This window comes from Chenopodium quinoa, unplaced genomic scaffold, assembly GCF_001683475.1.
Source record: "Chenopodium quinoa cultivar QQ74 unplaced genomic scaffold, ASM168347v1, whole genome shotgun sequence".
Lineage (NCBI taxonomy): Eukaryota > Viridiplantae > Streptophyta > Magnoliopsida > Caryophyllales > Amaranthaceae > Chenopodium > Chenopodium quinoa.
Window position 1 is genome coordinate 3,996,000 of NW_018743691.1, and position 143,156 is coordinate 4,139,155.

The 143,156-nt window shown below is 37.0% G+C and overlaps 14 protein-coding genes, 1 long non-coding RNA gene and 3 pseudogenes across 18 annotated transcripts; 8 read left to right on the forward strand and 10 right to left on the reverse strand.

Moving 5' to 3' along the window:
* Positions 1-1,455: 1,455 nt before the first annotated feature.
* LOC110683812 (trichohyalin-like) lies at positions 1,456-5,662 on the reverse strand. 2 transcript variants are annotated; one of them, XM_021860230.1, is made up of 4 exons: positions 5,496-5,662; positions 4,825-5,200; positions 2,246-4,150; positions 1,456-1,746 (listed from the first exon to the last, which is right to left on the reverse strand). In XM_021860230.1, the coding sequence occupies exons 2-3, from the start codon at positions 5,184-5,186 to the stop codon at positions 2,260-2,262; spliced, it is 2,253 nt and encodes a 750-aa protein (XP_021715922.1). In that variant the 5' UTR covers positions 5,187-5,200; positions 5,496-5,662; the 3' UTR covers positions 1,456-1,746; positions 2,246-2,259. The 2 variants fall into 2 exon arrangements, with proteins under 2 accessions (XP_021715922.1, XP_021715921.1); XM_021860229.1 differs by having other exon boundaries at positions 2,242-4,150; positions 5,496-5,661.
* Positions 5,663-8,662: 3,000 nt separating this feature from the next.
* Positions 8,663-24,094, reverse strand: LOC110683813 (protein arginine N-methyltransferase 1.5-like). Of its 2 annotated transcripts, none has more exons than XM_021860232.1 (23): positions 23,861-24,094; positions 20,430-20,547; positions 19,112-19,221; positions 18,291-18,380; positions 18,149-18,211; positions 17,110-17,201; positions 16,943-17,018; positions 16,777-16,863; positions 16,590-16,662; positions 15,431-15,522; positions 15,298-15,333; positions 15,081-15,128; positions 13,382-13,450; positions 13,172-13,225; positions 12,379-12,453; positions 11,791-11,883; positions 11,598-11,701; positions 11,404-11,452; positions 11,234-11,320; positions 10,886-10,991; positions 10,488-10,575; positions 9,347-9,440; positions 8,663-9,264 (listed from the first exon to the last, which is right to left on the reverse strand). In XM_021860232.1, the coding sequence occupies exons 1-23, from the start codon at positions 23,990-23,992 to the stop codon at positions 9,181-9,183; spliced, it is 1,920 nt and encodes a 639-aa protein (XP_021715924.1). In that variant the 5' UTR covers positions 23,993-24,094; the 3' UTR covers positions 8,663-9,180. The 2 variants fall into 2 exon arrangements, with proteins under 2 accessions (XP_021715924.1, XP_021715923.1); XM_021860231.1 differs by having other exon boundaries at positions 15,081-15,149; positions 23,861-24,093.
* Positions 24,095-26,671: 2,577 nt separating this feature from the next.
* On the forward strand, positions 26,672-30,367 carry LOC110683814 (glucan endo-1,3-beta-glucosidase 5-like). The gene is made up of 3 exons (XM_021860233.1): positions 26,672-27,660; positions 28,953-29,503; positions 29,591-30,367. The coding sequence occupies exons 1-3, from the start codon at positions 27,299-27,301 to the stop codon at positions 30,187-30,189; spliced, it is 1,512 nt and encodes a 503-aa protein (XP_021715925.1). The 5' UTR covers positions 26,672-27,298; the 3' UTR covers positions 30,190-30,367.
* A 1,984-nt stretch (positions 30,368-32,351) lies between these two features.
* Positions 32,352-36,253, forward strand: LOC110683816 (polyvinylalcohol dehydrogenase-like). Its single transcript, XM_021860234.1, has 4 exons — positions 32,352-32,560; positions 33,189-33,649; positions 34,294-34,897; positions 35,116-36,253. The coding sequence occupies exons 1-4, from the start codon at positions 32,477-32,479 to the stop codon at positions 35,575-35,577; spliced, it is 1,611 nt and encodes a 536-aa protein (XP_021715926.1). The 5' UTR covers positions 32,352-32,476; the 3' UTR covers positions 35,578-36,253.
* Positions 36,254-37,137: 884 nt separating this feature from the next.
* Positions 37,138-41,207, reverse strand: LOC110683817 (annotated as a pseudogene).
* Positions 41,208-43,827: 2,620 nt separating this feature from the next.
* Positions 43,828-45,836, reverse strand: LOC110683818 (F-box/FBD/LRR-repeat protein At1g16930-like). Its single transcript, XM_021860235.1, has one exon. It carries the CDS (start codon positions 45,601-45,603, stop codon positions 44,071-44,073), a length of 1,533 nt encoding a protein of 510 aa, XP_021715927.1. The 5' UTR covers positions 45,604-45,836; the 3' UTR covers positions 43,828-44,070.
* A 3,101-nt stretch (positions 45,837-48,937) lies between these two features.
* LOC110683819 lies at positions 48,938-54,390 on the forward strand. Its single transcript, XM_021860236.1, has 4 exons — positions 48,938-50,873; positions 51,907-52,160; positions 53,317-53,526; positions 53,914-54,390. The coding sequence occupies exons 1-4, from the start codon at positions 49,487-49,489 to the stop codon at positions 54,037-54,039; spliced, it is 1,977 nt and encodes a 658-aa protein (XP_021715928.1). The 5' UTR covers positions 48,938-49,486; the 3' UTR covers positions 54,040-54,390.
* Positions 54,391-55,634: 1,244 nt separating this feature from the next.
* LOC110683820 (F-box/FBD/LRR-repeat protein At2g26030-like) lies at positions 55,635-57,398 on the reverse strand. Of its 2 annotated transcripts, XM_021860238.1 has the most exons (2): positions 56,855-57,398; positions 55,635-56,215 (listed from the first exon to the last, which is right to left on the reverse strand). In XM_021860238.1, exons 1-2 carry the CDS (start codon positions 57,314-57,316, stop codon positions 55,817-55,819), a joined length of 861 nt encoding a protein of 286 aa, XP_021715930.1. In that variant the 5' UTR covers positions 57,317-57,398; the 3' UTR covers positions 55,635-55,816. The 2 variants fall into 2 exon arrangements, with proteins under 2 accessions (XP_021715930.1, XP_021715929.1); XM_021860237.1 differs by having other exon boundaries at positions 55,635-57,398.
* Positions 57,399-64,410: 7,012 nt separating this feature from the next.
* LOC110683821 lies at positions 64,411-67,578 on the forward strand. The gene is made up of 5 exons (XM_021860239.1): positions 64,411-64,500; positions 64,988-65,168; positions 65,452-66,455; positions 66,962-66,997; positions 67,082-67,578. The coding sequence occupies exons 3-5, from the start codon at positions 66,411-66,413 to the stop codon at positions 67,346-67,348; spliced, it is 348 nt and encodes a 115-aa protein (XP_021715931.1). The 5' UTR covers positions 64,411-64,500; positions 64,988-65,168; positions 65,452-66,410; the 3' UTR covers positions 67,349-67,578.
* Positions 65,031-66,297, forward strand: LOC110683909. Its single transcript, XM_021860313.1, has 2 exons — positions 65,031-65,106; positions 65,537-66,297. The coding sequence occupies exons 1-2, from the start codon at positions 65,031-65,033 to the stop codon at positions 66,295-66,297; spliced, it is 837 nt and encodes a 278-aa protein (XP_021716005.1).
* Positions 67,579-73,836: 6,258 nt separating the features above from the next.
* Positions 73,837-75,396, forward strand: LOC110683910 (FBD-associated F-box protein At2g26860-like). The gene has a single exon (XM_021860314.1). It carries the CDS (start codon positions 73,837-73,839, stop codon positions 75,394-75,396), a length of 1,560 nt encoding a protein of 519 aa, XP_021716006.1.
* A 6,285-nt stretch (positions 75,397-81,681) lies between these two features.
* LOC110683822 (F-box/FBD/LRR-repeat protein At1g16930-like) lies at positions 81,682-84,914 on the forward strand. The gene is made up of 3 exons (XM_021860240.1): positions 81,682-82,463; positions 82,819-84,373; positions 84,560-84,914. The coding sequence occupies exon 2, from the start codon at positions 82,825-82,827 to the stop codon at positions 84,331-84,333; it is 1,509 nt and encodes a 502-aa protein (XP_021715932.1). The 5' UTR covers positions 81,682-82,463; positions 82,819-82,824; the 3' UTR covers positions 84,334-84,373; positions 84,560-84,914.
* A 1,454-nt stretch (positions 84,915-86,368) lies between these two features.
* Positions 86,369-87,980, reverse strand: LOC110683911 (annotated as a pseudogene).
* A 5,763-nt stretch (positions 87,981-93,743) lies between these two features.
* Positions 93,744-94,973, reverse strand: LOC110683912. The gene has a single exon (XM_021860316.1). It carries the CDS (start codon positions 94,971-94,973, stop codon positions 93,744-93,746), a length of 1,230 nt encoding a protein of 409 aa, XP_021716008.1.
* A 105-nt stretch (positions 94,974-95,078) lies between these two features.
* Positions 95,079-96,023, reverse strand: LOC110683913. The gene is made up of 2 exons (XM_021860317.1): positions 95,717-96,023; positions 95,079-95,578 (listed from the first exon to the last, which is right to left on the reverse strand). The coding sequence occupies exons 1-2, from the start codon at positions 96,021-96,023 to the stop codon at positions 95,079-95,081; spliced, it is 807 nt and encodes a 268-aa protein (XP_021716009.1).
* A 10,937-nt stretch (positions 96,024-106,960) lies between these two features.
* Positions 106,961-110,408, forward strand: LOC110683823. The gene is made up of 2 exons (XR_002503686.1): positions 106,961-107,303; positions 110,032-110,408. It is a non-coding gene; the product is annotated as an uncharacterized LOC110683823 (long non-coding RNA).
* A 2,392-nt stretch (positions 110,409-112,800) lies between these two features.
* LOC110683914 lies at positions 112,801-113,367 on the reverse strand. The gene has a single exon (XM_021860318.1). The coding sequence runs from the start codon at positions 113,365-113,367 to the stop codon at positions 112,801-112,803; it is 567 nt and encodes a 188-aa protein (XP_021716010.1).
* A 16,966-nt stretch (positions 113,368-130,333) lies between these two features.
* Positions 130,334-137,638, reverse strand: LOC110683824 (annotated as a pseudogene).
* Positions 137,639-143,156: the final 5,518 nt, after the last annotated feature.

Consider the following 143,156-nt stretch of genomic DNA (forward strand, 5'->3'; position numbering starts at 1 on the left):
AGTTTTTGAAATATTGTGCTTTCAAAACCTCGTGGAGCAAGGAGCTATTATTGTGGAGCCTCCATATTTGTTTGGCCAATAATGCTTGATTAAACACTTTTAGGTCCCTAAAACCCATACCACCCTTTGATTTTGGCTTGCATAATTTATCCCACGATAACCAATGCATCTTCCTATTAGTACCATCCGATCCCCACCAAAAACGAGCAATAAGAGAGTGTATTTCATCAATCAAGCCTTCAGGGATTTTAAACACACTCATCATGTAAGTCGAGATAGCTTGCGCCACTGCCTTGATCATAATCTCTCTACCCGACTTTGACAGTAATTTCTCCTTCCATCTTTGTAGTTTCTTCCAAATTCTCTCCTTTAAAAAAGCAAAGATGACTTTCTTGGATTTGCCAATGATAGTTGGAAGCCCCAAATATTTTTCATGTTTTTCAACCTCTTTGACACCCAATGTATTCACAATCGCCACTTTTCGATCCTCCGGTACATGTTTGCTAAAAACGACATCCGTCTTATCAAGGTTGACATTTTGACCCGATGCTCTCTCATACACACTGATAATATCAGTAATAACCGAGCATTCTCTAACAGTTGCCTTAGCAAACAATATATTGTCATCAGCGAAAAACAAGTGACACCCTAGGAGCCCCATTGCAAATTTTAGCTCCATGAATTTGTTTTCCCGAGCCGCTTTTGCAATAAGAGTAGAAAATGCATCTGCCACCAATAAAAACAAGTACAGGGATATAGGATCCCCCTGCCTCCCCAGACCCTTTGATGGGCATACAGAACCAGATAGTTGCCCATTAATCTTGAAAGAGAAATAAACAGATGATAAACAATCCATAATTCGTCCGACCCATCAATAAGACGTTCCTAAGCTGCTCTATGTATCTTACTTCTTAATTAAAAATAAATAAATAAAAAAAAGGTTGAACTTTAATGGCTATACATTGTAATTTGTAAATAAATATTTGAGTTTCTTCCTTAGAAATCATCATAGTAACCATAATTTTGTAGGCCAAATCTATCACATCCAACTCTATATCTAGTGACAATGTGTGCCTCTGCCCACTAAGTCACTAAAACTATCAAGTACCAATGAAAGATCGACGATTTTAGCATTTGTGATAGTAGGGAAGAAATTTCTAAAGTCTAATAAAATTCTCTTCACCACTTATTTCTGAAGAGAACTCGAACAACGAATTTCATGGCTAATAATACACTCCTCCATGTTTTATTTGCTTAAAGTTTATAGTGATCTGTTCTTTTCTATTACTACTACTATGGAAAAAATGAGTTAGGTACCCCTTTAATATGAGGTTAATTTAGAGTACGAGCAACTTTTGTCACTAGCAACGAGAAAGCTAAGACTAGAGTAAAAACCTAAAATCTTCGCCTTTTTTTGCACCAACAAAACAGAAATTCTGCTCATAAGTGAAATAGTAATACAAAAATTCTGCTTAAAATGTAAAGCAAAAGTTGTTGGATAAACCAGTACAGCAGATGTCTTAGCCATCAACAAATAGCCAGAGCTCAAAATAAGCATTACAAAAGTAGGCAACATATACATATAGCCTGAAAGGATGATGTTACAACCAAGAAAAAAAATACAGCGAAAGAGAGCATAACGATATTAAGCATGTAAGATTCTGGATGTTTCTGTTAAGCATTGAAATTGCATAAAAAAAAATCACCAGCAGATCTACAAGCTTCCAGCATGTTGTACTGTTCCTCCTGCCAAGACAAGGACTAGTATCTTAAGTGATCTATTTTTCTTGACACACTAAACTAGCTAAGCCTTACACGGGAAATTGGGCGCAATTATATAGAAACTGAACTGCAAATAAACTAAGATAGAGCAAGACTAATCTTGTTCCAATATACTCAACTCCACCATGTGATTATGACAAACTATTATCAGCAAAGGAAACATGATCCATGACCAAATAATGTACATGTTTGTTTGCACTTATGTAGCTTGCTCTAAAAGTGCTTGAAAGGTTACTCAGTGATACGAAGTGCAAACATATATCAGAGACAGGATAGAGCAAACCTAAAAATTGGCTTAGATTTTATCTATAATGCCCATCAGTTAGTGATGAAAGCCCAACATAATGGACCATGTACTCATGCAATTCATTGGTTTTTTTAACATAATTGTGTCCACTACTATTCAAAATTATAGATATAATAAAACTAAAAAGTGATTATTAGATGGACGTATATTACCTACCAGCTCCAGCAAAATCAACGTCTCCTATGACCATCATCACGTCGGTTTGACTCATGCTTCCTTGGAGAATCTTCTTCCTTTTCATGCCTTTTCTTTCTGCGATCTTCCTCATCCAGCATTTCCCTGCCTTTGCGTTCATACCTATCTTGCTCCTTCGTTTCATTTTTACTTTTTTGCTGTTGATCTCTTTTGTCCCGATATTTACCTCCATGGTCTTCATCCTGCCTCTGCCGCTTACTGCTTTCCTGTTCTTCTTCCCTTTTCCCATTCTTTCTGCTAGCATGATCATCTTCTTCCCTCCTCTCCAAACTCCTTCCTAGCTTACCATCTTCTTCCCTACTTTCCCTCTTTCTTCTTCCCAGCTCACTCTCCTCTCTTTCACGTCTTTTACTTCTGTGTTCATCCACCTCCGTTTCTAACTTTCTGCTAGCACGCTCATCTCCCTCTCTCTTCTCCAGATTCCTTACTAACTTCCCATCATCTTCCCTACTTTCCCATTTTCTTCCGACCCGTTCATCTTCATCTCGTCTGCCACGCTTTTTACTTCTATATCCATCCTCCTCCTTTTCCTCCTCATCATCCTTGCTCCTTTCCAGCTTTCTCTTTAGTGACTCATCCTCCTCTCTTCTTTCATGCAAATCTATTTCCTCCCTTTCTATCTTTCTCCGAAAGTAGTCATCTTTGTCCCCATCTGACTTTCTCCTTTCAGGATCTTCTTCCAACTTCTTCTCCCACTTTCTCCTATCTATGTCAATATTTTCCTTCCTTGAATGCTTTCTGCCTCCCTGCAAGTCTTCCTCCCTAACTTCATGTCTTCTACTACTAACATGCTCACCTTCTGATCTCTTTTCACGCATCCTAATTCCATCTTCTGCCTCATGTCTCTCGTGCTTCCTATAAATTTGTTCATCTTCGACCCTCTTATTCATCCTCTTGCTGTCACCGTGCTCATGCTTACTTCGCTCTGCATGATTACCAGGCTCCTTCTCACTTCCTTTCTTTGAGTCAGTTTGGCTTCTTGGATACCTTGATTGCTTCTCTTTATTGTTCACATTTTCATTTTCTTCTGTTTCAACATCAGAATCATCATTCTCAGAATCGTGCCTTCCTCTTCTACGACCCTTATCCCTTATTTCTTCTTGATCTGAATCAACAGCATCTTCATCGGGATCATACCTCCTACTTATTTTACTTCTTTCAAGCTCTAGTGCTTTTGTACCATGACCAGAGTCATCAGAGCTCTTATAGTAATCATCCTCATGTCTCCTGCCCTCATCCCTATCTAAATCATGTCTCTTGCCCCTGTTCAACTCTCTATCAGATGTAGCTCTCTTCTTGTAAGTATCAGCATGCTCGTTGCCAGAATTATGTCTATTTTTTGGCAAATGTCGCTCGGATTTCATAGTTTTGTGACCAGGAGACCTACTGCTATCATCAGAATCACTGCTCGAATCACGCCTTTTTGATGCTCTAGCATATCTGTCTCCATCCTTCATTCGCCCTCTGTAAGACTGATCCCTATCAGAATCAGAGTCACTATCGGCAGAGACATTTTTCTTGGACTTCCTGGTAGACTTTTGCTTTCTCTTTGTTTTCCGATCATAATCAGATTCTGAATCACTGCTGTTATCTGTACTTTCTGGATCAGAAGACTCACTGCCATGCCTTTTCCTGTTTTCTTGCTTTTTAGGTTTCCCCTCTTGATTCTTAATTTCATCATCATCTTGATAATTCTTCTCAGTCTTCACAAACTCGTCATCATGCAAAATTTCACCCTCTTCCCTTTCGTTGTTGTCCTCAATATCTAAATCAGCAGGTTTATCCTCAATCCCAAGAGCTGCTCTTAATTTTTCCATTTGCTTTTCCTTCCTAGCTGCAATTTGGTGAGTTTCTGTATCTGATACACTGGGCAAGGAAAGAATTTTTTTTAATAAAATTAAAACAAAATGATTTTATCAACACTCCCTATCTTGACCATATATTGAATTTATAAGTGTATGGACAGTTCAATATAGGAAAAATGAAAAATCATCCACAGGCAGTGACCATAGAATTAATTTCTGTTACGGAGTACAAATGATATGTTAAATGTTGTTATCAGCACATAGGAATCACACAAATTCAATTGAATGATGAAGTGTCTTAAGTCTCTATTGCGTTAGTATAACATAATTTTCAGAGTTAAAATCTTTTCAATTATATCGATCACCATCTAAAAATCTAATTACAGTATCACAAAAATAAGTTCCAGCATAAATCCAAAATTTCAATCTTAAACAAGAATTCTTCTGCAGACTATGAGTTAACCAGCTCATAATATAATAATATCATCATCAAAATTACTTTAAATCGATACTCACAAAAGTATGAGAAACATGCAATAAACTCCAACATATAGCGAATACATAACTCCACATTAATCAATCAAACATGTACACAAAACAAGATCGTGGATACACTATGCTAACCTCACATTCCAACAAGCAACAAATAAGTCACAAATAATTCATGTTGGCCAACGCCGCCCAACACATTCATGGTAATATCACATCAAAAAAAAAAACAACCCGGTAACTTACTTCCTATCCGAATCAATAGCGCCACCACCATAACCGTTTTCGGCCATAGCAGAGGCCTCCGCTTCGAGCTTATGCCGAAGCTCCTCACACTTCTCAGCAATCTCAGCATCAGTGTAACCCTGTTCACTAAGCTTATCCTCCAAGATCACAAGCTTAAGCTCGATTTGACGCTTTCGATCGTGCTCCAAAATCTCCTTGTTCGCCTTCTTGCTAATACCACCCATACCCTGATCAGGGCCAAACCCCAGGTTTCCATCCGTAACCACTTTCGAGGTTTTCCCCCGAATCAAAAACTTGTTGGTTTGAACATACCCATTTGTTCCAGAACCCCTTGGCGTCTGTAACCCTATCCCATTATACATCTTGATTCAAACCACTGCAACAATTTCAAAAAATCCCAAACTTAAGCAAATCTAACAAGAATTAAATCCCAATTTCATAGTACGATATTAACATTAAAGGGTTCAGCAACACATTAGCAACCAAATTTAATTCAATTATCAAACCAGGATCATAGTTCAATCAGGAGAATTTGATTTTCGTTTAGTAATTAATCGAGTCTAGAAAAAACCCTAAATTGATTGAGTATAACAAGAATAAAATCAACGAGAAAACCCTAGATTGTGAAATTGTAATTCTATAATAATTACAAAAAGAAAGAAATATGTTACCTTAGAAGCTGTTTCAATGGAAGAGAGAAATATGAATGGAGTGCGGTTGATTGGGAATCTGAGAGAAAGAAATAGGACAAATCTATGTTTATTATGATAAGAACTAAACCTCACTTAACCTAAAAAAAAAAAGGTGCAAAAATATCGTAGATGAAAAATATGGTACTATTTCCTCCTTAGTCCGATAAGAGTAATTCTACGATTTTACCCTTTTAAGAAACGTTTAAGATAAAGTGTAATTTGATCCGATTATAAGTCGGTTTAACTTGGTCAAGACTCAAGAGTACTCTATAGATGTTTGCCTATGGTAAAGGTTTTATGCGCACTACTCCGGGCCTGTTTACATTTATTGAACTAAATTGAACTGATTGAAATTAAACTAAATTGAAATGAAATGAAATTAAATAAATATAAACAAGCCCTCTTCTTATTTTCGCTTATTTGATTGACAGACTCAATATCTGCGTAATATATTGTCTATTTTTTAAGGAAAATTTGGCGGGCATGATCTTGACTTTTGTCTCATCAACTCAAAATAAATCTCACCTTTAGATTATTTTTTAATAATCCGACCTTTATACCCAATCTGCCGACCTTTATTCCCAATCTGCTCTCAATGGTCGGATTATTAAAAAATAATCGAAAGATGAGATTATTTTCAAAAGGTCGAATTATTCTCAGCAGTTTTTCCTTTTGTTTAATCTGATTTGATTATTTATTTATTGCACAAAGCAAAAGCAAATTTATAAACAAAAATAGTATCAGCCAGTACAAAGTTCACTGCCTCCATAAAAGCTTCTTCAATCCACCCACAAAAGCTATCAAAGCTAAAATCTAATTTGATTGCTTAATTTGATAAAAACTTTAATCTTATGTAAATTGAACAGCAAATTGTTTTAGGAAAATGATTTGAAATGATTAAGATATTGAGTAATAGAAAAGAAGTATCGGTTTGACTGGCACATAGATTTAGGAAAGTAATACTCTAATCAGTCTGATGCACTTAAAAATAAAAAATAAAAAAATAAAAAAAAAAAAGAATACATTATTTGTGTGTATTTTCAAACATGTACCTCTTTAATTCCACATCCTAAGGCTAATAATTTCAAAAAATATAAAATTTAGGTTGATAAGCTCATATAAAATAAGGCAAGAAAATATAAATTCTAATAAGGTCTAATAGCACCATATACAAGGACCAATAAAGTTGAATAAAGGTTGATAAGTTGTGATAATATAAGTTTAGATAAGCTGATAAGATCTATAAGGAGTTGGTAAGATCCAATACGGTCTAATAAGGGTTGACAAATTTAGACTAGCTCAGATTATAGCTAATAAGTTCATAACTAATGCGGTAAGATAATACTATGTACTCTTTCCGTCCCATAATTATAGGCAAATATACTATTTTGGGTGTCCCAAAATGTTCCTCCTATTACTAAAAATAACACCTAATCATTACTTACTTTTTAGCTTTTCCATACAAATTACACACATACCTAAAAAATCATTACTTACTTTTTCTTTTTTTCATACAAAGTACACACATACCCAAACAATCATTACTTACTTTTTAACTTTCTATACAATATTATCTATTTTTTATTATCCCCAATATTCTTCACTTGTTATTTTTTTCATACAATATTTCTCTACTTTTTCCACCCTCCTTAAAAACCATACTTTTTAGAGTTAGAGCAAGTTTAGCCCCAAGTCTTAAGACTTGAATATGACATCATTTTTTGTGGTCCCTATTGAAAATGATGTCATCAAATTCTTGTTAAGACTCAGTAAGATTTGTCTAAATTTATCACTTTAGCCCTAAGACTCACTAAGACTCAAATATATGACATTTTTTTTTTATTCTCTTTATACTATATAAATAACAATATTAATGAACAAAGCTATTTAGAGTCATGCTATTTAGATTGGAACTCACGCTATTTAGAGTCAGACATTTGGGGTGAAGAATTGGAACTCACGCTATTTAGAGTCATGCTTGGAGATGATTTGGGTTGAGATGAAACATTGAAAAAGTTGGCTAAATTTTGAGCAGGGGAAATTTCATAATTCTGTTTTGGTTTTGTTGAGAAACTAGATTTTGAAATTGATAATTTTGCATCAAATTCATTAAGGAATTCAAGTCAAAGTTTTGGCTAGGTTCCGCCATGTATGAACTGCAGTGCTTGATGTAGAAAGGTGGATTTGGGTGTGCTGTAAAAGTGGTGGAGGTGGAAAATGTGAGAATTGGTTTTGAATGAAAATTAAAAAAATAGCCGTTGAGTTCAACTAACCGTTGCAATGAGTAATTATATGTAGGAAAATGTAAACAAAAATAAATAAATAAATAAATAAATAAATAAATAAATAAGGCGGGTCCCACTCAAGTCTTAAGTTGAGTCTTGAAATTTCAAGACTCAACTTGAGACTTGGCTAAGATTTTAGAAGAAAAATGGGGAAAATCTTAGACATAGGTCTTAAGACCCAAAATGATGATGTCACCCCAAGTCTTAAGACTTGGTGCTAAACTTGCTCTTATTTGCCTGTAATTATGAACGGAGGGAGTATAAGATATATGAAATTCAAGTGAATAGAACACTACCTAATTGCAGAGACGATTAATTTACTTAAATAAAATTACGTAGTTAGAATGTTTGTATTTAAAGTGTTTTCAACCATTTACATAAATCAAAAGGTGAGATTAAAAGTTAGTTCTAAATTAACCTTTTAGATCCAAAGCATTTACACAAAGTACTAATTTAATCAAGAAAGTTTACTTTAATCACAACACATGCTTAAGCTAAAGCCATCACAAGGTTTGGAACCCTTGAATGGGAGAGAGTAGAAGCACAGGCTAGAAGAGACCATAGGGTATAAGCTAGGTTAATTTTTGCTTGAAATATTCAAATAATTACCCGTATAACAACCTTAGTCACAAGCTTCAATTGAGGAAACGAGAATTTGAATTTTCTGATTGTTCTGAGCTACGTTATCAAAGCGAATCATTTCTACATCATGGATTCAAGTAGTGAAGAGTTTAAACTAAAAGCATTTCAAAAAAAAAAAATAATAATAATAATAAATAAATTAATATAAATTTAAGTTGAAAATTTTGATATCAATCCTAAGTAACCAGCGTTCTAACACTTAATGAACACCAATACTAATAATCAGAGTCAAATTCCATTTGTAAAGATGAAAATTGAAATGGGATGAAATGGTTATTTATATGGGACAAATTGCTTAAATAGATCTAATAGAAAGACTACCATTATTCACTCTGTGTCTATGATACAACACTAATATGCTACAAAAACTTGAAAGAATGAATGCACAATGCTTTCAATGTAGCATGAAAATTTTAAGAAAATTATATGTATATGGCTTTCGGAGTACAACCGCGACTTCTCTGCTCAGGTAAAATCTAACACATCTTGGTCTGGTTTGCAGGAACACAAATTCCACCTCTGCTCATGAAAGACTTGTGGCAAATGCTCTTGACCTTTATACTTCTCCTTCGCTGCAGATATAAGATGGTTTCTTCCTATACCTTGGAAGACTAGAGTTGCTGCAAGTCACTGTCTTTCTGATGAAATAGTATCTGCTTTCAGTATTTCACTCCTGAAAGCGTAAGTCTTAACATTTCATGTGCCCTTCTGAAAGCTATATTTACAGGGTTGACAAATCAAAGACCAACCCAGTATGATCGCCCTTTGCTATTGTGAATGGGTGATGAGGAAGGAGAAGCAACACACCACTCATACCAAACCTGCATCCAATTGAAAGCCAACTCAGCTCAGGTCAGTTGAAATCAGTGATGTAAGAGGGAAGGGAGAGAAGGGGGATTTTACCTTTGTTGAACCTGAACATCGCCAAATATGAACTTCTAGAGGGACTCCTGGACGTACGCACACTGGTGCCCTTAATGGGAAGAAGATAGGAAACCTAAACAAGCGAGAAGCAGAGAATCATTAAGCAGACTTCAATGCGGAGCTTGGGTGCGCTAAAGCAATAATAAATCTTAAGACTCGTTTCAGCCAATGCATAATATAAGCAAAATACTACTCCTGTCCCATACTCCCGTGATATCCCACTTAAGATTGGTACAACAATTAGGAATAGATTATACACATGAAATAAAAATTGAAAGAGGGTATTATAGACAAGGGAAGAGTATGAAAACACAATATGAAGTTCTTTTTTTGATACTCCAAAATAAAAAGTGAAGTTAATTTTGAAATGAAAGGAAATTCAGTCAGTAACTAGAAAACCTAAATGGGTAAGAGGGTGGAAATGGAAAAGGCCAACGGAGAGACAAAGCAGAAAGCTGAGACAAATGAGTAAGCAGTTTATCCTTTCATTTTATTTTAAAACCTACACCCAGCACCTCATCTCTGTTTATCATGCAACCATACCAAAATCAAGCACACAACACAGAAAGTCTCCCACTCAAATAATACGATGGAAAATAAAACACGCAAATCACATTAAAAATAGCAATCAGAGGTCGTAAAGAGGCAAGCATCCCCTCTGAATTATATTATCAAACAAAAGTGCGTTAAAACTCAGCACTCCAGAAGCACCGACAAGAAATGCATCATATTTCTTCTAAAAACATATAAAACTGCAACAGTTGACTATAAAAGGCAAGAGAAATTAAAACGGCAACATATATTTCACATTACTTCAACATAACAGCAAGTAATACTACATATACATTGTAAATTGTTACTCTCTAGTGAAACACTACATTGAACATCGGCTGTTTCCTACTTAAAACCTTTCCTAAATTAGAATACCATATAGAGTACAAAAAATACAACGTTTACAGACCCCAATGATATCCCTAACTATATTTAGGCCATCAATATTTTAACACACAAATCTTAACCTAGCATATTGTCTGACAATTTGGGGGGAGAAGTAAAAGAGGGGGTCGATGCTTAATAGCAAAACTCGGAAAATAACTGGAAAGAGAGCTATAGCACATACCAGCTAAACATATTTGGTGTTGGCATTGTTGGTTCTATACCAAGATGTACATCTTTGTAGAGAGTAGCATCAAAGTACCCAGCGAACCCTGGCAAGCAAAATAGACAGCAAAGCTCTTTACTAAAAATTTCTTTGAATAAAACAAAGAAATGAATATTGAAAGGAAAAGAAAGCACAGTCAAGCTTATATATATATATATATATGGTCCCTTGATAAAACAGATACAAATTAATTATGACGTGAACTGGTAACTATATCAAGCACCAACACAAACCTAGTATTCAAAGCAGTCTTATTAGGTAAATTAACAGAGCTAGCTACTCTTCCAGATTACAATTTTAAACTCTTGATTATACAATTTCATTCACCATAACTGTAAATTGGCAATTAGATATACCATGAACCAATGTCGACCCTGTGTCTTCAGGTATCTCGAACTTAAGTTTCGTATAACGTTGATTGTCATTGCTTGGAGAATATTCAGGATGGACAAAAGTAAAGACCTGTAAGTGACAAACAAGTAAATATTGTTACTCAAGAACAATTAATCTACCAGCACAGCTATGGATAGCAAAAGAGTAAGTAAAAAGAATTTCACTAGCAAAAGACAGGACAGGAAGGATCCAAGCTCACAAAAAGGTATTATTATTATTAATTTATTTTTTTTTTTGGCGGTAGGAACCTATATCATTTTCATAATTTTTTTTTCCGGGCCATGGAAATGGATATGAGGTAAGGAACTTACTGGCTGACATGGAGCAAGCCTTGCTACTTTGTGTAATTTTACCACATAAGGAGTTTCAAAGTGCACTAGATCTTTATGTGCTTTAACCTATGCCAGAAGCAAAAGGCAAGTCAAGTTAGATGATGGGAAGGAAATTGACAAAGTCAGATTAGTATGCCAAAGGTACATACATCATTATACAACTTGGTGCTTGTGATGGGTTGGAAAAAACTTGTGTACCTGAGTGAAAACAGAAATGCCATCAACAAATGTTCAAATCCTAGCTACATCTAAAATTTCAGCAGCAACAATTTGATGACAATTTAAAACTAAACAAAATCAGTATCCAAATCCAGCGGGGCAAAATTTAGTATCTGATACATACGATGATGGGATAGAAATGCCATCTGGCTTCAGAAATCTTTGAGCCCCATCAAGACACTCAGGAGAAAGTTCATTATCACCAAAAGAACCCAGCAGCTCACTAACCTAAAACCAATGTAGTAAGTAGAGCAGAGTAAATAACAAGAATACATGAACAGAATTTGAATACAATAACATTCCCACAGAAAACTTACCAAAATGTCAGCTTTCTCAGGGGCATCCCAATGACGCATGTCACTAGACACTATGGTAACAATTTTTTCCCATCCTTCAAGTTTAATCAGGCTCTGGATTTAAAATATAAATAAATAATTAATTAAAATAATAAAATAACAATAACAATAACAATAATCATTCAGAGCTATTCTCAACTTGCTATGTGCAACACTGCAACTAATCGGGGGTAGGAGTAGCAAATAGCCTCATATAAATCAAAGTTAAATTATATGAAATTCTCTTTGTAAAGAAATAGCATAGAACACCACTAATCATGAAGGATGGCACATCTCTCATAAGTTGCAACATGTTAAGTGGTATCAATGAAGTTAAGTGGTATGATAAAGTCCAACTTTACAAAGCTAAGCAAAAAGGTAGACAGCAAGAATCACATACACCTTATTTCAGTTATCAAATCCCATTATATCAACTTTTAAGAAAACAAAAGAAACTTGTTAAATGGTTAAGTTAACACAAAATCCATAACAAAGAAGATTATTTACAAAAACAACAGATAAAGTTGGGCAGTTGACTGTAACAAGCTGGAACAACTAAATGCAACTTACATGAAGAGTTATCACAGCATTAGGATTTTTCTCCACAGCATAAACTTTTAAAGTTCTGCCTGTTTCTTTAGCTGCCTGTGTTCAAAACAAATTAGAAAAATTAATAAAGCGGTACAGAATGATCTTAATGTAAAAAATTATAAGAAAATCTAAAATCAACTCCTATAAAACACTTTATCCAGGCCTATCAAGGACTACTGACCAATATTAGAACTAAGGAACCCACATGCTCAATAGACACCAAATTTAACAGGCTATCTGAAATAGCTAGGAAAGTTTTGAAGCATTTGTCATAAATGACTGGATATCGTAACTCATGATTTTTTTTTTTCCATGTAAAACTTTTTAAGAGAAGTAAATGTGAAGCCAGATTGCACTCTACAGCATCTATACTCACAAACGTTACCAGGAAAGTCACGTCAAGTGATAACGCTTTGTCCACAAACAATCAACTCTGATTTATAATCTAGCTTTATACTCGTGATGCACAGGGTAGGAGAATAGTACGTAAAAATACTTCTGGATTGTGATATTGTTTTTCTCACTAAAATCCCACAATGATAATGTTTGTCCACCCATAAATATCCCAAATATGCTTCCTCCGTTTTTTAGTTGACACATTTCCTTTGTCACGTTTGCAAGCCATAAGTTCAATGATTAATATCTCTAACCGTAAATAATTATAAAATTTCTGTTGATATTATAAAAATATACATTGAGGCAATTATAATAAGATCCCACATTTTGGCAATCAGAACATCAAGTAGAATTCTAGAATCGTATCCAGACCAACCTCTAAAGATGCTCTGACAAGAGGCCCCCTTCCAGCTCCAACGACCATCAAAACCTGGCAACAATAAATTTAGATATCCGTAAATAATGTCACAGTCCAATTGGATGCATGGTAGAGAGGAAAAAAAGGCACATAAACACATATTTTACAGATGTAATTCAGAAATGCTAGCATCCAGCCCAGAAAGCAAAAATATTACATATCACTTACAGAGGTTACACTGGATGCTTTCTCATCAGGAATCCTGTCCAGCAAAGCTTTACCGACCGCCCTTTGATACTGCCCAAGAAAAGTCATCAGCACATGAGAATACATACTCCCTTGGCCCAAATAGAGTTGTCAAATATAATACAAGTATATAATTTTCATAAAAGTAAAGCACAAATTAAGGCCTTCTTAGTTTGCCTCTGGGGATAGAAGTCAAACCCATGTGTTAAATGGATAATTTTTAAACTCAATACCAGTGAATGGAAAAGCACAACTAAGGTGTGGAGGCGCTAGGCAATTGGGATAGAGCGCTTTTTTTTTTTAATAATCTAGGAGGCATACAGAACTCTGAGATGCATATCAATCAATTTATTTGAATTATTACATAGTGCACCTCACTTCAATGAGGCACAACTAAGCAAAACAGGGCCCCCATCACCGTAGTGCACATTGAGGTTTCTTATACACTGCTCAATACCATAAACTTAGTGTCCGTGAAAAAGTAAAATCCCCCTCCATCCCCATCCCCATCCCAACACCTATGATCTACTCCTCACTTTAACCAACTCTTTTTCACTTTGACACACTCCTACCCCCCAAAACAGCCTCCCTCCCCACCTTCATCGTGGCCTCTTAGCTTCCATATTTTCACTCTCTTTTCTACCACAATCTATCATTCATCTCTCTCCTCTTCTCCAACACCTCCATCCTTTCATTACACTCGATCTCTCTCTCACCTTTCTCCTTTAAATCTTCCCTCCATTATTATCTCTTTCCATCCTCTCCCTCTATCTTACTTCTTTCTCTTATATACTCTCTTAAAATCAATCACACTCCCCTCACCCCCAACATCACCTTTTTGTCCTTCTGATCATGTACCATCGGAAAGTTGCTCTTTGGCTTTTTCCTACTTAAGTTCTAGACCTAGATATTATGTGGTGAAAACGATTATTGATATACAGATTGAAAAGAATAAAAGTTGATGCACCTTTCCATCAGTCATGGTAGTGATAATTGCAATGCACAGTGGCGATTATGGTGGGAGAAACTGAGAAAGAGAGCAAGTATGGAAATGCTGGGTAGAGGAAGCGACAACTAGGGGGAGAAGAGGAGGCAATAGCGACAATGCTGATGGTTGTGGGTGATGAGATAGTCATTGTTATCATCCTTGATATAGTTTAAGAAAAACATGTTGTTCATATGGTATGAAAAATAAATGCCCGGGCTTCCTAGGAGTGGGCCTCACTGGATCAATTTCCTAATCTTATTGAGCACACATCAAATGGGCTTTCTAGGATTGGGACTCACTGGTATCAAAATCTAAATTTTGTTAAGCAAACATGATACATTGATTTGGGCAACCTCAACACATACCAGCCAGAAATTCAAAATTCCCTACAAAATCTAAATTTGATGAATCCTATGGTAAATAAAATTAATAAGTTTCCAAATCTAGTCAGCCAAAGGGTTCCCAAACAAAAAATTAGCAAAGTATAGAGGAAATGAAATTGCCAAACTAGATACTTCTCATATATCACGTGCAAAATGATTGCGTTATCAATAATAGCAGTTATAGCTTGGAAAGAATGAAAGTCACCAACAAAGCGGCTACTTTTATACAGCAACAAACTTATCAACATTAACGGAAGCTTATACATGTACATTATAGACTATAATGTAAACAACAACAACAAAGTCTCACCTGAAGATACTTTACTGTATCCTTTTCAAATGTCTCGTACGTTTGCGCCTCCAAGTTATCCATAAGAGGCTGCAAACAGCAACATGAGTAATACAGCCGTGCAAAGAAAAAGAATAAAAAGAAACAAGTCGTGATTGCTCTAAGGCCTCTAACCTATACGAAATCAGAGATGTTATGATAACCAACTTAAAATGCAACACGGAAGCACAGAAGTTACCTGCAATGGACTCTGCAAAAAGTCCCTGTAACTAAGCTGCAATAAGAAAGAGAAAGGACATATTAGGGCATTTAAACCTTCAAAATTTTGAGAACTAATAACATTCAGACACTGAATCAAACTGATGCACTACCTCATAGAGCTCCTGTTCCGGGAGTGGATCCATCTTTTGGTAAAGATAACCAATATAGTACAAGTATGCTCTCAAAGGATGCCCTACATCACCTAAGAGAAAGCTATCATAAGTCAAGATGAAAAAATATTATAACCAAGAAATAAAAGTTAGAAGTGAATTATTAGATTTCAATGTACACCCAAAGCATCAGTTTCAGTGGCTTGGGAAATTCATACAGAATTGGATCAAAAACAAAGAAAATAGCAAAGGCTTTTATATTAAATCCACACTATGAGATATTGCTAAGTAAATAAGGTGATTGACTCATCAGAAACGAAAACAAGATTATCAGAAAAAAGCTATAACAATGGTCATTATGCGAGTGATGAGACCCACCACAATCCATCACTAAATTAGACATACCTGTACTACCAAATGTAATAAAATAAAAATAAATAAATAAATAAATAAGCAATAACCCTTTTATTCATAAATGCTTAGAAACAAAGTTATTAATTAAAATCGGGATTCTACTTTGAATCGGAAGGGGCTATCAGAATCGAATCGTAAAAGCGAATCGTAAAATCGAATCGTAGAATCATAAGATTCTACCGACATGAATAATCAAGACGTCAAATATAAATTTAATTAAATATATTGAAATTATGAGTTTGAAACCTAATTATTGATAGATAATAGTTATTTAACCATTAAGCAATCAATACTTGACAATATATATTTATAAAAACCTATATAAACATTTTTTTACTTGTAAGGATTTCGCTAGTTCAGAAAAATATGTAAAATCGAATAGAATCATAAATCGAATCGTATGATATACATGAATCATAAAATCGTAAGATTCTAATATTTAAATCGGGATTTTAATAACAATGCTTAAAAAGTCTCTTTTCTTATTTAAAGAGAAAGTTGTTCACAATTGAATATAAAAAATTGTCTTGATTAATCAACTCTCAAAGAAAAAAAAATGATTATTTAACTCTCCAAAACCTGAGACCTTTGAAGACAAGCAAGATGTCAGTTTCTGAAACCATTGCATAAAATACATTGACAGTTACAACCATTTTTATGTTTTCCCTATGCCTCACAAAGTCAAAAGCACAATTTATTATAAAGCAAAATGCCAAACCATCTGCAACCAAATTCAGAAACTCACTGTTAACATCATTAGTAGCTGATTCCAGTGATTTTATAGGAATAGGGTGTGCCAATCCTCCAGAAATGACTACCTGGTCATAAGTTTCAAATACAGCCACAAATGGGTAAAAGCAACCATTAGAAGAGATGCCAACAGAATTGAAGGCTATATAACCAGAATCACTTAAATGAATTCAGGGAGCTACCTGTACTGAATGGTTGAAGAACTGTGTGAGTAGCTTTTGATGACGCTTTGATAAGCAAGGGTGCCCACGAGCATTTGTAAGAAAAGACTGTCAACAAGCAAACATCACAGTGAAAATGCAAACAATACACAGGTAAAACAGTTAAGAAGAAATCCACTTAACTTACATTAGTATGAATAATCGCTGCTCGTACTGGCTCTCCAATCCAGCGACCCAAAGAATTTGTAGATGGAAGGGAACCCCTGATGTGAAAAATAAAATAATAGCTCAACAAAATTCTAGTGAATCACGTATCAATCATCACACTCGGTCAAAATGTGGCATGTAACTTACAGGACATCAAGCGCAACTGAGAGTTGGCTGTTATGTTCACAAAGAAGACGAAATGAATTCCATGTCTCCCAAGAATCAATAGGATCTCCACCCTGTATTGGAAGTAAGACAAGGGCTAAGTGAAAAGTTTTACAATTGCACTAGTAACAATAGTAAGGACTCTAAGTCTTCTCCAAAGAATCAAAAAGATATTTCAATACTTCACTGGAAGTTCCAGGTACGCTCAGCTCAGACACATCAAACACAATATGCATGTGGAAAAGTCCAACCTTGGTTACGGTAAGCTATGGCACATTCAACTCAACAATTTGCATGTGAGGAAGTCTAACATCAGTTACGTTACGACAAATCGACAACAGCTAATCAAACCTAATATAAATTTCAGTGCACATACAGCTTTTTCAACACTCTATTGTGTACTCCTATTCAAGAAAAGAAGACAAAGTTTTGGTGGCCTCAGAAGGTTTTGAGTTACATATAATGCCTTTTTTTAATTACAGACTAATTTATAACCAGATAATCAATACCGACCTTGATCTGTTGGGCCTTGGCAATTAGCAGATAGCATATCATAATAGGAAATTTAACCAGCATTATAGCAGATTCTGTGTAAGTAATGGCCAAATTTAATACTCTCTCGACTCTTTGTTCCAAATTAACTTCAAACTTCCAACCAAATGTCAAAAATAGAAACTCATATTTCCTTTTCAGCCTATCCTCTTGTCTCCATTCCATCAATCTTTGACAACCCAGCTGAAAAGTCAGTTGTGGAATGATAAACTAAAACCTAAGGGCATAAGTGTATCTTCTTTCAATGTTGCGTAAGGTAAATAATCGATATTCTAAGGGTTATACAGAGTATTTTATAATTTTATCTTTTCAGCAAAACTACTTCAATACACTCCTACAAATGAGTAAAATTGACTAGTCAAATTCACAAATTAGATCCAACCAACACTTATCTCTCCATCTACTTTGTATTAAACACTTCTCCAAATGCAATGCAATAAAATTGAGGAGAATATAGGGCATCACTTACTAATGATTGATCATCCATAGGGTCACCGTCTTCGTGCTTTCTCAAAGGAATTCTGAGCCACAACTGTAGTAAAACATTGATAAGAATATAAAATAAGATATGTAGATGATATTTCACAACAGAAAGATCCTCAAAAAGTTACCTGCATGTTGTTTGAGCTTTGCAGAATCTGATTCACACATCTTGAATAATTGGCACATGACTGACCCTTAGGGACTGGAAGAAGGCATGCCTGTTAAACGTGTAAAAATTCAACACCAAATGTTTTCCTTTTGTAAAGGAAATAAACATCATAATAAGCAAATTTCAAATCAACAATCATTACTACTTGGTCAAAGCCTGTTTAATAAGATAACAAAAGAGATTTGATTGATTAAGGTTAAGGCTAGATCATATATGTCCTAGAAAAGGCAAGCAGGGAAGAAACAGCAAGCAAACAAAGACAGAACACAGCAAAAGAATGTAGAATCTATTCTCATCTTGGTAATGAACAATTGTTTGACCATTAATACTCATGAATACATGAGCAAAAAAAACCACTGGCGGGGGATACATTCTCCAATTTACAAACCTTTAGAACGAAATGTGAACAAGCTCATCCTACGTTAACAGATAACAGCTTAGTGAAAAGATCAATGCCACAACTTTATGCTTATATAGCAGAAGTTACTAAATGTCTGAAAATTCTCTGAAGTAGAAAAAGATCAAATCTTCTTATCATTTCAGATATCAGTGCTGCATGTATCATATATCAAATATGCTGTGCAGCTTCGACAATCATGATAGGACAAATAATAATTAGGAAAAAAATTGCAGCATGCAAATCTTTTATAGAAGAAAGCTTTTCCATTATAATACGCAGACATGAATCAGAAGACATTTAGGCCAAACTCAGGCATCTGACACACATACACACACACACACACACATGCACGCACAAAGGATTGGGGCACATTCACAAACCTGTAGCGAGAGATGGGAAGCCCAAGCAACTTCTTGCTTCAGACAGATCTCAGAATCTCTCCTAAGAATTTCATCATCGGAATCCAAGTCAATCCATGAGCTGATTTTTCCTATCATAAAGAAAAGATTTAGGTATTTATGATTTTTAAGCAGATCCACAACAACAGACAACATTGGCTTCAATACAAGATTGAACATGAAGACTTGAAAACAACGATATCACATTAGTGAATTAAGATCTTGTTAAAATAACATGGCAAGACTTTCTAAATCGAAATAAGTAATCAGAGCTGTTCAGAAATCTAATCACAGTCCAATGCAAAAACCAGATAATCTCCACAGAATAAAATGTTGAAGTGACATGATTTGATAGCAGATATTAATATTATAACTTATCCAATTGGAAACAATAGTAACATTTTTCTAACAAATTCAACAATACCACACTTCCAATAAAGAGGTGCCCACAACCGATAAGGTATGTGAATATTAGATTCATACAAAGAAACCCCTCAACAAATTATTATGCATGCTAGCTCTTAATCCCAACTAAAACAATCTACAGTAAAAAAATCACTTTATCCCATGACTAATATCCCCACACTATTATAAAGTCAATGGGTCCATCCTCATCCTCTACCATCAGATATTCACTCATAATCTACTGCTATTCAGGAAAATAATGTTTATTTCCTGACATTGCAACATACTTGAGGCAATCATTACTTTCAAATGATGTATCAAACTATCAATTGGACCACATGATTTAGCTAATTCAATTGATAAATCAAAACACATTTCCCTGAGACTTGAATCTTTCCATATTAAGAATGTTTCAAAAGTCCCCCTCAAATGCTTATTATCAAATTATGCACTAATTGTACTACTCTGCTAAAATACACTATAACTACAAAAAAAAAATTTAAAAAATTAGGGTATTATTTGCAACTATGAAATCCTGAGTGAAACAGAGGGAGAAATAACTTTATTGAGACTATGAAACAAAGATTAACATCTAGATGACAAATGCTGCAGGCATAGATTAATATCATAGAATATTTGAAACATTGAAAAAACCATACAGCCATTCTACCTTCCTCCAAATCCAATATGAAGCCAACAAAAGAATAGCTTCATATGAAAATCAAGTAAATATGAGAAGACATTAAGAATGATGCTTAACCCATATGCCTAAGTTTCTCCATAAGCAACTTTGCTAATGACTTAAGATAAATTGAATAAAGGTGAGTGAATTTCCAAATAAAATTAAAGAAAATAATGCAAATTCAATCATTATGATGATAAAAAAGATTCATACCAACAACATGACTACTCCACTGAGCAGGGCTTAAAACCAAGTCTGACCCAGCTACTGGCAGGGCACCAGATCCCAGATTGTTACTACTTTCCAGACTTGGCCGGTATGCAGGATCAACCTACAGAATCAAATTAGGGGGTTACTTTTCAAACAAAATGAGCAAGAAAGTAAACAGAATAACAATCAAAGCCAGATCTGATTATATAGTTTGCTGTGTAATTATAATAAAATTTAAAGGCATCTTAAGTACATTTCCCCTCAAGGAAAATGCAACAAATTATTTAACATACTGTTAAATCGACGTCAGAAAGTCAAGTCATATATGCTTTCCCTAATGCTTAAAAAAAATTGAAAGAAAGGGGGGGGGGGGGGGGGTGGGGGGGAAACCAGATGAGATCAAGTAAGTGACATATTTACAAGAGAAACTAATAACAAATATGTTCAGCACCTTTTTTTTTTGAGGTTTAGAACAAAATATTAATGTTGTTGATAGAAAGGAAGCGAAGCTTAAAAAGTTATAACAGCTTCACTATACTCCTTACATCATCTTGATACTGTTGGTGAGCTTACTGACCAACCACACATGAAAACAACCATTCCGCTGATATGTGAATGGCTAATTAGCCACCAGATCCAATAGAAATCCATAAACTCATAAATATTTACTCCTTCGGGCTTTAAACAATAAAGTAGATGAAATTGAGTGATAAAGCTCATGAAACATATGTACACAGGAGAATAATGACACAAACATGTGCGACATTAATTTTCAAGGTTTAGAGCTGAATTGATTTTACAAAAAAAAAAATAATAATAATAATAATAATAATGTCAATGACATGCAGAAAGTGAAGTTTAGCTTACACCAACAGCTTCACTATATTGGCTATGTCATCTTGATGCTATTGGTGAGCTTACTGACCAAACACACATGAAAACAACCATTCAGTTGTTATGTGACTGGCTAATTAGCCACCAGATCGTAAAAAAGCATATTGTCATACTTCATTTAATAGTACTACAAGAGCAACAATAGAATTTCCTACAAACGGGGTAGTTATATGTGTTTTAATCCTAATGCTTTAAACAATTAAATAGGTGAAATCAAGTGATAAAATACATAAAACAATTACACAAGAGACTAACAACACAAACATGTGCAACATTAATTTCAATGGTTTAGAGCTCAATTGATTTTTATTGTTAAAAATATTAATAATGTTAATGATAGGCAGAAAGTGAAGCTTAGCTTATACCAACTTCACTATATTGGCTTTATCAACTAGATACTATTGGTGAGCTTACTGACCAACCACACATGAAAACAACCATTTAGTTGATATGTGGCTGGCTAATTAGCCACCAGATCCAAGAATAACTATAAGCTTTTTAAGAATGCAAACAGTCAGACTTCATTTACTGTACTAACTAAGAGTGCAATAATAGAAAGGCATACACTCACACATATTCTTTAAATGCTTTAAATAGTTAAGATGAAATCAAGCAATCACGCTCATGAGACATATATTTACAAAAAAAAGATCTAATGACACAAACATGTGTAGCAATCTTTTTCAATGTTTCAAACTCAATTAATTTTTCAATAGAAAAAGCAAAATACAAATGTTGATGATAGGCAGAAAGTGAAGCTTTGCTTATACCAACTTCACTATATTGGCTTTATCATCTTGATGCTATCGGTGAGCTTACTGACCAACCACACACATTCAACCATTCAGCTGACATGTGACTGGCTAATTAGTCACCATATTCAAGTTTGACTAAATGCCTCCATAAGACGCAGACAGTCAAACTTGATTTACTTGCATAGTCTATAACAGACATAAGAAGTTAACAATCCCCTACAACAGTATAAAATATATACTAAAGGAGAGTATATATGACATAAAGAGCTGAATAATCTGAAACTGGAATTCACTTATAGAATTTTATTCCACTTAAGTGGTGGAAATCAGATTTCGGGTCACAATAAGGTTTTTTTTTTTTTTTTTTTTTTTTTGTGGTTGGGGGGGGGGGGGGGGCTTGAGCCGGTCAAGTCACATCAATTCTATTGCATTTCGCTTATTATGATCATTTAATCTTTATTATACACAATTATTGTCCTATCAAGTTGGGCCAAGTCAAGAAAAGCGATTTCAAGCAGAGTTTGGGTTTTAGGGTGGGATCAGATTGGCAAGGTCTACACTTTAATTACTAAATCCTATTTTTCATCTGATGAATTAGTATACAGTCTTTATCTTCTTTTTTTATCATTAAAATCTTTAATCAATCATCTTTAAGTTAAGACTATAAGAAATATACACTGACAGTATACACAAAGACTTCCCATTTCTTTTTAATTGTTCCATATTGACTTTCACCTTTGTCAATGTAGCTCAAGGAAATAGAATAGGTGAATGTAAAATGTAAAACCCAAATAATTCAGCACATATTTCTGCCATAACCATGTCCATTTAAGTGACTTGCTGAATATTCACACATCCAGATGTGGCTAGCTGATCAATTGATCATTCACCACAAACATCTTTAACCATCCTTAATCCTTTTATACCAACATTTGAAGCCTTATGCCCAAAGAGCAACCACTAATAAGGACTACCTCAAGGCTAGAACTTAAGTAATCCTTCAAAAACAGAAGTAGCCTCGTGAAGATAAAGGAGCTAAAACTAAAGCAAAGTTTTCATCAGAAACCACACTGAGTAGCTCCGTAGAAGATGGCCCAGGAGCTCCTATTCACCAAGGGTATCCTTTGGTGGGAATCGTGGGATAATGTCATAATAATCTCAATATAACGAAAAATCTTTCCATTTTTCCAATACGCACCATTTACTAACTTCTTGCTAAAGGGGACTAAACTGAATCAATCCTCTTCCACAAATCACACTATAAACTCTCATCATAATATATACTTCCTACAGTCGAAAAACTTATAAAATCAGTGTAATTTGCTAATAACAGTATACAAGGTCGGCTTAGGCACAAAGTAATAGCAGCCCTGCTGCTAAGTTATTTCGCAGGAACCGGTTTGCACACTAGTTTACTAAGCAGCATTTTACTATTACCGAACATTTTGCACTTTATAAACCGATAATTGACATTACATTGAACAACAACAAATCAGCAATAACCAATTTCAATTCCAACAACGTACATCAAAATATAGCTGAATAACAGCCCACCAAAGTGAAATAAAACCCCACATTGATGATTAAAAGTATAATAATAACTTTTTAGCTGCCATAAATCAAATCAATTTAGGTGACTGACTGACTATACACATATATATTAAAATGTGAACAGCTAATTTAGTCACCAAAACAAAAAAAAACAATCAAATCAAACAAAACCCACAATTCAAAAATCAAAATGGATGAATATAAACAGGAAAAATGTAGGAATTTGATACGAACCAAAGTAGCAAGAACGAAGTCGAATCCGCCTTTAATGCTGTACTCAAGAAGCTGCGGCATGTCATTGCTGAAGTCGGTTCCGACGCCGCAATAGCGGGATTCTTTGTCGCCATTTCTTTCACCCAAAGGCATCTTCTTCTGCCGATTGGGGAAGAGAGAGAAAGTAGAGAGAGAAGAAGAAAAAGAAGAAGGGGGGGGGGGGGGGAAGTAGGGTTTTGGGAGGGGTTAGGGTTTAAATGAAGATGAAATGAGAATGATTTAGGGTTTTGGAGTTAAGAGCACATGGGTTATGGTTCAGTCATTTGCTTGGGTTGTTGGGTGGGACCGTCGGATCAATGTCCCGGCGGAGAAATTTATCATTAATAATTTGTCGCGCTACAATCACTTATAAATTCATAACTAACCATAGGTAAAAATTGTAAGGATCAGCATACGGCATACCACTTGTCATCACATTGTTTGTCATTGGGCTCGTGTGTCGAGGCGGTCAGTGACTTGAAAGAGGGAGAAGTCTAACCTCATGAGTCATTATTCACAATGGTGAGCTATCTCAAAATAGGAAAGAAAGTATTGTGATGAGGGTCTTGAGACACTCACTTACCATTGTAGGTGCGTGCTCTAAAACGTTATCACGTTATAAGTTCGTAATATGAAAATTTTCGACAAATTAATGAGCATCAATGATTTAGTCCGTTTCTTTGATGTGGTAATATATATTTTAATACATATTGTATATAATCTAGAATATGAATATCTAAATTATGGCCAGGTTTTAAACCGTGTTGCATTATAGATTATATAAAGTTGTAGGTGTATGTAAAATCAAAAGAAAATGTTCATATAAAATTTTCTAACCAAATCGTGTTTCATTCAACTTCACTTAAGTGTTACTCCCTCCTTTTTTTAGGGCATAATTTGAAACAGTATTTTGTAAATGAGGTTTGTTGGGGATTATAAATAATAAATACAGAGTAATATTAGTATAAAATGAACAATTCCAAATAGACATGGAACATAATTTGTTAGTCTTATCTTTTATACAGTAAAATAAACCATATATGAATATGAATTTTAATTTCTAATATTAAAAAACAATTCCCTTTTCTTATCTCCCTACTTCACAAAATTAATTTGAGATAATTTGCGCTTTCATAAAACACCTACAAAAACTTAAAGCAATCCAACACACCTACAAAGAAAATTATGTAAGTTAAACACGAATTTGAAAATAACATCTTAACACAAATAGTCCACTTTTATACTTAAAAAAATTACAAGTAACTTCTTTGACAAAGTTAAATACCCCAGGTTGTTGGGTGTAATAATGTAAATTATAAAAATAGTTGTCACACTCACAAACTCTTGTATGAATGGCTAGCTATAAACACATATTTTTGGATGCACTTATAATTGATTGCTTGGAATATGTACTTTACAAGTGTATCCTTAAAGAACTTTCAGGTGATGATCTTATCAATTTGTCAATTGTAACTGAAAGGTATTTGAATTAGCCACCGCATCACACCTCCAACACACATAGGGCCCTTCAACATAAAGTAAACTCATCTCACATATTAATACAATTAAATTGAACTGGTGGAATTTTAAAGGGAGTATTACATGTAATTTAGTATGGAGTAAAATAATAAAAGGTGTTGGGATTATATTTTGGAGTAGCAAGTAAATGTCAATTAGCAGTGGATAGAGTAGTTATCAAAATAATTGTTAATAATAAGTGTTAGACAAAAACTTGTTGTTGAAGTACTAGTATGATAAAATTATTGAAGTAGGAAGATCATCAATAGTATAAATTGAGGAAGTATAATACGAAGTATATGTTGTTAAACAAATCAAACAAGATAAAACTTATCTTAGGAATTTCACATGAAACTTTCTCTATACTCCGGTTTTTTTTTTTAGGGAATTTATTTATTTATTTTTTTTGAGGGAAAGACTCTTGTTTAATACTCAGCATTAAAATTAAATTAAAAGAGCACAAAAAAAAAAAAATCCCTTCCCTTCTCTACAAACAAAGTTAGAACTAGAAGACTCTTTATCCATTTTAATTACATGTGCAATACAGAAGTGGCAAGTGTCCCCACTACATGCCAACATATTAGTCCTCAGATTCTGTTTAATTGCTTGATTAAAGTTCTTAATTAAATATATTCAAGGTTAATGAAGGATTAATACTATGCATATGTGTCATGTCACACGTGCATGGTTGCTGATTGAGCCTGGTCTGGTAGTTACTAGACTCAAAACTAATAGTAATTGATAATTTGGTAATTTCCCTTTAAACTTGAATCAAAACATTAGTAATACCTAATATGGTCCCCTTCAAGTTCTCGGAGGTCATTTCATTAACTAGGTTGTGTATTTATTCATTATATATAAGCAATATTCCTAATTAAGGTGATCTTCATTCTCCTAATTACTCGTACAATTTATGATTGGTTTAATTACAAATATTTTACTAAGATTAACTAAGGGTCTGTTCTCACACAATTATTTTCAGTTTTGTTCAGTTCAGCTCTAGTAAGTTCAGTTCAGTTCAGTTCAGTTCTGTTCCTAATTTCCTTCTCTTATAAAATATTCATTTCATTTTAGTTCAGCTCAGTTAATGAGAACATACCCTAAGTAGGGATATATTACCGCGGATCATAATTCAACTATTGTACTGCTCCTATGAGAAGAATATATGTAAAGGATTTTTTATTTTGGTGATTGAAATATAAAGCTACTACACAAGAGATTTACCAAAACTAGAACCTTAACCACTATGCAAAGGTAAACTTGATGTTAAAGAAAAATAAAAATATTATCTCATTTTGATTAAGACTTGAAAAATCCAACTTTTTGGTTAGGTGCACATTATGATAACTTGCTAAGCTCAACATTCTTCCTCTGTTTCATCACTTCATTCCTCTGTCCTTCCCCTGCTTTCTCATCACTTTATTTATTATTGTATCAACTTTGCCTTTACTTTTCTTTGTTTTGCTCCTCTTTATATACATACACATACCACTACTTAGCTTTACTACTGCCCCCACTTCCTATTTTTCCTACAATCATTTCATCATAATAATCCATTTTCTACATAAATATTCATTCTTGATTCCTTTTTCTCTCTTTTTCCAACAATAATTCACCTTTCCCCTGTTTCTGATACCACTCATAATACTTAACCAGCAATTAATTGCCATATATTTCCATCTTCCCACAAATTTTTATTCTTTTTGTGAAAAACCCTTTTGTGGGTTTCATTAATTCCATAAAAATAAATTCCTAAGTGTTGAAATTTGAATTTCTAGAACTTCCCACAATATTTTGTAAAAAACCCATTTTTTTTTAATGTATTTTTGTGAGAAAAACCCAAGTGTTTCAATTCTATTGGGTTAGTGAAAAAAAAGTTTTAAACTTTCCCACAAAAAAATTATGAAGAAGATGGGAAGGTGTTTATATAGTGAAGTAAGGTGCATGGTAGTTATGGTGGGGTTGATTTTAATGGTGATGGGTGTAAGTGGAAATAGTATAGGGGTAAATTTGGGAACACAAGCAACACATCCATTACCAGGAAATATATTGGTTCAATTGTTAAAAGATAATGGAATTACAAAGGTGAAGTTATTTGAGCCAGATCCTTATGCTTTAAAAGCTTTGGGAAAATCAGGAATTGAGGTTATGATTGGTATTCCAAATGATTTGTTGGCTCCTTTGTCAAGTGATATGAAAGCTGCTGAAAATTGGGTTGCCAAAAATTTGTCCACTTATGTTTCTTCTCATGGAGTTAATGTCAGGTACTATTAATTATTTTTTTACTATTGATTTTATATTATTGATGATTTATGGTTTGGTAAAGATCATTAAATTTATGTCTACTGTTTGTATGTCGTAGTTGGTAAAGTTCGGGGTAATACTTAAGACCTGAGATTAAATTATGTCTACTATCCAAAAATTTGTGGCTGTCTATACAATAGGGTACTTTGGTTAAATTAAAGGTACTGGTCAAGTGTTGATTGACTTCTGTTTCAAAAAATTTCAATCAAGAGAGAAGTTATTCTCTTCTTTTTCATTAGTTAATTTGTACGGTTTCTTCTGTTTGAGCAATTCAAATGATTTTCTTCTAGTTTGGGTTATTGCCTAATTTGCCTTATTAATTTGTTGGCTGTTGCCTTGTAGTAGAATTGTAGACATATATATTGACAAAGCATGTATATATATTTGCAAGCTAGACTTTAAGACTTCTAGACTAAGGCCTAAGGGAATTATAGTTAATTAGTGTGCTAGCAATACCAACCCTCCTTTAGGTCCATACTCCCCAAGAAGTTTGAAAATTTGAAGTTTTCGGTTTCAAATGCAAATGCTGTGCTAGCCTGCCCCCAAAGCAGAAACCGAAACCACGAGGCTCATCTGCAGAGGAGACAGGTGCACCGCCTTTCTTCACCTCCACTAGCTTGCAATGTTTATCATGAAGGAACTACTTCTAATGAGATGAACTTATTTATCTACACATCTCCTTTCTTTCATTCTTTGTTTTTTGAAAATGAGATTTTGGAGTAACAAAGTGGCAGATGTAGGAATAAGAGTTTTACTGTGTTGTGTGTGACAGAATTAGTCGCTTTTGGTTGTTTAATAGGAAATCGTGGGCAGAAGAATGTATATCGATCATTCTGTATTCTTGGTGTTTGATGCTTGCTATATAATTGTTCCAATTATATACTGTATCTTGTTCATTTGAAATAAACTAGATACTCTACGATTTACCAAGTTTGTCAAATTGTTTTGAGCTTTTGAAACCTTATACTTTGTAAAATATCAGCATGGATGCATGATCCTTGAGTGCAAGATCAGAAAGAAAGGATGTCTCTTGTGAAAAAGAGCTAATTGATGATGAGCCTGTCTTATATCGTGATCTAGAATCTTTTTTCGTCTTCAAATTATGAAAATTTATGCAGTAATATATCTCTCATACCACACTTGGGCACTAACAAATGTTTTTAATGGTTTATGTGGTTAGAGCTCTATTCAGACTTCTAATGCTGTAGCATTGTTGTTCTTGTGTGTTTTTTTTTTCTTCACTTTCCATCAGATATGTTGCGGTTGGCAATGAACCATTTTTAAAGACATTGAATGGAACCTATGATGCCATGACACTTCCCGCGCTTCAGAACATCCAATCAGCACTAATAAAAGCTGGCCTAGCCAATCAAGTGAAGGTCACTATCCCTCTAAATGCCGATGTATATGAAACTGCATCCAATGTCCCTTCTGGTGGGGACTTTCGTTCTGACATCAGTGATCTCATGTTGAAAATTATCAAATTCTTGAACGACAATGCGTGTCCTGTCACCATAAACATATATCCCTTCATAAGCCTCTACAATGACCCCAATTTCCCTGTAGACTACGCCTTCTTTGATGGATTTTCATCTCCCTTGGATGACAATGGAAAGACATATACCAATGTTTTCGATGCTAACTATGACACACTCGTTTGGTCCCTTCAGAAGAATGGATTTTCTAACATGACAATCATAGTAGGAGAGATTGGGTGGCCTACTGATGGAGACAGGAATGCTAATCCTACCAGTGCTCGGAAGTTCAATCAAGGGTTAATTACTCATCTCTCAGGAGGCAAAGGTAATATCAAGAGTATATTGTTATAACAACACTTTCATTGGATAATGTTAGTGCATGTCCATAATGTTATTGTTTTACTCGTTACAGGTACGCCTATGAGGCCCAGTGGTCCTATCGATGTTTACCTGTTTAGCCTCATCGACGAAGATAACAAAAGTATCCTACCAGGAAACTTTGAGAGGCATTGGGGGATCTTCAACTATGACGGGACCCCAAAGTACCAGCTTAACCTTGGATTGACAAAGACTGGGACTCTGATTCCAGCAAAAGGGGTAGAATATCTGGACAAAAAATGGTGTGTTTTGTCTTCCACAGCTAATATAAGTGATCCTCAAGTAGTCTCGAGTGTGAGCTATGCCTGTGGACATGCTGATTGTACGAGCCTTGGGTATGGAACGTCGTGCAGCAATCTGGATGCACCAGGGAATATATCTTACGCGTTTAATATGTATTATCAGGAACAAAACCAGCAGGATAAGGCATGTCAGTTCCCTGGTGGTATCTCTGCTGTCACAACAAAAGATCCGTCTGCTGGGACATGTCGATTTATTGTTCAGATCAAGAGTGATCCAGGTGCAGGGGCAAGCAGTAGCTCAGGTTCCGGGTCTGGTTCAAGTTATGGTTCTGTAAAAGTTGCTGCTAATCTCTTATTCTTAATGCTCATAATGGTTGTTACCATTCTGTAAATTCTGGGCTGAAATACTCAAATTTTCGCTCCCTTTTTTTCTGTATTTTGTTTTTCTTGATGATCAGACTGTTTTGTGAAGAATAGGTTGTACCATTCTGAAGATTGAAATGGTTTTAAGATAAATACTTCGTGTTAAGATGAAATACTTGACAATCTTTAGAATTTGGACAAAGCAATTGTGCTTGTTAACTCTTTGAAATAAGAGTACTAACTGTATAAACAAGGGAAGTATAACTGTGCTTTTGATAGATACATTGATCATATGATGGGAAACCTTAGCTTGACCAAAGTAAAGTCGTGCACTCGTGCTTTCGATAGAATCCAATCAAAGTGTCGAGTTCTCAAGCAATTTGAGGAGCAACGAACGGAGGATGTCCTTGTAGCAATGGAGTTTCTGACATGTAGCAAGTGCTATATTATCTCTTTTTTTTTCTTCTATAAAAAGCATTTAAGGTGCCAATGTTCATCTACCTAAAGCAAAGCCTATGATCTTGTTCTAATATCAAAGGCATTTTTGTTAATGTCAATTGCAAGGCACCATTGCTGCTCAAATCAATCTTCCACCATGCTACTTCGTGATTGTCTTCTTATACATAAAAGACCCCATCATTTTTCGCTCTAGAATCATTCAAGTCTCAACATATTTTTTCGCGAATGAAATAAAGTAGCAGATTATGTTGCATCTCTCGGTTTTTCTTCTCCGACTCAAGATATCGACCTTATAATTGATAATAAATTTTCTGATTATAATTTCTTAGATAACCACACATTCTTATGAGAAGACATTCCTAATTTTCTCCATGTATCTCCACATACCCACATTTGATGAAATTCGAACATTAAACCTCTAGGACCTAAGATAAGTCACATACCAAGTAAGTCAAATATTGTTTGTTTTTAAAACATAGTAGTTGTATTTCTTTACTAATTAATTTTTAAAACAAGGCATATACAGTATTATAATACTTATACTTTAGATCGATATTCCTTTCATTGTTCCCTTATTGTTGCAACAATTATCATTTTAGAAAGTTTCACAAATATTGCAACATTACTCAATTAGTCTATTATTTACACATGTTTTCTCTCTATTTATCCTTATTACATGGGTTCCAAAACTCCGTATATTTATTTCTCTCTATCTCTCTTTTCGCCTTAAAATCTGTGCCTCATCTCTTTGTTTCAATTAATATTATGGGAACGAGGAAATACTATATTAAGATTATCATCTATTGTCCGTGCTTGCAATTGCTTTGTTCAAATAACATAAAAAATTTCTAGCAGGTTGCTTCATTAACGTCTTGCCAAGCAAGTCTATTGTATTACTTTATTTTGGGTCATGGTCAGAATGGCCAGCCTACACTTATGAGTTATGAGTAATGACTTGTTAATTATCATTATTTATTAATTTATTACATAAATGGCATTAGTCAAAATTTATACTTGCATAAATTATGGGAAACATCATACTCGTATCAAATGATGTTTAAGTAGGATTTGGGTTTTACGTATTTATTTAATTAGTGGAATTTTTTCGTCAAATATTATTGGGATTTCAAAAATCATATGCTAGCAACATGATTCCATACGTAGATTAATGTGATAGAGAGTAAATTATATTATTGAGTAGCAAGATTAATCACAAAGAAAAATAACTTCGCCACGTGTAGTCCCTCGACTTTTTCCACGTATACAAAAAAAAATCTACCTAATGCAAAGGCTGCGGCTGGGAGTGCTTCCCCGCGGCTGGGCTGCGGAGTCCTCTGCTTGGTGGGTCTTCGCAGCCTGCTGGGCAGATTCGTGGGTAGAACCTGCAGGCCCGATTGTTGCACCCCTCTCGTGTACGTTATCCTCATAAACACCCACTAAAACTTATAATTAAGCTGGTAAACTTATAATATTAATCTTCTTTCAAAAAAAAAAAAAAAAACTTCATGATATTAATCTAACCTAGTGTCAAACATCAACAATTTTTTTTATTTATATTTTTGGTGTAATAAGCGCATTTCATATTTTATATTATACATGATGATTGATCTTTGCAAGTCACAACCGTCTAAAAGTCAACAAAATTAAAATGGTTGATTACGAAATATGCAATGACTAATTCGAAGGAAGCAAGCTTAAAATAATACGTAATGGTAGTAGTCATAGTGCTTAACGTTGCGTAGTAATTAAAATTAAGTTTGATCATTATTTCATGTCTAGTATAAAATTGGGGCAGTAACATTATCTAATTAATTCCATATGATTTCATAATTAAACTTGTCTAATTTGATTTGAAAATGGCAAGACGATTAAGCATTTCTTCTATCCTCCTCCTACCTATTGCGTTTTTATGGATTCTTGTCACTGTAAATTCTTCCCTTGTAAGTTCTAACCAATTTTCTTTTATTACTTTTTATGTTTTTTCTTCTTTATTTCTTTTATTTTGCCATAAATAATTTAATTTTGGAATGCACTATTTCTGTTAGAAAAGTGAAAACTAGATAAGAAACAAAAACAAAAATTGGGGTGGTGAAGGGTGAATATAAGGGTATTTTCTTGTATATGTGACAATACAACTATGTGTTTTGAATTTAGTTAAATGTACGGGCTGAATTCAGGTTAACTAGATTATAACTAGATCTATATACATGCAATGCATACTTTAGATTTTAAATTTATATACACGAACAATATTAGCTAGAGGAGTGTATAAAAACTAAGAGCGGTTTTGTTATTTTAGGTGCACATTACTACTACATCACCCCAATTTACGTAGAGATAAAGGTGGGTTGGTCGGTCGAGATTTGTCCTTTAACTATCTGCCCAATTATGATGGGATGGATGAAATTTTGGGGAGAAGATAGTTCATCCATTTGACTTTTACAATTGTTCATGTATAGCCTAATTTTTTTTTTTATTTAAAGGGCAAAGAGTGTATGTATCATGACATTATTCTTCCTATACAAACATAATCATATCATCATGCTTGTTAATTCTTGATTATGATAGGAAAATTGGCCAAATCATGGAGGTGACCTACAAAACATGAGATATGCTTCAAAAGAGACCAAGATTGGTCCAAAAACTGTTCAAAATATGAAACTAAAGTGGATATTTGAGGCTCAAAATGATATAACAGCAACACCAGCAATATATAATGGAATTTTATACTTTCCTAGTTGGGATGGCTATATATATGCAGTTAAGGCTTCTAGTGGTTCCCTAGTGTGGAAGCAGTTCATTCAAGACCTCACTGGTATCCCTTCGACGGGCTTAATTGTTAATGTGAATGTGACCGTGGCTCGGGCAACACCTACGGTGGCTCCGGACTTGGGTTTACTTATTGTTGGCCTTTATGGACCGTGTTATGTGCTTGGTCTAAGAATCAACGACGGTTCACTGGCTTGGATGACTAAATTGGACGCTCATATTGATAGTCTTATTACCATGTCCGGGACATACTCCAACAGGTATGTAGTATTTAGTTAAAATAAGGACGTGTTCAATTCACGTGATTATTACTAATCTAAACTTATTTTTTTATCTGAATTTGTTACACCTTATTAAAACTTATTTAAGATGTAATTTTAATTTAAAAAATAGCCAAAAGTCCCAAAACCTATTGTTCTTAAAGTGAACTTAATAAAAATTATCAAATCTTAAACAAGTGAAAATAAGGTGAACATAACATGCTCTAATTAAATATCTCATTCTCACTCTAGATTTAATTTTGGTTTAATTTTACTTTTGACATTATTCATCCACTTTACTTTGACCATCGCTATTTATTGCTCCCTCAATTCTACCAAATACCCACATCACTATATATTTTTTTTTTTTTTGAAAGACCCACATCACTATATTTAATCTTATGTATAAAGAAAAAATATTACTCGTAGCCAAAAGTTGTGCATGTAAAATTGAAAATAACGTCAAAGTCAAAATGAGGCATTTAAATATTAAAGAGAGTATAAGGGTATGGGTATGTCTAAGCGAATGCATGGTAACTTGTAAGGACTAAGGAGAATAAGTGTAATTGTAATACAAGTAGTAAATTAGTGATATAAGAGGCAATGAATCTAATCCTTAAACCCTTAATTTTACTCCATTTCAGGGCCTTTTACGTGGGGGTATCATCACTAGAAGAAGAAAGAAGCATAGAAGAATGTTGCCACTTTCGTGGTAGCTTTGTTAAAATAGACGCTAAAACTGGTGTCATACTCTGGAAAACGTACATGTTACCTAATAACAATGGACAACGAGGGGAGTATGCCGGGGCAGCAATTTGGGGAAGTAGTCCACCCATCGACGTACCAAGAAAACTTGTGTACATAGCCACCGGGAACCTCTACTCCGCCCCACAACGAATTAGAGATTGCTCGGAAAGAGAAAACAACCAAACATTCCCTACTAACACGACGTCGTGTGTAGAGCCTGAAAATCACTCTAATTCATTTTTGGCCTTGGATTTAGACACAGGAAACATAAAATGGTATCACCAAATAGGTGGATATGATGTTTGGTTCTTTGCTTGTCATAATATCTCTAGTAGTCCTGATTGTCCTCCAGGGCCTAACCCTGATGCTGATTTTGGTGAGGCACCGATGTTACTTACTGTTAAGATTAACTCTACTAGGAAGGATATTGCAGTTGCTACTCAAAAAAGCGGGTTCACTTGGGCTCTTGATAGGGATACTGGGGACCTAGTTTGGAGTACGGTATGATTACTTTACTACTTTGTGATTTTTTTAAGTGCATCATTTTAACTTATGCATTATTCGTATACTAATCTTGTAACATGTTATTGGATTAGTCACAATATATATTTTCATATTATCAACTTTTTTTTTTTTTTTTTTTTTTTTTACTACTAGAATATAAAATATATTAATGGTCAAAGTTGTGCATTGATATGTGTGTCGTCAAAATAATGTAGGAAGCTGGACCAGGAGGATTGGGAGGAGGTGGTATTTGGGGATCAGCCACAGACGGAAAAAGAGTATACACCAACATAGCCAACACCGATCAACAGAATTTCATCCTTAGTCCTTCTAACAAAAGCACTACCGCAGGTGGATGGGTGGCAATGGAAGCTTCAACTGGTAAGGTGTTATGGTCTTTAGGGAACCCTAGCAATGCCTCCACACAAGGCCCTGTCACGGTGGCTAATGGGGTGGTTTTTGCGGGATCAACCAATAACGTAACAGGACCTATTTATGCCATTGATGCAAAGGTTGGTAATATTTTATGGTCATATGATACGGGAGCTACCATCTATGGAGGTGTATCAGTGAGTGATGGGTGCATTTACGTTGGTCATGGATATAAAGTAGGGTTAGGATCATTTAATCCTGCTTTTAGCACAGGAAAATCATTGTTTTGTTTTTGTGTGGACTAAGATTAATATAATCAAAAGTTGCACTTATATGATAACATTGTCATGTAATAATATCAACATAATATAAAGCATACAACTAACAAATGGATGTTGCTAATAATAGTCAAATATGTTGCTCTGTTGCCTCTGTATGTAAGTACACAATACATTGATTATCTTGCCATACCTGCCTATTGATAGCTTCATGAATATCATGACATGTACACAACAATATAATAAGCTCAGACTGCTTGCTAATTTAACTTCCAACTAAGATGAGATCAAACCCGTCATCCAAGTATATAATTTTTCCTAGTATTTGCTGCTTGGGTAAATTTATAAGCTGAACTGTTAAATTCCGTAGTGGCTCGATAACACTTACAGAGGAAGCATTGTTAAGCCCAAACAAAACTATATGATACATAGAAAACAACAGGAACTTAGAAACCAATACCTGTAAGCCCCGTACTTGAAAGCTGGCACTTGGGAATTGGGATCCAAAAAGTTGCATATATCAAGTCTATCGACCCACTAACATTTGGTATGGTATCTGTCACTTAAGGCATTACCTACCTGAAACCACAAATCCTCACAAGCAGAGGATCTCCTTGGAAGCTTGAACAATGACCTACAGAAGCGACATTATCATCCACCGTGCATCTGCTGTTTCAAGTTCATCATTGGTTATAAAATCCCAGATATTCATAAGGACATCTAACTGATCTTAGCTAAGCTTTTTAAAACAATTGCATTACTCATAATTTACGCTAGCAGTCTGAGACTCTGAGGTTATCCAACTCCCTTAAGTCATTTAATTACTATTGTCTCAAGCTTACTTATCAAGCAATCTAAAAAATGGAGAAACCAGACAAGTTAATCAATAGTTATATCAGGAAAATCATGGGGTCCATTAACACGCCCAGTCAAAGCTACAGACAAGTGAATGGAGAAACCAGAGCAGTTGCAACTGCTGGTAGTTCAAGAAACATACCAGTCTTGAATACAGAAACTCCAGCACTGAACCTCCCTAGTAAATATTTTTCTTCTTTATAATTGAATATTAGCAAAGATCTGAGTTTGACTGTTTAAGCACAAAGAGAAGCTGCCAACTTTAGCATTCTAAACAGAAAGGGAATATACAGGTTTCCTAAACTTCCATCACAGAGGGAATACAACTTCAGCACTCTTTATGTAAAAAAAAAATCCCCACCCGGCCACCCCACCTTTTTTTAGTAATCTTTACTCCATATAAGATGTCAAATATCTATAGATTCTATACAGATAAAAATGTCTAGCAGTTTCTTACTTTGATCTTCTGCCGTATTTTTCTATCTAGTATTTACAAATCGATCATCAGTTGTGAAGAACCCTGTTCTCATTAGTCAGCTATAAATATTAATATATAGGGAAATGATAGTCATAAAATTAGCTTAGAACAACTTTGGAATTTAAGCTTCTTAATCTATTGATACACCAGTGAGCTTTTGGATTATTTCCTTACATTTATAGACGTACTTCAGAGCTCATACTACATACACTAAGGCATTAATAAATGAAAGATCTACCATGCATAGCCACATATAGAGAAGTAAACGAACTTGAATAAATCATACGAACTTAATAGAAAAGAGTAAAATACATTGCAAGGCTATGGTACCCTGATACATATCCAGCATTTCTAGAAACATTGTTATGCCTAAACCAAAAATTACTTGTAATTATGCATAAACCAAAAATCAATCGGAACTTAGTAGTCAACACCTGCAAGTCTGCAACCCATAAGCTAGAATGTTGCATTGGAAAACAAGTTGCATCTTTCAGTTATATTCACCCAAATACATGTCGAGGAGCTCCTTGGAAGGTTTAACAATGACCTACAAAACTGGCATTCCTTCCACACTGCATACGCTTGTTCACGTTCATTTCAACATATGCCCCATCCACTGTACAAATATGTACAAGAAGCTTTTCCAAAACAATTGCATTACTCAGAATGTATGCTAGAAGCCTGAGTTCATCATCAATGCCCTTTAGTCCCGTTATTAGTATAGTCTTTAGCTTAGTTACTATACAATCTGGAACTGGATCTGGTGCACACCAACTCCTTTTCTCCATTTTATCATCATTTAATTTTAAGCAGACCTGAAGATGCTCTAAGTTGGGAAAACAATTTAAAGAAATGAGCAAATCCTTAAAGCAATTTGTTTTAAGACAGGTTAAATTTGAGAAGATTGGCAGATTAAAATATCTCAAAACATTGGTCCAACTATCTAGCTTCAGCTCAAGATTGGTAACACTAGATAATCCTCCAACAAACTTGGTCATCTCGCGAATATATTTTTTTCGTGGTCCAGATAATGAGCCGTAAGCCCGTAATCCTGCTCATCCTCCTCTTGACCTTCTAATTCCATAAAATACCCGTCAACACTCTTCAATCCAATACACGCTTTAACTAATGTAGATGGATTCCGGAGAAAGTAATACATTGAACACCAATCTTCAATGTTAAGGTTTACCAATTTGGGTGCATCAATATATACTGTAGTGGCCCGAGTACTGTCTAGCATTCTTACAGACAACGACTTCAAGTTGGAAGCAATTATATTCACAACATGACTAGACATATTTAGATTGAACACTAAATCCAAATATTCCAAAAGTGAACAAGACTCAATTAAAGTCTCCAAACAAAGAGGGACATCATCAAGCTGGTCTAGAGAAAGCTTGTTCAAATTAGGGAGATTAACACACAAACCTTTAATTTTGGGAAATTCAAGCAAACCCAGTAATTCCAAAGTTACCAAAGATTGAGAATTGAACAGAAAAGCGGGTAATGAAAAGGAAACATCATACCCTGCATTTACACTGATATTTTCAGCATTTCGGCTGCAAACTTGGTGTAACCATGAATCTGATTCTGATACACAAATTGCAGAAGAATTGAACCCCTCTTCCGATTCTTCGAGAGTGAGACAAAAGTGGCGGAGTTTCCGACAAGTAAGCTGGCGTAGGATGTAGCTGATTTTGGCCGTGGATTGTGGTCGATTGTAAACTTTGAGATCAACGCGGGTGACGGTGGTCCAGAGGCGGCGCCAATGGTGGGATAAGACGGAGGTGGTGGCGGCGGAATGGATTGAAAGGCGGGAGAGAATGTCGGTGAGAATGGCGTCTGGAAGTGAACTCAACCTGTCTTGTTCTTCTTCCTCAATTGATCTTCTGGGTCGTTTTCTAACATAGTATTTCATGATTTTGCAATCACCCCTTCTCAATTTTTCCATCACTCTCACTCTGACTCTCTGTGTTTTCTTTTTAGGTGCCGGAGGTTACAGAAGAAGGCAAAGAAAGGAAGCTAGTCCAGTGACCAAAATTGTCCAAATCAAGTGGGCTGTGGGCATAAGAATATTTATTTGATCATGAGCCAGGTCGGACCGGACCAAGGCTAAAAATGAACATTTCGTACCTAAGATTTAGTTCTGGTCAGGTTCAAGTTGGGGTCGAATAAGGTGTGCTTAAGCATTTATTTAAGAGTAATTGGTTTAAGCTACACCTAGGGGTGGCAAACGGATCAGATCAGGTCGGGTTCGTGTTCGGGTTTTCGTGTTTCGGGTCAGCTAACCCCCAACCTGAACCTGATCCATTTAAGTTTTCGGGTTGAAAACCCCAACCTGAACCTGATATTTTCGGGTTCGGGTCAACCCGAAAACGACCTGATTTGACCTGATTATTTATTTATTTTTTTTAAAAAAAAAATTTTGACCTGAATAACCTGATTTTTTAGCCTGATTTTGAGTTTTTGACTACTTAACAGTTAATCAAACCTGATTTTTTTTTACCTAATGTTTTCAAACATGATTTTCAAACTTAAATTTCAAGAAAACCAAATAAAGTCTAGCACTCTAACAAGTCTAAAATTCTAAATGCCTAATTAACTATTACATACCAAAATAAAGTCTTAACAAATAAATTACAAACCACAATTACAAAGAAACAAATGTATTTAAAGTAACAATCTCCTGAATCATCTCATATTCCCAGAAGAAAGCTGTTGTACATGGGTCATGGCCTCATGGGTGTCCATAACTGCTGCAAAAAAAATATAACAATAAAACAATTAAAAAGACAACTCAAGAACAACCAAATCAGCAAGAACAACAAATCATCAACATCTCAGGAAAAACAACCAAAACAGCAAGAACAATCAGTAAGAAAGCAACAAAAATTTTCAAGAAATCAACAACAAATCAGCATATCAAGAACAACAAATCAGCGAAAACAAAAATTAAAAAGACAAGCACAATATTTTTTCCCGTCAAACAACAAATCAGCAAAAAATTTATCATACTACGATTATTAACTAAGAACATCAACACAATCGAATACAAAAACTTGAAATAAAAAAAACTTTTAAAAAAAAAACAACGAAAAAGTAAACAGAAAATTACCTTAGAAGCAGAGGAAGATTTGAAGATGAAGGTGAAAGATTTGAAGATGGAGAATTGCAGATCTACCCTTTCCCTTAAAAAAAAAAACAAATCAACTGTAGAAATTAACAACAAATCGAAAGCAACAAATCGAAAGCAACAAATCGAAAGCAAAAATCGAGAAGAACTTCAGATTTTAGAGATCGAAAGCAAAAATCGAGAAGAACTTAAGAGTAAAAATCGAAAGCAAATTAACAGTAGAAATTAACAACAAATCGAAAGCAAAAATCGAAAACAAATTAACAGTAGAAAGCAAAAATCGAAAGCAAAAATCGAAAACAAAAATCGAAAGCAAAAATCAAGAAGAACCACAAATCGAAAGCAAAAATCGAGAAGAACTTAACAACAAATCGAAAGCAAAAATCGAAAACAAATTAACAGTAGAAATTAACAACAAATCGAAAGCAAAAATCGAGAAGAACTTCAGAACTTAGGAATCGAAAAAAAACGAAATGAAAACAAAAAAATTAACAAAAAATTACCTTTGAGAGTTTGAGACCGTGAGACGTTTTGCTAATCAGCTTGAGAGTTGAGAACTTGAGAGTTCTTATGACTGTGCTTGAGAAATTGAGAGCTTGAGAGTTATGAGATGAGAAATTGAGAATGGAGAATTCAGAGAGAGAAGCTCAGAAGAAGAGGAGTGGGAGAACGAAAGAATTGAGGAGAGAGAAAATGTGAAAAGATGAAAACGGCTGAGGTTAAAATTTTAGGGTTTAAGTTTTCAGAGGTTTGCCTCTCAATTTGGGCTTGGGCCTAGTTTTTTTTTTTTTTAAAACACTTTTTCGGGCTATAAGGTCGGGTTTGGGTTGACCCGACCTGATTTTGACCCGAAAATAATTTCGGGTTACGTGGGTCATTTTCGGGTTGAAATTTTCAACCTTAACCTAACCCATTTAATTTCGGGTCGGGTTCGTGTCAACCCATTTAAGTTTTCGTGTCGAAATTCTCAACCCTAACCCGCTATTTTCGGGTCGGGTTCGGGTCGGGTTTTCGGGTCGGGTCGGGTTTTGCCACCCCTAGCTACACCCTTGTGCCGCTATTATACATGCACCACTAGCCCAATAAAGAAGTCCAGTTGTAAAATTCGCCCAAAACAAAAATATGACCCATCTCAAACCCTCACTTCCGAAACACAACCCACTCCCAACCGCCATATTTTGGTTTTCATTTTTTTTTTAAATTAAAAAAAATAATAAAAAAGGTTTTACCTCTCATTAATTTTCAAAAGCAAAAAAATAAAAATAAAGTCATAATAACAAAATAAAATAATCAGAGAATAATGAAAAATAAAAAGGATTTTCCCAATTAAAGGTAATTTTTTATGAATATCACTGACTTTCATCGTTAATTTTTGTCCAAATTATTCGATACTCTGTTTGATTTTTTTTTTCTTTTCATAATCATATTTTATGGTCATATGATACTGGAGCTACCATCTATGAAGGTGTATCAGTGAGTGATGGGTGCATTTACATTGGTTATGGATATAAAGTAGGGTTAGAGTCCTTTAATCCTGCTTTTAGCACAGGAAAATCATTGTTTTGTTTTTGTGTGGACTAAGATTAATACTCCGTATAATCCAAAGCTGCTCTTATATTGTAACATTGTCATGTAATAATATCAACATAATATAAAGCATACAGCTAACAAATAGATGTTAATAAATTATAGTCATATATGTTGCTCTGTTGCCTCTGTGGCCATGTTTGGTAATTGGCTTTTTAATGGCTTTTTAGTTAGCTTTTGGTTTTTGGCTTTTTAAGGTGGTCAAACAGACAAAAAATGTGTTTGGTAATTGGCTTTTTAGTCAGCGAAAAAGCTGGCTTTTAAGCCAAAATGAAAAAACTGCTTTGAGTAGCTTTTTTGTTGGCTTTTGGCTTGTTGGCCCACAAATTATCTAATAAACAGCCAACAACCACCAATTAATTTACCAAACACTTTTGTAAACAGCCAATTTCAAAAACCATTATAAACAGCCAAACATTCCACCTGGTCAAACAAGCCAAGTGAACCAGCCAACCGCCAACAGCCATTTGCCAAACAAGGCCTGTATGTACGTACACAATACATGGATTATCTTGCCATACCTGCCTGTTGATAGCTTCATGGATATCATGCACGTACACAACAATATAATAAGCTCGGGCTGTTTACTCATTTAACTTCCAACTTAAATGAGATCAAACCCGTCAACCGAGTATAATTTTTCCTAGTGTTTGCTGCTTGAGTGTTTGTAAATTTATAAATTGAACCGTTGAATTTCATAGTGGCTCGATAACACTTACGGAGGAAGCATTCTTAAGCCAATACCTGTAAGCCCTGTACTTGAAAGCTGACATTTGTGATACAAAAAGTTGCATGCATCAAGTCTATCGACCCACTTATACTTGGCATGGTATCCGTTACTTAAGGCATTACCTGACGCTGTGACAGACCTACCTGAAACCACAAAACCTCACAAGCAGAGGTTCTCCTTGAAAGCTTAAACAATGACCTACAAAAGCGACATTTTCATCCACCGTGCATATGCTGTTTCAAGTTCATTATTAGTAAAATCCCAGACATTCATAAGGACATCTAACTGATCTTAGCTAAAATTTTTAAAACAATTGCATTACACATAATATACGCTAGCAGGCTGAGACACTGAGGTTATCACCAATCCCCTTAAGTCCCTTTATTGCTATTGTCTCAAGCTTACTTATCAAACAATCTGGTGCAAGATTAGGAGCACACCAATTTCTCTGCTCAATAGATATATCAAGAAATCATGAGGTCCATTAACAGGCCCAATCAAAGCTACAGACTAGTAAATAGAGAAGCCAGAGCAGATGCAACTGCTGGTAGTTCAAGAAACATACCAGTCCCAGCACTGAACCTCCCTAGTAAATAGTTTTCTTCTTTATAATTGGATATTATCATACTAGCCAGTGATGGTTCGGTTCACAATCTTCACATCATACTTATGGCGATTTGGCAATGCTTCAGAGTATGAGAATGGCACAAATGAATGAGGCTCTGGTTATTCCTAATTGTGCAGATGTGCAATAATGTGCTTAGCAAAGCTTAGTATTAAACTAACCGAACATTTTTCTGAAGATGTGCTGTATATACCTAACTTCTAACTTCTTCACCTGCAATTTAGTTTCCAGAAGGAAGTAGACTGAACAATTTTTCTGAAGAGGTGCTGTATCATGGTCATATTTGATCCCTAGTACCTTATTTTAATATCTACTGACCATTCTACATTGTATTTAACATAAACAAATAGAAAAATAAATAATAAAGTAGAAAGAAGCTGAGTTTGACGGTTTAAGCACAAAGAGAAGCTGCCTAACTATAGCATTCTAAACAGAAAGGGAATATACAGGTTTCCTAGACTCCCATCACCAGTAAATTCAGCTTCAGCATTGTCCTCTCCTCAGAAATCGTCATGTATAAAAAAAAATCCCCACCCCATATAAGATGTCAAATATCTATAGATTCTATACAGATAAACATATCTAGCAGTTTCTTACTTTGATCTTCTGCCATACTTTTCTATTTAATATTTACAAATAGATCACAAGTTGTGAAGAACCCTGTTCTCATTAGTCAGCTATACATGTTGACGTATAGGGAAAGATAGTCATAAAATCAGCTTAGAACAGCTTCGGAATTTAAGCTTCTTAATCTATTGATACACTAGTGAGCCTTTGGATTATATCCTTACATTTATAGACGTACTTCAGAGCTCATGCTACATACACTAAGGCATTAATAAATGAAAGATTTACCGTACATAGCCATATATAGAGAAGTAAACGAACTTGAATATATCATATAAAGTTTATAGGAAAGAGTAAAATACATTGCAAGGCTACGATACCCTGATACATATCCAGCATTTCTAGAAACATTTTTATGCCTAAACCAAAATTACATGTAATTATGCATAAACCAAAAATCAATCAGAACTTAGTAGTCAATAGTCATACCTGCAAGTCTGCAACCCATCAGCTAGAATATTGCATTGGAAAACAAGTTGCATCTGTCAGGTATATTTACCCAAATACATTTGACATGTAAGGAATTCGCCTTGTACGGCATTCCCTGATGCTGCGACTAACCTACCAGAAACCACAACCTCACACGTCGAGGAGCTCCTTGGAAGGTTTAACAATGACCTACATAACTGACATTCCTTCCACACTGCATATGCTTTATCACGTTCATTTTCAACATATGCCCCATCCACTGTACTAAAATCTACAAGAAGCTTTTTCAAAACAATTGCATTACTCAGAATGTATGCTAGAAGCCTGAGGTCATCATCAATGCCCACTGTACTTATGTGTATAGTCTCGAGCTTACTTACTAAGCAATCTGGAATAAAATCCGGTGCACACCATCTCCTTTGCTCCATTTTATCATCAAGTAACCATAAGTCGACCTCAAGATGCTCTAAGTTGGGAAAATAATTCAAAGATATCAGCAAATCCTTAAAGCAATTTGTTTGAAGCCAGGTTAAATTTGAAAATATCGGCAGATTCAGACAATTAAAGTATCTCAAAATATTGGTCCAACTCTCTAGCTTCAGCTCAAGTTTGCTAACACTAGATAATCCTCCGAAAAACTTGGTCATCTGGCAAATATATTCTTTTCGTGGTCCAGATAATGCGCCGTAATCCTGCTCACCATCCAATTCCAGCCCATCATACCCCCCATCATTCTCCAACTGAATACAGGCCTTGACTAATATAGATGGATTCTGAAGAAAGTAGTAGATTGAACTCCAATCTTGAATTTTGAGCTTTGCCAATTTAGGAGCATCAATATATACTCTAGTTTTTCGGGTATTGTTTAGCATACTTAAATTACTTATAGACAATGACTTCAAGTTAGAAGCAATTATATTCACAACATGACTAGACAAATCTAGATCGAAGACTAAATCCAAATGTTCCAAAAGTGAGCAAGACTTAATTAAATTCTCCAAACAAAGAGGGAAATTATCAAGCTCGTCTAGGGTAAGCTTGTTCAAATTAGGGAGATTAACACACAAATCTTTAATTTTGGGCAATTTAAGCACACCCAGTATAGACAAAGTTACCAAAGATTGAGAATTGAACAGAAAAGCGGGTAATAACAAGGGAACATCATACTCTGCATTTACACTGATGTTTTCCACATTTCGGCTGAAAACTTGGTGGAACCATGATTCTAATTCTGATACACAAATTGCAGAAGGATTGGACCCCTCTTCCAGATCTTCGAGAGTGAGACCAAAGTGTCGGAGTTTCCGACAAGTAAGCTGGCGTAGGATGTAGCTGATTTTGGCCGTGGAATCTGACTGATTGCAAACATAGAGATCAACGCGGGTCACGCCAGTCCAAAGGCGGCGCCAATGGTGGGATAAGACGGAGGTCTTGGCGGCGGTATCAATGGAGAGGCGAGAAAGGATGTCGGTGAGAATGGCGTCTGGAAGTGAACTCAATCTGTCTTCTTCTTCCTCAATTGATCTTTTGGGTCGTTTTCTGGAATAATATTTCATGATTTTGCAATCCCCCATTCTCAATTTCTCCATCAATCTCACTCCTCACTCTTCACTCTTCACTCTTCCTCAATTGATCTTCTGGGTCGTTTACAGAAGAACGCTAAAGATTAGGGATGTTAGAGTTTGGTCCAAAACACACCAAACGGCAAGTCAGTATCTAAATTAGAGATGGAATTGAAATTCTTCTCTATTTTCACTTCTAAACATTATTAGACCTTGTTAAAACTTATTTTATTTGTAACTAGTTTAAGTCCCGTGCAATGCAGGATTATTATTAAATTTTATAAAGAGTTGTTGTATTGAATTTTATAAAAAAGAAAATAAAAAATAAATAAAAAAATAAAATTAAACTCATAATACTAATTCAAAAATAAATATAAGCAACTCTATCAATGTTAAGATTAGTGACACTTAAACTTGATTAAAAAAAAAAAAGGACTTTACAGTTTTTATTTTTTGTAAAAAAATTCTAAGGATAGTACCCGCACATGCTGCGTTAGTATTGATACGAATTTTAAGAGTAGAAAATAAAGTGTATATATAGGGGAGGGATCCGGTGAGAATAGGTTCATATGTGAGAATTCATACTTATATGAGAACTGATTTTAAATTTAGAACATGTGAGTAAAAGTTTAGAACATACGAGTAAAAATTTAGAACATGCGTCTGAAATTAAAATTTAGAACATCTGAGTAATAATTTGAAACATCTAAGTGAGTAATATGTTTAGAACATTTGATTTAAGAATTAGAACAAGTGATTAAAATTTTATAAAATCTGCTTTATGAAATTTTAAACATATGAGTAAAATTTAGAACATTTGATTTAAGATTATGAACATGTGAATAAAAATTTAGAACAAACAAATATAGAATATAGAAAGTGTGAGTTAAAAATTTAGAACATATGAGTAAAAATATAGAACATACGCTTTAAAATCTGGAACATATAATTAAAAATCTTAGAACACACATTTTAAAATTTAGAACATATAAGTTAAAATTTTGTAACAAGTTATTTAAAATTTATGATATTAAACTTAACTAATTTATGGTTTAGAACATGTAAATACTAAATTAGAACATTTGATTTAATTTAGAACACCTAAGGAAAAGTTTAGAACATCATATTTAAAATTTAGAACATAAAGAGTGTTCTCACATAAAAAAAATTCTCACATAAGAAAAATTCTCACGAGAGCCTCCCCCTATATATATATATATATATATATATATATATATATATATATATATATATATATATATATATATATATATATATATATAGCAGTATTGTTTAATAATAATTACCTCATTTTTTTTTACAAAAATAATACCAAATAAAAGACTACTTATATGTAAAAATATACTAGTTGGGTTTATATGGAGAATTATTATTGTTAAGAATTTTAATTGGAAAAAAGATATTTTAAATTATTATAAAATGATTTCCTTAAAGATTCTGCGTAAAAACAGAAAGTAAAATGGGCGGGAAAATTGTTAATGAGATTGTGACAAGTGTCATTTTAGATTCGCTTTTAGTATAGGTTAATTGATTTGTACTTGGATAACCCTTATCAGAACTTATTAAACCTGATCTGAACTTAACTGAACTTATCTGAACTTGTTACACCTGAAATAAGTGAAAATAAGGGGAACAGAACAGACCCTAAGAAGAGAATTTCCAATGGCAACAAATATAAAAGTGGCTTACATAAATTGATAACAAACCGTAACACTTGTTTCCGATGACAATAAACTACTTCTACAATTTGATGTCATTATAGCAACAAATAATAAGAAGAATATCTCCAATGACAACAAATAAAAATTCCGTTGTCATTTATTGAAATTAGTAAATGGCAACAAATAAAAAATACGTTATCATCTAGCAACAATAGTTTAGATGAGTTATTTCTGATGGCAACAATTCAAAAATTCATTGACTTTATTTGTTTCTAAATCAATACAAATAAAATATAAGTTGTCATAGTTTGTTGCTATATATATGGCAACAATACAAAAATATGATGTCACCTAATAACAACTAGTAAGACAATTTGTTTTAAAGAACAATAAATCAAAAACAAGTAGCCATTAATTATTAAAAAGTAAAGCATAAAATGTCGCTTTTAATTAATTAGGCAATGAAAAAAATTATTTTTGTTGCTATTTAACAACATTTTAAAAATTTGTTGCCAAACTTAGTTGCTAAAAATCTTTTATTTTTGTTGCTAAAAACTTCGTTTCGACCGCGCGCTAGCTAAGAAATGAAGCAAGTCCAGTCAATATCTTGATTGACCAAAATAGTCTATTTTTCTACAACACGGTGCATTCTTTCAGTTGGTGGTAGTCTCTACAACTTCCCTTTTCGAATTATTTTTTTTCAAGTTTTAGTTTTCTTCACTCGGTCCATCTCGATTTTTTCGGTTAATTTGGCAATTCTTAGTCCACAATAAAGTTCCAATTAGTTTCTTTTGGTTTTTCAGGCTCCAAAGTCAATGGCGTTATGCAATTAGTGGTCTTTATCACGACTCCATGCCTTGGTTGTTTATGGGTTTGTTTAGATGTGGTGCCTCAACTAAGGTTCATAAAGGTTTTCTTTTCATGTTTGTGTGTATGTTGATAGTAGCCCTTAAGATTGTAATTTGCTCTTCGTTCAATGAACTTCTTGTTAGAAAAAAAATAAAAATAATACTAGTCTTTATCATAAAATAATTAAGGTTAAATCAGAAAAATATTCAAACACAGATCAAACCGATTAATTTTTGTTTGATTTTGTTATATATATTTTCATTATCGTCAATTGTTAATCGTGAATGTCGTATGACTTTAATTAATGAAATATGGTGTTCTTTAAAAATTCAAAACAGGTCAAACATTAACCTCACCAAAATGGTAGAATTAAGGTTAGGACTTGTTTTGTTCACCTGAAATAAGGAGATTTGGTTTGATTTTTAATAAGGTCTGATAAGAATTTTTATTATCTAATTTGGTATGATCTAATTTACGGAGTAATAATTAAAAACATTATCAAAATAAATTTTGTTAGATTCGTCTCATTATAAACTTTTTAAATATGTAATTGAGGGGCTAAGGGTCTGTTCTCATTGACTGAACTCAGCTGAACTGAACTGAGCTGAACTAAACTGAACTGAACTAAACTGAACTGAACTGAATTGAGCTGATCTGAATAGAACTGAATATTTTATAAGAGGAGGAAATTAGAAGCTGAACTGAACTGAACTGAATATTTTATAAGAGAAGAAAATTAGAAGCTGAACTGAAGTGAGCTGAATTGAACCGACCTGACCTGACCTGACCTAACCTGATCTGAATTTCGAAGTAAGAGAACAAACCCCAACTCCAAATTTCTGAATTGAAAACCCCAATTTGGGGATAAGCCCATTCAAATAATGCAATTTCCTATGCATCTTTCTTCCTCCTCTCCTTTTCACTCTACCTGTGCTGTGGTCTTCTGAAGTAGACGACGCTGCCGAGTTCACCTTTGCTTCCAAATTCACCACCCTGGTATCGAATATAAGCTTTTGTTGCTGAGAAATTTCAACGGATTTCCATCTCTTTCAGTTCTGTATGTTGTTACTTTGGCCTAATTTAATTGCTAATTTTATGAAAAAAGAGGAATTTACTGTCTTTAACATTTGGGAATTTTAGGTTGATGATTTGCTGTTTTGGGTTTTTTTTTTCTTTTTTTTTTTTTTTTAATAATGGGGGATTAGGGTTCTTCAATTTTGTTTGATTGAGTTATTATTGTCAATTTAATGAAAGTAGCAATATAGTAAGTATTCAATTGTTTGCTGGTTGTTTAATTTGATTGAATATTGAGAATTATATTGGACTTTTCATTGAAATAGAAGGATAAGATTGATTAAGTTGATTTTTGAGTGGGATAAATGGTGGCATTGGCGAGTTTGCCTTATCCCTTTGCCACCTTTGTCTCATACAAGGCTCACAAATCACCTAGACAAACGATAATTCGATGCTCGATTCGTGTACCCTCTTCGTCTTTGAGGCGTGCTAAGAGGAAAAACTACTTGCGCCCTAAGATCCTTAAAACCCTTACTAAACCCTACAATATTCCTTTGGATGATCATATAGAAGCACCCATTCAGCCAATTGAACCAAATGTTGAGGTTCCTTTGGATTCCACTAAGGAACAATCGGGTTCTAGCTTTGTCGAAGAATCAGAGAATGAATCTGGTTTGAGTCAACTAGAAGTTGTTAGGGATTCAGAGGCTCCAAATTTGGTGGGTTTTGGTGGAATTTCAGGCAGTACCATTGTTAAGATTGTTGGTTCATTTGTGGGTTTATTCGTTTTACAGACGGTTGTTGCTGTTTGGGTAATGGGTTCTAATAAGTCTGATGAGAATAATGGGAATTTGGTAGTTGGGGATAGGAAAAAGGAGCTTAGGCTGGGGATGCGAGAAGGGGAAGTGGGAATTAATGGGAATACTTTTCTGAAGGATTGGGCTGGTTTGGACGTGGATGAGTCAGAAATGGAAGCAAAGATTTCTGAAATTAGAAAGATGGCGTGGGAGGTAAGAGAGGCTGAAAAGAGGAAGAAGGTAGAGAATGGAGAAGCAGATTTAGATGATGTGAGTGATGATGACGATGATATTGAGGATTTTGAGAGTAAAGATTCTAAGATCAATAGTGGTATTGTGAAGGAAGTTGATGTACGGTTAAGTAAGTTGAAGAAAAAATATCCAGCACCTTCGCTGAATGTAAATTTTTTAAATAAATCAGAGGGGTCTGGGAAGGAGGAGAAAAATAAGGCTTTGAATGGTAAAGAAGAAGATAGTATGTTATTGTTTAAGATGAAGCATAAATTTAGAAGTCATTTGACTAAACCTGAAGAGAAACCTAAAGGATTTCAAAACATTGATGATGTAAGAGAGAAACATAGTAGTGGAAATGATGAAAAACCAGTCGAGGGAACGGGAAGTGGTAATGATAATAGTCAGATAATAGATGTTACTGAGGAAACGATTCCTGAAAACTGCAATAATGGTATGGATAAAGAAGGGAAGATACCAGTACCTCAAAGTTCTGCACAATTGAAAGGCCCTGGGAAAGGGTTTGGAAGCAATGGTGCAAGAAACAAGTTGGACAAGGGAATCAATGGCTCAACTTCCTCGGGAAGCAATAACACAGCAAAAAAAGCAAGCAAGGGAAGCAATGAGGGTGCCAAACCAGGAAATGGTTCATCTGCCTTGGGAAGCAACAGGACAGCAAAAAAGTTGAGCAAAGAAATAAATGAGGGTGCCAAACCTGTAAAAGGTAATCTGGTGTTTCATGAGCTGTCAACTAATATATATTCTAGCCTTCTTATGTTTGTCAAATATGATTGCCGAGTTTCTTTCTTTCAGATTAGCAGTATTACTTTTTTCTTTTTTATTCCGTTTATATTTGAAAATGGCTCTTAAGTTGTTACCTTTGTATAGGAGCTTAATATCATGACTTGACAAATATTTTTGGATAGTGCAACATATATGATATATGAAAGCTTCAATTCTAGTGGCAGAGAGCTAGGACCTAGGTCCATCAATAGGTGTGAAGAATAAAAGAAAATGATTTTATTTTGATAAAGCTTTTGTTGCCATAGAGTTATAGTGTAGATTTTGTTACCTGAGTTTTTGGGAGTTAAATTGGTACTCTTTCATCACAAGTTGTTGTCATGGAGGCATAGTGTGGATTTGTTGATTACTCATTTGAGTAAATAACAAATAGTTACCTAAGTTCATTGCTTATTTTACAAATAACCCAACAAAGCCCACCATATTTGATACAGTTTTCCTTGATAATTATGTAGTTTTTCTTGTCTTACAAACTGGGCTGAATAATTTCGTGGGAATAAAAACTTTTAGCATGAAGATAGCTATACACTAAAGAGTCGACTTGATGGAGGTGGCTGAGAAAGATTTGAAACTAAGAAATGTAAGGCTGTGTTGCTTATCCTAATATGAATAATAGAAGAATTTAGATAAAGTTGTGCTTCATACAATGGTAAAAAATATATAATGTATTTGTAGCCATCTATTTAAAGGAAATTTGAAAGCTCAACCTATAAGACGTTCTGAAAAAGCTATGGTGTGATTGTAAACTTCAAGAAGGAAAGCTTGAGGATGGCTATTCTTTCATGCCTCTTTGAGCATTCTTATATGGTTCTATTGCTTTCAAGGCATTCAAGTCATCTAATTGCTGTTTCTAGAAGTGCTGGCATATAGTTTACACTAATCGGATTCACTAGGTCTTAACTTTGCAGTTGTTAAAAATTATTTGTACATCTTTCAGTTATTTGTTAAATCTTTAGGTCTTGTCCAGGACTCTAGTGATGGAAACAGTTTGGACAAGGGATCCGGAGGCAAAGTGTCCAGCACTGTTGCAACTGAAGGCAAAAAGAAGATGACTGATCCTGCTGCCTCAACAACATCCGAGTCACCTACGATGCCACGAAGAAAAGGTCCATCCAATTCTAACAAACTAGAAAGCAAACTACCCCGGAGCATTGATAAGGATGACCTAGAGAATGTTAATCCTTGGTGGTCAAAACTTCCATATGTTCTTGTGAGTAGATAACTCCGTCCAACCTTTGTTGCTCATTTTTTCATACTGTTTGTTTCGAGCTTAATCATGTTCTTTCATCAAGGAATATATATAAATATTTATGTTAATCAGGTCCTAAATGGAAGAATCTAGTCAATTAACTTATGGATCTTGCAAGCTGAATTTTTTTACTACAATTTAGTATTTTGCGTTTACTGGTGTGAAGCAGACAATTTTATGTAGAAATATTACATGCTCATGTTGTGACGTCTTGCCTACTATTATTACTGATTACTGGAAAGGGAAATAACTGAGGCAGATGGGACTATGGGAGGCTTTTCTAATGTTTTTGCAAGTATTTTGGAGTATTGATGGTTGAGCTAGGACATGGATCTGTATTTTTATTCATGCTTTGATTAAGCATTCCATTTTCGCTAAACCTCTTAACAAAGAAATTGGCACTAGTGCTTGAAAAATAATTGTCATTATGATATATTGTTTGAATAGCATTTTAATTTGGACAGAGATTGTATATCCTTCAATACAGAACAATTTTTTTTTGTTGTTGGACTTTCTGAATTTTGTTGGATGCTAAATTTTCTTTCTTATTGGAATCCCCCCCCCCCCCCTAAAGTCCTCTGTTATAAGCTGCTATGCTCTTGAACTTACTCTAACATATGCATTCTATGTCCCATGTTGAACTTTGAACTGAATGCCTTATTTGCGTAGTCTTTATCCTAGTCTAGACTATTGTAATAGCAGCTTGGATTGTTGTAGATTGTGATTTACGGGAAAATGATGCAAAGTATTATCTAAATAAGCAATAGTAGTAATTTCAAATGTGTTGCATCCATAATCTTCAATCCACAGTTTTATGGTATGAATGTAGTTTTAAACAGTACATTTTTGTAAATTATCTTAATTTTTTGCTGTCAGAAATCTCAGAATAGCTTTGAAATTTAATTAAAGTGTATTTTGTGCTCCTCTGAAATATGAATCTCTACTTCAACTCACTTGCTTTTGTGGATTTGTGATAGCATTTGCCAACTGTTCATCTTTTAAACTGGGAAACCTGTAGCAAATCTTTACAGCTCTTATCTGTCATTTTCCCTCCCAATTTACTATACAGAACTTTTAAAATATCCATATTTGTCCTTACGAAAAACACTTTTTCTAGGTCATTTTGATGCAAAATGGTATAGGTGATGAAGCACAGCGGGGATTCTATAACATAAGGATCTACACTGATGCAGAGAATCAGTCTTACTTATCTTACACTGTTGCTTTTGAAGATCGCAATGATGCTAATAACTTCAGTTATCTTCTGGAATCAGCTTTTGAGGATCTACCTGATGCTGCTGTAGATATTGCTCCTATTTCAACAAAGGTAAAACTCAAAATATGTTTTTTTTTTGGTCACGGAAACAGTAGTAGTATCTTGAGGTTGCTATCCATAACCTGAAATATTTATCTGATATACTTCCTCCGTCCCTAAATAATAGGCCAAATTTCTATCCTACCCTTTTCCAAATTAAACAACTATAATGTGTGATTTTCCTGCATTAATGATACCTTTAACAAAAAACTTGTAAGACTATTAGAATGATGGAGATGTAAACTACTAAGGAGTAAGGAATAGTGATGTATAATTTATAGGAATGAAAGCAATACCTTATTACAACAATTTTTTTTTTCTGCATAGCTGTGCATAAACCTTTATATCACTGGTAGGCAAGGCATATTGAACTGTCCATATATTCATAACATGATACAGGAATTCAAAGAAATGGCAGAAACTCTTGACAACAAAGTATTTGTTCTAAGGAAGGGAGAACTAAAGCTTTATGTTGGTCAGCCACTTGCTGATGTTGAGGCTGCTCTGAGGTCATTGGTGAGATGAGCATCAACAGTTTGTGCGACTGTCACATACTTAGTTCACAGGAATGATACATTGATTGCATCAGAATCAGCATCTAGTATGATTCTGCATTGACCAATTTGCTTTGGATGGCCTTGCATACGTCTTACAAATACTGGGTACTTTGAAGGTCGCATGGATTTAGTGTTGTTGCTATACTACATTGGGCAGCAAAAGAATTTTCTTTCAGGCACCCATCTCTTTTTTTGGCCTAAATGGACTTGGATGTCTTTACTGTAACGCTGTTGCTAGAAATAATAGTTGAAAATGGCAAAAGTTTTGTTGGTAAGGTATTTACTGTTTGTTTAATGGAATTAACTAATTTGATGGTAAGTGATGGTCTATTAAAGCTGGGATGGTCGACTTGATTTGAACCCCTTTTAGTTTTAGAATTAGTAAAAACAGTCCTGTAATTTAGGGAGTAATAGTTTCTTAAAACAACTCTTTCAAGATTCCCTAATTTTCTCATTTTTTATAAAGATGTAATATTCATCTCTCTGAATCTAATGAATCCATGCTAACAATGTCTTTACCATTCAGAACATCTAATTCCTACGTTTAAAAATGCGGGGAATTTTTATTTTTTTAAAAAATTTTTTTATGCTGTTTGTATTTCAGAATGAATTGTACACAGCAGAGAGGTTCAGCTAATGCTGAATTTAATGTGGTATTAATTGTGTTTTGTGTCACAACCAGTTGAAAAAGTGTGACGCTCATTCTTTGAATGTGCTTTCTCTTCGGAAGTTTGGGGCGACAATTTGAGGCTGCTGCAGTATAAAGAAGCGGCTAAGATTTTGAATCTGAACTTAAGAGCAGCTAAATAGAGCAGTAAGGCTAGTGACAGAGATAAGCTGTATTTTATGTGCTTCACTGAAATTATCTATGAGCTCTGATTGCATAGAAATGATACTATTTTTAGAATACACCTTACACCATAAACATATATGGAAAGAGAGAACTAGATTCTACAATGTCCAAGGTTTCAGTCTCACACCCTGTTAGCATAGTTATTCTTTGCTATCTACTTCCTTATTTGTATTGGGCTCAAGGCTAGTTTATAACTAGTTTAAGTCCCGTGCAATGCACGGTTTTTACATAGCATATTTATAAATTATAATGTTAATTTAACAATAATTAATTAAAAATAAAAAGCAATATTTTTAATTGAAACAAATACTTGATTTTCTTTTCCATAAAATACCTATTATAAAATATTATATGTCAAAATATTTTCATTGAATGCATGTAGAATATACTTATATATAGTTGTCAAATTGAAAGTTAAATATTATAGGATATTATAAATAATGTTCATAAATATTTGTTAAAAAAAGGAAAGTAAAAGTGGCGGGAATTTTTTTAATCAAAACTTGACAAATGTCATACCAGATTCGCCTTTAGTATAATGTAATTGATTTCGTCAAATAACCTCAAACAAAATCAAAGGTAAAAAGAGAATTCAAGCATCTTAATCCCCTGATTTGTTAATGTATGTCTAACAAAGCTAAATTCATGTGTATGATGTATGTTTTCCCATTACAGAAAACAATTTGAGGCATGGATCAAAGAGCCACCACTGTATGAGTAAAATAAGTTAACATTTAGTAATTACAATAACCATTGTACGAATGATATAAGCCAACAATAACTCGTATTATTTACAACCGCCATTAAGTAAAAGAAGTAACACACAGAAAATACAACAGCCATTGTATCAGTAAAATAAATTATAAATTGAGTAGTAAATATCTATAACAGCTTAAATATTGGTATTTGGACAGCAAGAAGTTGCATATCCATTTTTGAAGAAACCACCTGATGCTGTCACTCTCTTTGGAACCACAACTTCACAGGCTGAGGAGCTCCTAGGAAGATTGTACAAGGATTTATAGAATTGGCATTCCTTCAACACTTTAGAACCCATTCTATGTACGGCCTTGGAACGAATTGTTGTGCAAAGAGTTTCCAAAATCATTGCATTGCATAGAATGTACGCTAGCAACTTAAGGTCATCGTCAGTCCCCTCAAGTCCCCCTATTCGTACAGTCTTAAGCTTACTAACCAAACAATCCGGTACAGAATCTGGTGCACACCAATCCCTCGGTTCCATTGGAACATCATAATCTTCCGAACATAAGCTCACCTCAAGATGCTCTAACTTAGGAAAATAATGTAAACAACGCATCAAATCCTTGAATCGATTTGTTTTAAGATGCGCTAGATTATTAAAGATTGGCATATCCACCCCAAGACGGGTAAATATATTGGTACGTTTTCGTACCATTATTAGCTCAAGGTTGTCAACACTAGACATTCTTTCCAAAAACTCGAACATTCCGTTAACATACAAATCATCTTCATCTTGTAACTCATCATCATTAGACTCGATTATTGAATTCCCTCTCAAATCAATACAAGCACTAGCTAATGAAGTTGGATTTTGGACAAAGTTATAAATTGAATAACAATCACTAATCCTAATGTTTGCCAATTTTGGCGCATCAATAAAAATCCGACTTCGTTTCAAATGCCACCACGAATTCATACATATATCTAAAGATTTCAAATTCGGCGAAAACACATTCACCAAAGAATGTGAATTCTGGGATTGGGGCAAAGAAATCAAGTCAAAACTCAATTGCAAATATTCCAATAATGGACAAAACTCAAACATATCACGCAACATGATCGGAACATCGAGAAGATAGCATAAACTAAGCTTCTTCAAATTAGGAAGTCGAATTTCAACATTCTCAGGCAATTCAATCTTAAGCATACCAATCAATTTCAAACTTACCAGAGATTGCGAATCAAACAAACAAGCAGCAGGAACCCTAAAGAAGCTCCTGAATCCTGCATTGACCACAATTTGTTCAACTTTTCGCCGAAAAATTGTTCGAAAGCATTGCTCAGTAGCATCAGGTTGATCTAAGTTAGATTCCGAAGGAAATACGAGGTGAAATCCATGGAGTTTTGGGGAAATCAATTGTTGTAGGATGTTGTTGACGATTAAGAGGATGTTTGATGAGGTTTGTTCGGAGAGATCGAAGTCGAATTGGAAGCAGGTGACGGTGGTCCAGAGGTGGCGCCAACGGCGGGATAAGACGGAGGTGGTGGCGGCGGAATTGGTTGGGAGGAGAGAGAGTATGTCGGTGAGAATGGAGTCTGGAAGTGAGCTTAATCGATCTTGTTCTTCGTTGTTTAGTTTCCGGCGAAGGCGTCTGCCATTGTTGCTGGGATCAATCTCTTGGAGTTTCATTTGTGAAGGAAAGAATTTTGTTAGTGTGACTTCAATTTCTGATCATATATACGTATTCTTTTGAAGGAGTTAAAAAGTAATTTAACGCTTGGATAGCAAGGAAGGAAGGAAAAGAAGGGAAGGGAAAAAAAAGGGAGGGAAGGGAAAAGAAAAGAAAGGGAGGGGGAGGTGAGCTCCATTTTCCCTTCAAATCTCTCCAATTTTGGAGAGATTATGGTTATTACAGAGAGAGGGAAAATAGATCCCTCTTTCTCCTTCCCATTCCTTCCCCCAATCTTTTACCCAAATAAGAGATTTTGTTCCCCTCCATTTTTCTTCTCTTCTTTTCCTTTCATTTCTTCCTATCCAAACAAAGTGTAAGTGTTTTTAGGCCTTTTTGATTGGGAGGGCGGGTTGTGATGGACTCGGGCAATCGGGTCAACCGTTAAAAGTCTACACTAGAAGAGTCAAGCACGGGCACCAACAATGAGCAGAGCACCAAAAAAAAAAGGCAGCAAACAAGGAAGCAAGGCAATTCCAATGTACTAGAGGACAAGTTTAATTAAGAAGAGAAGAAGGAATGGAAGCAAGCAACTTTTAGTATGTTCTAATTTGGTTTTTCTATTTTAAGCATTAGAATTCACATGTAATCTCTAAGGGCAATGTGACCATTAGTATAAGTAATTTAGGATATGCAACTTAGAATTCATTCAGAAAATTGTGAGGAAAACTTGGAGACTAGCAGCCTCAAGTTGCTTGGAGAGTAGTAACCTCAAGTTACTTGTATCCGTACTTTTGTTATTGGAATGAATCAGTCCTTTTCTTCTTCATTAAGTAATTTGCAGCCTTAGTCTATTACAAATTGGTATCAGAGCCGACGGTTCTGCGGGCGGCCGGTGACCGGAAACCACCACTCCGACACCTCTGTCAGTTAAAAAAAAAATGGCAGGACCTACCTTAAGTTAACGTGCCGATGTCATGGATGGGAAGATCGAAGAGGTGGAGTCTCGGCTCAAATCAATCGAGGAGAAGCTCACGAGTCAAGAGACCTCTATCGGGCGAGTGGTGGCAGAATCGGTGAGTAAGGCGATGACAGAGGCTCAGCAAGCAATCACTGAAAACCTCTCCACCCTGTTTGAAGCAGAGAGAAAACGCCTTGAGGAGGATCGAATTCGTCTAGAAGGGCGAATCGACCATCACAGAAGCAACGCGGAGGATCAGGTGAACTTGATGGTGCGTGAAAACGAGAAAATTCGGGCAGAGCTTAAGGCGGCAGCGGCGGCTGCCACCCCGAACCCACGACCACCCCCACTTATTCACGTGGATTGCGAAAATAGTCAAATCCACGGTGAGAATGAGGTCCGTACCCCGGTTGAGAGAGAGTTTGGGATGCCGGTATGGAGGAATCGAGACCCACGTGGATGGAACGATGATGGAGGAGGAGGAGAGGGGCGTTGGAAGCACAAGAAATTAGATATGCCGGTGTTTGAGGGTAAGGATCCCGATAATTGGGTTATGAGAGCTAAAATGTACTTCGATTTTTATCAACTTTCCGATCGAGACAAGGTCACCGCCGCGGTGATGGCTATGGATGGTCCAGCCTTGCAGTGGTATCACTGGGAGAACCGCCGACGACCGTTTGCACACTGGACGGACCTCCGATGCCGGCTCTTGAAGGAATTCCGCCCAGCCAACTCCGGGACGCTCCAGGAACAGTGGTTGGCTGTTACCCACACTACCACAGTAGCAGAATACTGGAGAAAATTCATAGAGATGGCTTTTCCGTTGGAAGAAATTCCTGAGGAGATAATGAGAGGGCAATTCATCAACGGCCTCAAGGAAGACATAAAAGCTGAGTTGAGGTTGTTGGACCCAGCCACGTTGGATAGGGCTATGGATCTAGCTGGGAAGATTGAAGAAAGAAATAGAGTAAGCAAAGGGAAGGCTGCAGTTGGGCCTTGGCGTGCTGGGCCAAGTGGGGTGAGTGTGACCCAATCGAATTCAGGGGGAAGAGTTGGAGGTGGGCTCATACAATCGTATGGGCTGCCAAATATGGGTCCGAGTAGAACTTGGCCACGGGCTCCGGAGTCTCATGGGTCCGTTAGTGTTGGACGGCCCAATTCGACTCACTCTATGCAAAGGTCGGGTAACGAACCTAGGCGGTTGACGGAAAGTGAATTGCAAGACAAACGGGCTAAGGGCCTTTGTTTCCGTTGTGATAAGAAATGGGGAGTCGGGCATTGGTGTAGGAAAAAGGAGTTGAGTGTCTTACTTACCGGAGATGGTGGTGATCATGATGGGTTGGAGAGAGTGGAGTTCGAGGAAGAGCTAGAGGAACCTACGGAGGAGGTTGGGGTGACATTGTGTTCGGTGGTCGGAATCTCTAACCCAAAAAACCATGAAGTTAAAGGGGGCGATACAAGGCAAGGAGGTGGTGGTCATGATCGACCCCGGAGCCACCCACAATTTTATTTCGCTATCTCTAGTAGAGGAGGCTAGAATACCCTTAACGAAGGGTGGCGAGTTTGGGGTGTCACTTGGCAACAGTGACACCGTGAAAGGAAGTGGTGTGTGCCAAGGTGTTCGGGTTAAATTGAACGGTGGCATAACCGTGGTGGAAGATTTCCTACCTCTTGGGCTAGGAAATGCCGATGTAATACTTGGAGTACAATGGTTGGAAAAACTTGGGACCGTCACCACAAATTGGAACACTCGAGAAATGAGGTTCACGGTGGCCGGAGTGCCGGTGAAGCTCGTCGGTGATGCGTCACTAGAAACTGCCAAGGTCTCCCTTAAGGCCATGTTTAGAATTTTGGGTAAGGAGAAGAATCGGCTTTGGGTGGAAGTGAATCAAGTGGAGCAAACTGAAGTTGGGCCACAAGCTGAAGTTGGGCTTAAAAACAAGAGAGATCCGCCAGAAATGTTGAAGTCCATTTTGGAAGAATTTGCTAAGGTCTTCAACATGCCTACTGGTCTTCCTCCGTCTCGGGGCCACGAGCACTCAATAATTTTGAAAGAAGGTAGCAATCCCGTTAGTGTGCGTCCGTACCGGTATCCACAAATACAAAAGGATGAAATTGAAAAATTAATCCGAGAAATGTTGGAAGCCGGTATAATCAAGCCTTCGATTAGTCCCTTCTCTAGCCCGGTTTTGCTAGTCAAGAAGAAAGACGGATCATGGAGATTTTGCGTCGATTACCGTGCCCTCAACAAGGAAACGGTCCCGGATAAATGCCCGATTCCGGTAATCGATGAGTTGTTGGATGAGCTACATGGAGCGGTCATTTTTTCTAAGTTGGACTTGAAATCCGGCTATCATCAAATTCGTGTTAAAGCCGAAGACACTCATAAGACGGCTTTCCGAACTCATGAGGATCACTACGAGTTTCTGGTGATGTCGTTTGGTCTCACTAATGCGCCGGCCACATTTCAATCGTTGATGAACGATATTTTTCGACCCTTCTTGAGGAAGTTTGTGCTAGTTTTCTTTGACGACATTCTCGTGTATAGCACGAGTGAAGAGGAACATCAAAGACATTTGCAACTTGTTCTCACAAAATTGGCAGAGCATGACTTGTATGCTAATTACAAGAAATGTGAATTTTGGAAGTATGAGGTGGCTTATTTAGGCCATGTGATCTCAAGCCAAGGAGTGGCCATGGATCAAGAAAAGATAAAGGCCATCATCAGTTGGGCCAGGCCACGTAATTTAAGGGAGTTGAGGGGCTTCTTGGGTTTGACAGGCTACTACCGTAAATTCGTGGCGGGCTATGCTCAAGTGGTCGGGCCTCTTACATCACAACTCAAGAAAGATGCGTTTGGGTGGTCCGAGGAGGCGGCCCAAGCCTTTGAAAAATTGAAGGTGGCCATGACCACCGCCCCGGTATTAGCTATGCCGGATTTCGGCAAGGAATTCGTGGTGGAAACCGATGCTTCCGGTTATGGGCTTGGAGCCGTTTTAATGCAAGAAAACCGGCCCATTGCTTTCTTTAGTAAGCTCTTGGGAGTAAGAGCTCGGGCAAAATCCATTTACGAGAAAGAACTCATGGCTATTTGCTTAGTCGTGGTTAAATGGCGACATTACTTGTTGGGGCGACACTTTGTTATTAGAACCGATCAACAAAGTTTGAGGTACATTACTCAACAAAGAGAGGTGGGCAACGAATATCAAAAATGGATGAGAAAGCTAGTCGGGTTTGATTTTGAGGTTCGTTATAGGCCGGGGGGCTCCAACCGAGTGGCCGACGCCTTGTCTCGGAAGGGGTGTGAGTTGGGAGCATTAGTGTACACACAAGGAATTAACTGGGAAGAGCTACAAAGAGAAATCGACACTGATCCTTGGATCAGAGAGCTGAAGGAGAGTATTGGGCCAGATAAACAAGGGCCCAATGGTTTTACATGTGAAGAAGGAAGGGTCCGTTACAAAGGAAGAATGGTCATACCAAAAACCTCCAGAATTATTCCAAGACTACTTCAAGAGTATCACGATGCCCCCACCGGTGGTCATGACGGTGAGGTGAAGACGTATCTCAGGGTGGCGGCGGAGTGGTTATGGACGGGCCTCCGCAAGGTAGTGGGTGAGTATGTGAGGAGTTGTGATGTGTGTCAGCGCAATAAGGCGTCGCAACGGCAACCGGCGGGACTGCTGCAACCCTTACCGGTGCCGACGGCGGTGTGGGAGGAGATTTCTATGGATTTTATCGAGGGTTTACCCTTATCTAAGGGGGTGAACACCATATTGGTGGCTGTGGATCGCCTATCCAAATATGGGCACTTTATAGGGCTGAAACACCCATTCGACGCCGCGAAGGTGGCCGAAATTTTTGTCAAGGAGGTTGTGCGGCTACATGGTTTTCCCTCTGCCATCGTCTCTGACCGGGACCGTATTTTTATGAGTATTTTCTGGAGGGAGTTGTTTCGGCTACAAGGGACGCAATTACGGAGGAGCACTGCTTATCACCCCCAGTCCGACGGCCAATCGAAGATTGTGAGCAAGGCGGTGGAGGTTTATCTGCGCTGTTTCGCTTCCACCCAACCTAGAACCTGGGCCCAGTGGTTACCGTGGGCGGAGTATGCCTATAACACTTCGCCGCATAGCGCCACCAAGACCACGCCATTCCAGGTGGTTTATGGCCGAGAGCCGCCTAAGTTGTGGCGCGTGCAGTCTGGACAAACAATGGTGGGATCGTTAGAGGAGCAATTGCGAGAAAGGGATTTCATGCTCGATAAATTAAGGTTGAATCTGTTACGGGGTCAGCAATTAATGAAGGAAAACGCCGACAAATATCGAAGAGATGAGCATTTCGACATTGGAGATATGGTTTTCCTCAAGCTCCAGCCTTACCGCCAGAAATCATTAGCAAAGAGGCCTTTTGAGAAGCTCGCTGTTCGATTTTATGGGCCTTTCAAAGTCGTACAGCGCATCGGTAAAGTGGCGTACAAGCTCGAACTTCCTGCCTCCTATAAGATTCATCCCACCTTCCATGTCTCACAACTCAAAAGGGCAATTGGGGATCGTCCTGTCAGTCCGGCTATTCCTGATCAGCTCACAATTGATCTCGAAATGCTGGTGGAACCCGAAGCTGTGTTAGATGTCCGCAAGAAGAGTCAAGGGGATGAGTTAGTCCGGGAAGTCTTGGTCAAGTGGTCTAATCTGCCTGATTTCGAAGCTACTTGGGAAGATTGGGATGCCTTGAATGATCGTTTTCCCCACTTCCACCTTGAGGACAAGGTGAAACTCGTTGGGGGGAGTAATGTGATGGACTCGGGCAATCGGGTCAACCGTTAAAAGTCTACACTAGAAGAGTCAAGCACGGGCACCAACAATGAGCAGAGCACCAAAAAAAAAAGGCAGCAAACAAGGAAGCAAGGCAATTCCAATGTACTAGAGGACAAGTTTAATTAAGAAGAGAAGAAGGAATGGAAGCAAGCAACTTTTAGTATGTTCTAATTTGGTTTTTCTATTTTAAGCATTAGAATTCACATGTAATCTCTAAGGGCAATGTGACCATTAGTATAAGTAATTTAGGATATGCAACTTAGAATTCATTCAGAAAATTGTGAGGAAAACTTGGAGACTAGCAGCCTCAAGTTGCTTGGAGAGTAGTAACCTCAAGTTACTTGTATCCGTACTTTTGTTATTGGAATGAATCAGTCCTTTTCTTCTTCATTAAGTAATTTGCAGCCTTAGTCTATTACACGGGTGACCCAGAAAGTCCATCATATTGGGTTGGGTTGGATCGAAAATGTTTGTCTAAAACAGTATAACCCCTAAATTGGATCGGTATAATATGTAACGGAGGTATTAGAATTTTTTCAATCGTTAGAGTGAGCCAGTGAGGGGGAAGGGTAAGGGGAAGGGTAAGGGTAAGGGATCCCCTCCCTAAAAGTGTCTCTAGTAAAGATTGAACCCCCAACCTTAAGGTTGGAAGGTGACAATATTGTCACTAAACAAAGTTTAACTTGGTACTCTCTATATGTACTTCAGTACTTGTAATTTGTTATATAATGTTCTGTACTTGTAACTTTAAAATACTACAGTACAAAAAATAAACTATTGATATAATTATAGTGTACTTGTGATTTGCAATGTACTCCCTTTGTCCCTTCAAAACCTCTTTTTCTTTATTATGGGAGTGATAAATGCTAAAAAGATGTTTTGTATTTAGGGACAGAGGGAGTAATGTTTTAGTTGAATATAAAAAGCTAATGAGCGCCCCCGGGGCGTTAGATAAGAGAATTAAAGTGCAAATATTAGAGTAAAATTAACATTAATTACACCGAACGACGCGTGATTTTGTCATGAATTCCTAATTTAATACCATTTCAACCAATATAATTTATCTTTAACTAACGCCCCGGGGCGCTCGTTAGCAAGATAGTAATAAAAATTCTCATGAAATCTCAATTTCTATTAAATTGTAATTTCTACGAATTCCCAAAAGTTTGGTTGGTTGGGAGGTAAAAAGTAACGGTTTGAGGTTTGGGCCGCTTGGCATGGGCTTTGGTTCACATTAATGGTTAATGTAAACCAGTCCACACAAGAATTTTTGGAAAATAAAATTCCAATAAAATCGGCTGAGCATATAAATATGTGTTGGAATTAAGAAAACCCCATTTTTCTCTGTCCTCCCTATATTATAAAATCAAATTCAGCAAAACTTTCAGAAACAGTGAACAAATAATACCAGAACAAACTTTCAGAGGTAAAGTTGAGCAAAATTTATTTTATTTTTGGATTCAAAAGTATGTATGCATGTTTTAATTTTGTTATTGTTGAGATGAATTGTTCAGAATTGCTCGCTTAAAATGAAATTTGCTAAATTTCAACTATATATTTGTGTTTAGAATTGATTATTATTGCTCGCTTAAGATGAAAATTTGCTAATTCTCAACTATATATTCGTGTTTAGAATTGATTATTACTGCTCGCTTAAGATGAAATTTGCTAAATCTTAACTATATATTCGTGTTTAGAATTGATTATTATTGCTTAGGATGTAATTTGCTAAATCTCAACTATGAAATATATATTTGTGTTTGGAATTGATTATGATTGCTTGCTTAAGATGAAATTTGCTAAATCTCAATTATTTACATTTTACATTAATTGATCAATTAATTAAATCATCCGTTGGATTGATTTGAAATCGTGAATTGCAAATAATGTTATTCTATTTTGATTGGTAGCAGATATTTGTTTGAATAAACCAACAACAAAAAAACTGCGCTAATTATGTCTGCTAAGCGTAAGAGATCTGAATTAAGTCAATTAGCCGCTGAATTATCTAAGCGTAACCGTAGCAGTAAGCGTAAGACTAATAATAAGACAGCTCCAAGAACATGACAACAAGTACCATTACCATTGCAAAAGGTGAACTTGTCATTGTTTTATTACAATAACTTATTTCGTTGTCATATACAAGCTATGTTACTCGGACTCTTTCATTTACCTCACGTGTCCGTGTCGACACGAGTCGTGTCGGACACACCGACACCGACACTTGGACACTTTATTTTTAACTAAAAACAAAACTTTTTTCAAGACAATGGGCGAGTCTGATACTTGGACATCTGTGTCTAATTTGACACTTCATCCGAGTCCAAGTAACATAGAATATACTCTATATTGATTGCGTCACTGATTTCATGTGCAGTGCCCGAGTGTAGTCGACAATTTCAGCCGGTTGAGCGATGATATTATTGTGTGTCATATATTGTCTTGATTGTCCTTGAGGGAAGCCGTGGCAACAAGTGCCCTTTCCCGCAGATGGCGCAACTTGTGGACTGAAAGCATTGGCTCCAAATTGATCTTTTCATATCCCGCTAAATATGATTATGGTTCTAGACTAAGGTTAAGACAACCCATCCTAGCAAAGGGAATTAGTCGTATTTTGGAAGTTGTTAAGCCAACATTCGATGAGCTAACTATTCGTTTCAGTTTCAATTTCAAATCCAAAACTGGTAGTAGTTATCAGGCTGTTAATAGGTGGGTTCAAATTGCGCTTACAAACAAGGTTACTCGCCTTCATCTGGACTTTTCATCATTGGGTGTTAGTCTCAGAAATTACACTTTTCCAGCTATACATAAGTATTCTGATATACGTAACCTTAGAGATGTTTGCTTTAAGTCTATAAATGTTTCGGGGGAGGTTATCGACTGTATGCTGTCAAACTGTCCATCTCTTGAGCGCTTAGCTGTGTGGGAATCAAGTTTTGTGCATAATATTAGAGTCTGCACACAATCCTCTAAGTTGAAGAGCCTAGAATTTGTAGATTGTTTTTATAAAAGGATTCAGATCTCATCACCAAATCTCATATATTTGAGATACAGTAGTGATTTTGAGGAATGCCTTGAACTAGATTATGTTCCCCTTTTATCTCAACTTTCTATAGGCTCTTTATACTGCCCAAGTTTCCTAAGCAATGGAGCTCGGCTTTTTATCAATTGCATCTCTCAACTCAAGAGGCTTAAGCTGGATATCATATCGATTCTTGCATAGAAGAATTCTCTGTAGATTACCTGCTGGAACTTCCTAAACTCATAAAGCTTGAGCAGTTGGAAGTTGAAGTGAAACCAGATTGTTGGAATTCTCACCCTTATCTTTGGCTAATCATGCTGATAAAGGCTGCTCCATCCCTCCAGAAATTTGCAATTAAGGTAAAATTAAAGCATTCCTTGTGATTCTTTGTTAAGATTATCTATCTCATGTTCAGAAAAGTGAGTGTTAAGGAATTTACTGGACCTATCACCCACCTATGCATTGGCATCTCTGTTCAGTGTCCACACCTACACTTCTTTGATCACTCTTTTGAATTTCGTACTACTTCCATTTCATATTAATTGCAACTTTGGAATATTTTATATCTCACAAATAGTACTCCAAAGTTGTAACTAATATGAAACGGAAGTTGCCTTGTCCCTGTCGTGTTGAATAATTGAAGGTTGGGGCTTGAAATGTCGATGCAGTTTGCTGAACTTGAACTGTGGTTGTAATGTTGGGTTCCGTACTTATTTTCTACGCAAGATTTGGTGTATTGGGTTCCGTACTGTATAGTGTATAACTCCTTTTATCTTAATACATAGTTGTATACTAATTCTAACTCCTTTGATCTAATTTTATAGTTGTATATATTCATACTAATTCTGTTATGTATTTTTGGTAGTTGAACAGTGTCGAGGTGGATCCTGATCCTGATGAGGTGATCTATCTATATTCTTGGTGGTAGATATACATTTCTGTTTCAATTACTGTTATGTGCTAAACTGAATTTGTATTTGTGTAGGATGATTATCACAAAAACTTACTTTACATTATTGGGAAAGTACGTCATCCAAGCCTCAAGTTCATTGAGATGCTGAAATTTAGTGGAGGTTCCTCGGAGATGGAACTCGGTCAGCACTTGCTCAGTATTTCTCCATTGCTTGAGCAGCTTGTTGTTGGCTTCATAGAATGCAAGCTAAAAAGTAAGAAGAATCCTCGTGCTTATAGAAAGAAAGCTCAAAAGTTCAATAAGTGGCTACCTCAAACTGCTAAATTAGTTATACTCTAACTTTTATATTTTCCTTAATATAATTGTTTTGATTTTTAGTTGAGTTTGGACCTTTCATGATATGTACTTTTATTACTCCCTCCGTGTTTTTTTTTTATTACTCCGCATTATAGAAGTGCCTTCTTGGTTAGGATCTTTACATGAATCTTCCCCTTTGTTAGAAGAATTAACTTTGGAGTTTGATCTCTTATGTAATGCACAGCCTCTAAATGCAATGCCTCTTCTAAATCTTTATTTTCCGAATTTAAAGTCTTTGAAGTTGGTAGTTGAGACTTACACTTCGAAGCCGGGCTTTGATGAGATATCTATTGATGCACCCAAATTAACACACCTTGAAATTAATCATGTATTTGGCTCCACTTTACCTTATAGCTTTCGCCATAATTCAACAGCATTAGTCGAGGCATGCATTAATTTGAAGAGGAAGGGTGAAGATGAAGGGGAACCGGATGGATTTGAGGTTAATGAGGATTGAGGAGATTCACCGGCTCTCTGAATTTTTCAGAGGAATGTCTAGTATATACAACCTTGAACTAGAGGTGGAGAAGTGTTGTTATGTATACACTTAACTTTCTTTGAGTGTGAATCCGCCCTTGTTTTCAAATCTAGTCAATATTAGAACAATCTTGTATATGTTTGATCTTAATGATTGCAAGGATTTGTTGGTTTCACTGAAATGCTTCCCAAAGTTAAAGCATCTTTGGGTAGATGTCATTATGGATTGTGATAATCAAATGGAGCAGAGGAATTGGCGTGCACCAGATTTTGTACCAAGTTGTTTGAAAAGTAAGCTCAAGACGATAGAGATAAAGGGACTTAGTGGGAATGCTAGTGCACTCAAGTTACTAAGGTACATTCTAGGTAATGCAAAAGTATTGAAAAAGCTTGATTTAGATGTTAGTTTTGAAAAAAGGTCTGACCAAGAAAAGCTCTGGAAGGAACGTGAGTTCTGTAAGTCCTTGTTTAAGCTTCCTAGGAGCTCATCGGCTTGTGAGGTTGTGTTTTCGGGTGCTTTTTTACATCTTCAAGTAATACTTTCAAAAACAGAAGGCTTACCTGTCATTAGAGGATGCATATGTATGGCCAGCAGGTACTGATTACTAATTTTCCTTTTGATTTTGCTTTGTTAAATTTAGTTTGGTTTAAGCTTACAACCGCTTCTCAATCAATGTGTTAGATCTGTGTCAATGCTATGAAACTGTAAACTTGCCTTTCTTCTACTAGGACAATGGCTATTGTGAAGTCGGATTCTTTTGCTTCTCAATCTACATGGTATGGTTATGGTCTATTGTCTTACTTGAATTATTTTGTTTTATGCATGTCAATTTTGAAAATGCTAATGTAATGTTCTTGTAATGTCAATTTTAATGAAAGTAATTCGTGTTTGTTGCCACTCAAGCCTTAAACTTTTTGTGACTATTGAGGCACTCAATGCCACGGGAATTCTGTGTTAAAAGTTTGAAAGCAGTACTAGTCAGTAGACCAAGTTTGTTTATCAAAATATGTTCAAGATTTACTGTCTGTCTATTTAAAATGTTTGAGCTACAAGCTATAGGAATGTTGATGATTAAGCTTAATTAGTTAGACTCAAGGGGGCTCGTTGAAACATCAATCACATAGAGATTTTTAACCATATGTGGATTCTATGAAGCCAGAGTTACCTAGCACGAGTAAGCAATGCAATTAGCTACCTAAATTAATAAATTGGGCAAGAAATTACCATTTTTGTGTTATAGTTCGCCTTTACAACACGCCATGATTTATCTACCAAGGAGAAAATTGTACTATTTTTCTTGAGGTTTGGTCTGTTGCTATAAAAGTATGCTTAGCTTGTAGTTACTATTTAGTATTTACTAATAAATAGTAACTACAAGCATACTTTTATAATAGCCTTGGCCCTTCTGCTTGCTTCTGATGTCGTGTCTTCAACTGGTTTAATAAAAGGGTGTTTGTAGGTTGAGTGAGAATTTATGTGATGAATTGATGATTTGGTGTTAAGGAGATTAACTTGTTTCTGCTTTATAACCCAATGCAACTCAACGTTTGATATAGAGGCATTTTAATCTTATAATCTTGATGATTAGTTGTGCATAGTAAGGTAATAAATGACTCTTAAATGTATTATGATGTGATTGATTTCTATCAAAATTATGTCATTTGGCGATTACGATCTGTAATTATCAACATGTAAAAATACTTTAGAGTTGGTATTAATATATATATATTTTTTAATACCTTGCGAACTCTGTACCGCGTTATGGCTGCGGTGGAGCGTCATGGGCCGCAACCTGATTGCGGACTACTCTGTCCTCGCAGCAGTACTCTTCTCTCTCTCTATTTTTTTTTTTCTTTATTAAGCATCAGGTACCAGCCGCAGGCTGGTTGCGGCTGACTACTGCACTCCGCAGGGTGCTTGCGGACCAATCTGCCTATGTTGCTTGTGATGCCTTCTTGGTGAGTTGATGATCGTGGATGGCAACTTCAACCACCTGCAATCACATAGAAACACAGAAGCAAATAAAAAGAGGGGGAAAATTGGAAAAGCTATAATAAAAAATAATAAAATAAAATAAAATAAAATAAAAAAAAGAAAGAAAGAAAGAAAACAAAACTACCTACTTAATTAAAACTAAGAAAACTTTAAGTTCTAAAATTCTAGTAAAAAATTATAGACTAATGCAGAACAATTTAGTCTTATGAAAGGTTGAATTTTGCTCTTTGATATGCCGACTATTGTTTGCTGTTCTTGTTCTGATTCAGGAGGGGCATTTATATGGTTTGATATGTCTTTATGGAAGCATGCATTCATTTATTTTATGTTAATGATTAATGTCTGAGTAATTTTTATCTGGAATTTGTGTATCTAATTTTTATGGTTAACATGAGTTCTTAGTGAATTATCAGAAACAAAGTGATTTAGTCTTGGGATGAAGAATTTGGGTTCTTCTTTGTCGATGCTGTCTTGATATTCATTTTCTTACCATAAAATGTATATATATCTAATTTCTCCCCTAATGCTCCTGCTGCCCCTCTTTTGTTGCTCTCGTGCTGTTACTTCCCCTCCTGCTCTCCTCTTTTGCTGCTGCCCCTCTCCTTTCTGTTGCTTCCCTGCTGCTGCCCCCACTCTCTTCTGCTGATCCCCTGCTTTTGATCCCTGCATACTGTTGTCCCCCCCCTTGCTACCACGTGGCAGTTCCCGCTAATGTAGCAGGCCACGTGGTAGTGTGACATGGTGTTTAGGAAGTAAACTTTTTTTTTGGCTAACAAAGTTTTATTTTTGCAACTTTCCAAGTGAGTAGTTAAGTTTTTTTGTTTTTATTTATTTTTTTTTTTAAAAAAAAAAAATTGACTTGAGTGCGAATCTCTTTTTTAATAATATTATGAAATATGGGTAGTATGGAGAAATCTGGTGCTTTTGTGTTTTGTTTTTTTTTTATTTTTGTGTTTTGTTTTTGTTTTTTTTGTTTTTTTTTTATGTGCATGTGTGGTTCAGTTTGTAAGCTAGGTTGTCGACTTGTTAATATAGTTTTTTTGTTGCTTTGTTGTAGTGGGAGATGCAAGTGAGTCGTTCGATGATGCTATGGAAGATATGGACCAAGAGATTGATAACAACCATTGAATGTCTAGAGTGATGAAGAAGATGATGCGACTGATCTTTTTAAGAAGATATACTTCCTCCGTTTTTTTATTATTGCAGCATAGGGGTTGGGTACAATTATTTTGGTAATGGAAAAAAGTAAAAGAAATGTAAAAATACAAAATTGCCAATGTGACATATTGATAAATTAAAAAGTAAGTTTGAAAAAGCAAGAGTATGTTGGGTATTTGCAGTGTGAACACAAATAATTTTTTTCTAAAAGAGGAAATGGTGCAATATATGTGAAACTTCCTAAAAAGGCAAGTGATGCAATAATAAAAGAACAGAGGAAGTAGAAACTTTTGTTTGAAGTTAATTTCAATGAATTTTGAATGTTTTTCTTTTCTCTCGAAAAGCAAGAATTTCAATGATTTTATAATCTACAATTTATGTGACTTTGCCATCCAGTTTGCCTATATCTAGTATATGACATTTTATGGTAATTACTAATTAGTGTTGATAAACAAACAGTAATGTGGTTTGGAAACTCCTCTTTTTATAAGGGGATTTGATTTGAATAATTGAATGGTATGAAGTTCAGGTTTTGGGGTATTTGGCAAATTTTATAAAATTGCCTTGAAATTTTGGGAGGGAATTTTGTGGGAAAGCATAAAAAAAAAAGGGACTCCCTCCTCAATTTGGCTGAAAAAAAGGGGAGGGAATTCCCACCCATTTGAAAAGTCAGAATAATTTGGGTGGGAAAATTTCACCTCACCAATTTTTCCCACTACTTTTACTTTATTAAAAAAAGACTCCACATGGTTTCCCTTCTATTTTACTCCATTAATTACTTAATCTTCACATGCTTAAAGCCCCTTAAGGGGGTGTTTGGTTCGCGGATTATAGGTATTAGATATGGGTTTAGAATGACCAAAACCCATACCATATGTTTGGCTGTAAAAAATATAATTTTTAAACCCATACCTCAAACCCATGAGGTATGAGGTTTAGAAACCTTGGGGGAAAGGTGGGTTTGGCTCATTTCATTCCCTTATGTATCAAATATATGAAATTAAGGGATGATATTTCATTCCAAAATTAAACCAAACACATGGTATTAAGTATCAAGTTTCAACCCGATACCACCTTAACCCTAATCCTGATTCCAAATCTATACCACTCTGCGAACCAAACGCCCCCTAAAAGTTTTGTCTAGGTTTGCGTAAAGTTGTCCTTTGTTGCAAGTAAAATGAACCGGAGGTAGTACAATTTTTTTTTCCCACAAAATACAAGTTCAAATTCATTCTTCTTCCAAACTGACAAATCCCCTATGTGGATTGCTAAACATCGCCCGCAAATCTCCACATAAAGCCCACAAAATTAGAGTGAAATGACACTTTTGCCCTCAAAGTAAAAAACACAATTTCTTCTCTCTATTCTCTACTTCCACTTTCTCTCTCTAAAAAACTTTCCGAGCGATGTCGAGGCGGCCCGGCAAGGAAGTGGCGGCACCGGCGGCGGGTGGACAGCGGTTTTCCGGCGAGAAGGTATTTTTTATTAATTTTGTTTTTAAAAAATAAAAAAAAAAAGTTCGGAGGCGGTGGCGGCGCCAAGGCCAGACGCCACCACCACGGCGGAGGCGCCTAGGCCAGACGCCGTGACGGTGGCGGCGGCGCCTAGCCCAGACGCCACCACCACGGCACCAGCGTCTGGCCAATGCGCCGCCGCCGTGGTGGTGGCGTCTGGGCTAGGCGCCGCCGCCACCGTCACGGCGTCTGGCCTAGGCGCCTCGTTATATATTTTTTTTTTAATTTTTTTTTGGTTTTAAATTTGAAATTTTATTTTCGAAAATAATTTTTTTTTTTTTGTTTTTTTTAAAATTTGTTTTTCTTTTTTTTTTAATTTTAAATTTTATGTTTCTGATTTTTTTTTTATTTTGTTTTAAATTTTGTTGCTTTTTTTAAAAAAAAATTTATGTTCCTCTTTTTTTTTTTTTAATTTTTAATTTTATGTTCTTGTTTATTGTTTTTGTTTTTTTTTTTTTGAATTTGTTTTTTTACTTAAAAAAAATTTTATGTTCCTTTTTTTTTTTATAAATTTTTTTTTTAAAATTTTGATGTTCTTCTTTTTTTAAGTTTTTATAATTTTATATTTTTTAAGTTTTGTGAGTTTTTTGTTTTGGTTTAAAAGATGCATTAAAAAAACTTTATTAAAAAAAATTTAATTAAAAAAAAAATCAAAACAAAATTAAACAAACGCAAACAAAAATCCATAAACAAAACATAATTATAAAAAACAAATCAAAAAAAAAAACAAAAACAAACAAACAAACAAAAAAAAAAATCAAAAAAAAAAAAAAAAGAGAAATTAAATTAAAAATAAAATAAAATTTTAAAGCAGCCCCTAGTGGCGCCTGGCCAGGACGCCGGAGCCACGGCCGGGGCGCCTGGCTAGGACGCCGCCGCCATGGTGGCGGCGTCCTGGCCAGGCGCCCCGGCCGTGGCTCCGGCGTCCTGGCCACGCGCCACTCCCATGGGTGAGGCTTCCCCACCAGGCGCCTATGCCACGGTGGCGGCGTCCTGGCTAGGCGCCACAACCACGGCATGGCCTTCTCGGCTAGGCGCCAGCCACCATTTCGTCCTTACGATACGTTACGAACCTCGTTTTCCGGCGACGATGGCGACTCTCCGGTGCATATCGCCGCCGACGACGTCTCTTCGGTGATCCACATTTTTTTAGTGCGAAAAATTTGTTTTCGGTTAAAATTATAAAAAGGGCAAATTTGTCAAAAAATTATAAAATACGGGCTTTATGTAGTAATTTGTGGGCGATGTTTAACAAATCCCATCCCCTATTCCCCTTTGGTCTCTTGACTCAAAAACCACCTTTGCAAACACCACAACAAAAAAACATGTCCGAAAACCAGCATACACTCAACCCTGTGAGACGACGGCGCAGGAGGTTAACCGATGACGGAGAAGATCGATTGAGTTCACTTCCTGACGCAATCCTCACCGAAATCCTATCTTGCCTTCCAATCAATTCCGCCGCTACCACCTCCGTCTTATCCCGCCGTTGGCGCCACCTCTGGACCGGAGTCACTCGCTTTGAGATCTACAATATCAAATCACGATACCCTCCCGACTTCCTCAGCATCGTCAGCAACATCTTAATGCATCTGACTTCCCCGAAAATCGACGTGTTCAAAATTCAGGTCAGGTCCATAATTACTTTAGTTATTGAACTTGATGAACTAGAATCATTCTTTCATGAAATTTGCCGCCGAAATGTACAGCAATTGATTTGTAATGGAGAAGAGTATTGTGATAAATACTTTCCAGTTCCTACTTGCTTGCTTAGTTGTCAATCTCTGGTAACTTTGGAATTGTTTGGTTCGCTAGAGTATGATTGGGAGAAAAATAAAAATAGAGATGTTCAACTTAAACTTCCTAATCTGAAGAAGCTTACTTTCTGCTACCTTCGACAAGTGCCTCCTTGGTTAGATTCTTTATCTGAATCTTCACCATTGTTGGAAGAATTAACTTTGATGTTTGCTCTCTTTGGTTATAGGCAGCTTCCAAACACAATGCCTCTTCTTAATCTTAGTTTCCCGAATTTAAAGTCTTTGAATTTGATGGTTGAGGCTTGTTATGAGGAACCGGGTGTTGATGTGATATCTATTGATGCACCCAAATTAACACACCTTCAAATAAATCATATATTTGGTTACCATTTAGGGCCTTTACCCTACAAGTTTTGCCATAATCCAACTGCATTAGTCAAAGCGTGCATTAACTTCTATTATAGGGATAAAGATGAAGTTGAAGATGAAAATGAAGATGAAGTTGAAGATGAGGATGAGGATGAGGAGATTCACTGGTTCTTTGAATTTTTCAGAGGAATGTCTAGTATATACAACCTTGAACTAAAGTTGCAGCAGTATTGTAATGTATTCACTGACCTGTCTGTGAATGTGAATCTGCTCATGTTTTCAAATCTTGTCCATCTTACAACAACCTTGGATAGGGTTGATCTCAATGGTTGCAAGGATTTGTTGGTTTCGCTGCAATGCTTCCCCAACTTGAAGCATCTTCATGTAAAGCTCGAAGAAATGGATTATGGTAGCAAAATGAAGCACAGGAATTGGCATGCACCAGACATTGTACCTAGTTGTTTGATGAGTAAGCTCAAGACGATAGATATAAAGGGACTACAACTTAGTGGGAGTATTGGTGGGCTCAAGTTGCTAGGGTACATTCTAGGTAATGCAAAAGTTTTGGAAAAGCTTTACTTAGAAGATGTTTGGTTTCATGAACGTACTAAACAAGAAACACTCTGGACGGAATGTGAGTTCTGTAGGTCCTTGTATAAGCTTCCAAGGAGCTCATCGACTTGTGAGGTGGTGTTTTCGGGTAGGTTTATTACATCTTCAAGTAATACTTTCAAAAATGGAAGGCTTACCTTTCAATGACAAATTCTTCCAAAATTATGGATGCATATATATGGCCAGCAGGCAGCAGGTACTGACTTCTAAATTTCCTTTTGAATCTGCTTTGATAAATTTAGTTTGGTTTGTGCTTACAAACACTTCTCAATCAATGTGTTAGGTTTGTGTCAATGTACAAGCCTTAGCTTGCTATGAAACTGTAAATTTGCCTTTCTTTCTACTAGGACAATGGCTAATGTAAAGTCAGGATCTGATCTTTTGCTTCTCGGTCTATATGGTATGGTTATGGTTTATTCTGTATTTTCTTACTTGAATTGTTTAGGCTTATGCATGTCAATTTTATAATGCTAAGGAACTTGAACTACTAATGTTCTTGTAATGTCAGTTTTAAAGAAAGTAATTCGTGTTTGTTATCACCAAGCTTAAACTTTTCATGACAATTGAGGGTCTGAAATCCATAGTACTCAGAAAGCAGCACTGGTCTGTGTACAGTTTGTTTTAAAAAATATGCTCAAGATATACTCTGTCTATCACTCTATCTATTTAAAATGTTTGAGCTAAAGTTAAAATGAATGTTGATGATTAAGCTTAATTAGTATTAGTTGGACTCAAGGGGGCTTGTTGAAATATCAATCTCATAGAATTATTAACCATTTGAAAATTCTGTGAAGCCAGAGCTACCTAGTACGAGTAAGCGATGCAATTAGCTACATAATTTGTTAAATTTGGCCAAATACTACCCTGTTATGCTATAGTTTGCCTTTTTCAATACTCCATGATACATTTACCAAGGAGAAAACTGTACTATCATTTTGATCAATTGCAACCATCTTTAAAAATATGTTCTCTGTGATCATCCACGAGCTATTTTGCTACAGGTCACATATACTGAACTAGGCGTTTTTCCTCTCCTTTTGTTGCTTGATGTTTGTTTATTGCTATAAAAGTATGCTTGTAGTTACTAATATAGTAGTACTTCGTGTATAGTAGACTAGCCAAAAAAAGAAGCCAATTAAAAGATATTGTGCTAGAGAGGGGCAGAGGGATTGGGGAAAAAAGAACTTGGTCGACAATTATTGTGGAGTTCCTCATAGATGTTCTGATCAACAATGTATGCAAGGAAGCTTGATCGGCGGAAGAAATATAAGTCCAGTGAAGCCTTTTCCAAGCTTCCAAGAGATTGTATTTTTTCTAGTGATTATGAATAGTAGCATCTAAGCCATGCTATGCAATCAGCTCTCATAATTATTACTTGTTCTTTGATAGAACTAGCTGTTATTGTTACTCCAAGTTTATAACGGAGTTCTCCCTAGCATTTTTTTGTTCCATTGTATTTGATTAAGTGACATCCTAGTGAGCCACTGTTGGCCTCGCAGGCAGAATTATACTCCGTACTTCTATTAGTTCTTTAATATTAATAATTCAGAGGTTTTTCAGTGCGACAGGGGTTACTTATAAGGTGTTACTTGTATTCTACGGTTACTTGTATTATGGGGTTACTTGTATTATGGGGTTACTTGTAGGGTATTACTTGTATTATGAGGTTACTTGTATCGTGGGGTTACTTGTATGAGTTACTTGTAGGTGTTACTTGTATTCTGAGTAACTCCTACAAGTAACCCTTGACCAAAACCCTATACCAAACCAGTAATACCCTACAAGTAACCCCAGAATACAAGTAATACCTACAAGTAACCCCTGACAAAATCAATAACATCCTATAAGTAACCCCTGACCAAAATCAGTAACACCCGTGCAAGTAACCTCATGAAACAAGTAACACCTATAAGTCACCCTTGACAAAACCAGTAACACCCTACAAGTAACCCTTGACCAAAACTAGTAACATCCATACAAGTAACCCCAGAATACAAGTAACCCCTAACAAAACCAGTAACACCCAATAAGTAGTCCTGTCGCACCATGTGGCCAGCCGCATCAAAAATTTGTATTAATAATTTAGTTACGAGCAACGGTATTAGTAAAAGATAAACATACACATCATTAGTCATTAGATTATACGCAATGTAAGATAATGGCCTTGTTTGGCAAATGGCTGTTGGCTGTTGGCTGGTTCACTTGGCTTGTTTGACCAGCTGGAATGTTTGGCTGTTTATAATGGCTTTTGAAATTGGCTGTTTAAGCTGGCTGTTTATAAAAGTGTTGGTAAATTAATTGTTGGTTGTTGGCTGTTTATTAGATAATTTGTGGGCCAACAAGCCAAAAGCCAACAAAAAAGTACTCAAAGCAGTTTTTTTATTTTGTCTTAAAAGCCAGCTTTTTCGCTTACTAAAAAGCTAATTACAAAACACATTTTTTTGATGTTTGACCACCTAAAAAAGTCAAAAGCTAACCAAAAAGCCAATTACCAAACATGGCCAATGAGTAATTGATGTTTTCATGTTCATATATTACCCATAAAGCTTGGAAACAGATTGAGAGCACTTTGCCTCATGTCATTTGAAATAAACTTCATACTTTATTGCTTAATTTTGTTGGGATTTTCAAGTACTAATATTTATTTAAGGCCCAACTTTTATATTATGGGGCTATGGGCTCGGGTAATTAACTTTGTAAGTTAGCCCATGTGAAGACTTCAAGCTGTGTATACTAGCCCTATATCTGCACATGATGTGGGTACTAGTTCAAATTTTATTACTCTTTTCGTCTCCTATTGATAGTCACTTTTGGTAGAAAATCACGGGAATTAATAAACATAAATAAGAAGTAGCAAAAGTACATTGAAAAAGTAAATTTACATTGGGTATGGAAAAAAGTAGAGAAAGAAAGTAATTAAAGTACATGAGAAAGTAAAATTTACATGGGAAAGTTAAATTTGCACAAATATTTTTGCAAAAGGGAGATAATTTTGGTAAAAAAAAATAATATTAATGGTACTTGAAAAAAACAAATGTGACTAACATTTTGGGTCACTAAAAATGACAAAAGTGACTATCAATGGGAGACGGAGGGAGTATTTTTTTTCCATTTTTTATTTGATGCATCACTTTTTATAAAAGGAAGTTTCAATTTTGATGCATCACTTTTTATTTTATATATAAATTATCTTAATCTTTCTCTACTCGAAAAATGTTTAAAATTCTGCAATTACAATAATGATGTGAGTAACTCGTTTCCAAAAAAAAATAAAAAAAAAAAAATAAAAGAGGAAGTACTTTAATAAGATTGACAATACACTAATAAATCTTGAAATTTGACATTGTAAATCCAAATCTTTGATTTTTTTTTTTTTTTTTTTTTGAGGGGATCCAAATCTGTAAGTTAAAACCGAATTGCATAGTCATGCAAGTTATTTGAATATATAACTGAAAAGGTACTAGTCATTTTCATGTCATACATTAAGGGATAAAGGGAGTAGTCATTTTCATGTTTGAATATCTTCATAACATAACCTTGCTTGATTTTAAGTGTCGCTTTTCTTGTGTCAAAAAAGTGCATTCTAATTCATTTTGTAGACTGTCATGTTTTATTTTTACTCCTTTAAATTCGTTCTCAAAAGAAGGTTATGTTTGGCAATTTTACATGATAATAAGGAAAATAAGATATCAACGAAGTGTTGTAAGTTTCTTACCTTAGATCATAGAGGCTTGGGGTTCGATTCCAACTAAGTGAGGGTGCTTGGGGAGTTGGGATAGCGGTTCCCTTAACCTCTTCTTTACCCCTAAAACCTAGCCCAAAAAATTGGGAAAAAACAGTGAGGGTTGTAGTCTGGTCATGGTCCTCTTTACCCAAAAAAGAAAAGAAAATTAAGATAGTGAAAAGCAATAATTATATGTTACATCTTTTGTAAATTGAAATTGTTGCATCAAGAATTTGTCAATAGCAGTGGCATACTAAGTTAAAACTATGTTGTAGATATTGTAAATTGGAATTGTTGCATCAAGAGTATGTCAATGTTACATAATAAATTCACTATTAAGTTAAAAACCATCTTAAAGACAAAAGGTTCGAATCCCAACAATTTCTTTGTTTTTTTTTTTTTTTTTTTTTTTTTTTTTTTTTTTTTTTGTTTTGTTTGTTTGTATGTTTTAACTCGTTCCCCAATTCCCAATCACAGAAAAAATCAACACTCAATTTATTAAAAGTTTGAGACCCTAACTTCTTCCTCTCTCCTCACTTTCAGATCAACGTTGGCCGTCGACCGGCGTCGGCTGCTCAATTCTCCGGTTTAGTTTTTATTTTTTTTAATTGTTAATTGTTAATTAAAATTGAGGTCGATTCCATAACCTACTCACTTATAGGGGTGAGCAAAAATTTCGGATACCCGGAATTGGAACCGGAACCAGCGGGTCCGGAATCGGAATTGCACCCGGTGGTTCCAATTCCGGGTAATAAATTAAGGACCCGATAATAACCAATTCCAATTCCAATTTCAATTCTCAACTTTTTGGAACCGGAACCGGTTGGGTACCTGGTTACCTAATATATATGCTAAACTAAATTTTTTTTTTTTTATAAATAATAAAAATATGTAGAATGTATCTAATTTATAAATTAAAAAAGTATCATTAATACCTAACATAAATACAAATAGCTTAATGCATATGTAAATATTATTAAACGCTAAAAATGAACCTAACTAAAATAAGAATTATAATTTGTATTATATTTTAACAATTACATACATAAGTGGACACCTGGAACCGGAATCGGTACCCGGTGGTTCCAATACCAGGCCAATTCATAATTTTTAGGATCCGGTTGAACCAATTCCAATTCCGAATCCGAATTTTAGGACCTGGTTCTAATCAATTCCATGTCCGGGTCCTAAAATTTTAACCGGGTACCCGGTTTGCTAGGCAAACACTAATTTGTCGCCGATGATGGAGAAGATCGATTGAGTTCACTTCCAGACGCAATCCTCACTGAAATCCTCTCTTGCCTTCCAATCAATTCCGCCGCTTCCACCTCCTTCTTATCCCACCGTTGGCGCCACCTCTGGACCGGGGTCAGTCGCTTTGATCTCTACAAAGTCAAAACACCAAACCCCACCGATTTCCTCAACAACATCCTACCACAGCTTACTTTAATATTGACAGAGAACCAAAGTTAATGATGATTGATAATATCATAGAAAACCTAGCTAGCAAAGTTAATGGGGCTGATTTAATGGCTTAGGTCGCATCGAGGAATGAGCATTAGTGTAAGTATATGACCAAGTCTCATCATCGAGACTAGAAAACTGGTGAAGCAAACAATTCAAGTTGTCTCTTGAGTCTTGGCATGTCATAATGAAAAATTAAACTATACATGAGGCTAAGCTAAATAAGCTTATGTTCATCATGCCCGTGTTCATTTACGACTTTGCTCTTTTATGGTTAAATTTAATTGGATTGAAATATGAAGGATATTTATAAATATATATAAAGCTTCACTAATTATAATCGTCTCAATTGAAAGAATCCTTGCATTTGCTTCATGCCCATATTCTACAATTGCATGTGTCCTTGATCAACTAAGACTTTTAACTTCAATCTTTGTCGCTCGATATGAAGTATCTGCTAAATTGTAGAATATGGAGATAAGAGGAATGACAAGAGGAATAACATAACTCTAACCAGTATGTAACTCAGATAAGCGGATTCGATATTTGGTTTCTTTTCAATTTTCATAATTATTTTGCTCTACTCTGTACTAGTTTTTGGCCCGAATAATATCTAGGGTCATTGTTTTATTTTTTAAAAAAAAATCAATCATTTATTTTTACAACTATTATTGAACATCGAAATTCATTATTACATAACAGTACATGAAGTATATTTTTGATGTGAGAAGGGTGAGAAGCAATTACAACCCTTAAATTTGTCAAATCCAATGGTTGAGATTTAGCCCACTTCATTAATGGCATAAGTGGTAATTTAACCAACTTTACTTGAGAAATAAAAATGCTTTCATTTATCCACTCCAACAAAATAATAAGCTATTGCCATTATCCCCATTACTTCTTCTCTCTCCTCTAACTAGGCGACGACGCCGTAAATCACTTTGCAACCGCCGTCTTCGCTCCTCTAATATTCCCCAATTTATATCATCCTAAAACCAATTCTACCCAGATTTAGGCCCCGTTCACTTCACCTGATTTTTGTTGAATTAAAATTATTTTTACTGAAACAAAATTATATTTGTTGAACTGAAATTAATTTTACTGCACTGAAATTATTTTGTTGAACTGAAATTATTTTTTACTGATTTTCTATTATAATTCTTCTTTAAGATAACTGAAGTTTACTGAATTGAAATTATTTTTTTTAAGGTGAAGTGAATAAGGCCTTATTCATCAATAAATAATATATATTTTTTGTGTAGAAATTAATCTTAGATTGATTGAAAATGATGTTAATTGATGGTGATGAAGCCAATTTGTGGTAATTTAATTGGAGGGGGAACAATGGTGGATAACATAAATAATGGAGAATGTGAATTTTATTATTTTTTAGGGTCATGGGCCGGATGATGACCTAGGCAGGCCACCCCCAAAATCCGCCTATATTCTTTCTTTTTCAATAGTAGTGGCACACCAAGTTAAAACTGTGTTACTTATATTGTAAATTTGAATTGTTGCATCGAGAGTATGTTAATGTTACATAATAAATTCACTATTAAGTTTTTTTTTTTTTTTGAAGAAAAATTCACTACTAAGTTAAAACTATCTGAATGTTGCTCCCCAAATTTTAGAGGTTTATAGTATGTCAATGGAAATAACGGTTCTAGTTGAACCTATATTAGATCCGAAAAAATGAATAGGTTTTTTTAACAAAAATATTAAAAAAAATAAAATAAAAAATTAATAGCTATAAGTAGTAAACTCTGCGCTAACCCACTTGCTATATAACGAGCATTCTACTGGTAAATTTTCTTACTTATTACTTGTAAGACATAAGTTAGCTGTTCGAAACCCAGCACCTTTTTTTTTGGTTCTTTTAAAATTCATCCCCCAATTTAATTTCAGAAAAAAGTTTAAATCCCTAACTTCTTCCTCTCTCCTCACTCTCATTGAAGATCCGCCGTTGGCCGTCCTCCGGCAGTCGGCTGCTCGCCTTCTCTCTTCAATTCGACAGACGACGATTCAGGTTTAGTTTTTAATTTTTTTAATTGTAAATTGTTAATTAAAATTGAGGTTGATTCCATAACCTACTTACTTAAACCTGATGAAATAGAATCTTAATTTGTCGCCGAAATGTACAGCAATTCATTTATATATAATGCGGAAAATGAACATGTTGAATTATTTCCAATACCTACTTGCTTGCTTAATCGAAAATCTCTGGTAATTTTGATATTGTTTGGTGTTCTTGAGTTTGAGTATGATTGGCATAATAAAAGAGCTGTTCATACATCATTTCAATTATTAGTAGAAGATTTAGCATTGATGATTGATCTCTTCCGTAATTATAAGCCTGAAATTCATACATCATACCAATTCAGGAAAATATGGCCGAAAATATGCACCGGCATAGCCTCAACCCTGTCAGACGACATTGCAGGAGTTCAACCGATGATGGAGAAGATCGATTGAGTTCACTTCCTGACCCAATCCTTACCGATATTCTGTCTCGTCTTCCAATCAATTCCGCCGCTTCCACCTCCGTCTTATCCCGCCATTGGCGCCACCTCTGGACCGGCGTCACTCGCTTTGATCTCTACAATGTCAAAACACCAAACCCCACCGACTTCCTTAACAACATTCTACAACAGCTTACTTCCCCGAAAATCGACGCATTCAAAATTAAGGTCAGGTCCATAAACTCTTCATATCTACCTGATGAATTAGAATCGTGCTTTCATGAAATTTGCCGCCGAAATGTTCAGCAATTGATCTTTAATGGGGAAGATTATGACTATTACATTCCAATACCTGCTTGTTTGCTTAGTTGCCAATCTCTGGTAATTCTGGAATTATTTGGTATGCTTGAGTTTGAGCGTTGGAATAAAGATAGAGTTGTTAAACTTCAACTTCCTAATCTGAAGAAACTTTCTTTACGCTCTCTTCATGAAGTGCCTACTTGGTTGGGGTCTTTATCTGAATCTTCGCCGTTATTAGAAGACTTAACTTTGATGTTTGATCTCGACCAGCCTTATTTTGGAATGCCTATTCTGAATCTTAATTTCCCAAATTTAAAGACATTGAAGTTAGAGGTTCGCACTGTGAGTACATCGCGTGTTTCTCAGATATCTATTGATGCACCCAAATTGACACACCTTGAAATAGGTCATAGCTATGATTGCACTTTACCTTACACCTTTCGCAGTAATCCAACTGCATTAGTCGAAGCTTGTATTGACTTGAAGAGGGAGGAAGAAGAGGATGAATTTGATTTTGATGATGAGGAGGAGTTTCACCGGTTCTCCGAATTTTTTAGAGGAATGTATAGTATCAGCAACCTTAAGATATTGGTGGAGAGGCATTTTAATATATTCGTGTATCTTTGTGTGAATGTGAATCAGCCCATCTTTTTTAATCTAGTGCGTCTTAAAACAACCTTGTTGGAGTTTGATCTTAATGATTGCAAGGATTTGTTGGTTTCGCTGCAATGCTTCCCCAACTTGAAGCATCTTTGGGTAAAGCTGTATGATATGGATTATTGTAGCAAAATGGGGCAGAGGAATTTGTGTGCACCAGATATTGTACCTAGTTGTTTGATAAGTAAGCTCAAGACGATAAAGATAAAGGGACTACGACTTAGTGGGAGTATTGGTGTGCTCAAGTTGCTAGGGTACATTCTAGGTAATGCAAAAGTTTTGGAAAAGCTTTACTTGGATGCTTGGTTTGATGGACATTCTGAACAAGAAAAACTCTGGAAGGAACGTGAGTTTTGTATATCCTTGTTTAAGCTTCCAAGGAGCTCATCAACTTGTGATGTTGAGTTTTCTGGCAGATTTATTAGGTCATCAAGTGATCTTGATTTCAAAAACGGAAAGCTTATCTGTAAGGTTCATTGACAGCAGTCTTCCACCATTGAAGGATGCATATGGCTGGCAGGTACTGACTACTAGATTTCTTTTTGAATTTGTTTTAATAAATCAAGTTTAGTTTTTGCTTTCAACCAATGTGTTACATTTGTGTCAACTTTAAAATGTTACTAGGCATGAACTATTATGATAATGTTTGTTTAATGTACAAGAAAATATTTCGTGTTTGTTTTCACTTAAGCTTTTGGCTTGTCAGGACAATTGAGGGTCTCAAAGACACAGGACTCCTTTAAAAGTTTGCGAAGTATGGCTCTTTGAAGGTATGAGAGGCTATGATTAGCCCTGGATGGGGGTGTTGGCATTTAGATCGGTCAACCCGGGAAATCATATGATTCAATAAGACGGAAGCTTCTTTTTGTCTGCTTTCCGCCGTTGTTGAATAAGCTCTGTTGATAAAATATCTCATTAATGGTGTAAACAATACTTTCCAGTGAGCTTTCTCCTCCAATTAATTAGCAAGGTTAAAAACAGTACTAGTCAGTAGATAAAGTTTGTTTTAAATGAATGTTGATGATTAAGGTTAATTTGAATGTCAAGATTTACTCCCTGTATGTGAAAGGCTTTAAATGAATGTTGATGATTAAGCTTAATTTGTTGGACTCAGGGGAGGCTAGTTGAAATATTAATCTGATGGAATTGATAACCATATGATGATTATGTGAAGCCAGAGTTCTATGCAATTAGCTACCTAAATTGTACCAAGCATCACTGTTGTTGTATTATTGTTCGGCTAATAAACTGTATGTAGGGGATATATAAGAGTATTAGGTAACACTGCGTAGGGATCTGCTTCTCGTAGAAAGGGTGGCAGAGAGGCAGTAGCTGGTCTCTTCTCTTGCAATCTCTCTGTTATTTTTTGTAATTAAGATAACAAACTTTCGCTTTTATCCCCACAGGTTTCGTCTACTAATAATAGGAGAAATTCTATTATTTTGATCAATTGTAATTGCTCTTTTGCTACAACTCACATGTACTGAACTTAAAGCCTTTTTCCTCTCGTTTTGTTGCCTTTCTACAAGAGAATGCTTGTAGTACTAGTACTTCGTGTATACAAAAAAAAAAATACACCATTGTTGCCAAGAAATGGAGGAGCAAAAAATTTAGAAATTGTTGTGCTAGAGAGGTTGGGGAAAGAGACTTTGGTTGGGGGTCTGAAGGAACACCATTGTTGGTTCATAGATGTTTGAACCAACAATGTATGTAAAAAAGCTCAAGCTAGTATGGCAGGAATATAAATTCAAGTTTCTGAAGGGCTTCTTAACTTCAGATATTGTGTTTTTCCAGTGGGTTATCTTAATTTTAACACCATTTGTTATCTTAACTCCCATTATATATGTAATTTTAACACCATTTGTTATCTTAACTCCCATTATTAGTGTTTTTACCTTGTATGGTAGTCAATAATTTAAAGTCAATAATATTATAGTAATATTTTTTTTTGAATAGATTTTATAGTAATATAATGTTGAATAATTCTTATTTTTTCTTAAGTATTAACACTAGGTCATACGGCGCAGTTTAAAGGACACAATTACCTAACCCCCGCTTATATAATACGTTGTACGAAATAGAGATGTTGGAGAATTTAGAAGAAACAAAGGAGTGAAATTGAGTTCTCAATAGGGGAATGGTGAGCAAGGAGGACAAACTGAGTTCTCTTCCTGATGATATGTTGGCCAATATACAACAAACCTCTCAGACACTCCATGTTTTCATAAAATTTAATGTGAACCAGGCCCTTTCATAAAATTGTAAAGGAAAGTGTACAAAGTTTCGTTTTTTGAGACTAGCTATATTATATAGTCACCACTAATAAATAATTACTCTAAACCTTATAGATAGATCAAAATAGAATAAGTTATGATGGAGCTCTTACAAATTATGTAATATGAAAAAGTATTCTTTGGGTAAGGTAAGAGTTCATAAAAACTAGAGGGGTATGTATTCAACTTTGAAGGTTTAAACTTTATAATCTAAACGTGTTTTTCACAATATTCATTAAAGTTATAAACAAACTACATATTTTTTTGTATTATAAAGTGTATATAAAAATTAATTGAAACAACTTTTAGGTTGAACATTTCCAAAAGAAGAAGCTTGCTTGTTCTTGTGAGTCAACTTTATATTCTTCAATTTTATGCCCAAACAACGATGTTTTGGGCTACAATGAAATTTCACAGCATTCACAAAAAAATAAGAAAAATCATTTTATAAGATTTAAAATAAAAAATTTAAATAAGATCTTGAACATAAAAATATAGTCTAATATACCTCTCCAGGACAATCCTTATGATTGGGGCAATATTTTTGGTCAATGATAATTGGATTTCGAGCATTCTCCATTGTGAGATGCTGAAACACAACATCGCTAACAAATCCATCTGACATTGTGAACTTTTGCTTCATGTAACGTTTTTCCTAAACTCCCAATACTTATACCATGAACGGGACCACATGTGATATCTTGAATCCACAAATTTTTAGTTCCGTGTAGCAATGTTCGAACTCGATATTGTTACATCAATTGATGATTGTACATGAATACCATCGATGTTAGGACTATGGCCCGAGGCAGAAATCGTAACCCCTTTCACTTTCACGTTTTGACAATCATCAATAACAATATGGTGCAATTGACTGTCTAATGAGGTTATACCATTTATTTCAATATTTTGGGAATTTACAAAACCTAAACTCTGCAATTAAAAAAAAAAATTTGTTGTATTAATATAAAAAAACAGATTAATATATTCTATAGATTAATAAAAATAAATAAATCAGTTTAATATTTTAAAGCATGTGATAATAAAATAAAAGATAAAAAAGGGTTACGTTAAACAAATTAAATATTTTCCTAAAAAAAAAAATTAAATATTAATTTGCGGAAAAAAATAAATTCATAATCACAAGCTCTTTAGAATAAGTTACCACGGTGTACAATATATGACTATATATTGGAATAACAACCCCAAATCCTAATAATGCTAGAAGGTAAAAGATTAAATAAAACTAATTAAATTTTTTTTAATATAATTCTTTTAAAATTATTTACGAAGTATTAATTTGTGTGGCCTTAAGTACGTTTTGAGTACTATGTCGAGTTACATAATAATTTTAGGACTGAGATCAAATAACATATAAAGATCTTTAATGTAAAAATAATAATAGGTACGTACTAGTTAAATTAGAGCATTACTTTATGTAGAAAATAAATAACTTACTTCCACACCACGAGGAAGTGCTTCTTTTCCAGATCGCTTACAATTCCATAACTTAGCTCCTGCTGCGTCAAACACTCCACCAGAAAGTGTAAGGCCATTGACATGCTCAAATAACACCCATGTTTTTGAGTTTTGAAGCACTCGAAAATCACTAGGGGCTTTAAGGGTACCGTTAATAACAAAATTAATCTTACTACTTTGACATCCCTTTCCGGAAAACTTAAGGGATTTTGGAACAAAGTACTCTCCTTTAGGAATATGAATTGTCGACTCGCCCGTTGAATCACAAGCTATATTCCAAGCCGCCTCCATATCATAATAATTGTAAGCTGCGGTAACAGACTTTAGGTTGAGGATCACCAATATTATTGACAATGTTACAATTATGATCTTCATAATTTTACTATGTAACAAACAGCGATTAAATGCGTAAAATTTAGGTCCTACTGTATAATTATTAAGAGAAAGAATATATGAAATTTTGGAGGTAGAATTATTAATTTATAGATGTTGGATACTAGTTACATAAGCATACAAACACGTACAATTTATGATTATGGATAAAATTGTTTTTAGTCTGGATTATTTGATAAATTTTCATAAGATTCTAATCATAATACGAAGTATTAGTTTTCCCATAAATTGATAAGATAAAAGATTAAAAAAAAACATTTAACTTATTTATCTCTAGAGCTATCTACCATTACAAGTGATAAATCTGATGATTCTAATTTAAATTTTAATCATTATGTAGAGTTTTAGGAGAACTGACAAGTGATAAAGCTGATATGTGAAATCTCCAGTCTATTATTTGACTTTCCGTGAAGTTCTTGGCTTCTCAAACGCGACATTAATCAAGCTTATGGGTGACAGACTGACAGGGTATTGATTTTTAAAATTCTCTTTTGATGTTTGTTTTATGCTTAGAATCACTTCTTGAAGTGTTTGATGTGTATCAGCGACTTAGAACCTTGTTATTATTTATTCATTATCTTTTTGGTTATATCTATTTTATAATTTACCTTTACTAGTACAATTGTTTTAGATAGTTACTGCTGGTTTGTTGTTAGCAGGAAAAAAAAATCATCTTTGAAGTAATTGGAAGTGATTAATCCTCTGTTTTAGGGGATTGGTGATTTAGTTTTTTTTTTTTTTTTTATTGATAGAGAACCAAAGTTAATGATGATTGATGATTTCATAGAAAAGTTCATGGGGCTGATTTAATGGCTTAGGTTACATTGAGGATTGAACATTAGTGTATTTATCTGTCCAAGTCTCATCGTCGAGACTAGAAAATTGGTGAAGTAAACAAGTCATCTTTTGGCATGTCGTAATGAAAAATTAAAGTAGATTTACATGAGGCTAAATAAGCTTGTGTTCATTTACGACCTTGCTCTTTCTTGATTTAATTGGATTGAATTATGAAGAATCTCTATTAAATATATAATAACAAGCTTCACCTTCACTAATTATAATAGTGTGGATTTAATCATCTCATGTAAGTGAGAAACATTCTATCATTTAGCATCTATTCTTCTCAATTAAAAGATTCCTTGCTTTTGTTTCATGCCCATTATGATTAATCTCCCCAGAACTCAAGGTGTTCTATAAATGCAATAGTATTCCCAGACCTATTGCTCATCTTCCCTTATTCCTTTCCTCTTCTCTTCTTCCTCTATCTGTCATTTTTCAGAAAATTTCTGTCTTCATTTAATTTCTAGCTTAATTCCTCTTGTCTTTACAATGGATAAGAACAATCATGAGTTCCCCCCCAACGCTCACAGTGAGCAGCAGGAGTTGGATTTAAGGGGGGGGGGGGGCTCTTATTCCCCCACCTCTAGATTTCGATCTGGATAATAGCAAGATAAACTTTAACTCATGTGTGATTGGCTTTTTCATTGGTCCCAACCCTCCAAGTCAAGCACTCGTGCAACACATTGTCAATTCTCGGTGGATAATGAGGGGGGAAATTAGGGTTCATCGTTCTGGACCTTACTTTCTTTTTGAATGTGAAAGCAATCGAGACTTGAGAGGGCTAGTTCAAACTGGCACGGCTATTATTGATGGTAGAATCATCAATCTCAGAAGGTATCAACGAGACGTCGTCCCTCACCAGATTAGCTTCTCTCTCTCTCGTATCTGGGTAAGAGTCTATGGGCTTCCCCTAGCCTATTTAACAGAAGGTTGGGCAAGACAAATCCTACGTCATGTAGGATACATTGAAGATCTGGATAACGAGGGTAATGGATTGCCTGCACAGGCAGAGTTGAGAGCCCGTATGCTAGTTGATCTCTCTATACCTTTGATTCCGGGATGCTTTATCCCATTAGAAGGGGATCGGGTAATATGGGTCTATTTAAGTGATAGGCGTGTCGCGTACCTAACAAAAATAAACCTAATTGGACCACTACTATGTAGACGGGCAAGCAAGGGTCGGATCCCAAGAGACTATGGTTCAACTAATTAAATAGACTCAAGCAATTACTAAGCAAGTAACCAAATCAAATGAATGAGAATCAATAACTAAAGAACTAATTAAAACGATTAAATCAAAACAATATGATAAATCAATGCTAAAAATATCCAAGATCAAGCATCACCACGAATACAATTAATGCAATAGTCGTTCTACACCTAACACATAATTCAATTGATTAATGAGGAAAAGTAATCCATGAATAATACCAATGGTCTCTCCCGAGTTATCAATGGCTTCTCTAATCACAATCAAGCCTACTTCCGTGGAATCATGTAAATTAAAGACCTTGAACACATTACTCTAACTTCCTAATCATCCATTCAACTACTCCCGTGATGAACTTCAAACCCTTAATTGATTTATTCTAATCCGTCAAAACCCAACTCCCGTTGCGATTAAAACAAAGGATTAATAACAATACCAATTATCCTTAATCTAGTATTGGCATAAGCATAATCAATTAAGCATATCAATTACAATTATTATTAGAGAATTTAAAGAATTAAAACATGCATCAATCATATTCGGGTTCCGCTAGACCTTGGAATAAGAATACAACTCACACATATTAACGAAAACAAAAACAATATTCAATGAAGAAAACATGATTAATAAGTTATCAAAAGTAACAGAAGAAATAAAGATGAATACCAATTGCTTGAATGAAGAAAAGTACCAATTGTTAATGAACAAAGATCAAAACTTGAAAGTGCAAATTAATCTAGATCTAGAGAGAATATTAGGGTTCTAATGAATGTTTAAAAGCTGCAAAATAATAACTAAGTATGTTTTAGTCGGGGTTTACAAAGGGTATTTATATCCCTTAGTTAAGAAATCCCGAAAAAATAGGAAAACGAGGTCTTTGACACTCCGCCAGGTCTGACCGGGCAAGGCTGCCCGGTCGGGCGCGACAGACAAACTCTCCCAAATGCTTCTTCACGTAGCCTCCTCGTGTAGTACCTTGTCTGCCCGGGCTGCCCGGGCAATGCTGCCCGGTCCGGGCGGACATAAATTGAACTCTTCATACTTTCTCTCTTGTGGATTCTCTTCTTTCCTTCTTCGCCCTGGCTGCCAGGGCAATGTTGCCCTCTAGGGAGGACACGGGTAAAATTTTTCTCCATCTTAATAAGCTTTCGTGGCTATCCAAAACAAGTCCAAATCATCCGGAAATCTTCATATGCCTACAAAATTAATCAAATAGACCAAGCCACACTAGAGAGGAGGATATTAGCGAGAAATAGCTCCGTAGAGCTTAGAAATCATACGAACATTGCTATAAAATGAGGGTAAAATATGGTATAGAATGTGTACATCAAATTCCCCCAAGCTAGCTTCTTGCTTGCCCTCAAGCAAGACAATCAATGACTATTAACAACCAAATAAACATACTTCACCCCATAATACATTTGAAAATATCATACTCGAAATCGAAATCGGACACACAAGCATCCTAGCCAACCAATCACCTCATTCAGACTATCAATCAACCTGAATGGCCATCAAACAGAGTCAACCATATACACATAAGGAATCGATGACTAGAATATCTCACTTAGTGGTCACTACGCACAATTTTATGTGGCGAGCTAAAAATGAGCCCGATCTCTCTCCATCCCCACTAATACTAATAACCCCCCATTCTCACAACACTTGTGTGTTTAGAGGGTAATAATGCCGCTCAACCTAGTCAAAAGTCGACTCGAAATGTGACACATACTCCAGCATTTTGACAAAAGACTCGTTTCACATGAACACAATACTATGCACGAAGGTCAGAAGGTCTTTTTTCAAGCTTGTACTGTAGGCCGGGTGAAAATGGGTAGGATAATTTTGGAAAATGTAGGCAAATATAGTCCCTCAGGGAAGCCATCAAAAATGAACAATACAAATTAAAATCCCATTGAACTAATTCACAAGAATACACACTCCAAACACAACTTGAATTAAGAGCAATTACCACCTTATTCACCCTACATAATCAATTCATCACACTATTCTTATTTTTGAAGCTCTTTTATTTATCCTTCAAGAAGCTGAAATTTTTTTCTTTTCTTTTTTCGTTTTTTTTCCTTTTTTTTTCTTTTTTTTTCTTTTTTTTTATAACAAACTATAAGAGCTTAAAAAATAGATCATATAGCAAAAATAACCTTCAAGCTTCAAATTAATCTTCTCCAAAACATCATCACAAACCATAGAGAACACCAAGATAGATGGCTCCCCCAAGCTAGATTTGGGATAAGTTACTAATTGGGGCCGATAGGTTAATTTTGTGACTTAGATGAAAAACATGGACAAGGCTACAACATGGGTAAGCAAGAATGGGACAGACGTTTCTAAATTCATCTGGAGGCTACCTAATGAACATGGCCTTTGTCTTCCTCATCGTGCATGTGCAATTTATCATGACACACTACTAAGAGTCTCAAGACAAAACTAAGATCAATGTCACACCAGGAACTAACACACATAAATAAGTAATAAAGGCTCAAGTCTCACAGTTAGCATAGTCAAGCTCCAGATTCATACACAGTTGCACAAAGTTGATTTCCATTAGGCCAAGACAACCCAATATCAGATCATGATCATTTAATCTGCATTGCAAGTCTTTCAATCAAAATCAAGCTAAAAACCTTTAAATCATCAAGGATAGGGGCACATAGAAGTAGTTTACTAGTTATTCATCGTCATGATTCACAAGGTAACTGCCCAAAGCCAAAAGTAATCCCTCCCCCAAGCTAAACTTCACATTGTCCTCAATGTGAACATATATCGAATAAGAACAAGCAAGGGAAAAAGAAAACTAGGCCCTACTAATAGAGGAGGGATCATACCTAAGGGCGGAGCTGGGACCGCTAGGGATGGCAATGGATCTGGACCCGACCCGGATCCGTGGATCCAGATCCGTTTTTCACGGATCTGGGTCTTCAAATTTTGGACCCGACGGATCCGGGTCGAATCCGGGTCCTGCTGACAAAAACGGATCTGGATCTGGGTTTGGGTCCTAGACCCGGATCCAGATCCGTGGACCCGTTTTTTTTTTATTTTTCCTATTAGAAAAAACTAAAATTGTTTGTTTCTTTATTAAAAATGTTGATAATGTTAGTAATGATAAAGATTAACCCTTTCAAGAGATGAATTTTGGATGCTCATATTATATACATCTTCGTTGTTTTTTCACTAGCTCATATGAAACATCGTATTTTTTTGTTGTTTATAATTTTAATTCAAAATATGAGTGTATAAATTGGTTAATTTTGGGTTGAACTTAATAACCAACAACGTAAGTTTGAAATAATTTTTTTGACCCGAACATTACATTTATTGCAAAAAATTAGACAAAATACATTGGACCCGTTTTGGACCCGGATCCGTTGGACCCGACGGATCCGGATCCGGGTCTTCATTTTCTAGACCCGACGGATCCGGGTCGGATCTGGATCCTATACACAAAAACGGATCTACATCCGGGTCCATCCGGATCCGGTCCAGATCCGACCCGTTGCCATCCCTAGGGACCGCCCTCAAAATAACATCGCATCATAACCCCAAGACACTAAAAAAAAAATTAAAAATATAAAATTAAAAAAAAAGGGAAAATAGAATAAATATAAAAAAACGGAATAGGTTGCCTCCCATTTAGCGCTTGTTTAATGTCTTTAGCTTGACCCCTCTTTAGTAGCTCAACCTGGGTCACCACACGAAGTAGATACTCTGTGGTATTTCTCATCAATATATCCACCTCCAAATGACTCCTTCAAATTAGAGTTGATGTGCTTTGTATCCGAGCTTATTTTGATGTAGCTAAACCCGTCATGTGGTGAAATATTGTCCTTTTTGCGCACATGATTTCTATTGGAAACACACTTATTAACCAAAGGGTTATTAGCATCAATTCTCAAACAAGTACCACCATCAAAAGTAAAATTATGGTCATTGAAAAGCTTAAACACAACTTGTTTATCCTGAGCTCTAATGGTCACTTGTCCTTTAGGAACATCTATTAAATCTTGACTTGTAGCAAGAAAAGGACGACCAAAGATTAATGGGATCTTATGGTCTTCTTTCATATCCACTACAACAAAGTCACCTGGAAATACAAGTTCACCAATCCCAACTAATACATCTTCAACTACACCCTTAGGGAGTCTAACAGTTCTATCAGCCATTTGAAGGGATATGGGAGAGGGTTTAAGTTTTTTCAAACCTAATTTTTCATACAACGAAGAAGACATTAAATTAACACTAGCACCTAAATCACACAAGACCCTATCAAAATATGTTTCGTTTATCATACAAGGGATAGTAAAACTACCAGGATCATGCAATTTAGGTGGTAAGCTATCATGTAAAAGATCAAGACATTTCTCCTTTACTACCAAACTTTCTAATTTCTTATCATTATGATCATGATCTAGGATTCCTTTCACAAAATTTGCAAATTGAGGCATTTGAATTACAAGATCGGAAAAAGGAATGGTAGCATATACCTTCTTAAGAGTCTCAGAATACTTCCCAAAATGCTTATCGAGCACAACTTTTGATAACCTTTGCGGGTTAGGCATCAGTTTCTCGTAGGCTTGTGGAGCAACATATTTGGGACCTTCATTTTCACGCATTTCAGTTTTTGACTCCAGATTGCACACTTTCTCCTCTAATCCCCCCGTAGTCAATCCATCTCTCTTCACGAAAATTGCATTGCATTGTTTCGTTTGGACTTTTGATTGATCTTGAAGAGTTGATAGATGACTCACTTGTTGTGATAATTGAGAAAGATGAGTTTCTATCCTCTTATTTTGAGCAACGAGCAGTTGGATCGAGTTTTCAAAATATTCATTCTGCTTTGCTTGTAACTCAAATTGCTTTGATATAAGCTCTTGTTGTTGGTGTTGGGAGGTAGCAAAAGTCTCCATAATGGATTCAAGATTTGAAGATTGAGGTGGTGGTTGGTGCATGGGATGATGATTGAAAGGTGTCCTTGCTTGAAAAGCTGGTGGTGGTGGAGGATTTGTTATAGCTTAAGTGTTCTTGTATGAGAACCCTTGATGATTTCTCCACCCTTCATCAACTGACCTTGTGGAGGTCGTGGTATAGAAAGCATTATCTTGCTCAATCGTCATTCCATCATAATTGGGCTGACACTCACGCGCAGTATGGCCTTGCAATCCACACATCTGACAAGTTTCCATCGAGGGTTGAGGGGACTCAGCTTGGAGTTGATTGACTTTATGAGTTAGTGCCTGCACAAAACTAGTCAACATGGTTAGAGCATCAACATCATGTTTATTACCTGTGTTGATAGCATTTCGTCCCCTTGGATGGTAATTATCATTAGCCGCCATCTTCTCAATCAAATCCTTCGCATCGGTTGGATTTTTCGTCATGATAGAACCTCCAAACGCAGCATCAATGTATATGAGAAACTCATGGGTTAAACCATTATAGAATGTTTGGATCAAAATCCATTCTGGAATACCATGGTGAGGGCATTGTCTCTGCAATCGCTTAAACCTTCTCCCTGCCTCATATAAGGATTCATCATTAGATTAATGGAAGGTAGATAGCTCGTTTCTTAATTTTGCAGTTTTCTCTTGCCCCAAAAATTTCACTAAGAAGGCCTTGACAAGCTTATCCCACGTATCAAAAGAACCAATACCTTCATCTCGTAACCACTCCCTTTCTCTATCCCGTAGTGAAAAAGGGAAAAGGCGTAGTCTAATAGCATCATCAGTGACACCATTGAGCTTCATAGTGTCACATTTCTCCATGAAAATGTCTATGTGAGTCACAGGGCAATCGTTCGGTGAGCCCGCAAAAGAATCACTAGAGATGAATTGTATGAACCGGGGCTTCAATTCAAAGCTCAGAGCGGTGACAGGTGGTCTAACAATACTAGAGAGGAATCCGGTTGTTGTATCCGGAATACCATACTCCAAAAGAGATTTTGTTCCTGGGTCGACCATGTTTCTTATATTTCGATTTCTCCTCCTTCTACCTCTTCCTCTTCTTGCAGCAGCTTCGATCTCAGAATCAAAAGGTGTTAAATCATCTGAACCTGAACTTCGAGTTTGAATGCAACAAAGAAACTAAAACGGGAGATCAAAAACACAAGGAACAATAGCCGAAGCAACAAAATATATGCTTAGTAAAACGAATCACAAATAACTAGAATGAAACCGTTAGTCCCCGGCAACGGCGCCAAAATTTGATAGGCGTGTCGCGTACCTAACAAAAATAAATCTAACTGGACCACTACTATGTAGACGGGCAAGCAAGGGTCGGATCCCAAGAGACTATGGTTCAACTAATTAAATAGACTCAAGCAATTACTAAGCAAGTAATTAAATTAAATGAATGAGAATCAATAACTAAAGAACTAATTAAAACGATTAAATCAAAACAATATGATAAATCAATGCTAAAAACATCTAAGATCAAACATCACCACGAATACAATTAATGCAATAGTCGTTCTACCCCTAACACATAATTCAATTGATTAATGAGGAAAAGTAATCCATGAATAATACCAATGGTCTCTACCGATTTATCAATGGCTTCTTTAATCACAATCAAGCCTACTTCCGTGGAATCATGTAAATTAAAGACCTTGAACACATTACTCTAACTTCCTAATCATCCATTCAACTACTCCCGTGATGAACTTCAAATCCTTAATTGATTTATTCTAATCCGTCAAAACCCAACTCCCGTTGCGATTAAAACAAAGGATTAATAACAATACCAATTATCCTTAATCTAGTATTGGAATAAGCATAATCAATTAAGCATATCAATTACAATTATTATTAGAGAATTTAAAGAATTAAAACATGCATCAATCATATTCGGGTTCCGCTAGATCTTGGAATAAGAATACAACTCACACATATTAATGAAAACAACAACAATATTCAATGAAGAAAACATGATTAATAAGTAACTAAAAGTAACAGAAGAAATAAAGATGAATATCAATTGCTTGAATGAAGAAAAGTACCAATTGTTGATGAACAAAGATCAAAACTTGAAAGTGAAAATTAATCTAGATCTAGAGAGAATATTAGGGTTCTAATGAATGTTTAAAAGCTGCAAAATAATAACTAAGTATGTTTTAGTCGGGGTTTACAAAGGGTATTTATATCCCTTAGTTAAGAAATCCCGAAAAAATAGGAAAACGGGGTCTTCGACACTCCGCCCGGTCTGACCGGGCAAGGATGCCCGGTCGGGCGCGACAGACAAACTCTCCCAAATGCTTCTTCACGTAGCCTCCTCGTGTAGTACCTCGTCTGCCCGGGCTGCCCGGGCAATGCTGCCCGGTCCGGGCGGACATAAATTGAACTCTTCATACTTTCTCTCTTGTGGATTCTCTTCTTTCCTTCTTCGCCCTGGCTGCCAGGGCAATGTTGCCCTCTAGGGAGGACACGGGTAAAATTTTCCTCCATCTTAATAAGCTTTCGTGGCTATCCAAAACAAGTCCAAATCATCCGGAAATCTTCATATGCCTACAAAATTAATCAAATAGACCAAGCCACACTAGAGAGGAGGATATTAGCGAGAAATAGCTCCGTAGAGCTTAGAAATCATACGAACATAGCTATAAAATGAGGGTAAAATATGGTATAGAATGTGTACATCATTGAGGTATGAGGGGGTTTATCGATTTTGCAAGTCGTGTGGGTGCGTCAGTCACTCGACTTTGCGATGCCCCTTTCATGCTTTGGTAACTAGGAGAAGGGTAAGAAGGCGTCTCGATGAGGTTCAGCAGATGGGGTTAGGGTGTTTTACGGGCCAGCAGAGTACCTATACTACTCTAACTACATTCGAGACTTACCGGACTGGTACAGGTTTCGGAACACGGGGGTCGACTTGCGACATTTCGAAGAGCCAAACGGTCATCCTTTGGACATGAGGGTTCCAAGGGAGAATTTTGACTTTAATGAAGGTCACCAGTTCGACGGGCCTCTATCTTGGTCGGATAGTGAAGGGAGTGATGGGTTTCATACGGTGGAAGAGAACCTGTCAAATGACGAATCGGGGGTGGTGGAAATGGAAATTGAAGAGGTGAGACGGGATCTAATCCTCTCGCCAGGAAGAAGGTTAGGGTTAGGGGAAGACCCCTACGCCGAGTTCGCTCCAGGAAGGCAACCATATCCACCTATTGTTTACCCCACTAATGATTGTGGTAAACAAAAGGTGGATGAGGCTGATCGCGAACCAGCAGCAAGAAGAATGCTGGACTTCGACATAGGAAGGACCACGGCGGATCAGGTGCCCATTCCTCCATTAGCTGCTAATCTTCCGACTCCACCAAGGCATTTTTTCCAGGTTCGAGATTTAAGATGGGGGAGTCATCCGCGACCCAGCTTCAACCCCATCAAAGGGGTGGCCCGGGAACCATCTTCCATACTTTGGGAATTTCTGAGTGGGCCTCCACTCCTATTGCATTCGGTGGAAGCACACCTGTCCGTTTAGGAACGGGTGGAGGGAATAATCTGGAAAATTCCTTCATGCATAGAGATGTGGAAAATCCCTCAATTATGGCAACTATGCTTGAGTTTGATGAAGATCCAGGAGATGCGGAGTACGAATGCATCGTAGAAGCTAGTACTATCCTGTCTTTGGGAATCCGAAATGCTAGAAGGATGGAGATTCAAGAAATCCACTGTAATGTTAGGGCAAACTCTTCGCCCTTCTTGAGGCTTTCTCCAGCGGACTTGGGGGGTTTGCCTAACCTTCCCCTCACAGAGTTTGATCCGCCTAACACCCCGGTATCGCATCTTAGTTCTTTTAATTTCACCGAGTTGTTTAATTATGATGATAGTGCTAACACAAAAAAGAGAATTAGGAAAGCGGTGGGACACATGCCTCTTTCGATTGATGGTGACTCAATCCGCTATAGTGAAATTGACTATGAATGGGTGGAGCGCAAGAGGCTCAAAAGGCTTCATCGGTGGTCCGATAAAGGTGGGTTTAGTATTTGGATCAATGATGAGAATGGAAGGAAAAAGTTCGCGTCAAAGGCTATTTCAGATCCGGACATGGCTCGTGAATTTGGGGTTGGTATTGATGATGACCTCCTCAAAGCTAGGGTTAAAAACAAAAGGCTTCAAGAGTTTTCTTCTTCTTCTTCGGGTTCTTTTAAGAGGCAAAAAAGTGAGGAGGTGACTTTGGCTTTCAGGGAAGTCAGAGATGATATGGACATCGATCTCCAATTATCCATTCTTGACTTGATGTTGGGCTCGTCAAAGGGTAAGGAGGCTGGACCAGATCAGCCCCCAAGAGAGATATGAAAGTTGTGGCGTGGAATTGTAGGGGTTTAAATGATCCACACTCTCCTACAATTCCCTACTTAGTGTGGCTTTATCGCTCGAAACTTCCTTTATTTATGTTTATTTCAGAAACTAAGATGTGTTTTTCAGATGCGACAACGGTTTTAGGTGTTTTGGCTCCCACATCCACTTTTGGTTGGGATTCGGATGGGAGTAGTAGGGGTCTTTTAGTTTTAGGTTGGTCAAATGATGTAGTATAATGTTTGTACTCCTCGAAAAACTTTATCCTTTGTAAGATTGTGGAATCTAATGGATGTTTTAAGTATGTCTTGTTCCCTTATGGCGAGCCTTAAGTAGAACATAGGAAATTAGTTTGGGAACAACTTCAATGGTTCCTAAATGAGTTCAAAAATATGTTAGTTATAGAAGATTTCAATCAAGTGGAAAGTGGAAGTGATAAACTAGGAGGATCGGTTTCAATTAGAGGGATCGATGCCTTCTTGGATTGGAGATTTAGTAGTAATGCTTCAGAAGTACCTTTCTCAGGGCCAAGATTTACTTAGAGCAACAAAAGAGAAGGAAACAATTTGATTCTTGAAAGGCTGGATAGGGCCTACATTACGGAAGATTGGTTCCATCACTCCCCTGATGGGAAAGTATTTCATGAACCCATCATCTGCTCAGATCATGCTGCCATCACTTACCAGTCACATTCCACAAAGACCACTTCGAACAGGCCTTACCAATTGGAGAATTGGTGCCTCAATTTCCCGGAAGTGAAGGAAATAGTGACAAAAGGTTGGAAGGAACCCTTTCAAGGCTCTTCTATGTTCCAACTCTTAAGAAAGCTAAGTCTGTTAAGAACTCGACTCCAGTACTGGTGCCTGGAAAATAAGAAGATGTGGGGTATCAACTAGAGAAAACTCACTAGTAAGCTACACGACACAGGGTCGGATATTAGGACGGTTCAAGAAGGGGAATCATATATTCAAAGGGTCAACCTTATCATTCCGGAAAGCCAAATAAGGTACAAGTTCTGGCAACAAAGAATGAAGGACAACTGGATTAGGTTTGGGGATTTACCTACTTCTACAATGTATAAGAGGGTAAAACAACGTCAGATTCATAATGAGATTTTAACGATAAGAAATGAAGAGGATTCCTGGGTGGAAGGGCACTCGGAGGTGGAAAAGGTAATTTTAACTTTTGTAAAAGAAATCTTCAATCCAGTCATCTCAGAGGATCATGGGGAGGAGATTGACCTTCTGATTCGACAACTGGAGCTACCCTAGCTTTCTATAGATGATAAGTCATGGTTGGACAGGCCTTTCACATATATGGAGATTAAACAAGAAATGTTGGATATGCATGGCTCTAAGTCTCCGGGTCCAGATGGGTTCACATCCAAATTTTTTCAGGTTTTCTGGGAGGAAGTAGGGGAGCTAGTGGTGAACAGTGTCCAACAATTCATGAGATCTAGTAATATGCTTAAAGAACGGAACCAGTCCCTGCTGGTGTTGATCCCAAAGGTGAAAGTCCCTGAACTAGCCAACCAATTCAGACCAATCAGCCTTTGCAACACGGTCTACAAATGCATCTCCAAGTTTCTGGTCAATAGGATGAAGAAGATCCTCCCAGGTATTACCTTGGAAAACCAACAAGCTTTCATACCAGGGAGATATATGGAGGATAATATTCTGTTAAGCCATGAACTTATGCATCTCATCAATACAAAGAAAAAATCAAACTTCACAGCGGTAAAAATTGACATGTCAAAAGCTTATGACAGAGTGGATTGGCTCTTCCTCCTGAAGGTCCTACAGTCCTACGGTTTTTCTGTTCACTGGATAAGAATGATCTCACAATGTATCTCCACGGTAAGCTTCAAAGCTGTCATTAACAGGAAAACATCCCAACAGTTTGTCCCTAAATGTGGATTAAGGCAAGGGGACCCTCTTTCCCCTTTCCTCTTCCTTTTCTGCATGGATATCCTCTCAAGAATGTTGATCCTGGCAGAGGACATTGACCAGTTTAAAGGTTTGAAGGTTTCAAGGAGATCCCCATCTATCTCCCATCTTTTCTTTATAGATGACTCAATGCTGTTCTTTAAGGATGATGAGGAATCTTGCTCGTGTATTAAGGATATTCTCCAAAGATTTGGTGGAGTCTCGGGCTAAAAGTTGAATTTACAGAAGTCATTCATTAAATTCTCTCCAGGTTTTGATAACAATAAGAGGTTAGCCTTGAAACAAATTCTCTCTATGCCCGAGACAGAAAGTATGGGGATTCACCTAGGGGCTCCAATCGATATTCAAGGAAGGAAAAGTCAGTCTTTTCAGTTTTTGGTTGACAGGGTATCGGAGAAAGTAATGTCATGGGCTTCTTTTCGTCTATCTCAAGCAGCTAAGTTAGTCCTTATCAACACGGTTCTGGTTAGTATCTCGGCTCATGTTATGAAATGTCTCAAACTGCCCCAAAGCACTGCCAACAAAATTGATTATCTCATCTCGAGGTTCTGGTGGTCGAACAATGGGAGCAAAGGTATGCACTAGGTAAACAAGGCTGTTATCCAGGCCTCGAAGAGCATGGGAGGTCTGGGGATTAGGGGAACTTCAACCCTTAATGATACCCTTCTTTTCAAACAATCAACAAGAATGCATCTCAACCCGCAACTTTTACTGTCTAGAGTGCATAAAGAATTCCATCCAGGTGGGATTCAACATCCGTGTAGTCCTTATGTGAGGAAAGGGTATCAGTCAATGGGTAGGACAAGCCTCCAAAAGGCCTCACAATGCTTCAAGGACGGGTTTGCTTGGAAGATTGGTAATGGAAAGGAGATTAGGGCTATTAGTATGCCGTGGGTAAATGGGGAAATTCCAATGGTCAACTCAAATCAAACTTTGGGAGCAGCTCGAAACTAGAAGGTGGAGGATTTTATTGACTAGAACACAGGTAAATGGATCGTGGGAAAGGTTAGGCTTTGCTTCGACTGGAAAAGTGCTAAAGAAATCTTGGCCATGGAACTTTCCCACAAGAAAGAGGAAGATTTCACCTATTGGAAATTTCACCCTACTGGGAGGTACACGGTCAAAACAGGGTACTACTATCTGTCTAAAGATAGGGGGGCTGACAGATCTTCCTTATCAACTAAGGATCAGGGTTTTGTGAAGCTAATCTGGAGATTGGACATTCATCCTAAATGGAAGCTTTTCTTGTGGAAACTTTTTCACGACGGGATTGCAGTTAAGCTTAATCTGGCAAATAGAGGAGTACAAGTAGATCCAACATGTGATTTTTGCAACATGGGCATGGAAGACAGCCAACATCTATTTCGTTTCTGCTCTCTGGAAAAAGAGGTTTGGGAGGTTTCCTCCATTCCCATTTGCCATGATTCTCCTGGTACCAGCTCCTTGAGGAATTGGATCTAGCACTATATCCTGCTCTTTTATAGCGAGGATGGGAATTTTAGCTCTCGAAACGCTTTGTTCATAGAAACCCTGTGGGGGTTGTGGAAAACGAGAAATGCAAGATGCTTCAAAAACGCCAATGGGAATGTTGGTTTAGTGGAGGAATTCGTAAACCAGGGAATGAAAGACCATGAGGTCTTCTTATATAACAGGATCGATGATAACTCTGAAACAATTCCAACTAGAACTAACCCTATTCTCCCTCCAGGCTTTAATCACGTACACTTGGGAATGGATAAGACTGGGTTTGGCAGGTTCATAATGGAAGCAGACGGCTCCTGAGATAAGAAGACTTTTAAGGGCAGGAATTGGATGGGCAAGTAACGTGAATAACCTGGATGATACGATTGTAGAAGGTGGAATTTGTGGAGCAGCCTCATCAGCAATACAATGTGAAGCTTGGGCATGTCTCGAAACTTTAAAATGGGCAAAGCTTCAAGGAAAACAGGGGATCCTACTCATTTCTGATTGTATTTCCCTCCTTAACAGTCTACAAGACAACCGAGGTAAGGATGTTTCAATAACTTGGTTGATTAAGGAAATACGGGAAATCAAAGCCACCTTTCATCGATGTGCAATCCTAAAGGTCCCAAGAGAACAGGTACAGAGGGCAAACGACATAGCTAGGAGGTGTCGTTTAACGTTTTCTAATATGCTTTAGTTGTGTCTTCCTTAGCTCTTGTCAAAAAAAAAAAAAAGATCAACTGACTTTTAACTTCTCTTTGTTGCTTAATATAAAGGATCCGTTTAGTTATAAAATAAGGAGAAAAGAGGAATAACATTACTCAAATCAGTGACGTAACTCAGTGGATTTGATGTTTGATTTTTTTTTTCCTTTTCAATTTTCTTAATTTTTTTGTCTAAACACAAAGATTTTTTTTTTTGAACGACAATAGGGATCGGGAATTTTATTAATCAAAGCAAATAAAGTAACAAATCAAACATTACATATTCCGATCCACTAGGGGGAACTAAACGTGCTGCAAAATGAGCAACAACGTTACCACTACGTTTAACATGAGAAACCACAAAACTAACTAGCTTACTTCCTGCCTCCTTAACATCATCAATAACAAGATCAAACGGGGATCTGCCTGTCTGCTGCTGCTTTACAGCAGTAATCACCGAGCTCGCATCACCTTCCAACTCCACTCTACTTACTCCAAGCTTCTGTGCAAGCGCCAACCCCCACCTTGCTGCCATTGCTTCAGCCAACTTCACAGCAAACTCACCATGATATCTCTTCACACCCACTGCCAAAATCTGCCCCCCACCATCACGAATCACTGCACCCAGCCCCACACCAAACCCTGCGATCATAACAACATTTGTGTTGACCTTCACCCTGCCCACAGAAGGCAGCTGCCAGCTATTGTGAGATGCAAACACACTGTTCTGAGCACCACCTACTGCTGCATTGTATTTCTTATAATCACATGCAAGCTTTGTAATTCCCAATGCTCCACTAATAATGCATCTCCAAGGGTTATTGAAGGCAACAGAATTACGGAATGACCACGCTGCCCAAGCAAGGGCACAAAAAGATAGCAATTCATCCATGTTCAACTTGGTGTTCATCCAGAGAAATAACTCACCAAACGAATTCTTTGGTGCATCCATCAGTAAGCTATGAAAAGGTGAAGGATTCCAGTGTGGACTTACATTTTGGCATTCAAAAATTGCGTGACAAATGGACTCTTGAGCACCATGGAAAATTTCACAGACCCCAGTCTCCCAAACATGTCTATCCCTAAGCCTTCCCAAATTAGCCAGTGACCCCGAACAGGCACGCCAAAGAAAGTGGCAAAGCTTGAGTGGTCCATTCATACTCCAGACCAATTTCCAGATTGCATCATTATCGGCCCCAAAGCGAAGCTCCCAACCCCGAATGTGACCCAATCTACCAAGCCAATACCCCAATTTCGTAGTGTAAATTCCATCACTGTTCGGCCACCAATATCGAACATCAGCTGGAAATCTCATACTTAGCGGTATGCCCTGAATGTGATTCACATCATCATGAGCAAGATGAGCATTAATTATATCCCAATTCCAATCCCCAACGATCCTGTCTATCAAATCTGCCACGCAGAGATCAGCCGGACTTGTTAAGTTCGGAGATGGGACAGTAGTCACAGAGTTACCCGGCAGCCAAGCTTCATCCCAGACATTGATGCTTTCTCCATCACCCACACGCCATTTCAGACCATCAAGGAGTAGTGACTTAGCATCCCAAATACTTCTCCATACAAAACTCGGGTCATATCCTCCAAGAGCCGAAATAAAATTCCCATGCTTGAAGCATCTTGCTTTTAGCACTTGGTACACAAGGGACTTTGTATTGGTCATCAATCTCCACCCTTATTTAGCTATCAAGGCTTGGTTAAAAACCTTCAAATCCCGGAAGCCCATACCACCGAGAGTTTTAGGGAGGCATAATTTTTCCCAACTAACCCAATGCATCTTTGGAGTCGTTCCATTAGCACCCCACCAAAATCGAGCAAGCAAGGAATGGATTTCATCGAGAATTCCATCCGGAATTTTGAATAAACCCATCATATATGTCGGGATAGCCTAAGCTACCGCTTTAATTAGAACCTCCTTCCCCGCTTGAGAAAGTAACCTTTCCTTCCAACCCTGCATCTTTTTCCAAATTATGTCCTTCAAGCAAGAAAATACCATCTTCTTTGACCTCCCAATAATCGTCGGCAGCCCTAAATACTTCTCATTTCTCGCTACTCCCTTTACCCCTAAAACATTAAGGATATCCCGCCTTCTAGTAGCCTCAACATTCTTGCTAAAAGTCGCTTCAGATTTCTCAAAATTAATCTTTTGTCCAGAAGCTCTCTCATAAATGCTAATAATGTTAGCAATAGTAGAGCATTCCTGAAGCGTAGCTCTAGCAAACAGAATACTGTCATCTGCAAAAAACAAGTGTGAGATCCTCGGCCCTCCCCTACAAACTAGAGCTCCATGAACATTTGTGTCTCTCGCTGCTTTGCACAGTAGCCCTGAAAAAGCCTCATAAACAAGTAGGAATAAATACGGTGATATCGGATCGCCTTGTCTCAACCCTCTCTCCGGGACCACACACCCATCCGTCACTCCGTTCCATTTGAACGAGTACCTCACTGTCGACAGACACTGCATTACCTTCTTAATCCATATATCATCCAACCCAAGCCTATTCATGACGACCTCCAAAAACGACCACTCAACCCGATCGTACGCTTTACTCATATCCAGTTTAAGAGCCATAATACCCGTCTTACCATCCCTCTTACTCTTCATAGCATGAAAGATCTCAAAAGCTACAATGGCATTGTCCGTTATCAATCTCCCAGGAACAAACGCACTCTGATGATGGGAAATAATTTTTGGCAAAATTATTTTTAGTCGATTAGCGAGCATTTTAGATATCAGCTTATAAACAACATTACATAGGCTTATGGGACGAAATTCAGTCATTTTTCGGGGCTCATTGCATTTAGGAATAAGGACAACACATGTTCTATTAATTGAGAGGTTCCAATCATTATGCCACCAATCCTTAATAAAGCTAACAATGTCAGGGCCAACAATATGCAAAATTTCTGATAAAATAATGCATGCATACCATCAACACCGGGCGCCTTATTCGAGTGCATATGAGATAAAAGCATCAAATATTTCCTCTGCTGTCGGTTCACCAAGCAAACACTAGTTCATCTCTTCCGTAACAAGACGCTCAATACCGGTCAAAGCCTCATCAAAATCTGTCGGAAAAGAAGAAGAAAAAATATCTGAAAAATAGTCAGATATAATTCTTTTCATCTCTAACTCATCATCACGTAAAATGCCGTTCTCATCCTCAAGTTGACTAATATGATTTCGACGATGACGATCACTAGTACAAAATTGGGCTTAAGTAACACCCTTTGGTAACACTGAAACAAATTCATGATTTTTTGATTTTTACGTAACACTTTTGTAACATTGTGGTATTAGGTAACATTTTTTGTAACACTTTAAAATTATGTAGCACTTTCTTGTAACACTTTGATATTATGTATCACTTGGTTGTAACACTTTGTGTTTTTTTTTTTAATTTCTTTTTTCTTATCAAAACTTTTTACCTGCTTGAAAATAAAATAAAGTTTATTGAAAAAATTAAAAAGAGGAAAAGAAACAAGGCAAAACAAAATGCCAAAAACGAAACAAGCAAAACCATAAAAAGCGAGGAGCGACAACGGAACAAAACCAAACGAAACTCAAAGTCTCAAGCGTCACAACCCTAACTCCCGCTCTGTCTCTCTCACATCATTTTGATCGACGACCACCAAGCATCGTACCACTGCCGTAGTAAGCATCAGCCACCATCTACGACGATAACCAGGCACCAGCGCACCTTTTTGTTGTAGTTTGTAGATCTGTGACCACCAGACCACCAGTCCTCACTCTCCTTCATACCGCGCCGCCTCACCGACCGGAGTGACCACCGATTGAAGCATAGCAACTGAGCAAGGTATTATTGTATTAAAATTTAAATTATGAACTATTTAATTTGTTATTTAGTTTTAATTTTAATTATGTATAATTTCAGTCATTTGATTGATTAAATTGAACTGAATTGTTGATTTATTGTTCATTATTGTGTTATTACTTAATTAATTATAATTTTAGTCTTTTATAATTTCATAATCTTCACAGTACTTTGACAAGGTTGTTCAATATGTTCATTGTGGTGTTGAAAAGTTGAATTGAATTGAACTTTATTTGGTAAAATTGGTACTTTGTAGTCTTGATTAGTTGGTTATTGAACTTATTGTTTTGTACTCTGATGTAATGGGTAGAGCTATCACGTTTTGTGCTTTATTGGAATCTAGTGATTTGGTTTATGCCCACCAACTGTTTGATAAAATGCCCCAACCAGATGCTTCTATATACAACACCTTAATCAGGGGTTATTACTTGTTTGCAATTCTATTTGGATAGGGAATGCTTGATTTTGTACTTACAAATGTTGTAGGACTCTGTTTTGCCTAACAATTTCACGTATCCTTCTCTTGTTAGAGCTCGTCGCATTGATAATTGGATTTTAGAAGGCAAGCAAATTCATGCCCATGTTCGTTGTAAAATTTGGGTTTTTAAATGATGGGTTTTCTCATAACAATTTGCTTTACATGTATGTGAGTTTTGGGTTTTTAGAGAAAGCTCATCGGGTTTTTGATAAGATGCGACAAAGCTCCGAAATGATGGATTCAAAATTTTTAATGATGGATTCAAAATTTTACTTTTACATCCGCCACTACTGTTGTATCTACAACTTTGAATTTCCCTCTATTGGTACAGTGCTCAAACAAAAAACATTACTTTATCTTATGAAACTGCTCCTTTTCTTGAGTTTTACTAATAACTTAACCACTTAGATAGGTGTAATAGACTAACCTTGGGGTGGGAGGGATACTATTGGCATCATAGTGTATTTCAGTTATAAGGCAGCTTGGGAAATAGGTCGAGGAGCTTACATTGAGGGAGGAAATTTGTGGACAATGAACCAGACTGATCGAACACCACCAGGCACAACTGTCATATTTCCAATTTGTGAGTGGTAGCTTCTTTTTACAAATTCCAACTGATCTTCTTCGACGAATTTATTAACTTTCCAAATTCCAAACCTAATATTCTTTGAGCAAAGTCAATTTAGAATGGTGCATGATTTAAATTGGTCCAACCTTCTGAAAACAATTTTGAGCCTTAATTTTCATTGGACTTGAAAAATGACATACATCTACATACTTTTATAAAGTTTAACTTTCATAAATGGGTTGTCCATACCCACTGTATATGATATGTACCATGAACAACATGCTTTAATTAATAAAGTAGAGCTAAAATAAACAAAGCTTGCTGCATTTTTTTTTCTGCTGTAATAACAACAGTATCACCATGGTTTTATCAGTAAAATTACCTTTTTATATATGTTTTTCTTTTCTAATGTGCTTCGTTATCTCGGCTCAAAGTTACAACAACATAACCTTGGGCTCATCCCTCATTGCTGGGGATATCTCTTAGCCTTGGGTATCTCCCTCCAAAGACTTTGCTTTCGGGTTTCAGAAGATAGAGTCTGGAAGTTTTCTGTTAGCCATATGGTTCAATAGAATACCCGAAAAGACCATAACTTGGTCTTCCAACAGAGAAATTCCAGTGCCCAGGGGTTCGAAAGTAGAACTTACTGCAAGAAGCTTGATACTTACTAACCCAAGTGGGCGCAAGGTATGGAGAGCTGGGCTGTTGGCTGGCAGCAGTAGCAGTAGCAGAGGAGTGACACTTGCCTCTGCAGCTATGCTCGACACTGGAAACTTCGTGCTGATGGATCGAGCTTCTGCTGTACTTTGGCAAAGCTTTGATGAGCCAACTGACACTCTTTTGCCTACCAGGCGCTGAATCAAGGCAACCGACTCATTGCAAGTTTTTTTTAGAAAAAATTACTCGAGTGGAAGGTTCTCATTCAACTTAGGATATAACGAAAATCTTGCATTATACACCACATATTTCCCCCTTTTCAACACACTGAACACCAACTATGAGACGTTCGCTGATCAGGGATTCGGAAGACTGGTGGTGTTTGATCAGTCTGGTTCACTGTACCTTGCTGCCTTATAACTAATTTGATGGTAACTAATTTGATGGGGTTTATGTTGTTTCATTGAATGGTTGACGTATCATTTGCTCTTTCATTTGAAGGATAATAATGCGGTTGTATCTATATATTCAAGTTTATATATATATATATATGTGAATTATATAAGTAGTAGTTTATAAGAATGTGCATATATATCTATATTCTTGGCCTCAATACTACTCCCTCCGTCCCAATTTACTTGCAACATTTTGACTGGACACGCTTGCCGATGCACATGTTTGACCGTTGATATTTTTTATTATAAATTTATATAAGTTATAAAAAGTTTATATTAAGAAACTATACATTAAAATAGACCCAACAACATCTTACATGATTACATTGACTTTCATATAATAGTTAAAAAAGATGGTCAAAGGGAGATGTGTGAATAGTGCAAAAAGTCAAACCGTTGCAAGTAATTTGGGACGAAGGGAGTAATTGTTAAAAACTCATGTGATACTTTTAATGATTTTCATGAATGCTTTATTTTTGGTTCTTTGATATTTGATGCTTTATCACATATATAGGATCAATAGTAACACTGACACATTTGCATATTTTGTAGCTGCTGATGTTTGGGGAGATCGATAGATACTACGGAGTACAAGATTAACTTAGATAAATGTTTTTTTTCAAGATTGAAAAGTTGGAGCTCTCTGCATTACTGCTGTTGCTGCTGTCAGTGTTACTGTTGTCACTATTTCTGCTGAATGCTGCTATCGTTTGCTGCTATCGCTATTTGTTGACCTGCTAGCTGGCTAGCTGTTGTTGCTGTCTACTGTTAATAATGTTGTGTGTTGTAACTACGTTGACTGCTATTTTGCTCTTTCTGTTTTTGAATTTGGTGGTCTAGAAACAAAGTCGGCTTTTCGTTTAGTTTGGTTATTTGATTGTATATGGATTTTTTTACAAGAAAATATGAAATTATATCAATTCAAATTATTGTCTATTGTAAATATTAATTTCACAATCATGGTTAATTGTTTTAAATTTTAATATTATATTTATACATTTTAAAAACCATTTTTTAAATAATAATAATAATAATAATAATTAGAAGAAGAAGAAGAAGTTTGCATAAAGTGTTATATAATGTCGAATAAAGTGCTACTATATATGTCAAAAGATGATTGAAAAATACTTAATAATCAACATTGTGTTCCATTAGTTCAAAAAGTGATACATAATGTCGGATAAATTGATACTATATGATGTTAAAATGTTACTAAAGATAAGTAAGTGTTACATAAAAAAATAAAAAGTAACACTTCAAAAATGATACTAGTAATATAAAAAGTGTTACATAAGAGGGTTTATAGTATCACTATTGAAAGTGGTACCATACATTACTCAAAGTGTTACAAAAGACCTTAGGGAACATGGGCGGAAGTATCACCCAATAAAGTGTTACCTATTGTCTATAATAACACTTTTACTACTTTATGTAACACTTTTTGGATGTTACCTAAGGTTAGTTTTGTACTAGTGGATGACTAGCTTTATGGTGGAAGTAGGATGTGTTCTTGTCCCCGTCCTTCAATTCATTTGCACGAGCACGTGCATGCCAGTAGGACTCCTCAAACCTATGTAACTCATCCAACTCAGAAAAAATCTCCCTGCATTTGTTTAGAATGATTGCATCAGCCACCTTTTTTTGCCACTCCCCCAACTCCTCTTCCTTCTCCTTGATATTCCGTTTAGTGTCACCAAAAGAGGACTCCGCCCAAGTAGATAAAGACATGCCACATTTAGCAATCCTCATACTCACCGCAAGCCCAGAACTACTTTCCCAGGAATTCTTCACAACCTCTTGGCATTCGGCTTTTGCAAGCCACATGGCCTCGAAATGAAATTTTTTCCCTCCTTTCCTCCGTCTTGTATTCCCATCAGTTTGGAGCAATATCGGGGCATGGTCAGATAAATACATGGGAAAATGTCGTACTAACGAATGTGGGAATAAGTTGCACCAATCATCACAAGCCATAAACCTATCAAGCCGCTCTCGAACAACACTTTGAGGATCATTTCCTCTCTGCCAAGTATAAACATTCCCCCTGTACCCCAAGTCATTCAATTGCACAAACCTCCAACGCATCCCAAAACAAGTCAATCTCTCTATCACTTCTTCTCACACCACCGTACTTCTCCTCTTCACTCAAAATCTCGTTAAAATCACTAAAATAGGGTAAAGGAACATGTATTGACTCCCTTAAAGATTTCATAAGCTCAAAGGTACGATACTTATTTTCTCTTTCCGGCCAACCATACATTCCTACAACTGCATAAACCGGCTCATTATTTGTATTTCTCACTTCCACTGCAACATGATGAAAGGAATAAGAAATCACATAGGCATTAACATTTCTCCACCACAAACCCAATCCACCAGAGTTCCCGTTACTACTCACACACAATCCCGCATCAAAACCACATCTATTGCGAATACTCTCCAATCTACCACTGTCAATCATAGACTCCATCACAAACACAAAAGTTGGGCATTCCCTCCAACACAACGATTGGAGTTTTTGAACTTTCCGGGGATTGCCCAACCCCCGGAAGTTCCAACTTAGCGTTTTCATTGCTGTTCGCGGGGTTGGATATCACCAACACCCGCTACTTTAGTCATGGTCAATGTGTGTGCCATACGATCTTATTATTGTCTTCATCATTCAAGTAATCACCCCCCACACTCTCCTTCCTTTTCCTGCCAACCCCTTCACCCCCCAACTGTCCAGTCCCCCCCCCCCCCTCATATTTTTTGAGTTTCACTCCTTTTTTAGCAAGCTTCTTCTTACCAGTCTCCCCTGCTTTGAACAAAAAGGAACAGCTTGCATCCCCACTAACAATTTGGTCCCCTCCACTAATCCCCTCACAATATCCCACCTCCATATCCTCTGTTTCAACAACACAACCATCACTCCTATGCTCTTCATTCAACTCAACATTGAGCTCACTGTCCTGTCTTCCTTCAAGACCCAACAAGTGGACTCCCTCCTCCCTTATAATCCCCACCCCTACCACCTGAGACCCCACCAGCTTCTCCTCTCTCATACACTCTTCACCTTCCCCCCCCCCCCCCCCCCACATTGGACACACTCTTTTTATTCACAAACAACACCCTCCTGTTCGCCTTAACTTCTTCCACCTCTTCAATTAACTTCTGACGACCCTTTCTAGGAGTTGCTCTTAGCTGTAAGCTCCATCTCAACCCCTGGTTCTGTTCTTCTTCAGAAATATTAAGGCAATCTTTCTCGCTATGCCCCATTACACCACACATAAGACAGAAGAACAACAATCGTTCATATTTAATGTCAATTCGAATCACCTTCCCTTATTTCCCTTTCATGTTCAAGAAACGTCGCAAAGGTTTTGTTACATCTAGGTTCAATTTCACTCTTCTGTATTTATCCAGTCCAAGGTCATCATCCTCCACTTCCATTAATTCACCCATAGACGCCGTCAAAGCAGCAACGACAACATTAGAGCGACGGTTGAAAGGGAGGTTTTCCAATCTAACCCAGAAAGGAGAGTGGGTCAATACCACCTCCGTCGGTTGCTCATCCCCCTTCACTTCTTTCAATAGCAGTAAATTATTTTCAAAACACCATTGGCGGCCCTCTAATACCTTCTTTCTATCTTTCCAATGAAAAAATTGGAAAGCAAACAAATTTGCCCCAATTACCCTAATTACCAGTCTTTTCGACACTGCCCAAGCATGAATCATAGTCCTCTTAAAAGCTTCCACATTAATCGTTCGATCGGAAATTAATTTCCCAACCAACATTAGGGATACTCGCGCTTCCGATTCACCGTCCTCCACATCCCCTAAATCAACAATTTCATTCTCCAGGTCATTGATTCGCAAGTTTGCACATTGATCAATTAGTTCGTCGGCCATATTGGCCGGATAATCGCCTTTCTTTCGAGGTAGTACGCTCCTTTCTCTCGAGGTAGGTTTCGCCCTTTCTTTCGAGGGAGTATTTTGTCGTTTTTATTTTGGATCGTCCAAACACAAAGATGAACTTTTATATATATTACAAAAATTACCATTTCCCTAACGAATAATTTACCCTTAAAAGTATTTATAATGTACTACGTAGTATATTGAATTAATCATATTAGCCTTAACAATATGTATCAAATTGAAATTACAGATTTAAACACAATTAAACTCATTATAAATTAAAAGTTAAAGGAATCAAAGTTACCATAAAAAGGGAGTTAAGCCTTATTTTTTCAATTATTCACCGTTTGGGTATTCACTTATTATCTTTCATCGTTGAGTAGGGTTTGATTATAATGATGTGTTTTGAATGAAAATCGGGGAAGACATTTACAATTACTAATTTTTCCATTATAACTAAGATTATTATTTGGTAGCAGTATTGATCAGGAACATTTTTTTGGAGGCATTGCTATAGTAAAATTTTTATTCGTGAGTAATTATAAAAAAGTTCATAGGAGTAAGTTTTCTCGGCTAAAACGGATAGTTATAAACATTTGTAATTGTTAAAAATTTGTGCCAAATGTAATGATTTCACTTGTTTTTTCTTTAAAAAACGGATAGTCTCGGCTTGTTTGGCACAGAAAAACTTTTATGAACCTGGTTCACAATAATATTATTGTGGACCTGAAGTTTTATATGTGCGTAACTGGCTTTGTATTGAACATAGTAACCCTTATATTAAATATAGTAACCTTAATTTTAATATAGTAACCTTTAATAAAATTTGTGTTATTTTTAATATTGTTGCAAACTTAAAGTATGATGTTATGATCCTAATTTTAACCTAGTGACCCATATTATTCATATTGACCGGTATTTTAAAATTTTCATTTAAAATTTTTTATCTCTTATGACCTTTATAAAATACAATTACTTTTATTTTAACATAATGACCATTATTTTAACATAGTGACCTTTTAATTAAAATAATAAAACGACCATAGTATCTCTATTATAACTGGTCCACAATAAATTAGTGTGAACTAAGTCTATTTAAGAGTTTGTATGTTTGACATTGTTTTTTGTTTTCAGTTTTCTTTTTTTTTTCAAAACAAAAAACCAAAAACGATAAAACAAGAAAAAAGGTGTTTTCATTTTTGTTGTCAGTTTTCAAAATTATCATAATATTAATAACTTTGACTAATTTTTTATTCATTATGTGACATATATCATATGATTTAGAAAAACAAAAAAAAAAAAAATCAAAAAACAGAAAACCACAACAATGTCAAACGAACCCTTAAAGATGAAAAAAATGAAGAAAATAGACGCTTTTGTCGGCTTAACTCTAAAATTTGTTTTAGTTATCTCAAATTGTCTCCATCTCATCATATAATTAGTATAAGCCAGCCTTATACAAGACTTATCGTTTTTCCTAGACTTTATACATTTTAAGAAAATAGGCCCTTTTGTCGGCTTGACTCTAAAATTTGTTATAGTTATCTCAAATTGTCTCCATCTCATCATATAAGTAGTATAAGCCCGCCTTATACAAGACTTATCGTTTTTTTAGACTAGCTATATTATATACAATCAACCTTAATAAATAATTACTCTAAACCTTATTATCTTAATCTAGAAAAATAAGTATAGATAATTGTCTAGATCAAAATAGATTAAGTGTTTTTTTTTTAAAAAAAAAAAAAGAATTATGATAGAGCTCTTACAAATTATGTAATACGAGTATGAAAAAGTGTTTTAGACAAATTAGAGTAGTAAATCATTGTATTTGACTTTGAGGTTTAAACTTTATAATCTAAACGTGTTTTTTCACAATATTAATTAAAGGTTTTAGACAAACTATTGTGTATACATATTTTCAATTTTGTATTATAAAGTGTATATAAAAATCAATCGAAACAACTTTTAGGTTGAATATTTCCAAAAGTTGATCCCTCACAATTGTTACATAAAGAAGCTTGCTTGTTTTTGTGAATCAAATTTATATTCTTCAATTTTATGCCCGAACAACGATGTTTTAGGGTGCAATCAAATTTCACAGCAATTGATGTTCACTACTGTTTGGGTCCAATTTAGTCCAAATTGGGCCTAAGCACTAAATGATCCAATTAAAAGCCCAAGGTCAAGGTTCAACTCTCCAATTGTGCTAAAGTCAAAGGTCAGCCCACAAAGCAAGCCAATTGGGCTAAGGCCCAACCTCTCCATATATGATGAGGTATAAAAGCCATCATATATACACATTCATACATATATATACATATTCATATTCTGATTGAGGGGCTCATTCATATATTCTGATATATTCCATAAAAGCCTAAAGCTACAAACTCTCTTGCATAGTGTCTTCTTCTTGCACATTGTACTGACTTTAGCATCGGAGGGGCCTTCCTCGGCAACACCCCCGAGGCTAGTTTACGTGTGTTTACTGTGCAGGAAACCTTCGGCCCAACATAACTTGGACCGAATCCAGTCTTCTCCATCTCAGCGGACCTTCGGCAAGGTCCCATTGTTTTCACCCGAAACAATTTGGCGCCGTCTGTGGGGAAGACTTTCAAAAATCTTTAAGCCAAATTCCTAACCAAGATCATCTTGCAATTATCTTAGCAGCCATGGCTAAGAACCGCAAGAGCAAAAGCCTCCGTCAAGGAGCGGGCGAAAAGCCTAAAACCTCTACACCATCGCCCTCGCCGGACCGGAACTCTCCCAAGGGTGCCGGCTCGGGGGGAGGATCATACAAGGAGGATTCCCTATCTCCCGTAATTCATGACTCTCAATATAGGCCGGACCACTCTCGGTCTAGCAGGGGTCAGTCTGATCATAGGACATATTCAGTGTCCCAAAGCCAACCATCGGCTGCGCGGCCTCATTCCCACACTCGGCCGAGGACCCCTTTGACGGGGCCCAGTTCGGAAGAGGTGGCAAGAGCGCTGGCAGTACTCATGGAGGCAATGAGGGCACAAAATATGCCACCGCCTCGTGATCGAACTCCTCCGCATACCCGGCATCAGCGGAGGAAGTTAGACCATGACGGTGGGAAGCTTCCTTCCTTCCGGGAACTGGAAGAGTGGGAGGAGGATTCTTGGAAAAATGAAAAACAGAGGAAAAAGAACCCTCAATTATTAAAAGGATCCTCATCCTCAAGACCAGAAGCGCATAAGAGCAGCAGCTCAGCTTCTCGGCCAGAATCTACTCACCGAGAACCTGAGACTGTTCGCAGAAGCGTCCTTGACCGACTCGGCGGCCAGGAACCGAGCGTGCGTAGTCGCCTCTCGTTCCCTGCAGCCGAGGCCCAGACTTCCCAGCCAGGGACGAAAACCACTCCTACCTCTCTAAGAGGGCGGAGCGCGGTCCCTTCGGCCAGGAACAAGGGCAAGGCCGTTATGCTACCCGCTAGTTCACCATTCGAGCAATGGATACTGGAAGAGCGCGTACCCACGGTTAAAATACCGTCGCATATCACATATGACGGGACCACGGATCCGAAGGACCACGTGGCCTCGTATGAGACTCATATGCATCTTTGCCCCAGATCCGAGGCGACTTGGTGCAAATATTTCCCAACCACTCTCAAGGGGGTCGCGCAAGCGTGGATCTCCAAGGGAGTAAGGCAAGGCTCCATAACAGGTTGGGATGATCTGTCCTCCAAGTTCAGGAGCAAGTTTTCCACGGCAAACCGCCGAGAGAAGACTACCGCAGAGCTCATGAGTCTGCAACAGGGGGAAACCGAAAGCCTCCGAGACTACCTGACCCGTTTCAGTAACGAGTCATCAAGCGTCTCCCAGCTGGACCAGGGGTTAGCCGTTTTTGCAATGCAGAATGGCCTTCAGCCAGGAAAGTTCCTAGACTTCATGGTCATGCATACCCCGCAGACCTTGGAGGAAGCTCTTAGTGCTTCGGATAAGTTCATCCGAGCCGAAGAATGGAATAAAGCAAAAACCCAACCTCAATCCGGGGGAGGGAAACAGAGGCAAATACCCTTGTCTGAAGGCCAAGGCCATAAGGCAAAGGGAAAATCAAAGGCCCCGGAGCAATCTTTGGCCAACGACCCAAAGAAGGACAGATTTGCCTCATACACAGGCAGATACGAGTCCTACACTCCGCTCTCTCTTCCACGCGCCAAAATTTACAGTGTGACGAAGGAAGAGCAGAGTTACCGAAAGCCGCGACCACTCCCAGAGTGGTATCAGCGAAAAAATAAAAATCAGTGGTGTGAGTTCGACGAGTCTTCGGGCCACAACACTGAGGAGTGTATCCAACTGAAGGACCAGATAGAGGACATGGTCCGGAAGGGATACTTGAAAAAATACATCGCGGATCACCGCGAGAAAAAAGAATCCGAGAGGTCAGCAAAGGACCCTCGGCAGGACCTTGATTTCCCCCGGAAAAACAGTAAAAAGCCGGAGGGGAAATTCCCTTCGATCAATGTTATCTCGGGAGGAATATACTCGCGGAGGGAGCACAAGCGCCACCTTAGAGCTTTGACTCACCAGGTGAACAACGCTGACATTCAATCTCCCCAGTCGCCGGTGCCGAACATGACGTTCACAGCCGCCGACTGCCGGGGGATTACGTTCCCTCACGAGGATCCGTTGGTGATCATCGCCACGGTGGCCAACCACGACGTCAGTAAGGTCCTTGTTGACGGTGGCAGTGGAGCAAACATTCTGTTCCGAAAGGCCTACAATCAAATTAAGCTGAAGCCCAAGCACCTTACGCCGGTACCCTATCCGGTATCCGGGTTCAATGGGGCTTCAACTTATCCAGATGGGAAGGTGACACTTCCTGTCACCATCGGTTGCGATGAGGCAGCCCGGAACGTCATGATTGAATTTTTGGTCATCGACGCTCCTTCAGTGTACAACGTGATTTTGGGGAGACCCATAATTCACGAGATCCAAGGGGTCGTCTCAACTTATCATCAGCTGATGATTTACGTCTCAGACGCCGGCTTTCCCGAAAGGATACAGGGCAACCAAAAGGACGCCCGAAGGTGCAACTACCTCAAGCCATCCAGTAGTCGCCCAGATGACGACAAGGATGAGGAGGGGAAAGAAAAAGAAAGAGAGCCAAGCACAAAAAAGCCGAAAGGCCTAAGTGCTTCGGCCCAAGGATCCGTGCCCAGAGAAAAAGGGCCCGAAAGGGAAAAGGCTAGCTCTTCAGCTGAGCCGCAAGACTCAGAGAGCCAGCCGAAGAACACAAAGACTGGGACACCTGCTGACATTGGCAGCAGACCAGATTCTGAAGAGTCCAGTCCATCGGCAATGGACATGGACCAACAGACTGAAACAGTTGAGTTGGCCGAAGGAGACGCTGAGAAATGTGTAACAATCGGGATGGACCTTGATCCGAACACCCGTTGTGAACTTATTCAGCTCTTTCGGGATAACAGAGATGTGTTTGCTTTCTCGGCAGCTGATATGCCCGGGATAAGTTCAGACCTCATCTCCCATAAGCTTAATGTTGACCCAACGTGTCGACCAGTTAAGCAAAAGAAGCGGAATTACTCCGCCAATAAGAACCGAGACATCGCAGCCGAAGTCAAAAAATTATTGGAGGCAGGATTCATTGAACCTTGCCAATATCCAGAATGGCTGGCAAATGTGGTGATGGTTCAGAAGCCCAATGGTACCTGGAGGATGTGCGTTGACTTCACGGACCTAAATAAGGCTTGTCCAAAGGATTTCCATCCCTTGCCGAGAATCGATCAGCTAGTCGATTCGACAAGTGGCCATGCCTTGCTTAGCTTCATGGACGCATTCTCGGGGTATCATCAGATCTTTATGCACCCCGACGATCGAGCCAAGACAGCATTCATCACGAACGCTGGGGTGTACAATTACAAAATGATGCCCTTCGGATTGAAAAATGCGGGGGCAACCTATCAAAGGCTGGTGGATCAAGTTTTCGCCGATCAAAAGGGCCGAAACATGGAAGTCTATGTTGACAATTCAATCGTCAAAAGCAAAAAACTAGAGGACCATGTAAAGGACCTGGCTGAAACTTTCGCCACCTTGAGAAAGCATCAAATGAAGCTGAATCCGAAGAAGTGTGTCTTCGGCGTGAAGTCAGGGAAATTCCTGGGGTTCATGGTCAGCAAAAGGGGGATTGATGCCAGTCCTTCTAAAGTCAAAGCGGCGCTCGACCTTCCTGAGCCGAAAACGAAGCGGGATGTTCAGCGGCTCACCGGAAGAATGGCAGCCCTCTCGAGGTTCATTTCCAGAGCTTTGGATAAGGGGTTACCTTTCTTCAAAGCCCTGAAACTCCCGAAAACAAAAGAGCTTGTTTGGGAGGAAGAGCAAAAAGACGCCTTTCAACAGCTTCGGGAGCATCTGGCTCGACTCCCAACGCTGGCTAGCCCAGCTGAAGGAGAAACTTTATACCTATATGTGGCCGTTAGCCCGGCCACCATCAGCGCAGTATTGCTGAGGGAAGAGAGTAAGAGTCAACAACCGATCTATTTCGTCAGTCATACACTGACGGATGCCGAGACCCGCTATCCTCTACTCGAGAAAGTTGCTTTCGCGGTAGTAGTAGCTGCTCGGAAGCTGAGGCCCTATTTTGATTGCCATCAGATAGTGGTCTTAACTGATCAGCCGTTGGAAAAAGTTCTCGGCAAGGTTGAAAAATCCGGTAGGCTAGCCAAGTGGGCTTTTGAGCTCACCGAATTCAGCATCAGCTACCGTCCGAGGGCTGCCATTAAGGCTCAAGCCCTAGCGGATTTCTTGGCCGAATGCTCATACCAAGAAGCGCTGGACAGTGAAAAGAAAGTCTGGACCGTGTTTACGGATGGGTCTTCCACCGAAAACGGTTCGGGGGCAGGAGTAGTGATAACTTCTCCCGAAGGCAAATCCTTTGAGTATGCACTAAAATTTTCTTTTAAGGCCTCGAACAATGAAGCCGAATATGAGGCAGCAATCGCCGGCCTACAATTATGCATCTCCTTGGAAGCCGATCATGTCTGCTTAAAAACAGACTCTCAGCTAGTTGCATATCAGATCAGTGGCAGCTACGAGGCCAAAGAGCCCTCCATGATAGCTTATCTTGCCAAGATCAAATCAGTCATTGCAGAGCTGAAAACTTTTGAGGTTCAGCTGATCCCAAGGGGTCAGAATACTCAAGCCGATGCACTCTCCAAACTTGCTAGTTCATCTTTTACCGAGCTGAACAGGTCTGTATATGTAGAAGTGCGTCGAGAGAGAAGTGTCGACGAAGCACCTGAAGTGTGCTGCGCTGACCCAGAGCCTAGTTGGATGGACCCCCTCCTAGCTTTCAAGCTTCGGGGAGAAACTCCTGAGGATAAAGCTTTGGCCTCCAAGATGAAGAGAACCAGTTCTAGGTTCATTGTCTTCAGGGGGGAACTTCTGAAAAAGTCCTTCTCAGCCCCATTGCTGAAATGCGTGGGACCAACAGATGCAGATTATATCCTACGGGAGATTCACCTCGGCATCTGTGGGAACCACATTGGGGGAAGAACCTTAGCCCACAAGGCATTGAGGGCTGGATATTACTGGCCCACCATGATCGCAGATGCTAAGGAGCTGGTTCGGAAATGCGAAAAATGTCAAAAATATGCTCCAGTTATCCATCAGCCAGCAAGGGATCTTCAGCCGATCCTTAATCCACTCCCATTTGCCCAATGGGGACTGGATATACTGGGACCATTTCCAGAGGCTGTGTACCAGAAAAAATGGTTGATAGTTGGTGTCGACTACTTCAGTAAATGGATCGAGGCCGAAGCAGCCTCGAACATTACAGAGCAAACTGTCAGAAAATTTATCTGGCAGAATATCATCACTCGCTTTGGCATCCCGAGAGTATTTGTCTTCGATCATGGGAGGCAATTTGATAACTTACCGCTGAAGCGATATACAGATCAGTTCGGCATCAGACTGGCATATTCAGCGGTATGCCACCCGCAAAGTAACGGACAAGCCGAAGCAGCAAATAAACAGATCTTAAATTCCCTCAAGAAGAGGGTGGAAGATCAAAAGTCCAAATGGCTAGAGGAGCTCCCTGGAAACCTTTGGTCCCTTCGGACAACTGAAAAAGAGGCAACGGGCCACTCACCTTTTGAACTGGTGTATGGTGCCGAAGCCGTCCTTCCAGTGGAAATTGGCTCTGAGAGCCTTCGAGTGCACCATTTCTCGGCTGAGAATGAGCGACTGATGAGGGAATCTCTTGATTTCCTCGACGAAGTAAGAGACTCAGCCCGAGATAAAATGGCCGCCTATAAGCAGAGAGTCAGCAAATTTTATAACCGAAGGGTCCATGCAAGGCCTCTCAAAGTTGGAGACCTTGTCCTTCGGAATGCTGCTGCAGTTCAGAAAGGCCGAATCCATGGGAAACTCTCAGCTACATGGGAAGAACCTTATGAAATTTATGATGAGCTTCAGCCAGGGACATACCGACTTCGGCAGTTGGATGGAACTGAGTTGAAAAATCACTGGAACGCTGATGTACTGAAAAAATACCATGTGTAAACCCTTCGGGGCAGAACAATCTTTGTAAGTACATTTTGAACTAATGAAAGGCCTTGGAGCCGCCATTTATATAAATATTTACAACTTTTTATCCTTTCAAAATTTTCTTTGTTCTATCTACTCTTTAAGGGTTTTTTTAAATCAGCCTCGTCTGAAACCTTCGCCTTCGGGTAACTGGGTTTCAGATGGCTGACAGAACTCGTCTTTTTAAAGAACACTGGTCTTTCAGCTGAAGTCAAACTTCAGTAAGACTTGTTCTCCAAAGACATGAGTCCATGGACAATTCTGGGATATTGCCTTAACTGAGCCTTGTATCCCAGAGAGCCATTATCCGAAACATTGCCTTAAGTTGGCCCTGTGTTTCGGGTATCCATTTTTCAAAGATAGACAGAAAATCAAGGATAACAGCAACAGTTGAAAATTTTTAAAGAACACTGGTCTTTTAGCTGAAGTCAAACTTCAGTAAGACTTGTTCCAAAGAGGTTAGTCCATGGACAATTCTGGGATATTGCCTTAACTGAGCCTTGTATCCCAGAAAGCTAATATCCAAAGCATTGCCTTCAGTTGGCCCTGTGTTTCGGATATCCAACTTTCAGACGAAGTCAATCTTCAGTAAGACTTGTATCCCAGAAGCATTGCCTTCAGTTGGCCCTGTGTTTCGGATACCCATTTTGAAGAAGTGAAGAAATTGCTTATTCAGCTGAAGTCATACTTCAATTTCTGGGGGGGCAAGAAGCACTCAGTGCAAGTATGTTCGGCAGTATTGAAGAAAAGAAACAGTAAAGCATTCAAAAATAAAGCAACTGAAGAAAAGAGCATCAGATTAATATTTCATGCTCAAAAATTGAGCTACAAGTTCAATAATTCAGTATCGGCAGCCGCCCACAAGCGGAAAATAACAGCTGCCGAAATACGTACATAAGCAAAAAAAATAAAACTGCTGTACGACAAGGCAAGCTGAAGCAAAAAACAAGGCAAAAAACTCAGAAAGCGGCAAGTCTAAAGTTAAGCACATGATGAACCGCAAGATTCTGAAGCACCTGCCCGAGTTCCTATGCTTCAGCCTGAGGATCAGACTGATCAGCGTTGAGCCCCATGGTGGCCTCAGCCCCAGCAGCAGAAGAAGCGGGCTTTGCACTCTGCCGAGCCTCCTTTTCCCTCTGCTCAGCTTCCAACTCCAGTCTCTCAGCTTCCTCTTCGGCTTCCTCAGCCTTAAGAATTTCAGCTTCGGCTGGAGTTGCATACTTCATATGAGGGTCTTCGGGATTCTGGACCCACTCAGCACATTTAGACCAGTCCAGCTTCGGCTCAGCATGAAGGCAGACTCTTCGGCATACTCGGAACCCGTTTCTGAAACCCATCTCATATTCCTCTTGGGTATAGACACGGACTTTGAGTAAAGCCTCAGCATCAGCCAGCTTCTTCTGGGTCTCCTCCAAGTCTTCCTTGGATTTCTTCAGCTCATCAGCGAGCTTGGAGGAGGAACCTTTCAGCTCGTTCAGCTCCTGCTGAATTTGGGAAGCCTTTGTCTGGGCTTGGGCCACTTCAACTTTCTGGATCATCAGTTGATCCTCAGCCTCTTGGAATTTAGCTCTTTGGGCTTCAGCAGCAACAGCAGCCTCTGAGAGTTGGACATCTTTGGCCAGGAGCAGCTCTTCAGCAGCCATTCGGCTGGCTTCAAGAGCCTCTAGACGTTGCTGCACTTCAGCTTGTGCAGCAGTTCCTTCCTGAATTCGGCTCTCAACAGCAGCCTTGAATTTGGAGACGTCCACTCCCATGTGCTCCTGGAGGAATTTTTCCCCTTCCATCAGTGGGGGAAAAACTTCCTTCTCCATAGCATCACAGAAGGTTTTGAGGGCTTCAGCAGCTCTTTTCTCATACTCCTCAACCTCCTGCTGCTTCTCTTCAGCTGCTGCTTGCTTCAGCTTAGCAAGCTTTACTTCCTCTTCAGCCACCTTCTTGTCGTGCACAGCAGCGTCTACCCTATCTTGTAGGGTATCTATCAGCTCTACAGTGAGAGTCTGATTGTGCACGAACTGAAAACAGGAAGACAAAAATAAATAAATAAATAAAAAAAATATATATATAAAGAGTTGAATTTCAGAGGAAATGAAGACAAGGAAAATTACCTGCATCATCAGCAGTTGGTTAGACCTGGCTGGGTCAGGAACTGATCTGCTGGATTCGCCCATCCCAGCAGTGGCCTTCAGCGACCAGATCCTTGCCCTGTCTACTTCGGACATGCCAGCAAAATTGCCGAAGTAGGCTGCAGCTCCTTCTCGGTTCTGACCCCATATGAGGTCCCAGATGTGGTCTGGGATTGGAATTCGGGGGGCCGAGAAACCCATTTCTCCAGAATGCAGAGTCTGGAAAGAAGGGAAGGATGACGATGGAGCTTGATTAGCTTTGGTTGTCTCAGCATCATCCTTCTCAGAGGAGTCAATTACTATGACCTCCTCTTCTTCAGGGGTGAGGACGAAAGCCTCAACCTCTCTTGCGATGTCTGCCGTGAAGCCCTCAGCACTGGACATCACGGCATCCTTATTTTCGTGCTCAGCAGCACTCTTCTTGATTTCTTCTTGGACCCCTCCCTTAGGTTCGGGAGTTCTCTGATCCACCTCCATCTCAGGAGGTGGCGGAGGGGTCTTTTGAGGTGATTGGGGTGGTGGCTGGGGAACCCTCGGCGATCCGTTGCCTTCCTCGGGTTCCCTTATTGCGACGCCGATGGTCATCGGCCTCCGCTGAAAGTCATGAGGGCCGATGATGGCCATCCTTCGGCGCCTTTTCAGAAGGGGCTGCTCGTCCATATCTGAGTCTGAAGACTCTTGTATTTGGTCTTCGGGACGAACAGGAGCTTTGCCTTCTCTGTGTCTGTTACTCTCTTCAGACTGTAACAGACAGAGGGGAAGAAGAATGTGAGTAAAAAAAAAAAAAAAAAAAAAAAAAGAAAAGAAAAAAGAAAAAGTTGTCTGAAAGCTCACCGAGGTCTTCAGCAAAGCCTCGTCTTCTTCAGCTGCTCTAGCTGCAGCTTCGGCTTCAGCAGCTCTGGAGGACCCTTCTCCTCCTTCGCAAGCTTCGAGTACCCGTGCAACCTCTTCGGCTGTGCGGGCAGCTTCAGCTTCTTCGTCCAGCAGCTGAAACCAAGGGTCTCTCTTCTTCCACCAAGGCTTCTGCCTCTGATACAGAGCAACAGCCTCAATTTGGAAGTGGGAAGAGTCTAGATGAACTTCCCTATGCCTCGGCTCAGTGATAGACGGGGCCCGTTCAGTTACAACTCGTTCTCGGTTGACACCAAGACGAGCGTAGTTAATGCCAACGTTGGTCTCGTCCCGCTCTGAAAAAAGGAAAGGGGAAAGGTTAGCTCTGATAGATCGGCACAACATAAAAAAGCAAAGCGAGAGAAGAAAAAGAGGTAGTTAAAAAGCCTCGGCCCCAGCCGAAGAAGCTTACCATCCTTAAACTTTCGGCTGAGGCCAACAGCTGCTAGCATGTTCTCTTGGAAAACGTAATGCGTATCGGGGAGCCAAGTCTCCGGGATATGCTGCATTCGACCACTACCCCCCCGGTTCGGCAGCTTGCCGAAGATATGTTGCTGATCCAGGTTCGGATCCGCCCCGTTATCTGCGGGGGGACCTAGACTTCCCATTTCGGGATCAGGCTCAGCGAGGTACCGGGGAGCGCTGAAGACGCAAGGGTGGCCCGGATCTGTGGGTGCCCTAACCCAAATCCATTGACCTCTCCAGTCCTTGTCTGAAGAGTCGTTTGGCCACATGGTCAGGTATTGAGGCCGGGACTCAATCCGGTACCACCCGGAACCATGGCTTCCGTGCCCACTTTGAATATTTGGCACTAGCCGATGGAGCTTTTTGAAGCAGTGCAGGTTCGGCACGTACTTGAAGAACTTGCAGACCCATAAGTATGTCATCACCCTTCGGATGCTGGTGGGGGTTAGCTGACATAGAGAGATGTTGTAATGGATCAGCAAGTCTCGGACGAATACGTCCAAAGGGAACCTCAGCCCGTACTGAAGCTGTCTCGTGTACACCCCCACATACCCCGGGGGTGGACGATGGATTCTATCGGATGCCGAGGGCATTCGGCACCAATACCCATCAGCTTCAAAAATGTCGTAATGCAACTCAATTTGCTCGGCAAATCGATATTGATCGGCGTTCTCCACCCACCATGAGTAGGGGCGGTTCTTTATCATGGCCGAAGCAACTTCGGCATTCTCCCATTCTGAAAACCCAGGGAGGATATCCCAAAGAACAGCGGGAACTTCATCATCCCGTCCAGAAGCGCTCGGCTCTTCCACTCTCTGAGGAGGAGCCGAGGAAAGGGGAGTCGCCCTAATCCCTTCAGCAGGGTCAGACTCCGGCCTTTGACCATTCCAGGTCCCAATCCTGTTCCTAGGATCGGGAATCAGCCTTGCTCTTCTTGGAGCACGGGCTCTACCTCTAACTCCTCTTGCCATTGATTATTTCGAAGAGAAAAGTCGAAAGAAAAGGGGAAGGAGTTCGAATTCGAAGAAAAATAAACTGAAATCAAAGGAATTTACCTTAATCTGAAGCGAAAGTTGCCGATTTACGAGTTCGTAGTGGCAAGTCTCAGTTTCTAAGCTTAATGCTCGGGGAATTTGCGAAGTTTTGATGCGGGTTCTTGGTTTCTCTCTCGAGAATTCTGGGTTTGTGTTGGTGAATAAGTGAGGAGAAATGACGCGCCTTTGTTTATATCTCCAGGTACGGGATACGAGGAGTCTGCGTTTTAATTTCTCTTAAGTACTCCACTAAGTAACCGTTAAACACATGATCTTGTGATTAAACTGCCCATTATCCGTCCAACTTCCACAATCATTAACCGTTGTTATCTCATTAATTACGGTTTAAATTCAAATTTTTGGATTAATTAAATCATTTACTTCCCTCCTTTTCTGAATTAAATCAAACCCGACCCGTCATCCTTCCAAATCGGGTCTGGGGGGCAAGTTGTTTGGGTCCAATTTAGTCCAAATTGGGCCTAAGCACTAAATGATCCAATTAAAAGCCCAAGGTCAAGGTTCAACTCTCCAATTGTGCTAAAGTCAAAGGTCAGCCCACAAAGCAAGCCAATTGGGCTAAGGCCCAACCTCTCCATATATGATGAGGTATAAAAGCCATCATATATACACATTCATACATATATATACATATTCATATTCTGATTGAGGGGCTCATTCATATATTCTGATATATTCCATAAAAGCCTAAAGCTACAAACTCTCTTGCATAGTGTCTTCTTCTTGCACATTGTACTGACTTTAGCATCGGAGGGGCCTTCCTCGGCAACACCCCCGAGGCTAGTTTACGTGTGTTTACTGTGCAGGAAACCTTCGGCCCAACATAACTTGGACCGAATCCAGTCTTCTCCATCTCAGCGGACCTTCGGCAAGGTCCCATTGTTTTCACCCGAAACAACTACTACAAAAAAGCCCAAAGAAACCTATAATAAAAGACCTGTTGGTTACTAGAACAGGTCTCTTTGATATAAGAGACCTAATAATAGTGATAACAGGTCTCTAAAATGTTAGAGGGCCCACCACTTTTTTACTTGAGATAGAGTAAGAGAATTAAGAGACCGGTTGTATATTTCAACAGGTCTCTTATGTGTGTAAAGGCCCACAGCCCACTACGACCCTTTCTTATTTTTCTTTAATCAAAATTTTCCTTCTCATTATCATTCATACGCCCCATCTCTTTCTCAATCCCCCTTTTATGCGCCTCTCTCCTTCACCCTCATCACTTCTCCTTTCATCTCCATTTTCTTTTTTTTTAATCCTTGAGCAATTGATTGCGCCATTAAATCCTCCGAGCCTCATCTACAACGTTATTGCATCCTCGTCCTACATCGGTGTTAGGTTGTCTCCTTTTAACTCGAGTTAGAGGATTTAAATGTCAATTTTGATCAAGAAAACTCTAGATCTAGAGTCTTATGGTCAAATTCACCCAAAAAAATGCCACAATTTGCAAAGGTATGTTTCCATATTAGTTTTAATTTGAATATTTTGAAATGTTTTTGAGTTGGTGACAAGGTGTTTTAGTGGAGGTGGTTTTTGGTTAGATTGGGTACGTGGCCGGTTTTTTCGTGGGCTGATAGGTTTTACCTGGGTAGGGGTAGTTTTTGTTTTAATACAAGGGTTGTTGCGGGTTGGGGTTGTTAGGGTTTTACCTGGGTAAGGGTAGTTTATACGGGATCGAGATGGTTTTCATGGGGTGGGGGTGGGGGTGGTTTAGCACGGGGTTGGTGGTGGTTTCTACGAGGTTGGGATGGTATTGGGTTTTTGTACAGGGGTAAGGAGATTTTTACGGTGGTGTTAAGTGAGGTTTAGGCTTAATGTTGGTGTTGATGGGTCAATTGATTGCTTGAAAATTGTCTATAGATGCTTGAAAATTGATGATTTTTCTGGGTTATTTTGGATATTATGATTGATTTATTCCTAAGAGTTGATTTTTGTGAAGATATAATGTTGTTTAAAGTGATTTATCCCCTTGATTTGCTATTGATGATGAGACTTCCATAATGAAAAAATTTGATGTTGTTAGATTGTATGACAAAATTAATTAATCTAAATTCATTAAGCTATACAGGAAGAGGATGATTTGTTGCTAATACAGTTGTTAAAGTTGTGTTTATGTTGTTAAAATCTAGTTTTTAATTTGAATTATAAGCTTTGGTGCATTTTTTTTAATTGATTCCCTTAGTGGTTTACAGGAGGATGAGCAATTCGAGAAACTCGCTAATCTGATAATGGAGGGCTAAAGAAATTACCAAGGATGGGAATGCTGTTAGTTTTGGTAACTTAGAAGTATTTCCATAAGTTCTTATATACTTGTAAATTATTCATAATGTCTTATATACTTGTAAAGTATTGTTCTTATATACCTGTAGATCTTACTCATTGTAATTAAGTTACTATATATTAGTACATTCAATAATAATATAAGTTTATGTAAATTTATCAAATTAATTGTTTCTTTTTGTAATTTAGAATTTCTTTCTAATTTTTAGAAGAGTAATTACAAAATAATAAATATATATCAGCGATTTTTTTTTAAAAAAATAAATATATTTAAGAGACCTGTTATCTTAGATAACAGGTCTCTTTATTGATATCAAAGAGACCTGATGTCTTAAATAACAGGTCTCTTCCCCTTCTTAAATATATGGTGTAATTACATGCAAAGAGACCTGTTACCTTAGTTAACAGGTCTCTTATTTATTTCAAAGAGACCTGTTCAATAGAACATGTCTCTTTATCAAAGAGACCTGTGAGCTAGAGACCTCCTCTAAAGAGGTCTCTTATGTCATTTACAACGGGTCTCTTTTGCCTTTTTTGTAGTAGTGGTTGCTGATGATCCATGTATATCATCATATGTCACGTCACTTATTCTTACTCCAAAAACCTATTAAAAAAAATCATTTTATAAGGGAAATTTTAGAAAATAACACCACAAAAAAGTCTCGATTTTGATTATAACACCACAAAAAAAAAACTTTTATTATAACACCACTAAAAAACCAAAAAATTGGTTTCACCACCACTTAACTTTACCGTTCAAAAAAACCGTTAAGTGGGTCCCACAATGTACACGTGACAATCATATATTGGATTAAAAAAAATTAAAAAAAACCCTAAAATGCTACCCCAGCCACCACCTCCACCACCGGCGCCGGTCCTACTGCCGTCAGCCATACACAGCCCCTTAACCGCCGAAATCGACGTTGAAGCTCCGAAACCATTGCAGCAGATTCACCCCCAACCTATACCAGCCAAAACCCCAACCCACACCTTCGCTGAACTACCGTATAGTAACCCCAACCTAAACCAGCCTACACCGTCGCCCAACCACCGTAATCCTTACCTAAACCAGCCGAAACAACAACATTACACCCACCACCGTCCCCGAACTCCTCTTCCCTACTCAAAACCGTCGCCAAACCATAGAAACCCCAACCCACACCCATACTTAAACCCGTACCCATAATCAAATCGATTTCTTGGCGGCGAATTTTGCAGTGGATTTCGCTTTCGCAATGGTTGTTGCCGGTTATGAGGGTGGTGGTTAGCTTGATTTCGCTGGTTATGGTGGGACATAGGGTACCGGCGGTTGAGGATTGGCGTTCAGCGGCTAGGATTGGGCAGCCGGTTGTAGGCTAGTGGCTGAGTTAGTGTTGTTTTCTTTTTTCTTTTTTAATTTTTTTAAAACTAATACATGATTGACACGTGTCCCTAGTGGTCTCATTAACGGATTCCATCCAAAAATACGTTAAACATTAGTGGACGGTAAAATTTAATTTATAGGAGTTTTGGTGGTGTTGTAATAAAACTTTAAAATTTTATAATGTTATAATCAAAATTCTGTTATTTTTGTGGTGTTATATTCTAAAATTTCCTTTTATAAGATTTTTTTTAAAAAAGAAATATTAAAATAAGATATTGAACATAAAAATATAGTTTAATATACCTCTCTAGTGACCATCCTTATGATTGGGACAATATTTTTGGTCGATTATGATTGGATTTCGATCATTCTCGATTGTAAGATGTTGAAAGACAACATTTCTAACAAATCCATCACTTGGTTTTCCCCATGACTGATCTCACCCCATTCTATGTATTAGCAAACGTTGATGTTTGTACCGTGAAATTGTGCACTTTTGCCTCATGTAAAGTTTTTCCTAAACTTCCAATACTTATGCCATGAACGGATCACATGTGATATTTTGAATCCACAAATTTTTAGTTCCCGGTCCAATTGAGATACAATCATCTCCCATATCAATGTTCGAACTCGATATTGTAACATCAATCGATGATTGTACATGAATACCATCAGTGTTAGGACTATGACCCCAGGCAGAAATCGTAACCCCTTACACTTTTATATTTCGACAATCATCAATAACAATATGGTACAATTGACTGTCTAATGACTTTATACCATTTATTTCAAATATTTTGGGAATGTAGAAAACCTAAACTCTGCAATTAAAAAAAAAAATACAACGTTAGGTTAATACAAATAATCAAAACAGATTAATATATTCTAGTGTTCTTCCAACATTAAAGCTAAGGATGCATATGGCCGGCAGGTACTAACTACTAAACGTCCTTTTGAATTTGCTGTTATTAATTTAGTTTGGTTTATGTTTACAACCACTCTCTATAGTCTATATACTAGATTTGTGTCTATGTACAAAGCCTTAGCTTGCTCTGAAACTGTAATGCCTATCTTCTACTAGGACAATGGTTATTGTAAAGTCAGGTTCTTTTGCTTATCTATATTATATGATTATGGATTTATGATGTGTTTTTTTTGCTTAAATTGTTTTGTTTTATATATGCAAGTCAATTATAAAATGTCACTGGACATGAACTACATGATAATGCTTTTGTGATGTAATATAAAATAATTTTTGTTTGTTGTCATTTAAGCCCTTGATTTATTGTGACAATTGAGGGTCTCAAAAGTCAAAACCATAAGACATCAGTATTAAAAGTTTGCTTCAAATTGAATATGCAAGAATCAAACAGTAGTAGTCAATAGAGTAAGTTTGTTTTACAACATATGCCCAAGATTTATTATTTATAAAGTTTGACCTACATGTTAAATGAAGGTTGATGATTAAGCTTAATTTGTATTTGTTGGACTTAGAGGAGCTAGTTGAAATTTTAATCTCATAGTATTAATAACCATATGAGGATTTTGTGAAGTCAGAGTTACCTAAGGTAATTAGTGGTGCAATAAGCTACCTAAATAGTTAAATTGGGCCGAAAATTACCGGCCTTTGTTGTGTTATAGTTCGCCTTTGTCAATACACTGTATGCAAGAGTAATAGGTGACACTGCTTCTTGTAGAAAGGGTGGCAGTGTAGCTGGTCTCTTCTCTTGCAGTCTCTATTATTTTTGTGAAGGTAGGTGATAACAAACTTGTGCCTTTATCACAGGGGCGGACCCAGTTAAGTGACATGGGGGGACAGCTGTCCCCCCAATTTAAAAAAAAATTAAAAAAAAAGTAAAAAAAAAAAAAACAAAAAAACAAAATGCTGGATATGAACGGATGAAACGAAGAACTGAAGCTGCGCTGCTCCATCTTCACTCCTCCAATTCGCCACTGCCTCTACTCCTCGTCTCCTCTAGTAGATCGACGACCTCCGTTCTTCGCTGCCGCACTGCGACGCTGCCTCGCTAGTCCAGCCTCCACCGCCCTCCAGTACTGCTGTAATTGTGTGATTGACCGTCCTCGGTGGCTCGGTCAGTTGGTCCTCTGTCCTCACCAGTCACCACTTCACTAGCTGCGCCGCCTGCGCACTTCCTCATGCCCTCATCGTCCGACCGTCGAGCCTCGGTCGTTTTCGCTCCATCAAATCCATCAATGGTATGTCTTGTTAACCCTAATTCGAAATCCCTAATTTGAAATCCCCAATTGTTATTCCTAATTTCCAGATTTTTGTTGAATTATTGTTAATTTTAATTGCAATCTTTGTTGAATTTTAATTTAATTGCAATTTTAATCTTAGGTTTTATTATTATGCAATGATGTGGATTGTGGAAATTGATATATATTTTTTAATGTAATTAGGAAATGTCAAATAATTCACCTAATTCAAACAAATCCAAGGCTACTAGAAAACAACCCGATCTTCGACAATTCTTGTCTAAAAGAAAGAAACTCCATGAAAATGAGTCCAATAACTCCCCTTCATTAAGCCCCCCCTCAAAGTCAAGAAGATGATATGGAAATGGGTGGTTCAAGTACTTGTAATGTACCATTGGAGGAAAATTTGGTATACGATGTTGAACTTCTTCCTCATGATCCGGGAAAAAGAATAAACATAATGGATTACCCCACAAATGAACGAAATGCAGTTAGGAGGGGTTATATTCTTAAAAAACCTTGCCAACCAAAAACTCATGACTTTCCTCAAAGACAAGTGTCTGGTTTACGTCGCTTTAGTGTTCATTGGTTCAAGAAATGGGATTGGCTTGAGTATAGTATTGAAAAAGATGCAGCATTTTGTTTTGTATGTTACTTGTTCAAGAATGAAGTTGATAGTTATTCGGGGGGTGATGCATTTGTTGATGGAGGGTTTAGGGCATGGAATAAACCGGAAAGATTTGAGAAGCATGTTGGTGGAATTAACAGTGCTCATAATCTTGCTTATGAGAAATATGTGAATTTAAGAGATGGAAAAAAAAAAATCAATCTTGAATGTGTTTGACAATGCAAGTGAGGTGATTAAAAGTGAATATTTTATCCGCTTGAATGCATCTTTAACTTGTTTAAGGTTTCTTTTGGGGCAAGGTTTGGCATTTCGTGGACATGATGAAAGCGGGGAGTCATATAATAGGGGTAATTTCCTTGAGCTTTTGAAATGGTTAGGAGAAAAGGTTGAGGAAGTAAGACAACATACTCTTGAAAATGCACCTAAAAATTGTCAAATGATTTCCCCTTCTATTCAAAAGGACATTATTAATTGTTGTGCCAAAGAAACAACTAGGTGCATAATAGAAGAAGTTGGTGATGATTACTTTGCCATATTAGCCGATGAGTCAAGTGATGTGTCCCAAAAAGAACAACTAGCTCTTGTTTTGCGCTTTGTTAATAGAGATAGTGGAAAGGTAATGGAGCGATTTTTAGGCATTGTTCATGTTGGTAATACTACCGCTTTAACTCTTAAAGATGCAATCATGTCTTTACTTGTTGAACATTCATTGAGTCCATCTATGATAAGGGGGCAAGGGTACGATGGAGCTAGCAACATGAAAGGTGAAATAAATGGTCTTAAGACTTTGATTATGAATGATACTCCAAGTGCCTACTACGTACATTGTTTTGCTCATCAACTTCAACTAACACTAGTTGCCGTTGCTAAAAAGAATGATAGTTGTGGTTGGCTTTTTGAGATACTTGCAAATTTATTGAATGTGGTTGGAGTTTCTTGCAAGAGAAGAGAAATGATTCGACAAGATCAAGCTCAAGAAGTTGCTCGAGCATTGGATGTAGGGGATATTGTGAGTGGATCGGGTTTAAATCAAGAACTTGGTTTGAAAAGGCCCGGGGATACTCGTTGGAGTTCTTATTACAAGTCTATTTCAAACATCATCCTCTTATTTCCTACAATTGTTAAGGTACTTGTACACATTGGGAAGCATGGTGTATCGGAAGATAAGTTCAAAGCTCAAATTGTTTTAGGACAATTAGAGTCATTTGACTTTGTTTTTATTGCTCACTTGATGTTGACTATTTTTGGTTACACTAATGATTTGTGTGTTGCTTTGCAAAGAAAGGAGCAAGATATTGTAAATGCCATGGAACTTGTCACTTACACAAAATTGGTGTTGCAAAAAATGAGGGAGCAAGGATGGGATACTCTCTTAAACAAGGTAACTTCATTTTGTGCTAAACATGGTATTGTTGTTCCCACTATGGATTCTCCTTATGTTCCTCAAGGAAGATCAAGACGTTTTGTTGAAGAAGCAACAAATGAACATCATTTTCGGGTTGGAATTTTTGTAAGAGTGATTGATTTGCATCTTCAAGAACTTGATGATCGATTTAATGAGAGGAATATGGAGATACTAATATGTATGGCTTGTTTAAGTCCTAAAGATAACTTCTCATCCTTTGATAAAGATAAGGTACTTAAACTTGCCTCTTTTTATCCCGAAGAATTTTCAAGCTTTGATTTGATGGCTCTTGAATGTCAACTTGATATATTCATGGAGAATATGCTAAATGATGATAGATTTCAAGGTTTAAATGACCTTAACTCTCTTTCTATGATGCTTGTTAAAACTAATAAGCATAAGACTTTTCCTCTTATTCATTTGCTTATCAAGTTGATGTTGATTCTTCCGGTTGCCACGGCAAGTGTTGAAAGAGTCTTTTCCGCAATGACATGTGTCAAAAATAAGTTGCGAAATAGCATGGGTGATCAACTTATGAATGATTGTTTGGTCACTTTTATTGAGAAGGATGTCTTCCTAAGAGTTTCCGATGAAAAAATTGTTGATCGCTTCCAAAATATGAAGACTCGAAGGATGAAAGTGTAATTTTAATGTAATGTTTATGTAATTTTTTTCATCATTTGAATTGTATGACTAAGTATGTTTTTTATTTTGAAATTTTAATATTAAGTATTAACTAATTTGTGTGTTTGAGTTTTTTTTTGTTTTTATTTTTTGTTAAGCTTTTTGTAAGTTAAGCATTTTGTCCCCCCGAATTGAAAATCCTGGATCCGCCACTGCTTTATCACCCCATGATTCATAAGGAGAATTTTGTACAATCCTTATCAATAACAACTATCTTAAAAAAACTCCAAAATATACTAGATTCTTATCAATTTTGTACTTTTTCATAGGTAAAACTGTTACTTCGTATTGTTACTTGAAATTTTTTTATTTTGTGAATATCCTAGCGAGTCACTGTTGGTGTTTTCATGCAGAATTATACTTCTAGAATTTAGTATGGGCAGCTGCACCGTTTTAGTAAAAGATAAACACTATCTCGATCTTTTTCATATTATTATAAATTGGCTTTTTTTTTTTTTTTTTTTTTTTTTTTTTGAAATGTTATACATAGTCCTTAGGGCTACATATAAACATTAAAAACACTCTTGAAAATTGTATAAATTTATAAAAGCATGACAAAAATACACTCACTACACAAGGGCTAGGTATAATATTACCTTCTATATATATATATATATATATATATATATATATATATATATATATATAATCTTATTTTTTTTTGAACAAATTTTTTTTAATCTTTTTTTAATACATATTATATTGCTTTCTTCTATTTTGAACCTTGATGACATTTTTTTTTATTCAAAGATAATATTGATTCATTCACCAACTATGTTAAGTTGAAAAATACATATTCATGTATTTTTTTTTCTTACTATATTTAATGATTATACATTTAAAAAAGTAATTACTAATATGAAAATTTATTTATACAAAGATATAGTTAGATATTTAAGTTTATAAATATCGTATTCTACGATTTTTTTTCCCTAAATTTTTGAAAAATATTAAGGTCTTTATTTGTTTCCATATCAAATTGTTATAACCATTTCTTTCAAAAAAAATTGTTATAACCATTATTAGTGTCTTTACGTTAATTGCCTATGTTTATTGTATGGTAGTCAATAATTTAAAGTCAATAATATTATAGTGATATTTTTTTTTTGAATAGATTTTATAGTAATATAATATTGAATAATTCTTAATTTTTCTTAAGTATTAAGAGTACACGTAATAAGGCGCAGTTTAAAGGACACAATTACCTAACTCCCGCTTATGTAATACGTAGTACGAAGTAGAGATTTAAAATAAGAAATTAAAATAAGATCTTGAACATAAAAATATAGTCTAATATACCTCTCCAGGACAATCCTTATGATTGGGGAAATATTTTTGTTCGATGATAATTGGATTTCGAGCATTCTCCATTGTGAGATGCTAAAACACAACATCGCTAACAAATCCATCACTTGGTCTTCCCCAAGATTTAATTCTCACTCCGTTCTCCGTATTAATAAAAGTTGACGTTTGTACCGTGACATTGTGAACTTTTGCCTCATGTAACGTTTTTCCTAAACTCCCAATACTTATACCATGACCGGGACCACATGTGATATCTTGAATCCACAAGTTTTTAGTTCCCGGTCCAATTGAGATACAATCATCTCCTGTAGCAATGTCCATTTATTTCAATATTTTGGGAATTCACAAAACCTAAACTCTGCAATTCAAAAAAAAAAAAAAATTGTTGTATTAATATAAAAAACAGATTAATATTTTCTACAGATTAATAAAAATAAATAAATCAGTTTATTATTTTAAAGCATGTGATAATAAAAGAAAGATAAAAAAGGTTATTTTTCATTAAAATAGATAGGGTTATATTAAAAAGAATAAATATTAATTTGCAGAATAAAAAAAAAATAACAACCCCAAATCCTAATAATGCTAGAAGGTAAAAGATTAAATAAAACTAATTATATTTTTTTAATATAATTCTTTTAAAATTAAATATTAATTTGTGTGGCCCTAACGTCTTTTAAATTTAAGTACGTTTTGAGTACTATGTCGAGTCACATAATAATTTTAGGACTGAGATCAAATAACATATAAACATCTTTAATGTAAAAATAATATATAATAGGTACGTACTAGTTAAATTAGAGCATAACTTTATGTAGAAAATAAATAACTTACTTCCACACCACGAGGACATGCTTCTTTTCCAGATCTCTTGCAATTCCATAACTTAGCTCCTGTTGCGTCAAACACTCCACCAGAAAGTGTAAGGCCATTGACATGCTGAAATAACACCCATGTTTTTGAGTTTTGAAGCACTCGAAAATCACTAGGGGCTTTAAGGGTTCTGTTAATAACAAAATTAATCTTACTACTTTGACATCCCTTTCCGGAAAACTTAAGGGATTTTGGAACAAAGTACTCTCCTTCAGGAATATGAATTGTCGACTCGCCCGTTGAATCACAAGCTATATTCCAAGCCGCCTCCAACGTCTTAGAAGAGTCCGAATTCGAATTGGGTTTTGCCCCAAGGCCAAGGGTTACCACATCATAATTGGTAAGCTGCGGTAACAGACTTTAGGTTGAGGATCACCAAAATTATTGACAATGTTAAAATATTGATCTTCATAATTTTTATTATGTAACAAACAACGATTGAATGCGTAAAATTTTGGTGCTACTGTATAATTATAAAAAGAGAAAGAACATGTGAAATTTTTTTTTGAGAAAGAGAATATGTGAAATTTTGGAGGTAGAATAATTAATTTATAGATGTTGGATACTAGTTCCATAAGCATACAAACACATACGAAGTACAATTTATGATTATGGATAATATTGTTTTTAGTCTTAATGATTTGATAATTTTTCATAAGATTCTAATCATATGTCACTTATTTTTTTGGAAAATTTGTCTGGAAGGGACTTATATCTTCACTCTTTTGTCTGGAAGGACCTTATATGTTCAAAGTGGTCTAAAAGGACCTTATAAGTATGTTTTGTTGTCTAGAGGGACCTTGACGTCGGATTCCGGTGTTTGACTTTTTTACTCCGGCGTTGACTAGTCACGTGACTATGACGTGACTTTAAAAAATCACCCTCCCTCTTATTTTTTTCCCTTTTCCCTCCAAATCACATTCTCTCTCTTCTATTCCCCAAAATTTTTCCCCAAATTGTTTCTCTCTCCTAACGAAACAAGCTGACTAAATCAAATCAATTGGATTTCCTTAATTTTCGAAGAAATTCAAGCAAGGAGCGTTATATTAAGTCCTTTTCGCATCAGGTGAGAACAATTCTTACAATATTTTTCCCCAATCCCAATGTTTTAAGCCTAAGTTTAATTGTTTGGAAAATTAGGGTTTATAACTCAATTGGTTCTAAAATCATGTTTTTTTTTGTTGTTAAGGATGTTTTCGACTAAAAGGAAGTTATCAATGTGCAATTGTGGTGGCTTGTATGGAAAATGAGAAGATAAGGTTGATTGATGAACATGAGAACTTGAAGAACAAGATGATGAGGAGCAAGGAAGGTGTTCATAAAACTTTGATCAGGACTGAAAATTGGGGATTGATGTTGATTTGTGTGATTTTGTCTATTCTTTGTAGTTTGATTGTGGTGAAGTTTTGTGTTTCATGAGGAGAGAAACAATTTGGGGGAAAATTCTGAGCATATAATGTGAATTGGAGGGAAAAGGTGAAAAAAAAAGAGGGAGGGTGATTTTTTTAAGTCATGTGATAGTCACGTGACTGGTCAACGCCGGAGTAAAAATGTCAAACACCGGAATCCGGCGTCAAGGTCCCTCTAGACAACAAAACATACTTATAAGGTCCTTTTAGACCACTTTGAACATATAAGGTCCTTACAGACAAAAGAGTGAAGATATAAGTCCCTTCCAGATAAATTTTCCTTTTTTTTTTAATCAGTAATATAGTTTTCCTATAAAATGATAAGAAAAAAAGATATATATAAACAAAAAGGTTAAACTTATTTATCTCGCCCGTTGATTCTATTTTTAACTTTAATCATTATGTGTGCAAATATCTAAAGTATTAAAGCTAGGTCATAACTCAAATAGAGATTTAAAAGAATTTGACAAGAAACAAGGCAGAGAAGTAAGAAAGATTTAATACATCTATTCAACTCCGCATTGCTACATTGAGCAGGGAAGACCGGTTGAGTTTATGGGGAGTCTATTTAAGTCTTCTAAACATTTGAGGAAGATCTATCTGAATTATCTTGTTAACACCCCGCCTCATCAGTTTATGGGGAGACTATTTAATTCTTCTAAACATTTGATAGAGGCAGACTTGAAATTCTCTGATTATATAACCGAACCCGAACACCAGATTGTTCTAAATATATCAGCACCAAATCTGATGATGGCACATAAGCACAACCAAAGACCTAAAACCTTCATCGATGCACCCAACTTGGAGGCCTTTGGAATAAGTAGCTTCACTTCAAATGTCAAAGCATCGATTGTCATGCTTTGGAATGAGGCTATTGGGAAAGAAGATTATTGTCTAAGGGACACATTCAAGTTAGTCGGGCAAATGTCTAGTGTTAGAGAGCTTTGTCTATGGCTAGATGATGAGCTGACCAATGTATATCGTTACCTTAATTCTGTAAATCTCGGGCGTATGATCACCTTTCCTAATCTAGAACATCTATTAACGAGTTTGGATTATGTTGGATGGAAGGATTTGCTACTTTGTATGAAACGCTTTCCTAACTTAAGGCACCTTAAAGATCCCATGATGGATCCCATGAGTACACTACCGAGGAAGATGCTCGATTATGGGAAGTATGTAATTTCTGCAAGTCTTTCTTCCTTCTAGCCAAGGCATCTTCAAGTTGTAAGATGATTTTGTTCGATTATGGGAAGTGTGTAATTTCTGCAAATCTTTGTAAGATTGCGTTCGATTGTGGACTTGAAGTATAAAGTGAGGAATGGCAAAATGGAATTACCCTTATACGTCGATCGGATCAGACTTCCCCAAAGCCCATTTGATATGGTATGACAGGTATTGTCTTCTAATAATTTCGTTCTCTTTTATTTGTTTTATGCTTAGAATCACTTCTCAGAAGTGCTCTATGTGTCTCAACGGCCTAAAACCTTGTTATTTATTTTACGTTATTGCTTTTTTTTTTTTTTTTTGAACGGCAATCAAAAGGGGATATTATAAATAGAAAAACCAATTACAGCAAATCCAAATCAGCAAGAGTAGTTATGCTCTCAGGAAACTGATCAACAAAAACATAGCTATCCCCATACCAAGGTTCTAACCTTGCAGCCCAATGTGCAACCGTATTACCCCCCCTACGAACATGAAAGCAAGAAAAAGAAATAAAGCTACTGCCAATATCACATATGTCTTCAAAGATCAGCTCACAGGGGCTTCTTCCAAAGCAGCGACGGTTGATGGCATTCACTACATTAATCGCATCACATTCAAGCTCAATCAACGAGTAGCCAAGTTGAGCAGCCACTTCGACACCCATCCTAGCAGCAAGGGCCTCACCTAACACAATGGAGCCATCCCCCTGCACTCTCCAAACAGCCAATGCGATCACTTTGCCTTCACTATTGATGAGTCATATTTATATAGGATTTATAGGCACGTTTATGCTAAGTTTATAGTTGCTTTTTAGGTCTTTTAGTCGCTTTTTAGGTCGTAAATACATAAGTTGTTTGTTTTCTACTCTATTACGCTCCGTTAGTGTTTTTCTTAATGTTTCAGGTGATTTGATAGACATTTGGACGCTTTCGAAGTGTTTGGAGTTGATTCGGATGATATTTATATGGAAGCCGACGAATCGAGCTTATTAATCGTAGATACCATGTTCGTGAATGTTGATTTTGAGATTTATATGCATGAGGAATGAATATAGAATCCACAAGGGTTGTTATGCACTTTTCGGAATTGAATTTGAGTTAGAAACAAAGTTAAACGATGTTTTACAAAGTGGCAAAACAGACCTTTGGTCATTCCTTTGATCATAACTTGAGTTATACAGATCGGATTGAAGCAATTCAAATTGCGTTGGAAACTAGACTTGAAGAGATTTCCAACAGTAGGTCACACGCCTATATACAACGTATAAATCAGAAGTTACAAGCCTGTGAAGTTGACACAATGCCCAGTAGCCCCGAGCGAGAGCTCGCAAGGTAGCTCGCATAGGCCTCGAGCAATAGCAGCCCCGAGCGAGAGCTCACTCGACCAGGGAGCTATAGCTCCAGTTTACCCACGAAAGCAGCAAGCAAGGGGCATCGTAGCACGTCTTTTTCTTGGCCCTCGATTCCATTGAGCATCTTCGTGCCACGTCATCTTCTATCGTCCAATCGTTTGACATCTTGTGTAATTTATATTTTACTTTTCTTTAATTATTTTTAGATTAGTTTTAGGATATTATAAATATCTCAAGGGATTATTATTTTACCCTTATGCCTTTTTATACTTTTTATTTTAGGTTCGTTGCAGTTTTCTCTTTAGCCCTAGTTTTTCATGGACAACTCCATGGATTCCTCCATGGATTTGTCCTTGAATTTGTTACTTTAATTTATAGATGTAATATTATTTATTTACTTTTGATTATGCTTTCTTTATTAGTTTTAGTTTTAATTATTTATTTCATGTTTGAATAGTTAAATTTCTAGGGTTTGGGAATCCATGTTTATACTTTAATTCTTGATTGATATTATTTATGATTTGATTATTGATATATCTAATTGATAGTATTTTCTTATTGATCTTGCAACCTGATCAATTGTTTGATTAATTCTTGTTAATAAGAGTTTGAATCGAAAGATCTTACTTTTAGAGGCTTACTTACAATTAGCAATTCTGATTATGTTAGCGACCGAACTATATATGTTGAATTGAGAGCGTTAAGACCCGACCGTAGGCTTAGCAATTGCTCTAGATAATTAATTGATTGAATTGTTATTGATATTTGATAGATTTAGAAGTATAAACATGGTGAACCATAACCCTAGGTTTTTTTATTAATTATTTTTTTTCCCTCTTTTAATTTAGACTATTTTTTCATCCCAATTTCGCGACATAGTTTAGTTTCTTCATACCTTGAAAGCTAGATTGAATAGTCATCTCTCTGTGGATTTGACCCTACTTACCCTACTACATTGTTAGTTGGTTTTGTTAGGAATTTATTTTTGACAGGTGTACGACAACCTATCAACTATCACGAAACACCGCACCAAGTCCAAAAATATGCTCCCCCAGCATCGCCACATCTGTATTCACACGCACCGTGCCAAAAGAAGGAGGATTCCACCTTGATCTAGATGGAATCAGGCTGCTGCTAGTACTCAGATTACTCACATTCACAGATGATGTATAATTTTTATAACCCAACACCAGTTTCACAAACCCCATTGCGCTCACCTCGGGACACTGCCATTGACTCCCAAACACCATCGAATTTCTATAGCTCCAAGAAGCCCAAGCTAAGGCCACAAACAGCAGCATATCTTCACGACTAGACTTCAGCTTAAACCACCAAATTCTCGCAGCAAAGGACTCGTCAGGGGCTTCTTGCAATTGGCTAACAAAGGGAGAGTGGTTCCAAATTACTTGCATCGAAGGACAATTAAAAATGAGGATGCCCCAGTTTCTCATGATGATTTTGTTTCTCACGTGGCATTTTTGTAAATAAATCAACAACTTTATTCAACTTTATTCAATTGTGGAGCCCACAATAATGAAAAAGTTGTTGATTTATTCACGAAAATGCCATTATGAGAAACAGGGAATTTCCCATTAAAAATAGCATGATTAACTGATTCATTCGCTGTCCTACACCTCTCACACAGACCATCTTCTCGTACATGCCTGTCTGCCAGTCTACCTATAGTTGCCAGGGAACCAGTGCAAGCCCGCCACAAAAATTGGCGAAGCTTAGGAGGACCATCCAGTCGCCACACCCACGACCATAACTCATTATTCGGGCTTCCCAGTCGTTCCCTCCACTCCCTCAAGTGTCCCATTCTACCCAACCAATAGCCAGATTTGGTGGTATACTCACCCTTTTTTTCTGGCCACCAGTAACGCGCATCAGCTGGCATTCTCGTACTTAAAGGAATTTGTAGGACAAGTCTTGCATCATCATCCGAGAGAGCACTATAG

Bases quoted from the DNA above. Each gene is read 5' to 3' on its own strand.
- LOC110683812 (XM_021860230.1), bottom strand. From the start codon at position 5,186: ATGTATAATGGGATAGGGTTACAGACGCCAAGGGGTTCTGGAACAAAT. The intron at 4,151-4,824 runs GTAAGTTACCGG...TTCCTTGCCCAG, and splicing joins GCTATTGATTCGGATAGGAA to TGTATCAGATACAGAAACTC.
- LOC110683813 (XM_021860231.1), bottom strand. From the start codon at position 23,992: ATGCCTTTGGGTGAAAGAAATGGCGACAAAGAATCCCGCTATTGCGGC. The intron at 18,212-18,290 runs GTAACTTTTTGA...GTTTTACTACAG, and splicing joins AAAGCTCAAACAACATGCAG to TTGTGGCTCAGAATTCCTTT. The intron at 16,864-16,942 runs GTAAGTTAAGTG...GCTTGTTGACAG, and splicing joins CAGCGATTATTCATACTAAT to TCTTTTCTTACAAATGCTCG.
- LOC110683814 (XM_021860233.1), top strand. From the start codon at position 27,299: ATGAAGAAGATGGGAAGGTGTTTATATAGTGAAGTAAGGTGCATGGTA. The intron at 27,661-28,952 runs GTACTATTAATT...ACTTTCCATCAG, and splicing joins TCTCATGGAGTTAATGTCAG to ATATGTTGCGGTTGGCAATG. The intron at 29,504-29,590 runs GTAATATCAAGA...TACTCGTTACAG, and splicing joins TCATCTCTCAGGAGGCAAAG to GTACGCCTATGAGGCCCAGT.
- LOC110683816 (XM_021860234.1), top strand. From the start codon at position 32,477: ATGGCAAGACGATTAAGCATTTCTTCTATCCTCCTCCTACCTATTGCG. The intron at 32,561-33,188 runs GTAAGTTCTAAC...TGATTATGATAG, and splicing joins TCACTGTAAATTCTTCCCTT to GAAAATTGGCCAAATCATGG. The intron at 33,650-34,293 runs GTATGTAGTATT...ACTCCATTTCAG, and splicing joins TCCGGGACATACTCCAACAG to GGCCTTTTACGTGGGGGTAT.
- LOC110683818 (XM_021860235.1), bottom strand. From the start codon at position 45,603: ATGGAGAAATTGAGAATGGGGGATTGCAAAATCATGAAATATTATTCC.
- LOC110683819 (XM_021860236.1), top strand. From the start codon at position 49,487: ATGGTGGCATTGGCGAGTTTGCCTTATCCCTTTGCCACCTTTGTCTCA. The intron at 50,874-51,906 runs GTAATCTGGTGT...TTAAATCTTTAG, and splicing joins GGGTGCCAAACCTGTAAAAG to GTCTTGTCCAGGACTCTAGT. The intron at 53,527-53,913 runs GTAAAACTCAAA...AACATGATACAG, and splicing joins TTGCTCCTATTTCAACAAAG to GAATTCAAAGAAATGGCAGA.
- LOC110683820 (XM_021860237.1), bottom strand. From the start codon at position 57,316: ATGAAACTCCAAGAGATTGATCCCAGCAACAATGGCAGACGCCTTCGC.
- LOC110683909 (XM_021860313.1), top strand. From the start codon at position 65,031: ATGTCTGCTAAGCGTAAGAGATCTGAATTAAGTCAATTAGCCGCTGAA. The intron at 65,107-65,536 runs GTAAGACTAATA...CCTTGAGGGAAG, and splicing joins GCGTAACCGTAGCAGTAAGC to CCGTGGCAACAAGTGCCCTT.
- LOC110683821 (XM_021860239.1), top strand. From the start codon at position 66,411: ATGCTGATAAAGGCTGCTCCATCCCTCCAGAAATTTGCAATTAAG. The intron at 66,456-66,961 runs GTAAAATTAAAG...TATTTTTGGTAG, and splicing joins TCCAGAAATTTGCAATTAAG to TTGAACAGTGTCGAGGTGGA. The intron at 66,998-67,081 runs GTGATCTATCTA...GTATTTGTGTAG, and splicing joins TGGATCCTGATCCTGATGAG to GATGATTATCACAAAAACTT.
- LOC110683910 (XM_021860314.1), top strand. From the start codon at position 73,837: ATGTCCGAAAACCAGCATACACTCAACCCTGTGAGACGACGGCGCAGG.
- LOC110683822 (XM_021860240.1), top strand. From the start codon at position 82,825: ATGGCCGAAAATATGCACCGGCATAGCCTCAACCCTGTCAGACGACAT.
- LOC110683912 (XM_021860316.1), bottom strand. From the start codon at position 94,973: ATGGAGACTTTTGCTACCTCCCAACACCAACAACAAGAGCTTATATCA.
- LOC110683913 (XM_021860317.1), bottom strand. From the start codon at position 96,023: ATGGTCGACCCAGGAACAAAATCTCTTTTGGAGTATGGTATTCCGGAT. The intron at 95,579-95,716 runs GTATTGGTTCTT...TATATGAGGCAG, and splicing joins GGAGTGGTTACGAGATGAAG to GGAGAAGGTTTAAGCGATTG.
- LOC110683914 (XM_021860318.1), bottom strand. From the start codon at position 113,367: ATGGCCGACGAACTAATTGATCAATGTGCAAACTTGCGAATCAATGAC.